Here is a 140,000-nt window from a genome sequence, read left to right as displayed (position 1 = left end):
TCCTCCAAAGTAAATTCTGAAAGAATTTAAGATAAAACTGTTACCAAGTTTTGCGCAAATGAAAATGTTTTAAGCATATAAGTAAAAACTTTAAAAACTTTCCTGGATGACTTTTAGACAATATATTTAAATTTGTGTACAAATTATATAAATAATAAATTAAATATTGGGGTTGTGTCTTTAGATAAATTTAATTATTCTAGTTAGTTACTAGTCATCAGTAATCCCAATTCCAAAATGTGATTAATCCGTTGAAAAAAAAGTCCTCCTATAACTACAATCCAGGACTGTAAATTAAACATCCAGACAGTCAAGTGACTTAAGTGAATGAGTTCTTTGTCAGTTTTAAGCTCAAATTGATTGGTTTAGTGGCTCAAAGTGATGAGCCAGCACTAAACTAAGCTTCCCCTCCAGAGAAAACTTTCTTCCAACTGAATGGCTATTCAACCAACTACTTTGAGAGTGAAGGTCATCGGAACAGCCTCCTGTGGGCAAACACAAGCTGCATTGTTTGACACTTACTGACCATAGGAGTGACATGTTTACACACTACAAGTTTGTGATCACAGGAGTGACATATTTAGACATTAGAAGTTACTGACCATAGAAGTAACATGTCAAGACACTACAAGTTACTGACCATAGGAGTGACATATTTAGACAGTACAAGTTACTGACCATAGGAGTGACATATTTAGACAGTACAAGTTACTGACCATAGGAGTGACATATTTAGACAATACAAGTTACTGACCATAGGAGTAACATATTTAGACACTACAAGATTTTGACCATAGGAGTGACATGTTTACACACTACACGTTTTTGACCACAGGAGTGATATATTTAGACATTAGAAGTTACTGACCATAGTGAAGTGAAGTGAAGTGAATTATATTTATATAACGCTTTTCTCAAGTGACTCAAAGCGCTTTACAAAGTGACACCCAATATCTTAGTTCCATTTAAACCAGTGTGGGTGGCACTGGGAGCAGGTGGGTAAAGTGTCTTGCCCAAGGACACAACGGCAGTAACTAGGATGGCACAAGCGGGAATCGAACCTGCAACCCTCAAGTTGCTGACACGGCCACTCTACCAACCGAGCTATAGAGGTAACATGTTAAGACACTAAAAGTTACTGACCATAGGAGTGACAAATTTACAAACTTCAAGTTACTGACCATAGGAGTGACATATTTAGACACAACAAATTACTGACCATAGGATTGACAAAATTACACACCATAAGTTACTGACCATAGGAGTGACATATTTAGACATTAGAAGTTACTGACCATAGGCATGACATACAGTATTTAAAAACTACAGGTTATTGGCCACAGGAGTGACATATTTAGACACTACAAGTTACTGACCATTGGAGTGACATATTTACACAATACAAGTTACTGATCATAGGAGTGACATAATTAGACACTACATGTTACTGACCATAGGAGTGACATATTTAGACACTACAAGTTACTGACCTTAGGAGTAACGTGCTTAGACACAACAAGTTACTGGCCATAAAAGTGACATATTTACACACTAAAAGTTATTAACCATAGAGTGACATATTTAGACATTAGAAGTTACTGACCATAGGTGTGACATACAGTATTTAAACACTACAAGTTATTGGCCACAGGAGTGACATATTTAGACACTACAAGTTACTGACCATAGGAGTGACATATATACACAGTACAAGTTACTGATCATAGGAGTGACATAATTAGACACTACATGTTACTGACCATAGGAGTGACATATATAGACGGTACAAGTTACAGACCTTAGGAGTGACATGCTTAGACACTACAAGTTACTGGCCTTAAGAGTGACATATTTACACGCTAAAAGTTATTGAGCATAGGAGTGACATGTTTAGACATTACAAGTTACTGACCATAGGAGTGACCTATTTAGACACAACACATTACTGACCATAGGATTGACAAATTTACACACCACAAGTTACTGACCATAGGAGTGACATGTTTGGACACTATCTGTTACTGACCATTGGAGTGACATATTTAGACACTACAAGTTACTGACCATGGGAGTGACATGTTTAAACACTACAAGTTACTGACCATAGGAGTGATATATTTAAACACTACAAGTTACTGACCATGGGAGTGACATGTTTAAACACTACAAGTTACTGACCATAGAAATGACATGTTTAGATATTACAAGTTACTCACCATAGATAAGAGTGACATATTAACACGCTTAAGTAACTGACCATAGGAGTGACATATTTAGACACTACAAGTTACTGACCATAGGAGTGACATGTTTAGACAATACAAGTTAATGACCATAGGAGTGACATGTTTGGACACTACAAGTTACTGACCGTAGGAGTGACATATTTAGACACTACATGTGTGAATGTTGTCTGTCTATCTGTGTTGGCCCTGCGATGAGGAAGCGACTTGTCCAGGGTGTGACCCGCCTTCCGCCCGATTGTAGCTGAGATAGGCGCCAGCGCCCCCCGCCACCCCAAAAGGGAATAAGCGGTAGATAATTAGATGGATGGATGGATGTATGTTACTGACCATAGGAGTGACATATTTAGACGCCAAGTCTGCGCCGAGTTCAAGGAAAAAAAATATTTTGCTCCACAAAGCTATTTTTTCCACTTCAAAGTCTAGTTAATGTGCATTGCTGCCACCTTCAGGCTTGGAGTGGTTCTCTCCATGACGTACGAGTCACATGATTACATTTACAGCATGTCCAATAAGAAGTAGTTTTTATTCAACCAGTCTATAATTACTGTAATTCTCATCTCGTGTAAATTTGAGACAAACATATATGTGTTTATATTTTGTCCATAAAAATGGTGTTTGCTTTCTGTGTTTAAAGGGGAACTGCACTTTTTGAGATATGTATTCCCCATCATTCATAATCCTTATGAAAGACAAGAACTCATATGTTTTTCTTTTTTTAATGCATTTTAACTCGTAAATTAATGCTAGCAAGAGTCACCTAACAATGCAAGCAATAGGAGTTGCTGTATCTCTGATTGTATATATATATATACACACATATATATATGTATATATATATATATATATATATATATATTTATATACATATATATATATATATATACATATATATATATATATACATATATATATACATGTATACATATATATATATATAAATATATATGTATATATATATGTATATACATATATATACAGTATATATATATATATATATATATATATATATATATATATATATATATATATATATATATATATATATATATATATATATATATATATATATATAGCCCTGCGATGAGGTGGCGACTTGTCCAGGGTGTACCCCGCTTTCCGCCCGATTGGAGCTGAGACAGGCACCAGCACCCCCCGCATCCCCAAAACGGGAATAAGGGGTAGAAAATGAAAATAAAAGAATAAATAAGAATAAAAAATTTTTATAAATAAATAAATATATATATATATAATATATATTTTTTTATATATATTTATATATATGTATATATATTTATATATATATATATAAAAATATATATGTAAATATATATATATGTGTATATATATATATATATACATATATATATACACACACACACATATATATATATATATATATATATATATATATACAGATATACACACATATACATATATACACCCATTAACATATATACACATATACATATATATACATATGTATATAAACATATTCATATATATATTTGCACATGTACATATACATATATATGTCAGGCTTACTCAGTATTCTTCTTCCTCCAAACACGACGAGTTGAGTTTATACCAAAAAGTTCTATTTTTGTTTCATCTGACCACATGGCATTCCTCCAATCCTCTGCTGTGTCATCCATGTATTCATTTTGGTATAAACTCAACTCGTCGTGTTTGGAGGAAGAAGAATACTGAGTTGCATCCCAAGAACAGATGCAAGAATTTGCCATGTTATTGAATATTCAACATTATTGTCTTTGAACGCAAGATGGAATAATCACAAGAGAAACTGTTTATTATATATCATCCAGATCGTTTTGAACGCAAGATGGAATAATCACAACACCTCCTTTAGAAACCAGACTTTGCAGAATTCTACAGAACTCAGCAAACACATTTGGAACCTCAAAGACAATAATGTTGAATATTCAATAACATGGCAAATTCTTGCATCCAGCACACCTTACAACAGTGGTAATAAAAGATGCAACCTATGCTTAAAAGAGAAACTGTTTATTATATATCATCCAGATCTATCATCCCTCAACAAGCGCAGTGAAATCATTTCAACATGCCGCCACAGACGGAAACATCTCCTAGGTAACACATGAGCCAATCACCACACCCTACGCCTGCCTGTACCCACCCACTCTGTGCCCTATATAAACCATTGTATGTGAATGCTTCCATTAAAATCTCCTGATGATTGAGGGAACCCCTCATGAAACAGTTCTGTAGAGATGAAGTAGTCTTGTGATTTTTCCCACACCTACATATATATATATATATGTATATATATATATATATATATATATATATATATATATATATACGTATATATGTGTGTATATATATATATATATATATATATATATATATATATATATATATACACCCATACATAAGAAGTAGAGCAACTCCTATTACTTGCTTTGTTAGCTGACTCTTGCTAGCGTCAATTTACGAGTTAGAATGCAAAAAAAAGAGACAAATATATGAGTTCTTGTTTTAGTTAAAGATTGTGAATGATGGAGAATAAATATATCAAAAAGTGTAGTTCCCCTTTAAACACAAAAAAGCAAACATATTTTTTATGGTCCAAATAAATAATTGTTACTATTTTTATTTTTATTTAAATTTATATTATGTTTTGCTCCACAGCAAAACGTAATATTTTTTTTATGGTCCACTATTTGAGGAGGTTGCTGGTGGACTTGCAGTGTGTGATGGTGGAGGTGCAGGTGTGTGATTGTGGACGTGCAGGTGTGTGATAGTGGAGGTGCAGGTGTGTGATGGTGGAGGTGCAAGTGTGTGATTGTGGACGTGCAGGTGTGTGATGGTGGAGGTCAAGGTGTGTGATGGTGAAGGTGCAGGTGTGTGATGGTGGAGGTGCAGGTGTGTGATGGTGGAGGTGCAGGTGTGTGATGGTGGAGGTGCAAGTGTGTGATTGTGGATGTGCAGGTGTGTGATGGTGGAGGTGAAGGTGTGTGATGGTGAAGGTGCAGGTGTGTGATGGTGGAGGTGCAAGTGTGTGATTGTGGATGTGCAGGTGTGTGATGGTGGAGGTGAAGGTGTGTGATGGTGAAGGTGCAGGTGTGTGATGGTGGAGGTGCAGGTGTGTGATGGTGGAGGTGCAGGTGTTTGATTGTGGACGTGCAGGTGTGTGATGGTGGAGGTGCAGGTGTGTGATTGTGGAGGTGCAGGTGTGTGATGGTGGAGGTGCAGGTGTGTGATTGTGGACGTGCAGATGTGTGATGGTGGAGGTGCAGGTGTGTGATGGTGGAGGTGCAGGTGTGTGATGGTGGAGGTGCAGGTGTGTGATTGTGGACGTGCAGGTGTGTGATGGTGGAGGTGCAGGTGTGTGATTGTGGAGGTGCCGGTGTGTGATGGTGGAGGTGCAGGTGTGTGATTGTGGAGGTGCAGGTGTGTGATGGTGGACATGCCGGTGTGTGATGGTGGAGGTGCACTAGGTGTGTGATGGCCAGTCTTGTGGGTCTCTGATGGATATCAGACACATAAACACTTCACACTTCTCTGGCACTGACTGGAAATAGAGTCAAGGTGTGTAAGCATGATGATATGCTGTCACCTACTGGCCAGTACCAAAATTATATACAGTATGTATATATATATACACATATATTAAATTATATACACATAATATACATATGAATATATACACATATTTACATATATGCGTGTGTGTGTGTGTGTGTCTGTGTGTGTGTATATATATATATATATATATATATGTATATATATATGTGTATATATATATATATATATATATATATATATATATATGTATATATACATGTGTATATATATATATATATATATATATATATATATATATATATAAAAGTATGGACAATGCTGAAGAAACAAGTCCATGTCAGAAAACCAACACATTTAGCTGTACTGACCACAAAATAGCCATCCACAAGCAGAAGCTTGTGGATGGCTACCAAAAGCGCCTAATTGCAGTGAAACTTGCCAAGGGATAGCTCGGTTGGTAGAGTGGCCGTGCCAGCAACTTGAGGGTTGCAGGTTCGATTCCCGCGTGTGCCATCCTAGTTACTGCCGTTGTGTCCTTGGGCAAGACACTTTACCCAGTTGCTCCCAGTGCCACCCACACTGGTTTAAATGTAACTTAGATATTGGGTGTCACTATGTAAATCGCTTTGAGTCACTTGAGAAAAGCGCTATATAAATATAATTCACTTCACACTTCACTTCACATGTAAGCAAATATGAACATTGCTGTATGTATACTTTTGACCCAGCACATTTGCTCGCATTTTCAGTAGACCCATAATAAATTCTTAAAAGAAGCAAACTTCATGAATGTGTTTTTGTGACCAACAAGTATGTGCTCCAATCACACTATCACAAAAAATAAGAGCTGTAGAAATGATTGGAAACTCAAGGAAGCCATGACATTATGTTCTTTACAAGTGTATCTAAACTTTTGACCACAACTGGATATATATATATATATATATATATATATATATATATATATATATATATGAGCGAGATAGATGTATGAAGTCATTTCTCACAGCGACCTTTTGGCCAAGTCCAAGAACTGAGGGTCTCAGTGAGACTCGCCAGTGGAGCGTACCTCCGCCCCTTTTCACCTCAGGTAACCTTGCAGGGAAAGCAAGCGTGCAAGATGGTAACTGAGAGTTAGAGGGAGGAGAATGTATCGTCGTGTGTGTGTGTGTGTGTGTATGTGTGTGTGTGTGTGTGTGTGTGTGTGTGTGTGTGTGTGTGTGTGTGAGAGTGTGCGTGTGCATGTGTGTGTGTGTGTGCGTGCGTGTGTGTGTGTCCATGTGACACAACCTTCCTCTGCGCCATCAAGCTCGCACGCACATTTCCAATTATGGAAAAATTCCAGATTGTGAGAGCAGTGTTGTGTATTCTTCTGACGAGCAGGTCCAACAACACCTTGGGAGGGTTGCCAGCGTGACAGCGAGGTGACACGCCGCGGTATTTACAGCTACAGGAAGTATTACAGGAAGTACTACTTAGGCCAAACTTGCACTTGTTGTTGAGTGAGATGCAACTTTGAAATGATGACAGACTGGTCCAACACCCATATGTCCCGTAGGCATTAAACACAACACTTGTTCATTGGACGTACTTGAACACTCACACACACACACACACACACACACACACACACACACACACACACACACACACACACACACACACACACACACACACACACACACACACACACTCTTGCTTATGGTAGTCCATCGTATCCGATGATGACTTCCACTTCTTCTATTGGTGAATTTTGAGGTGACTAAAAAGTCCAATTCGAGAGCCACGTGGTCTATTGCAATGGGGGCATATGAAGATAGTGTTTGTTGTGGTCTTGGCTGCAGGGCCCATCTTCCTCCTCTGGCGTTTCCTTTCCCTTGATGCTCTTCTCTCCTCTTCAAAATGTTGAAGGCCTTCATGACAAAGTTGCTTCCAGAGAGCGCAATCTGAGGCAGAACTTTCCAGCTGTGTGTGTTGTGTTCCACACCTCTTGAGAGTTATTTTCAGTTGGTCTTAATATCTCCACTTTTGGCCTCCTGCAGATTTCTGGCCATGATGAAGTTGACCATACAGCAGTTGTCGCGGAAATCTATCAACAGGCATTCTGATGGTGTGGCCGGTCCATCGCAATTGGTACTTGAGAAAAGTGGCTTCCATGCTCATGGTACCAGTTTTACTCAGGACCTCCGTGTGTGGCACACGATCATGCCATGTCAGCCCAAGGATCCGCTGAAAACATTTGATGTGAAAGTTCTCCAGCTGTTGGATGTGGTGGCGATACAGGGTCCAAGCTTCACAGCCGTATAATAGTGTGGAGACACAGATGGCTTGGTAGACTGCCACCTTGGTACGTATGCTGAGGTCTTTGTTCACATACACCCTCTTACGCAGTCTACCAAAGGAGGCTGAGGTAGACCTTATTCGATTTTGAACATCATTGTCCATGTTGCAGTTTTCAGAGAGGATGCTCCCAAGATATTTGAAGTCAGGGACTATTGCTAGGGGCTTGTCATCGATGTTAAAGACAGGTGATGGTGGTCGAGTTGGCGGAGGGGAGTTCCACTGGCAGAGTACTTCCGTCTTTACAGTGTTCACAGTGAGACCCAGTCTACTATAGGCCTTCAGAGCCTCTGATGTATGTGCCACGAAGGCACAATCATTAGCATACTGTAATGTTCACAGTTTTGACCTTGGTAGCTGTCTGCAGTCTTCTGATGTTAAATAAGCTTCCATCCAACCTGTAATCCACCAACACACCACTGCTTCCCTCAACTTCTTTGTGCAGTAGCCAGGTGACACTCATGAGGAAGATGTTAAATAGCACAGGTGCAAGTACACAACCCTGTCTGACACCTGTGGATACCTTGAAAGGCCTAAACTCCTGTCCTCCTGTTGTTACCTGAGCCATCATCCCCTCGTGGAAACTTTGCAGGATATTTACAAACTTCCGCGGGCAACCAACCCTGAGAAGGAACGCCCAGAGCAAGTCTCTGTTGACTGTATCGAAGGCCTTTGATAGGTCCACAAACGCCATGTACAGATCTTGATGTTGCTCCTGACACTTCTCTTGTAGCTGGCGTGTAGTGAAAATCATGTCCACAGTGCTGCAATTTTTCCTGAAGCCACATTGAGAATCAGGCAACGGGTGTTCTGTTATGCTTCGTATGAGTCTTGACAGCATCACTTTGGCAAGAACCTTGCCGGCAGCAGACAGGAGGGATATTCCTCTACTATTGTCACAGACAGACTTCTCACCCTTCCCTTTATATATGGTTACGACATTTGCATCCCACCTTTGTTGGGGGACTGCTCCGCACTTCCATATATCAGCAATGTAGTGGAAAAAACTCTGGTACAGAGATAGCCTCCCTGTTTGATTATCTCTGCAGGGAGGCCATCCAGGCCAGGGGTCTTGTTGTTCTTAAGTGACTTAATTGCAGCCCAGACTCCAGAGAAGGTTTGCGGAAGACTGCAGTTCTTCAATAGTTGGGTAGCGGGGCAGCTCATCCAGCAATGCCAGATCAGAGGTGGCAGGTTGGTTTAAAAGTGTTTGGAAGTGTTCCGCCCATCTGTCAACAACTTCTTTCTGGTCCTTTATGAGGGTTAAACCATCAGCCGACTTCACAGCTGAGACAGATGAGTTCCTGGGGCCATGGATGGTTTCCACAGCATTATAGAAGTTGTACATGTCATTCTTCACTGCAAAATGTTCGATTTCTTGAGCCTTGTCAGTCCACCAGTCATTTTTCAGTTTTCGTAGGACAAGCTGTACCTCCTTCCTTGATGTTCTCCAGTGCTGCTTTAACCTGACAAATGTAGGTTTGTTCAGGGCCGTGTTATGGACAGCACACACGCACACACACACACACACACACACACACACACACACACACACACACACACACACACACACATATATATATGGATGATTCAAACAACCATTTTTCCACAGTCCACACATTTCCAAGAATTCCTGTTTTTTTCTAACCTTATGCCCAATGTTTTTCAGTGCGACGACTCCTTTCACATTTTTCAAACCATTTCAACCGTTCCACCGTCAAAACATTCTTCTTAGTCCGCAAAAAAACAAAGTTGTTTTTTGAACTGGAAAAATTCCCGGTTTTCCTGAAATTCTAGGAATTCTGTAATACCATTTTTCAATGAAAAATGTTACTACTTCAAAATTTCTCCACCGATTTGAAAAAATGCTAACACCAACCCTTTAAATAAATTTTTTTTAGTATTTTACAAAAAATATCCTCTTTTCACGGAACTCCCAAATTTACATGAAATTTCCATTAAAAAAGTATGGCACATTTTTCAAAGTTCCACAATTCCCACATTGTTCATACAATTCAAACCGTTCAACTTTTAAAAAATTCAGCATGTTTAGGAATTGTGTGCTATACTTTTAACCCTTCCATCCATCCATTTTCTACCGCTTATTCCCTTTCGGGGTCGCGGGGGGCGCTGGCGCCTATCTCAGCTACAATCGGGCGGAAGGCGGGGTACACCCTGGACAAGTCGCCACCTCATCGCAGGGTCAACAGAGATAGACAGTCAACATTCACACTCACATTTTCACACTAGGGCCAATTTAGTGTTGCCAATCAACCTATCCCCAGGTGCATGTCTTTGGAAGTGGGAGGAAGCCGGAGTACCCGGAGGGAACCCACGCATTCACGGGGAGAACATGCAAACTCCACACAGAAAGATCCCAAGCCTGGATTTGAACCCAGGACTGCAGGAACTTCGTATTGTGAGGCAGACGCACTAACCCCTCTGCCACCGTGAAGCCCTATACTTTTAACAATTATTTTAAAAAATCCTCAGATTTCCTAGAATTCCCAATTTTTCATTCAAAAGTAATTATCAATTTTTCAAACTTCAACAATTCCCACATTTTTCAACCGATTCAAACCATTCCACCTCCAACACATTCAACATTTCTTGGAAATTCAAACAATCATTTTTCCACATTCAACACAGTTCCTGGAATTCCAGTTATTTTCTAACCTTATTTCCAACTTTTTTTAGTGCGATGACTCCTTTCACATTTTTCAACCCATTTCATTGGTCAAAAACATTCCTCTTTATCAGGACTAAAAAACAAGTTGGTTTAAGAACTTGAAAAATTCCCAGTTTTCCCGAAATTCCATAATACAAATTTTCCAAGAAAAAACTGTTACTACTTCACCATTTCTTGACAGATTCAAACAATTCCAACACCAACCGATTCAGCTCATTCAGGATATTTATGCTCCGAATAATTTTCAAAAAAATTCCCGTTTTTCCCAAAATGTCAAAATTTCCAGGAAGTTCCCATTGAAATGAATGTGACATGTTTCCAAGTTGCGCAATTCCCGCATTTTTCAACCTATTTAAACCGTTCTAACATCAACACATTCCGCTTATCCTGGACAATCAAACTAACACTTTTCCAAGTTCCAAACTGAATTCCGGTTTTCCCGAAATTCAAGGAATTCCGTAATACCATTCCTCAGTTAAAAATGTTACTATTCAACATTTCTCGACCGATTTGAGAAATTCTAACACCAACCCGTTAAATCACATTTTATTGTATTTTCCAAAACAATCCCTCTTTTCACGGAATTCCCAAATTTCCATTACATTTCCATTAAAAAGAATGGGACATTTTTTCCAAGTTCCACAATTCCCATAGTTTTCATACAATTCAAACCGTTCCAACTTTTAAAAAAATCAACATGTTTAGGAATTGTGTGCTCTACTTGAACAATTATTTGAAAAAATACCCGGATTTCCTAGAATTCCCAGTTTTTAGGGATAATTTTTAGTTCAAAAGTAATTATCAATTTTTCAAACTTCAACAATTCCCACATTTTTCAACTGATTCAAACCATTCCACCTTCAACACGTTCAATACATTTCCAGGAATTCCTATTTTTTCTAACCTTATTTCCAACCTTTTTTAGTGCGATGACTCCTTTCACATTTTTCAACCCATTTCAACCGTCAAAAACATTCCTCTTTGTCAGGGCGAAAAAACCAAGTCGGTGTAAGAACTTGAAAAATTCCCAGTTTTTCCGAAATTCCATAATACACTTTCTCAATTAGCCTTGCGATGAGGTGGAGACTTGTCCAGGGTTTACTCTGCCTTCCTTCCAAATGCAGCTGAGATAAGTTCCATCAATCCCCCACGACCCCAAAAGGGACAAGCGGTAGGAAATGGATGGATGGATGGAATTTCTCAATTAAAAAACTGTTACTACTTCCACATTTCTTGACCGATTGAAACAATTCCAACACCAAACAATTCAGCTCATTCAGGACATTCAAGCTCCTAATCATAAAAAAAAAAAAAAAAAATCCCTCTTTTCCCAACATCTCCAGGAAGTTCCCATTGAAATGAATGTGACATGTTTCCAAGCTGCACAATTCCCACAATTATCAACCTATTCAAACCATTCTAACATCAACCATTCCACTCATCCTAGACATTCAAACTAGCACTTTCCCACGTTCCAAACCAAATTCCGTTTTTCCTGGAAATTCGTATTCTTCAACATTCAAACCATTCCAACATTCAAACTATTCTTACAACCATACTACATTCTGTCAGCATTCCACTTCAACTTCAGCATTGGAGCATTCACCCGCAATTCTTTCAGGAATTAGACTTAGACAAACTTTATTGATCGACTAGGGAAATTGTTCCACAAATTGCCTCGTCTAGTTAGTAATAATGAACTTTGTCACTTATGCCACAAAGCTGAATTGGGCCATGACTGCCATGTGGCCCTCCATAAAAATCAGTTTGGCCCCCTGCTGTTAACCCGGGACTCAAACGTTGGTCAGCTGGAGCATTGACACAAGCTCACCTTCCAAGGTGTTGAAAATAGCATCCAGGAAGTCAGAGAATGGTTTTGTCCGCACAATGAACATTCCTTCAAAGGCTTCACTTCCTGTCCACTCTTCATCACTCCTGTTTTTGTTCCCGTCCACAAACACCAGAATCCTCCATTGCGGCTCCGATTGTGCTCCAGTCTTGGGAAACGCCAGCATCAAAGTTTGATTATTAGTTCAAGAGCGTGTCCTCACCACTGGCGCATTGTTGTGTGTCTGTTTGCACAGCGGCCATGACGCTGGTGAGGAAGGATATTTAGTCTGCTCGAGTCCCCTCCCAAACACTTCCAAAAACCCTTTTGAGATGGCATACTTCCTCATAGAAGTCCTGAAATATCTCTTTAATAGGTAAAGGACGCATTTCATCTACATAAGATGTGTGATTGTACATAATGTTCATGAGACGAAGCCATAATAAGATCCCATTAAAGAAAAAAGTACCTCTTTAATAATAAAAAATTGCCTCTGACCCAAAAATGGGTTACTCGTTGAAAAACAACCCAAAAATGGGTCGTAATTTTGAAAACCCAGAAATTGAGTTCACATAACACAACCCCAAAAATGGGTTGCTCTTCATAAAAATAACTTCAACATTTAAATCAACACTGGCAACCCTTAAACTGGGTTACCAAAGTAACATGGCATTTTATAGTGTGTGACTAAAAAAATACACTTTGACTTTTGTGTGTCTGTTTGCACAGCGGCTATGACGCTTGGGAGGAAGGATATTTAGTCTGCTCGAGTCCCTTCCAGACAACTTTCAAGACCCTTTGGAGATGGCAGACTTCCTCATAGTAGTCCTGAAATATCTCTTTAATAGGTAAAGGACACATTTTATCTACATAATGTGTGATTGTAAATAATGTCCATGAGATGACTCCATAAAAAAATCCCCTTCAAGATAATAAAAACACTTTTTAGCCTCTGACCCAAAAATGGGTCGTTATTTTGAAAACCCCGAAATTGAGTTAAAATAACACAAACCACAAAATGGGTTGGTCTTTATAAAAATAACTCCAAAATTTAATTCAACACTTTCAACCCATACATTGGGTTATCAAAATAACCCAGCATTTTTAGTTTGTGACTATAAAATATACTTTGACTTTTTGACAGCCAGCATTCTGACTCAAAAGAGGCCAAAGTAGGGCTGCCAACAAATAGTGAGCTGCTGCATGGCCTCCGAGTTGATGAAAGTTAATTACAGATGATAAATCATACCTCCCAGCTGGATAGTAGAAGGTTGTGGACCCACAAGTTGGTCAAATTTGACATCCAACTTGGACCCGGAGATGGCCAGAAAGACTCAAAAAGACGCTTGCTTTGTTATTGTTTTGTTTTTTTTGCGGTTTATTTACATAGATTTTCTAAACTGCGTGAGGATAATACATTTTTCATCCAACTGGAAGATACAAACATCCCATCAGTCGGCATCCCACTGAGAGCAGACATTGTACAAAAAGTTAGGGCTGCGAATCTTTCGGTGTCCCACGACTCGATTCAATATCGATTCTTGGGTTCATGATTCGATTCAAAATCGATTTTTTTTTCAATTCACACGATTCTCGATTCAAAAACGATTTTTTTCCCGATTTAAAAGGATTCTCTATTCATTCAATACATAGGATTACAGCAGGATCTACCCCAGTCTGCTGACATGCAAGCAGAGTAGTACATTTTTGTAAAAAGCTTTTATAATTGTAAAGGGCCATGTTTTTTCAACTGATTGCAATAATGTAAATTTGTTTTAACTATTAAACAAACCAAAAATATGAATTATTTTATCTTTGTGAAAATATTGGACACAGTGTGTTGTCAAGCTTATGAGATGTGATTGCAAGTGTAAGCCACTGTGACACTATTGTTTTTTTTTTTATTTAATAAATGTCTAATGATAAATTCAATGAGGGATTTTTAATCACTGCTATGCTGAAATTATAACTAATATTGATACTGTTGTTGATAATATTCATTTTTGTTTCACCACTTTTGGTTTGTTCTGTGTAGTGTTTGTGTCTTCTTTCAATTAAATAAATGATAAATGCGTTGTACTTGTATAGCGCTTTTCTACCTTTTACGGTACTCAAAGCGCTTTGACACTACTTCCACATTTACCCATTCACACACACATTCACACACTGATGGAGGGAGCTGCCATGCAAGACGCTGACCAGCACCCATCAGGAGCAAGGCTGAAGCGTCTTGCTCAGGACACAACAGACGTGACGAGGTTGGTACTAGGTGGGGATTGAACCAGGGATTCTCGGTTTGCGCACGGCCACTCTTCAACTGCGCCACACCGTCCCATTGCTCTGTTTATTGCAGTTCTGAGTGTTGCTGGGTCAGGTTTGGTTTTGGAATTGGATTGCATTGTTATGGTATTGCTGTGTATTGTTTTGTTGGATTGATAAAAAAATAAAAATCGATTAAAGAAAAAAGAGAATCGCGATTCAAATTCGAATCGATTTTTTCCCACACTCCTACAGTAAGTGCTTGTTTGATTATGTTCATAGTTCATAGAACATTCCAAGATGGCGCCAGTATGTGCTTTGGCCTGCCGTCTCTCACTGTCAGCTCTGTTCGTTTGTGTTGTTTGCGTCTATTTTCGTCTCTGTCAGCTCACTGCTTGTGTATGACCGCCAAACACTGTTGGATCTTTGCCCCTCTCCCACTGATATGATCAACTTTGACGTTGGTTTTTCGACGTCCCAGTCAGTTTTTTCACCTGGCCGGATTCCTGCCTTTCTTTCCCGCCTCGTGGCTCCACTAACCCCGGCGGAAGCGTCCCCGGCGCTGCGGTAAACGTGGCGGCCAGCTGGTGAACGTTAAGGCACTCCTGGCTCGGCTTCCCGTGGCTTCCCGAAAGAGGAATGGTGTGGTATCCGGTCTCCTCCTGCACCCACGCTCGCTGGATCCCATCGGTTCCCGGCTTGTTCCTATCGTTGGTTTGGAGGATGAGTCTTGCCGCCGTCGCTCCTGCTGTCCCCACCCCCGAAGGCGGGTGGGGATTCCCGCCACCTGCGGGCTGAGTGTCGGGTCCCACCTGGATTAGCTGCACCCTTGGACGTGCTGGCCCCCACCAGGTTCGATCTTGTGAACGCAAGATCTTTGAAAAACAAAACGTTTATCCCTTCCCGATTTTTTCCCTTCCCGCGGACTTGACTTCCTCTGTGTGACGGAAACATGGCTGAGAGCCGGTGAGTCCGCCCCTCTTAATGAACTTCTGCCACCGAGGTGTTCGTACTTTAATTCTCCGCGGTTGTCCGGTCAAAAAGGAGGAGGATTAGCAGTCGTTTTTAAAAATGACTTTATATGCCGTCAGATCCGCCTGCAATCCTCCTTTTCAAGTTTCGAACTGTGCATGTTTGAACTGGGTCTTTCTGATGTCGTCCTGTGTGCCGTCGTATATCGACCACCCAAGTACCACAAAGACTTTATAACTGACTTTTCTGAATTTCTGGCTGAAATCCAGCCTAAATATGATTGTGTCCTTATTGTGGGTGATTTTAATATCCACACCGCTTTCCAGGAGCTTCCTGAATGTAACTGACTCATTTAACTTTGTACAGTCTGTGTGTGTGGTTCTACACACAAACGCGGGCATACACTCGATGTAGTGCTCTCGAATGGTTTGTGTGTTTTTAATTTGGACATTTGCGACGCTGTGTTCTCTGATCATATGCCGATCCTGTTTGATATTCCCACTCAGTGTCCGGTCAAATTGTGCGCTCCGCCTCAACGCTCTCGCATGTTTAATTCTTCGTCTCCTGCTCTGTTCTCTATTTTTTCGACTCTTTGTGATGGTAATTCTGCAGCCTCTGTATGTCTGAATACCAAAGAGTTGGTTTCTGGGTTAAACTTTATTTGTTTACAAACACTGGACACGATCGCTCCTTTCAAGTGCCGCCGCTCTAATGCCTCGCCTCAGCCCTGGTTGAATGACGTCACTCGTGCAGCCAGGCGCAGGTGTAGGATAGCAGAGAGAAAGTGGAAAAAAGACAGGCTGCATGTGTCCTTTGCCATTTTTAAAGAAAGCCTGCTTTCCTTTCAGATAACTGTAAAAGCAGAGATATAATAGAATAGAATAGAATAGAATAGAATAGAATAGAATAGAAAGTACTTTATTGATCCCTGGGGGAAATTCAGCACCACAGGGATGAATAAAGTACTTTCTATTCTATTCTATTCTATCTCTGCTTTTACAGTCATCTGAAAGGAATGATTAATATATATCTATCTCAGATTATAGGTTCTAACTGTAACAACCCAGAGTTCTGTTCAAAACTATTAACACTGTCATTGATGCTCCCAAAGCTGTTGGTTTTGATGCTTATTTTGAAATTTGTGAAAATTGTCTCCATTTTTTTACTGACAAAATTGTGTCAACTAGAGCCAGTTTATCCCAGCCTTCATATGACCCTTCTGTTCCTCTGCATTTCTCTTCTGTTTTCCTTCAGTTTGAGCCGGTGTCCTTTTCTTTTTTAAATGACACAGTTAGTCATATGAAGCCCTCTGGTTCTCCTGCAGATGCCCTCCCACCTCGCCTGTTTAAGGAGGTATTTGCTACTATTGGATCAAGTGTCCTTAACATTATCAATAGCAGTCTCTCTTCTGGAATAGTTCCAGTAGAGTTTAAACATGCAGTGGTACGACCTCTGCTTAAGAAACCAAGCCTCGACCCCTCTCTCCTCTCTAACCTTAGACCTATCTCTGATCTTCCATACATTTCCAAAATATTAAAGATGGTTGTCTACAGTCAGTTGTTGCCCTTCTTAGAGGATAATGGTATCACTGAGCTGTTCCAGTCTGGTTTTAAAGACCTCCACAGCACAGAGTCAGCGCTTCTAAAAGTTTTTAACGATATCCTCCTGTCAACTGATTCTGGTAAATATGTTGTCCTGGTGCTTTTAGATCTTTCTGCTGCATTCGACACCATCGACCATGCCACCTTAATCACTCGTCTTGAGAACTGTGTGGGTATTAAGGGCGCCGCCCTCAACTGGTTCCGGCATAGCTCGGTTGGTAGAGTAGCCGTGCCAGCAACTTGAGGGTTGCAGGTTCGATTCCCGCTTCCGCCATCCTAGTCACTGCCGTTGTGTCCTTGGGCAAGACACTTTACCCACCTGCTCCCAGTGCCACCCACACTGGTTTAAATGTAACTTAGATATTGGGTTTCACTATGTAAAGCGCTTTGAGTCACTAAAGAAAAGCGCTATATAAATATAATTCACAATTCACCTAGCCGACAGGAGTTTTTGTGTAAAAATAGACAGTTTTATGTCTTCCACAGCTCCTCTACCACATGGGGTCCTCCAGGGCTCAATCCTTGGCCCAATCCTATTTGCGCTTACCTTCTCCTACTTGGTTCTATTTTTAGAAAGTATTGTATTGCATTTCATTTTTATGCCCATGATTGCCAGATCTATTTTCCCATGGCACAAAATAACACAGTTCAACGTCTCATTGACTGCCTACACGACATCAAAGCCTGGCATTCAGCTAACTTCCTGAGTCTAAATCAAGACAAAACAGAAGTTATGTTGTTCGGTCCAAGTCGCTCTCCCTCCCCCAATGTTGACCTCTGCACTCTGACCCCGTATCTCAGCGTCTGTGTCACAAACCTGGGGGTTAAGTTCGACTCAGATTTTAAATTTGAAAAACAAATCAGCAGCGTCGTTCAAAAAAGCTTTTATCAATTACGCCAAATAGCGAAAGTGAAACCACTTCTATCAGGACATGATCTCGAGAAATTAATCCACGTCTTTATCTTGAATCGTTTAGACTACTGCAATGCCCTGTATGTTGGCATTAGCCATGCCTCCCTCACCCGCCTGCAGCACCTGCAGAACTCTGCTGCTCGTCTGCTAACACAGACCCGCAGATGTGAGCACATCACCCCTATTTTAGCGTCCCTTCACTGGCTCCCTGTGCGATACCGAATCAATTTTAAACTCCTTCTATTTGTTTTCAAATGTCTAAACAACCTCAGGCCAACATATCTCTCTGAACTCCTTCAGCCTTACTGCCCCACTCGGTCCCTAAGATCAGTTGATCAGCTGCTACTGACGGTCCCTGACACAAGGCTGAAGCTTAGAGGTGACAGAGCTTTCGCCGCTGCTGCTCCCAAGCTCTGGAACGACCTGCCTCTGAGTGTTAGACAAGCCTCCTCTCCCTGTTTTTAAATCTCTCTTAAAAACATACTTTTATTCCATGGCTTTTAACACTGAGTGATATCCATCCTGCAATGGCGCCCCATTATACACCTTCTGTGAACCTTTTTTTATGTTTTATTTATCTTATTTTATTTAATTTATTTATTTTTTATCATGTTCTGTTTGTGTTGTGTTGTGTTTGCTCGGTTCTCGTTTTTAACCTGCCCATTGTACAGCACTTTGGCTACCCCTGTGGTACATTTTAAATGTGCTGTATAAATAAAGTTGCTTTGATTTGATTTGATTTAGTTTGTATTTCTTGTTTAGCACTCAGCAATTCTACTATATTCTTGATCTATTGACCACTCAGCTTTTAAAACTTGTAGATCATCCTCCATATGTTCAGGTTCAAAAATAAAAGTTTCTGAATCATTATTTGTCCCAAACTATTCTTTGTTGTCTCCCATCAAGTCTGTCATGATTAGTAGTCTTGTTGTGAAGAAAGAAAAGCAAAGTTTGTGATGCGTCTGTGAAATCAATATGCCGCGGTATGCTTAAAATGAGCAAATTACTCAAAAACTTTTTTTTATTAAAAAAAGCCTCTTACCCAAAAACGGGTTGATCATTGAAAAACAACCCAAAAATGGTTCATATTTTTGAAAACCCAGAAATTTAGTTAAAATAAGAACCAAAAAATTGGTTGCTTTTCATAAAAAATAACTGCAAAATGTAACTCAACACTGGCAACTCATAAATTGGGTTACCAAAATACCCAGCATGTTTTTAGTGCATTTTTTTCTTAGCATTCTGACATAAAAGTGTCCAAAATAGGACTGCTCACAATGTTCACTACACTATCAATCAATCAATCAATCAATCAATGTTTACTTATATAGCCCCAAATCACTAGTGTCTCAGAGGGCTGCACAAACCACAACACAAATCACTACGACATCCTCTAATCCACTAATGCACTTGTCCACCGCAGAGGGGCCCGGGGCCCTGGGCCCACTCAAATCTGCAATGTGGCCCTCAGTGAAAATAAGTTTGACGCCGCTGCTTTACAGCGATTTGTGGCGAACATGTCCCCTTTTGTACTTTGCTCCGACTAAATCATAAAATAAAGAAGGTGCTTCTCACTTTCTTTATCTAAGACGGAAGTCACCAACGCGTGCAAATAGCGAGATGGTGCATGAAAGTAGAGACATATTTTTGGTGAACAACTAAAGAAAAGTAGCGACGTCCGTCTGTCGTCACACTCTAATTACTTCAATTCCTTCACACCGCGTCAAAATAAGAGGATTTGTATGCCAAAAGTTACGTGCTGTGTAGTGAGAAGATGTGTGTGTGTGTGTGTGTGTGTGTGTGTGTGTGTGTGTGTGTGTGTTCTTGTATTTCTACCCTGCTTGAGACATGATGAAGGAAAAGTATCTTCCATTTGAGGAGGTGTGAATAAGTGATGACATAAATTATGGTCCTAATAACACTGCATCGAATAGAGAGCCAAATACTAGAGTCTCTGAATATTGCTCCAAAGTCAGGATTTTTTGTTGATTTAATGTACATACAAAAGTTAACACTGACAGGTGCAACGGCAGCAATATGTGATAAATACACACTACACTACTAAGACTATAGTGGCCATTAACAGTTAGCTTCTACAGCCGGGTTGTCCAAAGTGTGGCACAGGGGCCATCTGTGGTCCCTGACTGATTCGTCATCGGCCATAAGCACGTTACAAAAAACAAAAAATTGAGACTTTATTTGCACTCCGGGTGGTGAAATCTATCAATATGGGGGTGGACCCAAAAAGGACGGATTGTCCAAATTGACTGTGTGTCGCTTTTACTTAAAGTAAATAATTCAATGTACATACCATGATGATTAACTTGTGTGATGACTGTATTATGTTGACAGTATACATTTGTACCATGAATTGATTAACGTGGACCCCGACTTAAACAAGTTGAAAAACTTATTCGGGTGTTACCATTTAGAGGTCAATTGTACAGAATATGTACTGAACTGTGCAATCTAATAATAAAAGTATCAATCAATCAAAAACAGCAAACAAAGTGAATTTAGTACAAAAGTTTTATTTACCCATTATCAAAAAGTACAAAGTTGGATTGAATTGCCCATGCAAACAGACAACGTCCTTCGGAGGAGTTGGATGATCAAGAATTATGCGAATCACACATAACCCTGGTCTACTGGCCATTTATATGTTTCCCTCATGTGTCAAAGTCCTGTTGTTTTGGACCTGTTTGTTTTGCAACATCCTTGAATCCCTTAGTCATAATAAAAAATCCAAACATTTTGTAAAATGGTCAGACCGACCATACGTTCATCTCTAACCCACATATGCTCTTCCAGTGGTTCAGAAAAGAAAAAAGAGAACAAGCAGACATTCCACAACTTTCGTGTCCTTCTTAACGCTTTTCGACCTCGCTCTCTTTCCGGACTTTGACGGAAACAAAATATGGTACCAAAATGTCAGAAATTCCACTACACTCCCCCTCTGGTCAACATATGAAATAACAAGTGTGTGTAAGAAATAGAAATGCACCCCCTTTGGCCCAAATTAATTTAAAAAATAAAAATAAATATGTATATAGAGACATACTGTAATAACCTGAAGTAAATAATTAAGTTTAAAAAGCAATTACAAAAAAAACACAAAAAAAAGGCTAAAAGCAGTCTTTTTCTCACAATGTGTCGACTTTTTTCTTATAAAATAGGGAAACATTTCTCAAATTCTTTCTGTTTCTGTAGTATTGCAATATTTTCACCTAAAATTATTATATTTTTAATGCAAAATGTCGACAATTTGTAGTATAAAATTCTGACTTTTATCACAAAATTGCCAATTGTTTTTGTTGTTCTTGTAAAACTGTGAAATTTTTAAAGTAAAATTATGACTTTTGTCATAATTTTGCCAAGTAAAATTAAAATTATTATTCTAATATTGCCAACATTTTCAACGTTTTCTTATAAAAGTGTGACTTTTGTCAAGTAAAATTATGACTTCTCTTGAAATTGCCCAAATTCCACTATTTGACACTCTTGATTTTGGGCAATATAAATAAATATTGATTGATTGATTGATTGATTGATTGATTGATTGATTGATTGACTTGCGTTGAGTAAAATGACAACTTTTTTTTTTATACTGCCAACATTTTTGTTATGAAATTGTGACTTTTGTCGAGTTAAATTACGACTCTTCTTAAAATTGCCCAAGTTTTAAGCTTTTCTTGTAAAATTGCAACCGTTATTGAGTAAAATTCCCACTTTTATCATAACATTGCAGAAATGTTGAGTTTTTCTTGTAAAATTTTGACTTGCATTGAGTAAAATGACGACTTTTATATAATACTGCCAACATTTTTCTGGGAAATTGTGACTATTTTTTCACATTAAGCTTTTTTTATTATTGCATAGTATGTATATTTTAAATAATATTGTAAATACACATATTTACATATCTAGAAAGGGTCATCCTAAAGAGGTAGGCATTTTTTGGCGGTCTCAAAAAGGTATGAAATAAAAGAATGTGTGTGTGTGTGTGTGTGTGTGTGTGTGTGTGCGTGTGTGTGTGTGTGTGTGTGTGTATGTGTGTGTGTGTGTGTGTGTGTGTGTGTGTGTGTGCGTGCGTGCGTGCGTGCGTGCGTGCGTGCGTGCGTGCGTGTGTGTGTGTGTGTGTGTGTGTGTGTGTGTGTGTGTGTGTGTGTGTGTGTGTGTGTGTGTGCGTGTGTGTGTGTGCTCTACATCAATCAAGTTTGATTTGATTTATAAAAAAAACATGATGTAATGATAAAGAGCGGAAATATAGATACACATTGTCAGTTTGAACAAAAAGTTGTCTTTAAATATAATGTCTGTTTATTAATTACAAAACCAAACCATTTTAAAAATGGCCTCCATATTGTCAGCTTTTTTCTCATTACTCCACAAATGTGGAGTAAAATCTTTTTTTTTTACATTCTTACTGTTGTTGTTTTGTTTGTTTTTTTTATCAAAAAAATTACAAAACTGCAGCTGATGGCCACACTTTGGACACCCCTAATTTCTTTTTTTTACATATTTTTTTTATTATTATTATTTTTTTTTTTTTTGCATGGTTGGATAATGGTCGAGTTTAAAAGTCATGTAATGTTTCCTTTTAAAATGGTCAAGAGCGACAAGACAATAGCGCATTCTTGTGGAGCTCTGATGAAACAGCAATATTCCTGAAATTTTTTATTTTTATGTCTGTGTCAAACGCAGTACTTTTGTAAAGGCCCAAAACGATAAAACATGTCATGTTTTAAACCATAATACTGTTTTGGATTCCTATTCTATATCAGAATGCTTTTTAAAAAAATAATTATTCGATAGTTCTGGTTTTATTTTGGCCGGCACTTCCTGGTTGACGGCTAATCCATATACTTCCGGTGTTTGTTAAAATGACACATTTCCGGTGACACTCTAACCAGCCTAAATGTTTATTTGCATTATCCCGCTATTTAAAAGTGTGCACTTATATGTACATTTAAACATTATTTTAATCATATCATTTATTGAAAGCAAAATGATAATTATAGTGTATATCCCTGTAATAATTTATGATTTGACAAAAAAAAAAGGTGGGGTGGGGGGTGAAATGGAGTAAAAATATGTTATTTTTTTTGTATGACACCAATGAAAATGAATAACCAATCATGTTCCAACTAGGACTGCAAGTATCATTCTGAGTATTATTCTTAATCTGTAAAATTGCGTGTTTGAAAATGTTGGTGCGTGACCCCCAGGGGGGGGGCCTGAAAAGCGCCTAGAGGGGTTGTGAGTTCCAGCCGTGATCCAGGCGCATAATTAACTCGGCAGCCATGCAAATGAGTGGACTTATTTTGAAAATATATCAATTATTCAGCGTTGGTAAGGAGATGACCCCCGCACTTGGCCACTCCTCATGTTCCAACACAATGGCGGCTCCATGGAAACGTCATCCATGCTGCCTGTGGTCTCAAGTGAAACAAATAAAAGGAGAACATCCATTTTGTGTTTGTTTGGTGTTTTCTTTTCTACAAAACCCCCAAAGCAGTAAAGCTGCCACGTTGTGTAAATGGTAAATGAAAACAAAATACAATAATTAGAAAATCCTTTTCAACCTATATTCAATTGAATAGACTGCAAAGCCATATGTGTTAGCTCATTTGGAATTTGATGCCTGTAACATGTTTCGAAAAAGCTGGCACAAGTGGCTAAAAAGACAGAGAAAGTCGAGGAATGCTCATCCAACAGTTATTTGGAACATCCCACAGGTGAACAGGCTAATTGGGAACAGGTGGGTGCCATGATTGAGTATAAAAGCAGCTTCCATAAAATGGTCAGTCATTCACAAACAAGAAAAAGGGCGCGGGTCACCACTTTGTCAACAAATGTGTGAGCAACATTCTTCACCTCTACTCTTTTCAGCAAAGGTGTCTTGTTAGTGAAATAAAATATGTCGTTATTGATTAGACCGTGGGACAAAAGAAGTGTTTAGTCAGCCACCAATTGTGCAAATTGTCCCACTTAAAAAGTAAATTTAATCAACTATGAGAGACATAATGGGGGAAAAGATAAAAGGTAATCACATTGTAGGTTTTTTAATTAATTAATTGGTCAATTCCTCTGTAAAATAAGTATTTGGTCAACTACCAACAAGCAAGATTTCTGGTGTTCACAGACCTGTAACTTCTCCTCTGTCCTCCACTCGTTGTATGAATACACTATATTGCCAAAAGTATTTGGCCACCTGCCTGCACTCACATATAATAATAATAATAATAATAATAGATTTTATTGGATAAAAAACACTTTACATTGCGTAACAACCTCAAAGTGCTACAGTGTATCCATCCATCCATTTTCTACCGCTTGGACTTTTAGGATCGCGGGGGGTCGCTGGCGCCTATCTCAGCTGCATTCAGGCGGTAGGCGGCGTACACTCTGGACAAGTCGCCACCTCATTGCAGGGCCAACACAGATAGACAGACAACATTCACACTCACATTCACACACTAGGGCCAATTTAGTGTTGCCAATCAACCTATCCCCAGGTGCATGTCTTTGGAGGTGGGAGGAAGCCGGAGTACCCGGAGGGAAACCACGCAGTCACGGGGAGAACATGCAAACTCCACACAGAAAGATCCCGAGCCCGGGATTGAACCCAGGACTGCTCGGGACCTTCATATTGTGAGGCAGATGCACTAACCCCTCTCCACCGTGCTGCCCTTGCTACAGTGTATTAAAAATAAAAATAAAAAGATAATAAAAATAAAAACTAGAACAGCCTAATAGCTAAAACTGGTATGCTTACATCTAAAAAAAGGACTTTAAAAAAAAACAAAAAAACGGTTTTAAGCCTTTTTTAAAAGTCCCCACAGTCTGTGGTGCCCTCAGGTGGTAAGGGAGAGCAGTCCACAGACTGGGAGCGGCGGAGCAGAAAGCCTGAACTTGAAGTGCCATCTCATTCCTAACCCATAGGGTTCAATATGATGTGGCTCCACCTTTTGTAGCTATTACAATTTAAACTCTTCTGGGAAGGCTGTGCACAAGGTTGCCAAGTGTAGTTATAGGAATTGTCCACCATTCTTCCAAAAGAGCATTGGTGAGGTCACAGACCGATGTTGGCCGAGATTTGTCCAAAAGGTGTTCCACCGGGTTTAGGTCAGGACTCTGTGCAGGCAAGTCAAGTTCATCCCCACCAGACCCTGTCATCCATGTTTTTTTGGACCTGACTTTGTGCACTGGTGCACAGTCCTGTTGGAAGAGGAAGGGGCCCACTCCAAACTGTTCCCACAAGGTTGGGAGCATGGAATTGTCAAAATGTTTTGGTATCCTGAAACATTCATAGTTCTTTTCACTGGAACTAAGGGGCCAAGCCCAACTCCTGAAACACAACCCCACTCCATAATTCCTCCTCTATCAGATTTCACACTCGGCACATTGCAGTCTGAAATGTAGCCTTCTTCTGCCAACTTCCAAACCCAGATTTGTCCATAAGATTGCCAGATGGAAAAGCGTGATTCGTCACTCCTGAGAAGGCGTCTCCACTGCTCTAGAGTCCAGTGGTGACGTTCTTTACACTACTTTGCATTGGACTTGGTATGTAGGGCTTATATGCAGCTGCTCAGCCGCGGAAACCCGTTCCATGAAGCTCTCTGCGTACTGTATTTGGGCTAATTTGAAAGTGACGTGAAGTTTGGAACTGACTGTACAGAAAGTCTTTGCACTATGCGCTTCAGCATCCGCTGACCCCTCTCTGTCAGTTTACGTGGCCTACCACTTCCTGGCTGGGTTGCTGTTGTTCCCAAACTCTTCAATTTTCTTATAATAAGGCCGACAGTCGACTTTGGAATAGTTAGGCGCTAGGAAATTTTGCGACTGGATTTGGTAGCACAACCTATGACAGTTCCACGCTAAATAATTTAACCCTTTACCCACACGCTCTATTTTTTAACCCACCTCTTCCTAACCCCCAGTATCCCGTAAATCCTATAATATAACCCTGTGGTCTTCAAAAACAGTAATAGTGTCTTCACATGTTTCCTGTCCCTCATATTTAACACCCCAGTCATTGTTAGTTCATCAATACTGTTAGTTTCCTGCTATTAATACTCCTCTCCGTCTCTCATATGTACTACAGCTAATTAGTACATGTTCTACAGACTCCCACACACAGTCCTGTTTGATGTTTGCCTATTATCTGCAATATTTTTATTTGACATATCTTTAATCTTCTCACTATAATTTCTTTCCTCCTCATTGCGCTTCCAACTTTTTCCATGTTTACACTGTGCTGTATTTCACAAAAATGTCTTCCTTTGACTTCTCTTTCCCATTTTTCTTGGCACTTTGATTGCTTTTCTGGCTGCATACTAACTAAGTAGATAGATAGATGGATAGATAGTACTTTATTGATTCCTTCAGGAGAAGTATGGCGGAGAAGTATGGCGGGCCAAATGGGTCAAAATTAAATGAATGAATCAATGAAATGATGGAAGGAATTGAATCACAAAAAAATGGATAATGCATGACATACAAGTAAATTGTAAAGATTTAGGTGGCTATTTTCTTACTTCTCGGTAGCATGGTCAAAGTTCATTGAATCATCCGTCCATCCATCCATTTTCTACCGCTTGTCCCTTTTGTGGTCAATCAATCTTAAAACAATTTCTTAAATGCGTCATTGATAATGATTTATAATTAAAAAATGTAATTGGTAAATAATCAAATGATGGAAGTAATGAAATCACCAAAAATGGATTAATTATTAATCAAAGGATTTCAATTTCATTTGAATTTAAATAAAATTACACATTTAATACCACGTGTGTGTGTTTTATTCCAATTTTACTTACTGAAAGACACATTTAGGTAATTCTTTAAATATGTATCTAATTAATTTTGTCCCATTTGGCCCTCCATAGCTATTTTCCAGTTTCATTGTACTTCCATTGCATTTTGTTTGGTCTGTAGGTTTATGTTTTGGCTTTTAAAGGGTTAAAATCCTTCAATTGTAATGACTATTTTCTACAGTTCAGGCTTGGTTTTTTTTTTGTTTTCTTAAATAGCCATAATAACAAATAATATTTTATTGAGGTTTTTTGACAAATGTGATTATTTTGCCTCATCGTTCGGAAAAAATAATAATTTTAAAGGCCTACTGAAACCCACTATTACCCACCACGCAGTCTGATAGTTTGTATATCAATGATGAAATATTAACATTGCAACACATGCCACGATGGCCTTTTTAATTTACTAAATTACAATTTTAAATTTCCCTGGAGTTTCGTCTTGAAAACGTTGTGTAATGATGACGTGTACGCAAGACGTCATGCGTTTTTAGGAAGTATGAGCGCTGCACACACACAAAGCTAAATGTCGTCTGCTTTAACCGCATAATTACACAGTATTTTGGAGATCTGTGTTGCTGAATCTTTTGCAATTGGTTCAATTAATATTGGAGAAGTCACAGTAGAAAGATGGAGTTGGGAAGCTTTAGCCTTTAGCCACACAAACACACAATGATTCCTTGCTTAAAATTCCTGGAGGTGAAAATTTACTATGGATCAGAGCGCGGTCAAGGGAATATGGATCCCTACCAAATGCCAACCAGCAGGTTTCGGTGAGAAAATTGTGGTTAAAAAGTCAGTTCTTACCGGAGAAAAGCTGAGCATGGGCCGTCCATGAAGCTGCCGTGAACTTCCATGAGACATTGGCGTCAACACACCCTTGGAGATACCCTTCCAACTATCAGGTACTATTAAACTCACTAAAACACTAGCAACACAATAGAAAGATAAGGGATTTCCCAGAATTATCTCTAGTAAATGTCTCTAAAAACATCGGAATCCGTCCCAATGCATTTGCGTTTTTTTCTTCTTCTAGTCCGTAGCTATCAATATCTTTAAACACAAATCTTTCATTTTGCTCAAATTAATGGGGAAATTGTCGTTTTCTCTGTCCGAATAGCACTTTTTGTTGGAGGCTCCCATTAAAAACAATGTGAATATTTGAGGAGCCCCCAAGCGTGTGACGTCATCGTCTGCGACTTCCGGTAGAGGCAGGGCTTTTCTCTTAACACCGACAGTTGCGAACTTTATTGTGGATGTTCTCTACTAAATCCTTTCAGCAAAAATATGGCAATATCGCGAAATGATCAAGTATGACACATAGAATGGACCTGCTATCCCCGTTTGAATAAGAAAATCTAATTTCAGTAGGCCTTTAAAGTATACCAAAATTTAAAAAATGCAGTCTCCCTAAGTAAATTATGTTATCAATAATTGTGTGTCAATATTGTGCAACCAGAGCATAAAGGGCTAATATGCAATGTTGAAATGTGCAATTATTTAATAAATACTGGAAAAATCCTGTTAAAAGTTGAAACTATATCAAGTAAAATGTGAAGATTTAGGTGGCAATTTTCTTACTTCCTGGTAGCATGGTCAAAATTCATTAAATCATCCGTCCATCCATCCATTTTCTACAGCTTGTCCCTTTCGGGGTCAATCAATCTTAAAACAATTTCTTAAATGCGTCATTGATAATGATTTATCATTTAAAAAAAAATCTGTAAATAATCAAATGATGGAAGTAATGAAATCACCAAAAATGAGAATGAGTAGTTAAATGATTTAAATTTCATCTGAATTTAAATAAAATTACACATTTAATACCATGTGTCTGTGTTTTATTCCTATTTTACTCAATGAATGACACATTTAGGTAATTTTTTAAATATGTAGCTAATTCATTTCGTCCCATTTAGCCCTCCATAGCTATCTTCCAATTTAATTGTACTTCCATTGCATTTTGTTTTGGCTTTTAAATGGTTAAAATCATTCAACTGTAAAGACTATTTTCTATATTCCAGGCTCTTTTTTTTATTTTAAAGATAGCCCTAATAACAAATAAAATGAAAAAAATATGTTAAAAAAAAATGACCCAAGTATTTTGCCTTATTACAGCGTTGGAAATAAAAGAAAAAAACAAAAACAAAAACAAAACTAAAAGTTATAAAGTATACAAAAAATAAATAAATAAATAAAATAGATAAATAAAATAAATATAGAACATATAAACACAGTCGCCCATGTACATTATATTGTTAATACTTGTCTGTCAATATTGTGAAACCAAACCATAAAGTGGAAACATGCAATGTTGAAATGTGCAATTATTCAAGAAATGCAGAAACACAGGAAGGATAAACTGAATCATTTGTTTCCTTTTAAGAGTTCAAACCATGGGTGTCAAACTCTGGCCCGCCGCGTACTTTCATTTGGCCCGTAAGACAATATCAAATTAATATTAGAGCTGGCCCGTCGGTATTATACAGACCGCATTCACCGCGAATACTCATACATGCCAACCCTCCCGATTTTCCCGGGAGATTCCCAAATTTCAGTGCCCCCCGAAAATCTCCTGGAGGCAACCATTCTCCCGAACTTCTCCCAATTTCCACCCAGACAACAATATTGGGGGCGTGCCCTTTAGGTACTGCTATTAGCGTCCCCTACAACCTGTCATCACATCCGCTTTTTCTCCTTACAAACAGTCACGTAATACATGCGGTTTCTACACACAAATAAGTGAATGCAAGGCATAATTGGTCAACAGCCATACAAGTCACACTGAGGGTGGCCGTGTAAACCACTTTAAACTTTAAACTATAAACTACTGACCAACAGCATCTCTGTCTGGACTGGAGCCTGCAGTGCCTCGGACTGGAAGTCTCTCCAGAGAGTGGTGAGGACGGCGGAAAAAATTATCAGGACTCCTCTTCCTCCTATCCAGGAGATTGCAAAAAGCCGCTGCCTGACCAGGGCTCAGAAAATCTGCAAAGACTCCTCCCACCCCCACCAAGGACTGTTTTCACTGCTGGACTCTAGGAAGAGGTTCTGTAGCCTCCGAAGCCGAACCTCCAGGTTCTGTAACAGCTTCTTCCCTCAGGCCGTAAGACTCTTGAACGCATCATAACTATCCCCTCAATTCCCCCCAAATTGGATTAACTCGCTGGAATATAAAGACAACATCCATAAACCTGCATGCATATGCAAAAGTGCAATATATTTATCCGTACAGTAATCTATTTATTTATATCTGCACCTTATTGCTTTTTTTATCCTGCACTACCATGAGCTAATGCAACAAAATGTCATTCTTTTTTGTACTGTAAAGTTCAAATTTGAATGATAATAAAAAGGAAGTCTAAGTTTAAGTCTAAGTCTAAGTCTTTAACACTGTTACAAATATGCGCCACACTGTGAACCCACACCAAACAAGAATGACAAACACATTTCGGGAGAACATCCTCACCGTAACACAACATAAACACAACAGAACAAACACCCAGAAGCCCTTGCAGCACTAACTCTTCCGGTACGCTAACGTTGATATTTACCTCAGAATGCTGCAAATAGAAAAAAGGCATTCAATTTTTTAATTAAAATTTTATTAAATTTAGCATTGATGTTTTTTCTTTTTTTTTTTTTTAATGTTGATTTTGCACTATTAAGTTATATCAGCGTTGCTTGTTCCATATTCGGTATTGAAGCAAATCAGTGTAGCAAACTGAGCAATAATTAATGTTTTATTTGTGCACTTTCTCTCGCTACTTCAAGGCTTGAATGTTTGATTCATTCATTATTGTTATTTTGTTTTCAAATTTACTATAAGCCAGTAGAAAAAGTTTATTTTGATATTTACCTCAGAAGGCTGCAATTAGAAAAGAAGCATTACATTTTTATTTACATTTTATTTGATATGACATTGATATTCTTTAATTATTATCATTATTTAAAACTCGATTTTGCATGTCAATATAATGTTATATAATCCTTGCTTGTTCAATATTCAATGGAAAACTTGTTTGGGTCCTTATTAAAAGGTTAACTTCTTCAACCTTGGCCCGAAGCTTTGTTCAGTTTTAAATTTTGGCCCACTCTGTGTTTGAGTTTGACACCCCTGGTTTAAACTAAATAAAGTCAATTGTAAAGATTTATTATTAGTTCATTAGTAGAAGTTACAATAAGTGACATTTGAGAGGCTTTTGTGAGGCTTTGGCAGCGTTTAAAGGGTTAACTGTGGTTGCTATGGAGACGTAAACGGCGCTGTGGACTTGACATGCCTGTAAGAGGAGACAAGGGCAGACAGGAGGCAAGGGGCGGAGCCTGTGCAGGGGCGGGACTTCCTGCGCCGCGTCCTCGCTTCCCATTGGTCACTTGCGTGTCACGTTACCAGTTTGGAATGCAAACGGTAAAAAAAAAGTTGCTAGTTTGTCTGCCATTGCTGGCGCGTCACGTCGGAGCTGCAGGACTCCGCCGAGCGTCCACGAGTGGAATAAGCTTGCAGGACGACGTCAGGACGCGACACACGGACGGAGGGTTCACGACGGCGGTACGTGGAGAAGCATAGTTTGCCTTTTGGGGCTGCTTGCTTGTTTGTTTTGTGTGCTGGCTTGCTAGCTAACATGCGTGACTGGCTGCATGTTGTTGATGTGGTCTGGACTCCTGAAGGTTCCTGTGCACGTGCTCCCGTGTGTCACGACCCACGGAAGTCATGACGTCATTGCGTGATTAAAGCAATGCTAACGTGATTAGTTAGCCTGCAATGACAACGACTACATGAGCACTTCCTTTAAAATGGACCAGCCCGTCCAGCTTGTTGACAGGACAGTGTGTTGCACTTTGTACTTTACACACAAAGTCATGTGACATACATACGTGATATGACACACATGCGTGATATGACATACATACCTGATGTGACAAACATGCGTCATCTGACATCAATGTGACATACATGCCCGATGTGACATTGATGTGACATATATGGGCGATGTGACAAACATATCTGATGTGACTTACATACATGATGTGACATACATACGTGATGTGACATACATGCGTGATGTAACATACGTACATGATGTTACATACATACGTGATGTGACATACATGCGGGATATGACATACATGTCACATACATGCATAATGTGACATGCGTGATGTGACATACATGTTTGATGTGACATACATGCGTGGTGTGACATACATACATGATATGACATACATACGCGTAACTGATGGGACATCAATGTGACATGTATACTCGATATGACATACATACCTGATGTGACAAACATGCGTCATGTGACATCAATGTGACATACATATCCGATGTGACATACATACCTGATGTGACATTAATGTGACATACATGCTTGATGTGACATACATATATAATGTGACATACATGCGTGATATGACATACATGTGACATACATGCATAATGTGACATACATGCATAATGTGACATACATGCTAGATGTGACATATATACATGATGTGACATACATGCGTGGTGTGACATACATACGTGATAAGACATACATATGTGTGACTGATGTGACAAACATGCGTGATGTGACATACATGCGGGGTGTGACATACATACCTGATGTGACATACATACGGGGTGTGACATGCATACCTGATGTGACATTGATGTGCAAGATGTGACATACATGTGCGATGTGACAAACATACGTGCGGGTCGCATTTTAATGCGGGATCGTTCCTCCAACGCAAACATAGACACTCCGGACAACAACTAAAAGGTAAGAATGATTTAATAACAAAACACAGGTACAAAAACAGACGAAAAGAAACGCGTGGCGAAAGCACAGAAGCTAATGCTAACACTAGCACAGGATCAGGTAACAAGAAATCTAGTAATTACCAACGAAACAGTTGCATACCGCAAACAAGGGACCAAGACCGACTGACGGGACAAGGCAGGCTTAAATAAGGAAGTAATTAACAAAAACAGGTGTGCGTCTGGAACCCGCAGCAGGTGAAATTAATATGTTGCCATGGTGACCAAACTGACTCACAAAAAGGTACACAAACAACAAAAGGAGTCCAAACTAACAGAAAATAACTAAACTAAACATGATCCAGACTACGGATCATGACAACATCGATGTGACATACATGCTTGATGTGACCTCGATGTGACATACATGCTTGATGTGACCTCGATGTGACATACATGCTTGATGTGACCTATTAGCGTGATAAATAAATAAATAAATGGGTTGTACTTGTATAGCGCTTTTCTACCTTCAAGGTACTCAAAGCGCTTTGACACTACTTCCACATTTACCCATTCACACACACATTCACACACTGATGGAGGGAGCTACCATGCAAGGCGCTAACCAGCACAATTCAGGAGCAGGGGTGAAGTGTCTTGCTCAGGACACAACGGACGTGACGAGATTGGTACTAGGTGGGATTTGAACCAGGGACCCTCGGGTTGCGCACGGCCACTCTCCCACTGCGCCACCACGTCCCCAATGATGATGATGTGACTTACATGCGTGATGTGACTTACATGCGTGATGTGACATACATGCGCGATGTGACAAACATACCTGATGTGACACCGATGTGACATACATACGTGATGTGACATACATGCGTGATGTGACATACATGCTTGATGTGACATACATACAAGATGTGACACACATATGTGATGTGACATACATGCGTGATATGACATACATGTGACATACATGCATAATGTGACATACATACATGATGTGACATACATGCGTGACGTGACATACATGCGTGTTGTGACATACATACGTGATATGACATACATACGTGTAATTGACGTGACAAACATGCGTGATGTGACATCAATGTGACATACATACCTGATGTGACATACATGCGGGGTGTGACATACATACCTGATGTGACATTGATGTGCAAGATGTGACATACATGCGCGATGTGACAAACGTACCCGATGTGACATCGATGTGACATACATGCTTGATGTGACTTTCTAGCATGATGTGACTTACATGCGTGATGTGACATACATGCGTGATGTAACATACATACGTGATGTGACATACATAATGTGACATACATGTGTGATGTAACACATGTGTGATGTAACATACATATGTGATGTGACATACACAATGTGACATACATGTGTGATGTAACACATGTGTAATGTGACATACATTTGTGATGTGACATACATACACAATGTGACATACATGGGTGATGTGACATACATGCCTAAAGTGACATAGATGCATGATGTGACCTACATACATACATGATGTGACACACATGTGTGATGTGACATACATGTGTGATGTGACATACATACATGATGTGACACATGCATGATGTGACATACAGTGGGGCAAAAAAGTATTTAGTCAGCCACCGATTGTGCAAGTTCTCCCATTTAAAATGATGACAGAGGACTGTAATTTTCATCATTGGTACACTTCAAATGTCAGAGACAGAATGTGAAAAAAAATCCAGGAATTCACATTTTAGGAATTTTAAAGAATTTATTTGTAAATTATGGTTGAAAATAAGTATTTGGTCAACCATTCAAAGCTGTCCCTGATGGACGGAGGTTTTGGCTCAAAATCTCACGATACATGGCCCCATTCATTCTTTCCTTAACACGGATCAATCGTCCTGTCCCCTTAGCAGAAAAACAGCCCCAAAGCATGATATTTCCACCCCCATGCCTCACAGTAGGTATGGTGTCCTTGGGATGCAACTCAGTATTATTCTACCTCCAAACACCACGAGTTGATTTAATACCAAAACGTTCTATTTTGGTTTCATCTGACCACATGACATTCTCCCATGTGCTCTCTTGCAAACTTCAGACAGGCCTGGACATGCACTGGCTTAAGCAGGGGGAGACGTCTGGTACTGCAGGATTTGATTCCCTGTTGGTGTAGTGTGTTACTAATGGTAACCATTGTTACTTTGGTCCCAGCTCTTTGCAGGTCATTCACCAGGTCCCCATGTGTGGTTCTGGGATTTTTGCTCACCATTCTCATGATCATTTTGACCCCACAGAATGAGATCTTGCATGGAGCCCCAGATCGAGGGAGATTATCCGTGGTCTTGTATGTCTTCCATTTTCTGATAATTGCTCCCACAGTTGATTTTTTTCACACAGCTGCATTGCTATTGTAGATTCACTCATCCCAGTCGGGTGGAAGTCTACAGTTCTTTTCCTGGTGTCCTTTGACAGCTCTTTGGTCTTGGCCATTGTGGAGTTTGGAGTCTGACTGTTTGAGGCTGTGGACAGGTGTATTTTATACAGATAACGAGTTCAAACAAGTGCCATTAATACAGGTAACGAGTGGAGGACAGAAGAGCTTCTTAAAGAAGTTATAGGTCTGTGAGAGCCAGAGATCTTCATTGTTTGACGTGACCAAATACTCATTTTCCACCATAATTTACAATTAAATTCTTAAATTTCCTACAATGTGAATTCCTGGATTTTTTTTCACGTTCTGTCTCTCACAGTTGAAGTGTACCTATGATGAAAATTACAGACCTCTGTCATCATTTTAAGTGGGGGAACTTGCACAATCGGTGGCTGACTAAATACTTTTTTGCCCTACTGTACATGCGTAATGTGACATACATGCGGGGTGTGACATACATGCGTGATGTGACATACAAACATGATGTGACATCAGTGTTGGGTTAGCTACTGAAAATCAGTAATTAGTTACTGTTACTAGTAACTTTATTTCAAAAGTAACTTTGTTACTAACTCAGTTACTTACACCGAAAAGTAATGCTTTACTTTGAAAAGTAACTATTTAGTTACTTCTTTTTTTTTCAAGGCTCTCGTTAATGCCCTTTTAGTCTTCATTGCAGTACTGTTATTGCACTGGAGAAAAAAACAATCTGTGGATCAACTTGACATGCATTTGCATCTCTGAACTCTGTTTAGTCATGTGGTCTATGTACAACACACAAAGACAAAGATATGATTCAAAGAAGCCATTTTTTTCGGGTCAGAAGAAATTGACAAAATGATTTGAAATAGTTGCAACAGAACATACATAAGTAACAAACCGCATAATAACAACATGTCACAACATAGCTGTTAAGCTGGCTTCACCAAAGGAAGGCACACATGACATGATTATATGTCATGTCACTATATACAGCACACCTACTGCAATACACACACCTAACCAGGCCTTTTTTTCTCTCAAGGAATTGTGAAATAAAATCATGTCTTCTGTGAAGCACAGAATACTCTACACATATCCCCAATTTTAGTTTAGGGCCCACTAGAATCCCTCTTTATGTTTGTGAACTTTATAGTCTATACATTTAGACAAGTCTAAAATGAAAGCGTATATAAGATTATTGACAGTGTGTGTATCTTCAGTGCTGAATGATGAGCAGAGGCAGAGGTTGGATGGTCTTTAGCTTGCTTTCCATGTTTATGCACTCACTGTCCACTGTGTCCAGGAACTTGGGAAATGTTTTTGTGCCATTTGCTGTTTGACGCCCGCTATCAGGCTAATTAGCTGCCTGAAAGCGGGGGACCCCACTGTAGAAATAGCCTGCATGTCTTCTACCACATACGCTGCAATGGCTCTATCAATACTACTCAGTGGCCTAGTGGTTAGAGTGTCGGCCTTGAGATCGGTAGGTTGTGAGTTCAAACCCCGGCCGAGTCATACCAAAGACTATGAAAAAATGGGACCCAGTGCCTCCCTGCTTGGCACTCAGCATCAAGGGTTGGAATTGGGGTTAAATCACAATAAATGATTCCCAGGCGTGGCACCGCTGCTGCCCACTGCTCCCCTCACCTCCCAGGGGGTGATCAAGGGGATGGGTCAAATGCAGAGGCCAAATTTCACCACACCGTGTGTGTGTGTGACAATCATTGATACTTTAACTTTAACTTTAATGGCTCTATCAATGTTGTCCTGGCTAACAGTCCCTCTGTTAAAATCCTTAGGTGAATTGTTTCTCTTTACTAGCTTTGTCGAAGCATGTTGCTTTTGTAGCTGTTTCAGCAGATTTGAATTGCTGTTTTGGGCAGTAGATAGGATCTTTGATCCATGACACAACTTACATCTAACTAAAATGCTCTTTTCTTTGTGCTTGACAAAAAAAGAGTAGTGAGAATATCTCCATGTTAAGAAACTCTGCTTCGGCTCCGCAATGATGTCTTGTTAGTAAACACAGACACGCCCCCCGCCTCACACACACACTCAACACACACACAGCGCGCAGCGCGCCTCTCTCTTCTCCGGCTTGTGTTACAGGAAGAATCAAAAGGAAGACACTGCAACTCTCCAATAAAATACACTTCGGTCTTCTCACTTTCCAGCCGATACTATATAAAAAATAACGTAGTAACTCATTATCTAGTAACAGTAACTGAGTTACTGAATATAAAAAATAACGCGTTGGACTACTTGTTGCCATGAATTGATTTACGTGGACCCCGACTTAAACAAGTTGAAAAACTTATTCGGGTGTTACCATTTATCGGTCAATTGTACGGAATATGTACTGTACTGTGCAATATACTAATAAAAGTTTCAATTAATCAATCAACTGTTTCCGCCGAAAATAATGGCATTACAGTACTTTGTAACGCGTTAGTCCCAACACATGATGTGACATACATGCGTAATGTGACATACATGCTTGATGTGACATCAATGTGACATACATACCTGATGTGACATACATGCGTGATGTGACATACATGCACGTTGTGACATACATACACCATTTGACGTACATTCGTGATGTGACATACATACACAATGTGACATAAATGCGAGATGTGACATACATGCATGATGTGACATACATTCGAGATGTGACATACATGCATGATGTGACATACATGCGAAATGTGCCATACATGCATGATGTGACATACATGAGTGATGTGACATACATGGGTGATGTGAGATTCATGCAGGGCGTGAAATACATGCATGATGTGACATACATATGTAATGTGACATACATGCGTGATGTGACATCAATTTGACATACATACCTGATGTGACATATATGCGGGGTGTGACATACATGCATGATGTAACGTACATACTTGACGTGACATTAGGGCTGGGCGATATTGGCTTTTATTAGTATCGCGATATTTTTATGCCATATTGCGATATACGATATATATTACGATATTTTGCCTTGGCCTTAAATGAACACTTGATGCATATAATCACAGCAGTATGATGATTCTATGTGTCTACATTAAAACATTCTTCTTCATACTGCATTCATATATGCTACTTTTAAACTTTCATGCAGAGAGGGAAATCACATCTAAGTCAATTGACCTAAACTGTATTCATTAAATACTTTTTATTCTCTCACGGGTGACTTTTTAAATTAAAGAACAAATTAACAGTGTTGCTACCTTTTTGCTACCTTCTGCTGCATACTTTGCATTGATTGATTGATACTTTTATTAGTAGATTGCACAGTAGAGTACATATTCTGTACAAATGACCACTAAATGGTAACACCCGAATAAGTTTTTCAACTTGTTTAAGTTGGGGTCCACGTTAATCAATTCATGGTACAAATATATACTATCAGCATAATACAGTCATCACACAGGTTAATCATCATAGTATATACATTGAACAGCATATTGCTGTTGTCTGCTGAATATCTTCCCACTTAGAGCCAAACCACCGCCAGATGATGGACCCCCTGCTCTTTATGTTGGGCATTTATTGTTCCTCCTCCATTTGTGATAAGTTTCGCACCATCTCTCTCTCTCTGATCGGCGAGAGCTATGACGCTAGACTCACGAGAGTATGTGACGTATGTAAGAAGGCGGGCTTGTTATCCGTATCTGTCAGAATGAGAGACGAAGAGTGAGAGAGAAACGCCTGTTGTGTAAAGCCTGCGGCTAAAATCAACTCGACCTGCCTCAGCTAACGTTAGCCATGCTAACGTTAGCTCTTGGCGAGAGCGTGTGACTCTACATGCGCGACAGTATGTGACGTATGTAAGAAGGCGGGCTTATTTTACGTCTCTGTGAGAAGGACAGACGAGAAGGAGTGAAACACGCCAGTAATGTAATGCATGCAGCTTACAGCAACGGTGTGAGAACATATAATCGAATATTACGATATAGTCATTTTCTATATCGCACAGAGACAAACCTGCGATATATCGTATATATCGCCCAGCCCTACGTGACATCAATGTGACATACAAACCCCGTTTCCATATGAGTTTGGAAATTGTGTTAGATGTAAATATAAACAGAATACAAAGATTTGCAAATCCTTTTCATCCCATAGTCAATTGAATGCACTACAAAGACAAGATATTTGATGTTCAAACTCATAAACTTTATTTTTTTTTGCAAATAATAATTTACTTTGAATTTCATGGCTGCAACAAGTGCCAAAGTAGTTGGGAAAGGGTATGTTCACCACTGTCTTACTTCACATTTTCTTTTAACAACACTCAATAAACGTTTGGGAACTGAGGAAACTAATTGTTGAAGCTTTGAAAGTGGAATTCTTTCCCATTCTTGTTTTATGTACAGCTCTAGTCGGTCAACAGTCCAGGGTTTCCGCTGTCGTATTTTACGCTTCATATTGCACCACACATTTTTGATGGGAGACATGTCTGGACTGCAGGAAAGTACCCGCAATCTTTTTTTTTTTTTACGAAGCCACGCTGTTGTAACACATGGTTTGGCATTGTTTTGTTGAAATAAGTAGGGACGTCCATGATAACGTTGCTTGGATGACAACATATGTTGCTCCGAAACCTGTATGGACCATTCAGCAATAATGGTGCCTTCACAGATGGGTGAGTTACCCATGCCTTGGGCACTAATACACCCCCATACTATCACAGATGCTGGCTTTTGAACTTTGCGCCTATAACAATCCGGATGGTTATTTTCCTCTTTGTTCCGGAGGACACCACATCCACAGTTTCCAAATATAATTTGAAGTGTAGACTTGTCAGACCACAGAACACTTTACCACTTTGCATCAGTCCATCTTAGATGAGCTCGGACTCAGCGAAGCCGGTGGCGTTCCTGGGTGTTGTTGATAAATGGCTTTCGCTTTGCATAATAAAGTTTTAGCTTGCACTTACAGATGTAGCGACCAACTGTAGTTACTGACAGTGGTTTTATGAAATGTTCCTGAGCCCATGTGGTGGTATCCTTTACACACTGTTTTTGAAGCAGTACCACCTGAGGGATCAAAGGTCCATAATATCAACGCTTACGTGCACTGATTTCTCCAGATTCTCTGACCCTTTTGATGATTTTACGGACCGTAGATGGTAGATGGTAAAATCCCTAAATTCCTTGCAATAGCTCGTTGAGAAATGTTGTTCTAAAACTGTTCGACAATTTGCCTACAAATTGGTGACCCTCACCCCATCATTGTTTGTGAATGACTGAGCATTTCATGGAAGCTGCTTTTATACCCAATCATGGCAACCACCTGTTCCCAATTAGCCTGCACACCTGTGGGATGTTCCAAATAAGTGTTTGATGAGCATTCCTCAACTTTATCAGTATTTATTGCCACCTTTCCCAACCTCTTTGTCACGTGTTGCTGGCATCAAAATCTAAAGTTAATGATTATTTGCAAAAAAAATAAAATGTTTATCAGTTTTAACTTGAAATATGTTGTATTTGTAGAATATTCAATTGAATATGGGTTGAAAATGATTTGCGAATCATTGTATTCACGGTGGGAGAGGGGTTAGTGCGTCTGCCTCACAATACGAAGGTCCTGCAGTCCTGGGTTCAAATCCAGGCTCGGGATCTTTCTGTGTGGAGTTTGCATGTTCTCCCCATGAATGTGTGGTTTCCCTCCGGGTACTCCGGCTTCCTCCCACTTCCAAAGACATGCACCTGGGGATAGGTTGATTGGCAACACTAAAAAATTGGCCCTAGTGTGTGAATGTGAGTGTGAATGTTGTCTGTCTATCTGTGTTGGCCCTGCGATGAGGTGGCGACTTGTCCAGGGTGTACCCCGCCTTCCGCCCAATTGTAGCTGAGATAGGCGCCAGCGCCCCCCGCGACCCCGAAAGGGAATAAGCGGTAGAAAATGGATGGATGGATGTATTCCGTTTATGTTTACATAAAACACAATTTCCCAACTCATATGGAAACGGGGTTTGTACATGCGTGATGTGACATACATGTGTGATGTGACATACATACGTGATGTGACATACAAGCGTGATGTGACATACAAGCGTGATGTGACATACATGCGTGATGTGACATACAAGTGTGATATGACATACATGCTTGATATGACATACATGCGTGATGTGACATAAGCGGGGTGTGACATACCAGCGTGATGTGACATACATGCTTGATGTGACTTACATGCGCGGTGTGACATACATGCATGATGTAACATACATAACTGATATGACATACATGCTTGATGTGACATGGATGTGCGGTGTAACATACATACCTGATGTGACATACATATGTGCTTGACATACATGCGTGATGTGACATAAATGCGTGATGTGACATACGCACGTGATGTGACATACATGCGTGATGTGACATACATACATGATGTGACACACATGCGTGATGTGACATACATACATGATGTGACATACATGTGTGCTGTGACATATATACTTGATGTGATAAACATGCGTGATGCAAGATACATACATTATGTGACATTCATGCGTGATGTGAGATACATACATTATGTGACATACATGCGTGATGTGACATACATACATGATGTGACATACTTACACAATGTGACATACATGCGTGATGTGACATACATGCGTGATGTGACATGCATGTGTGATGTGACATACATGTGTGATGTGACATACATGCGCAATGTGACATACATACATGATGTGACACACATGCGAGATGTGACATACATACATGATGTGACATACATGTGCGCTGTGACATACATGCGTGATGTGACATACATACATGATACGACATACCTACACAATGTGACATACCTGCACAATGTGACATACATGCGCGATGTTACATACATGCGCGATGTGACATACACACGTGATGTGACACACATGCGAGATGTGACATACATACATGTGACATACATGTGTGCTGTGACATACATGCGTGATGTGACATACATGCGTGATGTGACTTACATCCGTGATGTGACATACATGCATGATGTGACATACATGTATGATGTGACAGACCTACACGATGTGACAGACCTACACGATGTGACATACATGCGCGATGTGACATACAGGCGCGATGCGACATACATGCGCGATGCGACATACATGCGCAATGCGACATACATGCACGATGTGACATACATGCGCGATGTGGAAAAAGTGTACTTATTTCGTCGCGAGGAAATTTCACGACTAGACTTATTACACAGGTGGCATCCTATGACAGTTCCACGCTGGAAATGAGCGGCCCATTATTTCACAAATGTTTGTAGAAACAGTCTCCATGCCCAAGTGCTTGATTTTATACACCTTTGATTAGGACACCTGATTTTCATCATTTGGATGGGTGGCCAAATACTTTTACAAAGAAGTGCTAGCTGGGTGCTAACTTACATTGACTTTGCTATTGACATGCTACTGATTAGCATTAGCGATTTTAACAATTTGATTTTTAACACCTTTTAAATTTGTAAATGAAACCTATGAATCAAACAGCTGGTGCGTAATAAGTACAGAACTTACAATATTAACACTTTTAAGGGCGCAACAAAAAACACATCATAAGCTTGTGACATACATGCGTGATGTGACATCAATTTGACATACATACCTGATGTGACATATATGCGGGGTGTGACATACATGCATGATGTAACGTACATACTTGACGTGACATTAGGGCTGGGCGATATTGGCTTTTATTAGTATCGCGATATTTTTATGCCATATTGCGATATACGATATATATTACGATATTTTGCCTTGGCCTTAAATGAACACTTGATGCATATAATCACAGCAGTATGATGATTCTATGTGTCTACATTAAAACATTCTTCTTCATACTGCATTCATATATGCTACTTTTAAACTTTCATGCAGAGAGGGAAATCACATCTAAGTCAATTGACCTAAACTGTATTCATTAAATACTTTTTATTCTCTCACGGGTGACTTTTTAAATTAAAGAACAAATTAACAGTGTTGCTACCTTTTTGCTACCTTCTGCTGCATACTTTGCATTGATTGATTGATACTTTTATTAGTAGATTGCACAGTAAAGTACATATTCTGTACAAATGACCACTAAATGGTAACACCCGAATAAGTTTTTCAACTTGTTTAAGTTGGGGTCCACGTTAAATATTTTGTAAATGTTTATTTACGTACCTTAATTGTTTCCAAACAGTGTCTGTAACACAGCAGTAAAACGGCTGATCAAACAAAACAGAAGTCATCGCCATGGACCCGCAAGCTCGCTCTCCAATCAGCTAAACCAACTCAACTCCATTGTGACGTTTTGGTGAATTTACTGAGGAATTTGTCAAACTGAAACAATACAAAAAAAAGCTATTGTATTAAGTGAATAAGACGCACTAACTTCATTACATTGCGACAACGTGCAAATATGCAAGAAAACACTCACACATGGGATAATTTAGTACGTAAGAATGGTTTTAGTTATATTGTAAAACTTACAAACTTTGCTTGGAGTGATAGGTGAACAATCCATGCGAGTTGAAACACTATGGATGACTAGAAGACAGAACGGCACTTGTACTTCTGGTTCAAAGCTCCAAACAGCAGGAAACACTGTAGTAGACATTTACTCAGCAGCACCTGCATTGAGCAAAGTTGATTTAGGGCTATATAAGTAAACATTGATTGATTGATTGATAAACTATACATTACTGCCATCTTGGACTTGAAACTGTGATTGGAATTCAAAGTCTTACTTAAATGATAATCAAAAATGGTAATGTATGTGTAACAACTGGACCGCAGTTATCATAATCAGCTCATTTTTGAATATTGCATTTTATCATCAAAAACAATCAATATTAATTAACAAACCCAAAAGTACAGCAAATTAGTATCCTTGAGTACTGGTACTGAATCACTTCCAAAGGGAAGCATATCTATCCCTAAATGTAATTATAATAGACAGCATTTACTTTAGAGAGCGAACTTCTACAGCATTTCCTTCTAGCGTCTACACCATATGCAGCTTTTCTGTAGTTTCATGGGTAAATGTTCACCGTTTAGGTATTGTTTTGACATTCTTTGCTGGCATTATCGACTCATTCTGCATCACCTGGGAGCACACTTGCAGTGATGTGCTCAAAATTTCGATTGGAAAACAAAGTTACTGTATTTTCAGGACTGTAGAGCGCTTTGAAATACAAGCCCCACCCACTTAATTACTTTTCCGTATATAAGCCGCACCGGACTATAAGCCACATATATATATGTTGTGAAATTAGGTATATACACAAATATTTTGTAAATGTTTATTTACGTACCTTAATTGTTTCCAAACAGTGTCTGTAACACAGCAGTAAAACGGCTGATCAAACAAAACAGAAGTCATCGCCATGGACCCGCAAGCTCGCTCTCCAATCAGCTAAACCAACTCAATAACTCCATTGTGACGTTTTGGTGAATTTACTGAGGAATTTGTCAAACTGAAAAAATACAAAAAAATGCTATTGTATTAAGTTAATAAGACGCACTAACTTCATTACATTGCGACAACGTGCAAATATGCAAGAAAACACTCACACATGGGATAATTTAGTACGTAAGAATGGTTTTAGTTATATTGTAAAACTTACAAACTTTGCTTGGAGTGATAGGTGAACAATCCATGCGAGTTGAAACACTATGGATGACTAGAAGACAGAACGGCACTTGTACTTCTGGTTCAAAGCTCCAAACAGCAGGAAACACTGTAGTAGATATTTACTCAGCAGCACCTGCATTGAGCAAAGTTGTCCAAAAGATGGCGACATAGCACCAACGATAACACACCTCTTTGATGTTTCTACATGTGTTTCAGGAAAACTATTTGCAGCGAAGAAAAAAATCCATTATCATCTGCACCGTTTTACAAGCCAGAGGATTCAAAGCGTAGGAATAAAAGTTGCAGCCTATAAATTAGAATTTGCGGTGTGTTGATCTCTACCTATAAGTTAAAAATAACGCGTAAGACCAATTGTTTAGGTCTTAAAGTTAAAAGTTAAAGTACCAATGATTGTAGATGATAGATGTGGTCCCGAGGGGCACGAATAGTAATGATCTTTGTCTAATGTGCTTATTAAGTGTGGGAGGGGCCAGCCCATGAAAATATTTGTATACCAAACAAACATTTCATAGGATTATTGAAGCGAAGTAAACAATTTAGACAATGGTAAATTCTAGGTTTTTTTGTCTAAAACTTTCAGAGCTCTTATTGGTGACTCAATCTCTTACAATAAGAAAAAGTGCTCCTATCACAACCAAAACGGTCAAAACATGGCCGGAGGGAGCCATGGAACAGCTGCAGGACTGCTTTGATACAACAGACTGGTCAGTTTTTGAAAACCCAGACTTGGAGCAGTACACAGAAGCAGTCCTGGGGTACATCAAACACTGCATAGACACTGTCACAGTGGACAAGCGCATCCGAGTCTACCCCAACAGGAAGCCCTGGATGACAAAAACAGTCCAGGGCTTACTCAAAGAGAGAGACAGTGCCTTCAAAGCGCAGGACCTGGCACTCTACAGTGCTGCCAGAGCCAATCTGAAGAGAGGCATCAGAGAGGCAAAAGCCGAACACAGGAGGAAAATGGAAGCTCACCTGCAGAGCAACAACACCAAGGAGGTATGGAAAGGAATAAAAGACATGACCAACTTCAGACCCAGTAACCCTTCGGCTGACGGCGACGCCTCTCGAGCGGGGGAGTTAAACAGCTTCTTCGCCCGATTTGAGAGAAAAACACCTGCAGCCGTCACAACACTCCCACCCAACACCCACAGCAGCTGCATCCTTATACTGGAGGAGCATGAGGTGAGACGCACGCTGAAGGCAGTGAACCCAAGGAAGGCTACGGGCCCAGATGGAGTCCCGGGACAGGTACTAAAAGACTGTGCAGACCAGCTGGCCGGAGTATTTATGAAGATCTTCACCCAGTCCTTCTCCCAGGCCGTCATCCCATCATGCCTGAAGACCTCCACAATAATCCCGGTGCCGAAGAAGAACTCTGTCAGATGTCTGAATGACTACCGTCCAGTTGCACTTACACCTATAGCTATGAAGTGCTTCGAGAAGCTGGTACGGACCCATATCACCTCAGTCCTCCCTCCCGAGCTCGACCCACACCAGTTTGCCTACAGAGCCAACAGGTCCACAGAGGACGCCATCGCCACAGCCCTACACTCCTCCCTGGGTCACCTGGAGACGGGGGGAGCTACGTGCGGCTGCTTTTTGTGGATTATAGCTCGGCATTTAACACCATTATTCCTGATAGACTGGTGTCCAAACTGTCAGACCTGGGTCTCTCGAACTCCATCTGCATGTGGATTAAGGACTTCTTATCCAACCGCCCCCAGAGGGTGCAGTTGGGTCGCCACATGTCATCAAGCCTGCACCTCAGTACTGGCTCTCCACAAGGCTGCGTGCTGAGCCCCCTTCTCTACTCCATCTACACATACGACTGCACACCTGCCCACTCCAGCAACTCCATCATCAAATTTGCGGATGACACCACCGTAGTGGGGCTCATCTCGGAGGGAGACGAGGCTGCATATCGGGATGAGGTGGAGAAGCTGTCGGATTGGTGCAAAGTCAACAACCTGGCCCTGAACACCTCCAAGACCAAGGAGCTGGTCATAGACTTCAGGGACATCCTGCCCCTGATCATCAGTTGTGACTGTGTGGAGAGGGTCTCCGACTTCCGCTCCCTGGGAGTCCACCTGGCCGACGACCTATCCTGGAGCACCAACACCACGGCTACCATCAAGAAGGCACACCAGAGACTGCACTTCCTGAGAATACTCAGGAACAACCACCTCTCACAGGAACTGCTGGTGTCCTTCTACCGGTGCTCCATTGAGAGCATCCTGACCTACTGCATATGCGTGTGGTTCAGCAGCTGCACGGCCGCAGAGAGAACGCCGCTCCAGAGAGTCATAAAGTCCGCCCAGAAGTTAATCGGATGCCCCCTCCCCCCCTGGCTGACCTGTACAGCTCCCGCTGTCTCAGGAAAGCACAGAGCATCCTGAAAGACCCATTCCACCCCGGGCACAGCCACCTGGAACTGCTACCCTCAGGCAGACGCTACAGGGTGCTAAAAGCGAGCACAGGCACTGAGTGAGCACAATATGTCCATCATGTCCTCATGTGTAATGTTTAAATGTTTTTCTATTTTTTCGGACTACTATGTGCAATAATGTTTTATGTATGTGTGTATATGTATTCATATGCATGCAGATATGCATCTGTGTGGATACATATACATATACATAGATACATCTGTCATCTCTATCTTTTTTTTTTTTTTTACTATTTATACTACCATATTGTATATGCACCTTAGGAGGAGCTGCTCCAATTTCGTTGATCTTTGAACCTGTTCATTGCAATAATGACAATAAAAACTCTATTCTATTACAGGGTTGTAACGTGAGCCAAAGACCAGCTCGTCATTTATATTTTCTAAAGTAAATGTGTACAGCAGATATGATTATTTACACCAACAATATGAATTGTCCTAGTGGTTGGACAGGACAGACTCAAACAAATGAATAAATTAGCCCCACCCACTTAATTATTGTTCGGTATATTAGCCGCACCGGACTATAAGCCACATATATATATGTTGTAAAATGAGTTATTTACACAAAAATATGTTTTTTCATGTTTTTAATTGTGTCCAAAGGAGTAAGACAGGAAGACACAAATGATCGCTTAGGTATGTGATCTAAAGCACTAACATTACACTCACATTTTAAAGTAAAGTGTCAAAACAAGGTGACTTTATATGTTTCATTGTATCCATTAAACCATTTCCAATTGTGTTTACAATCTACAAAGTATGTCAAAATACCGTCTAAACGTCACAAAATGCCACACATTTTGAATATCCCGCTCCAAACACTTTTGGCTATTTTCGGAGTTTGAGATCACAGTAGTAACGCTTCTGCATTTTAACCATATTATTGGGTCAGTCAAACTGGAAATACATAAGTATTGTAAAGAGATGTGCTGTTTATCATTCACAATCCTTATGTAAGACAAGAACACATATCATTGGCTTTTTTATGCATTCTAAATGGTAAATAAATATTTAACATTTAAGTCAACAGATCAATCAATCAATAAATGTTTACTTATATAGCCCTAAATCACCAGTATCTCTAAGGGCTGCACAAGCCACAACAGACGGAGTGTCCTCTCATTATACTCTCTAAAAACATCCAGAAAGTTACACAAGACTCGTGATCTGAAAATGAACCCAATATGAGCGATATTCTTATTACAAGCGCTAACGCAGACGGACTATTTTAGTGCCACATTGCCAGCAGTGAGCTAATGCAAGCTTACACTGCTATTGTTGACACACTGCTTGGTCTCAGACTTGCTAAAAGTACGTTCTGGATTGTAATTCAGGCATCTCTCAACAGCTATTAGACAAATGTGGCCATAGACCGACAGGCTGGTCCACTTTCACATCCCCCAAGATGGCGCAATAGACACAAAAAGACACTTGTTGCGGGAACTTTTTTTTACCCTTTTTCCGGATTGTGATTGATTCTTCATCCAAACAAATATTACACTGTTTGTTTTATTATGGTTTATTATGGTTAGTTTATACGTTTATGGGTTGGAATTGGGGTTTAAATCACCAAAATGATTCCCGAGCTTGGCCACCGCTGCTGCTCACTGCTCCCCTCACCTCCCAGGTGGTGGAGCAAGGGGATGGGTCAAATGCAGAGGGTAATTTCACCACACCTAGTGTGTGTGTGACTATCAGTGGTACTGAAAAACATCATGCGTGGACAGCACCTTTTAGCGTTTATTTCCAAAATTGCATACACTACTGAATTGGGGTCTTATGGCCGCTTATGTGGAGTATAACATACAATGGAATTTGAGGCGAAAAATGTGTAAAAAATAAGAATTAGCATGTCACTAAACATGAAGTACACGTTTGTATACTTATGAACTAAGTACATCATATCAAAAGATGATTCTTAGTTTTTGTTCTAATTAGGGTCCAATAAGGCCAAATAGCAAAGATAAATAAAAAAAAGCATGTAAACAAACAGGTTGGGCCTTAAGAGATTAACTTCATGTTTAGCACCTAGCAATGCCGCTAATGCTATAGTGTCACAATAAAACCACTTCCATCACTCAGCTTCAAAAACTTAATGCTTGTCCTCTTTGTATTTGGGCTAAAAAATATAAGGTTTTGGATCATCATTTGTGCCAAAGAAATTATTGTTGCCTCTCACAAAGTCGGCTTGATTCGCATTGTTGTTGATGGGGAAGGGATCTGTGGTTCCTCCTCTACGTCACGGATCACAACACTTCCTCATTATCTCTCAAAAAGGCTGGGGAGTGTCTGTGAGATTGATACTATTTTGATCGTATCTATTTATCTGCAAACTTTGGAAGTCTTTTGGTGTCATAAATCAAATATCTACTATGATTTGGCTCGGTTGGTACAGCGACCCGTGCCGGCAACGCAAGGGTTCCTGGCTCGATCCCCAGCTTCTTCCATCCGTGGTCCTGGTTGTGGTATCGTTTGCCCTTACTCCTGATGGGTCGTGGTTAGGGCCTTGCATAGGCAGCTCCCGCCATTAGTGTTTGAATGAGTGTGTGAATGAATATGTGAAAGTGCTTTGAGTACCTTAAGACAGTTTTTTTCAACACACTTGTGTCGTGAGATACAGTCCAGTATGCCGTGGGAGATTATGTAATTTTACACTAATTGGGTTAAAAATATTTTTGGCAAACCAGTAATCATAATCTGTAAATATTGTGCCTTTGTGTGCTGTCGAGAGCTCGGCAGAGTAACCATGTTGTACTCTTCTATATCAGTAGTTGGCAGCAATGCTTTGTAGATGTCGGGAACATGGTTTGTTTTGATCACAATACGCCGACGCCAGGGGCAGGCAGCATGCAGGTAAAAAGGTATTTAACGCTTAAACCAAAAATAGACAAAAGGCATTGAAACATAGGGATAGCTATGCAAAATGAAAGTAAAATTCAACTGGCTACAGAGTAAAGACAAACAGAATGCTGGACGACAGCAAAGACTTACAGCAGAGACAACGTCCACAAAGCACATCCGTACATAACATGACATGCGGGGAATGTAGCGCTCAAGGAAGACATGAAACTGCTACAGGAAAATACTAATAAAACAGGAAAATCCACCAAAACGGGAGCGCATTACAAAAACTGAAACACCCCACAAGGGAAGACCCCAAACAACTCCAAATAAATCATGGCTTAATGTGACAAGTCGTGAGAGTACTCTGAGACAAGAGTGATTTGAGATGTCCGATAATGTTTTTTTTGCCGACATCTGATATTCTGATATTCTCGAACTCTTACTTACCGATACCGATATATACAGTCGTGGAATTAATACATTATTTTGCCTAATTTTGTTGTGATGCCACACTGGATGCATTAACCCTTGTGCGGTGTTTGGGTCTGTGGGACCCGTTTTCATTTTTTATTAAAATAAAAATTCTACAACTAATTAATTTTTCAAACTGAGACTCACTGACTTTGGCTCATTTTCTGTGAAGAACATGTATCAGAATACATATTTAATGACCACACACCATACACCCTCAGTGTGACCTGTATGGCTGTTGACCAATTATGCCTCGCATTCACTTGTGTGTGAAAAGCCGTAGACATTATGTGATTAGGCCGGCATGCAAAGGCAGTGGCTTTAAGGTTTATTGGCGCTCTGTACTTCTCCCTATGTCCGTGTACCACTCAGTACAGCGGCGTTATAAAAAGTCATACATTTTACTTTTTCAAAACAGATACCGATAATTTCCGATATTGCATTTTAAAGCATTTATCGGCCGATAATATCGGCAGTTCGATATTATCGGACATCTCTAATAGTGATGCGTGGTTGGTTGGTCGGCTGCTGAGTTTCATTTTTTTTAATATTTTCTGCTTGTGGTGTTCCTCCGGATTTTTCAAACAAAAAGAATATGGCTCGGCTCAAAAAAGGCTGAAAAAGGGTAGACAAGCGCTGTTCAAGTACAACCCATTTAGCATCATAGTTTCAATGTAGAGGCAACTTGTTTTTCCACTCTACTGGTACTTTACCAGAAACTGTACCATATTTTCCGGACTACAAGCCACACTTAAAATTCTTTAATTTTCTCAAAACTTGACAGTGTGCCTAATGTACGAAATAATTCTGCTTGTGCTTAGCGACATGAAAGTTATTTGGTGAAATAATTGTGACCAGTAGATAGCGTCACACAGTAAAAGTTTAACTACCAATGATTGTCACACACACACAAGGTTTGGTGAAATCTGTCCTCTGCATTTGACCCATCCCCTTGTTCAACCCCTGAGAGGTGAGGGGAGCAGTGGGCAGCAGCGGTGGCCGTGCCCGGTAATGATTTTTGGTGATATGAGTCCCAATTCCGACCCTCGATACTGAGTGCCAAGCAGGGTCCCATTTGTATAGTATTTGGTATGACTCGGCCGGGGTTTAAACTCACAACCTACCAATCTCAGGGCGGACACTCTAACTACAAGGCCACTAATATAAAGTAGTGTAAAGTTCTTACTTATATCTGTCAGTAAACTCACCATGAAAGCGCTAAAACATACTGGTGTAGTGAGTTTACATTAGTCACTCAAGGAACTTGAGTTATTAGAGTTCTGGTCGGACGTTTTTTCACTAGTGCACTAGTGAGCCACGGATGAGGAAATGCTGCTCCATTATTAATTGAAGTAAAGTCTGAATGTCATTAAAATAGATAGCTCCATCTTTTGACACTTCTTCCACTCCCGTCCTGGCACGCCACACCGCTACAACAAAGATGACGGGGAGAAGACGCTGTCGAGGGTGAGCCACGTAAATAAAACCGCCCACTAAACGGCGCATTCTGAAGTGACTGTCAGGAAGTACCTTGAAGATGATCTGTAAAACGTCATCAATGCCACATTTTGACCAGGTAGCTAATTGCTTTGTAGATGTCGGGAACAGCAAGAGGCAGCATGCAGGTAAACAGGTGTCTAATGCTTAAATAAAAAATAAACAAAAGGTGAGTGCCCCTTAGAAAAGGCATTGAAGCTTAGGGAAGGCTATGCAGAACGAAACTAAAACTGAAATGGCTACAAAGTAAACAAAAACCGAATGCTGGACGACAGCAAAGACTTACTGTGGAGCATAGACGGCGTCTACAATGTACATCCAAACATGACATGACAATCAACAACGTCCCCACAAAGAAGGATAAAAACAACTGAACTATTATTGATTGCTAAAACAAAGTAGATGTGGGGAAATATCGCTCAAAAGGAAGACATGAAACTGCGACAGGAAAATACCAAAAAAAGAGAAAATGCCACAAAAATATGAGTGCAAGACAAGAACTAAAACACTACACACAGGAATACAGTAACAAACTCAAAATAGGTCACGGTGGGATGTGACAGGTGGTGACAGTACACCTACTTTGAGACAAGAGCTATAGTGCTGCATTCTTAGTTATGTTTTAAATTCATATCCAAATGTTTTAATGATTTCTGCTGGTGGTGTGCCTCTGCATTTTGTGAACGCGAAAAATGTGTGTGGTGGTTGCCCTTCTTCGGACCACCAATCAACATCATGAGAGCCCGGATCAAGGTCACAATACCAGAGTTTCCCACACATTCATTTATTTGTTGCGGCCTGCCACGAAAGAATTACGGCCACCACAAATAATAAAAAATAAATAAAAATAAAATAAAAAATAAATAATAATTTTTTTTTTTTTGCGGCTTTGACTCGCTCAACCGCTCATAAAAGCAATGGGACTTTGTCTGTGAATGGAGCTTGTACTTACATATTATATAAATATGTAAATATTATATAAATATGTATATAAATATGTACATAAAGTGTTGTAATTATATTCCAACTCCGCGTTCTTCTTGGTCATCGCCGTTGCTTTTAGCTGTGGGCATTACACTACAGGCTCTTCTCACTCTTTGTTGTCTCTCCTTCTCACAGAGACATAAAACAAGCATACCTTCTTACATATGTCACATACTGTCGCGTGTGCAACGTCACACGCCCTCGTGGAGCAGAGAGATAGCGGCACGGTAAAGTTAGCTGTGGTGCTAGTGGAGCGGTGTGAGTGGTAATACGAGAGAAAGAAGGTGCGAATCTGGTAACAAATGAAGGAATAATTAATTCCCAAGAAAAAGAGCAGGGGTCCATCGTCTGGCGGTGGTTTGGCTTCAAGCGGGAAGATGTTGAACAGAGAACCGTAATATGTCAAGTATGCGGCTAAGGCATTGCTACAATAAGTAGCACCATTGCTAATTTATAGCATCATTTGAAAAGTTACCCACTAGAGAATAAGAGTGCTTGAAACTCTGCTTGTCAACATCTCCGTTCGGTGTCACACCCGCAAAATGCCCAAGCAACCATTTCCAGATCAACACCCTTTGAAAAGAAATAGTCAACAGAAGGCGATAACGTCCCCACATAGCGAAGGACATACACTATTTGATTTCCTATTATGCAGCTCATTTTTATTTTATGTCTCTGACAATCTTACACTTTCTGTTTGTTTTGATGTTGACATGTCGAGTAAGCACTCTTCATTGTCTAACAGGTGATTTTTCTAACGATGCTACATATTAGAAGTAATGCTACATTTTGTTGCAACACTTTTGCCCCACACTTGACAAATTACGGTTGTCTGTTTGACATATTCCAGCTTGAAGCCAAACCACCGCCAGACGATGTATCCCCTGCTGTTTTTATTGGGAATTAATTCTTCCTTCATTTGTTACCAGATTTTCACCTTCTTTCTCTCATATTACCACTCGCACGGCTCCGCTAGCATCACAGCTAACGTTAACCATGCTGCTACCTCTCTGCTCCGCAAGGGCGTATACGTATGTGACGTATGACGTGACAGTATGTGACGTATGTAAGAAGGTGCGCTGGCTGTCTGTGAGAAGGAGACATAAGAAGGAGTGGGAAGAGCCTGTAGTGTAATGCCAGCAGTTAAAAGCAACTGCGTGAGAACGTATACTTGAATATCACGATATAGTCTCTTTCTATATCGCACAGAGAAAAACCCGCGATATATCGAGTATATCGATATATCGCCCGGCCCTAACCCGGTGCACCTTTTGAATGAAAATAGGCCTAAATAAACCTGCTCATCGGCAGTGCGCCTTATAATTGGGCGCGCCCTATGGTCTGGAAAATACGGTAGTTTAGTTGCTAACTACCAACACAACTGTTGGTTATTTCAGTCCAAAAGAGTGAAGCCGATTTTCGACTTAGTTGCTCCTCCTTGTCTTCGTACTTGACCTGGTTTATTTCTTCCGGTGGTGTGAAAGAAGCCTGTGAGACTGATCCATCAGAGACTCTCCTCCCGTGCACCTCATTTGCGAGCTTTGCCAGAACTACTTCTCTTTAGTATTTATAGATCAGAAGCATTTGTCAGGCTCCTGCTGTCTGAGGCTGCCACTTTTGGAGGTACAGTATATACCGTACTCTGCACTTGTCTACAGGCCAGAGGGTTGTGGCATTTTAAAAGCTGAGCAGTCAAGTGTTTAGCATCGCTATTGACTGACTTAGGCCGGATTGGCTCCTGGAAACGAGCCAGAGGGTCTTTGTGCTGGTCCACTCAACTGTGTAATGGAAGGTCCATCACAAAGTCATGTCTCAATTATTGTAGGGCAGCTCACTCGGCGTCGTGATCACACATTATTGTTATTCGTACACAATGCACTCCTTAACAAAAAAAAAGTCCCGCCTGCTGGGGTTGGACTTGACCGTAGGGCTGGACGATAATGGCAAAAAAAATATTCACCATTATTTTAAATTGATATTGAGCCGCACCTACTACATTTTTAAAAGAAAACAAATACGTTTCCATATATTAACCGCTCCGGACTGTAAGCCATGTATATATACGTTGTGAAATGTGGTATTTACACAGGAATGTGTAAATACCACATTACACTATATTGCCAAAAGTATTTGGCCACCTGCCTTGACTCACTTGACGTGCTGTCCCATTCCTAACCCATAGGGTTCAATATTATGTAGGTCCACCTTTTACAGCTATTACAGCTTCAACTTTTCTGGGAAGGCTGTCCTGAAGGTTGCGGAGTGTGTTTATAGGAATTTTCCACCATTCTTCCAAACGTGCATTGGTGAGATGTTGGTCGAGAAGGCCTGGCTCTGAGTGTCCGTTCTAATTCATCCCAAATGTGTTCTATCGGGTTCAGGTCAGGACTGTGTGCAGGCAAGTCAAGTTCATCCACACCAGACTCTGTCATTCATTCTTTATGAACCTTGGTTTGTGCACTCGTGCACATTCATGTTGGAAGAGGAAGGGGCCTGCTCCAAACTGTTACCAGAAGGTCCGGAGCATGGAATTGTCCAAAATATTTTGGACACTTGAACTAAGGGGCAAAGCCCAACTCCTGAAAAACAATCCCACACCATAATTCCTCCGCTGAACCCTTTCTGTCAGTTTACGTTGCCTACCACTTTGTGGCTGAGTTGCTGATGTTCCCAAACACTTCCATTTTCTTATAATAAAGCCGACAGTTGAGTTTGGAATATTTAGGAACCAGGGAATTTCACGACTGATTTGTTGCACAGGTGGCTTCCTATGACAGTTCCACGCTGGAAATCACTGAGCTACTGAGAGCGACCCATTCTTTCACAAAATGTTTGTAGAAACAGTCTCCATGTCTAAGTGCTTGATTTTATACACCTGTGGCCAGACCAAGTGATTAGGGCACCTGATTCTGATCATTTGAATGGGTGGCCAACTACTTTTGGCAATATAGTGTACCTTAAATGTTTCCAAATGGTGTCTGTAACACGGCAGTATAACGGCTGATCAAGCAAAACAGAAGTCATCGTCATTGACCCATTAACTGCGGAAACTAGCTCTTCAATCAGCTAAACAGACCAAATAACGCCACGGTGATGTTTTGGTGAATCAACGGAGAAATTTGTGAAACTGAAACAATAAAAACACGGACACTCATAAACATGTTAGCATAATAGCAAATGCTAATGACAATAGCTTCATTACATCATGATAGCACTTAAGCTTTGCATGAAAACACTCCTACAGACATCACACGTGGGACGATTTAGTAAGTATTGATTGTTTTAGTTATATTGTAAAACTTAGTTGCTTGGAGTGATGGATGAAGAATCCATACGAGTAAAAACGCTATGGACGGCACCTTTACCTCCTGTTTAAAGCTCCAAACAGCAGAAAATCTTGCAGCCATTCATTCACCCAGCAGCACCTGCTGGGTGAATGAATGGTTGGGCGCCGTAGCACCAACAATAACATACCATTTCAATTTAGTTGCATGTGTTTTATGAAAAGTATTTGGACGAAAAATGAACAAATTAGCCACACCGTGGGTTTATAGCGTAGGGAAAAATCTGCTTATAGTCCGGAATTTATGGTATTAGCACGATTATTCAGTAATTTGAAAATGTGATTATTTATTGTACGAGTAAAAGTCACCTTTAAATATCATTTATAAGAAAAAGGACAAGCGGTAAAAAATGGATGGATGGAAGAATGGATATTAATTAGTAAAGAATAAACAACAACCAGTGTTCTGAAAATTACTTTTGAAAAGTAGTTAATAAAGGTAAAAGTAAAGTACCAGTGATTGTCTCACACACACTAGGTGTGGCGAAATTATTCTCTGCATTTGACCCATCACCCTTGATCACCCCTGGGAGGTGAGGTGAGGGGAGCAGGGAGCGGCAGCGGTGGCCGCACCGGGTATCATTTTCGGTGATTCAACCCCCAATTCCAACCAAGCAGGGTATTGGGTCCCATTTTTTTTCATAGTCGTTGGGATTTTTCGGCCAGGGTTTGAACTCAAGACCTACCCCCTGGGAGGTGAGTAGTGTAGTAAGCAGCAGCGGTGGCCGCGCCCTGGATTCATTCTTGGTCATTCAACCCATAATTTCAACCCTTGATGCTGAGTGCCAAGCAGGGAGGTAATGGGTCCCATTTTTTGTAGTCTTTGGGATGACTCGGCCCGGGTTTGAACTCACGACCTACCAATCTCAGGACTGACCCTTGATCACCCCCTGGGAGGTGAGGGGAGCAGTGAGCAGAAACATTGTCCGTGGCTGGGAATCATTTTTGGTGGTTTAACCCCCAACTCCAACACTTGATGCTGAGGGAGGTAATGGGTCCCAATTTTTTATAGTCTTTGGTATGACTCGGACGGGGTTTGAACTCACGAGTTACCGATTTCAGGGTGGACACTCTAACCACTAGGCCACTGAGTAGCTTAATTACACTTTTTGCTTATATAGGAGAAATTATACTCTTAACATGGCGCCAAGTATCAAAATCAATCATCATTAGGGTTATACAAAATTTAGACTCTGGTCCTGGCAAGTATTCATAAAAACAGCAATAAATAATGAATAGGCAATAGCATAAGGTACTTAACAAGAGATTTGGGACTGAGATTAGCTAAGAACGCTGAGTGGAATGGATAGATGAATAAATAAACGAGGATGTGTGCAGTCAGTGTGCAGGGTGAGATGCTCCTCCGATGTACAGCTGAAGTCCATCTCCTTGGTCCTCTTCATGTCGGTGTAGATGTTGTTTTTTCTGCACCACTGCTCCTGGTCCTCAACCTCCTTTCGGTATTTCTGTGTTGGTAGTTTAGACTTCATGTTGCACCACACATTTTACATTGGAGACAGGTTCGGACTACAGGCAGGCCAGTCTAGTACTAGTTACTGTGAAGCCAGGCTGTCATAACACGTGGCTTGGCATTGTCTTGCTGAAATAAGCAGGAGCGTCCATGATAACGTCGTTTGGATGGCAACATATGTTGCTCCAAAACCTGTATGTACCTTTCAGCATTAATGGTGCCTTCACAGATGTGTAAGTTACCCATGCCTTGGGCACTAATACACCCCCATACCATCACACATGCTGGTTTTTCAACTTTGCGCCTATAACAGTCCGGATGGTTCTTTTCCTCTTTGGTTGTTGATAAATGGCTTTAGCTTTGCATAGTAGAGTTTTAACTTGCACTTATAGATGTAGCGACCAACTATAGTTACTGACAGTAGTTTTTTATAGTGTTCCTGAGCCCATGTGGTGATATCCTTTACACACGGATGGCGCTTTTTGATGCAGTGCAGTGATCGCTTACGTGCAGTGATTTCTCCAGATTCTCGGAACCTTTTGATGATTTTACAGAGCGTTGGTGGTGAAATCCCTAAATTCCTTGCTATAGCTGGTTGAGAGATGTTGTTTTTAAACTGTTGGACAATTTGCTCAGGCATTTGTTGACAAAGTGGTGACCCTCGCCCCATCCTTGTTTGTGAATGACTGAGCATTTTATGGAAGCTGCTTTTATACACAATCATGGAACCCACCTACTCCCGATTAGCCTGCCTACCTGTGGGATGTTTCAAATAAGTGTTGGATGAGCATTCCCCAACTTACTCAGTCATTTTTGCCACTTGTGCCAGCTTTTTTAAAATATGTTGCAGGCATCAAATTCCAAATGAGCTAATTGCAAAAAATAAAGTTTTCCAGTTTGCACGTTAAATATCTTGTCTTTTCCGTCTATTCAATTGAATATAGGTTGAAAAGGATTTGCAAATCGTTGTATTCTGTTTTTATTTACCATTTACACAACGTGACAACTTCATTGCTTTTGGGTTTTGTTTTGGAAATAGGGATTGTGAAATACCTTTAAGGCCCATTTTGAGGCTAATGTTTGTCTTTCTTCATTCTCCGGGAAGAGCTAGTCAGCATCTGCATTGCTGTCGTTCATACTAAAGTCGACTTTGTTGCACTAATATGGTTTGTTTTCTTTAAAGCTCCTCTTTACCTCATTATTCCAGCACCTCGTGGCGGTTGAGGAAGCTTTCATACCATGAGGTGTGTCATCAAGCTGCTCCAATACTGTAGAACCCCATCATTGTCTCTTTCTTCTTTCTTTTTTGACATCCCTCCCCCCTCAAAGTGCGGGCCCCGGAGGCCCGGCGTCTCTGGCCACACCTCCAGCTAATCTATATGCTAATGAGACGATGATAATCAATGAGCTGCATGCATGGCTCGTCCCAATCAATAGCAGGCGCTGGGATGGCTACATTTCACAGAGACAGACGCTCTGGTGCCGTCTTAATGTGACATTACCGACCATAAGCACGCCGTTATCCTCTGATGCCATCTACGCCGGGCCACGTAAATGAGGGCCGCCTCAAATTCCAAAAGTCATTTCATTTCATGAGAAGGAATCACTATTTTTATGACCTTGTGTTTTTCACATTCTTCATTTTCCCGACTGTTGTGTTCATCCTTTTGTCAAATCTTGGAGAAAGACAAACAATAGCCTGAAAATGGGCCTTAAAGGGAAACTGCACTTTTTTTTTTTGAATGTTGCCTGTCTTACACAATCCCCATCTACAAAACCCAAAAGCAGTGAAGTTGTCCTGTTGTGTGAATGGTAAATAAAAACAGAATACATCCATCCATCCATCCATTTTCTACCGCTTATTCCCTTTCGGGGTCGCGGGGGGCGCTGGCTCCTATCTCAGCTACAATCGGGCAGAAGGCAGGGTACACCCTGGACAAGTCGCCACCTCATCGCAGGGCCAACACAGCTAGACAGACAACATTCACACTCACATTCACACACTAGGGCCAATTTAGTGTTGCCAATCAATTCCCAGGTGCATGTCTTTGGAGGTGGGAGGAAGCCGGAGTACCCACAGAATACAATGATTTGCAAATCCTTTTCAACTTATAATCAATTGAACAGACTGCAAAGATAAGATATTTAACGTTCAAACTGGAAAAAATATTTTTTTGCAAATATTAGCTCATTTGGAATTTGATGCCTGCAACATGTTTCAAAAAGCTGGCACAAGTGGGAAAAAAACACTGATAAAGTTGAGGAATGCTCATCAAACACTTATTTGGAACATCCCACCGGTGGACAGGATAATTGGGAACAGGTGGCTGCCATGATTGGGTATAAAAGCAGCTTCCATGAAATGCTCAGTCATTCACGAACTAGGATGGGGCGAGGGTCACCACTTTGTCAACAAATGCGCGAGCAAATTGTCCAACAGTTTAAGAACATTTCTCAACCAGCTATTGCAAGGAATTTAGGGATTTCACCATCTGCGGTCCGTAATATCATCAAAAGGTTCAGAGAATCTGGAGAAATCACTGCACGTAAGCCATCACTAACCTGCCTCAAAAAGCGACATCAGTGTGTAAAGGATATCACCACATGGGCTCAGGAACACTTTAGAAAACTACTGTCAGTAACTACAGTTGTTCGCTACATCTGTGTGTGCAAGGTAAAACTCTAATATAGAAAGCCTAAGCCATTTATCAACAACACCCAGAAGCGCTGCCGGCTTCGCTGGGCCCAAGCTCATCTAAGATGGACTGATGCAAAGTGGAAAAGTGTTCTGTGGTCTGACGAGTCCACATTTTAAATTGTTTTTGGAAACTGTGGACGTCGTGTCCTCCGGAGCAAAGAGGAAAAGAACCATCCGGACGGTTATAGGCGCAAAGTGTAAAAGCCAGCATGTGTGATGGTATCGGGGTGTATTAGTGCCCAAGGTATGGGTCACTTACACTTCTGTGAAGGCACCATTAATGCTTCTGGTTGACATCTTGACCACTCTTCTTGACAAAATTGGTGCAGTTCAGCTAAATTTGTTGGTTTTCCGACATGGACTTGTTTCATCAGCATTGTCCACACGTTTAAGTCTAAAACCTTCATTCTAGCCTGATTTAGCCATTCCTTTACCACTTTTGACCTGTGTTTGTGGTCATTGTCCTGTTAAAACACCCAACTGCGCACAAGACCCAACATGTGGGCTTGTCCTGAGGAATTTACCCACTATTGGGGCAGGGGTCAGCAACCCACGGCTCCGGAGCCGCATGCGGCTCTTTGACCACTCTGATGTGGCTCAGCTGCATAATTGCCGACCCCACCGATTATTCTGGTTGGTTTCCGGATTTTAGTGACTCTCCCAGATATTACCCTGGGCTAATGTTCTCTTATTTTTCACTCGGACTACACTATCAAGGGCGTGCCGCGATGACATTGCCTTCAACTTTCTCTAAAACATGTCGTCGCGCCCGCTTTTACACTACGTTATTTGTGTGCCGGCCAGTCATATGTAGTATACAGCCTCTGGTAACACACGAAAGTGACTGCAAGGCATACTTGGTCAACAGCCATACAGGTTACACTGAGGGTTGTGATATAAACAACTTTAACACTCTTACTAATATGCGCCACACTGTGATTCCACACCACACAAGAATGACAAACACATTTCGGGAGAACACCCGCTCTGTAACACAACATAAACACAACAGAACAAATACCCATAATCCCCTGCATCCCTAACTCTTCCGGGCTACATTATACACCCCCGCTAGCACCAAACCCCGCCCCCCTAAACCCGCCCACCTCAACCGACGCACGGAGGGGGTGTATTTGGTGCTAACGGGGGTGTATAATGTAGCCTGGAAGAGTTAGGGATGCTCATACCAAAGACTATAAGAATGGGACCCGTTACGTCCCTGCTTGGCACTCAGCATTAAGGGTTGGAGTTGGGGATTAAATCACCAAAATAATTCCCGGGCGCGACACAGCTGCTGCCCACTGCTCTCCTCACCTCCCAGCGGTTGATTACAGGGTGATGGGTCAAATGCAGAGAATAATTTTGCCACATCCAGTAAGTGTGTGACAATCATTGGTACTTTAACTTTAACTTAACTTATAGTGTTCCCAATGTTAAAAGGATAAAGCCATTGTTTACAAATTTGGTAAATAAATAACCAAAAAGTTTAATTTTTTTTGTTTTCTTACTGTACCAAAAATGAACTGAACCGTGACCTCTAAACAGAAGTACGTACCGAACCGAAATTTTTGTGTACCATTACACCCCTATTATTCAGCTATTATGGTCCCAGCACCCTAGTAAAAGGCGGCGGACATTTGAAGGTCCTTTGAGTACCCCAGTCCATCCAGCTGGATTCTGCTGTTAGTTTAGTCTTTATTTGAAGGGCCAATGCACAGAAACATTAAGCTCAAAGACAGATATGTTCTGTACCAGATTATAGCTAAATAGCTAATTTCCATCTGCAGTCCCTGGCTACCTAAATTAAAGGGATACGAAAATCATGCAATAAAATTATGACTATAAAATCATACTATAGCATGTAATCAAATTAAGAAAAGTCATAAAATGCCCTTTTATGGACACATAATTTACAATACAATCACACCTCATTTACATCATCACACAAAGACAATACATGCTGTTGTTCACATCTGTCATCATGTGTAAAAACAACCATGATTTTAACAGACACACCTCACAATTTACAACAAAAATACTCTCATGGATAAGTATAATACACATTAAATTGATGTGTCAAACATAGTGCCCACCTTTGTGACTGTGTGAGCAGCTTTGATTGATCCGAAGCCACTTTATAACTTCAATTGTGAATGAAGAGTAATCTGATTGACTTTTCATGTTTGTTGTGAGGTCATTCCATTCCTTTATTGCTTTATATAAAAAGGCTGATTGTGCAAAATATGTTTTACATCTGGGTACGCCACACTGCCCCCTGCGTATCTGGCAACTTCAGTCAGGGAGAGGGGGAGGGGACTACAGAGTTTTGACCTTGATTGCAGTACCTTTTCTGGCCAGATTTTTACATATGGCACCTTTAAAGAACTATAAATAAACTTGCCCTGTCTTACAGTAGTTGCCCTCCTTAAATCAACAGTGCTCTCTGCAGTTAAATGTGTCAGATATCAAACTGAAATACCATCCATCCTTTTTCTACCGCTTGTCCCTGTCAGGGACACGCAGTGGTGGCCGGAGCCTATCCCAGTCGCACTCAGGCGGGAGGCGGGACTATAGGCACTACACCAGGCAACGGCTGAGGCGCCATGTTTGTCCATAGCTGACTGACTGATGCCAAATTGGCCTATTCACAGCTGCGGGTTATTTGTGCAAATTAATTAACTCAGCATCACAAAAGCGCTACCTTGAAACCGTCTGGCATGCGTCAAATGATGGAGGCACCATGCATGGAGTGGCATGGACAAATGAAGGTATGCAGTCAAAGGTGTGTTTCCATAAAAAAAATATTTTATATTCCCAACAACGGAGGTTGTAGTTATAATAATGTACGTCCTGTCAGAGGGTCTACACGTGCAGATAATTTTGGCAGTGTAGGGGGAAGGGACAGACCATCATTACCATCATCTTCATTAGAGAAGATCCCCTCGTCCAATCCCTGCACGGGGATCCACGTTGGTTGTCGCTAGGATACCACATAATCAGGAGGCAGACCGCGGCTTGGTTGGCGGAGTGGGGTGTCGATGCCGGGACGTGGAGCTGGCTGTGCATTAGGTGGAGGTGTCGAAGGAGGGGGCGGGTATATAGCACACGGGCAGAAACGCGTGCAGTCAGTTAGTCAGTGGTCCAGGCAGGCGAGCAGGCACTCGCTGGAAGGCAGACAAAGAGGAGCAGCATCCTGAAGTAGGACAGCACACTCCCGGGGGATGGGGCATCATACCCCTGCATCGCGTTGCGGGGGCCGCAGGAGGTAGGAGCTCTGGGGGTTATTGGGCTTTGTCTCCTCACAAACATTTGCTGTACGTTCATTTGTTGGCGGCTGAGGTTGATTCCTGGAGGCCAAGCGCTGATGGAGGCTTCAGCCAGTCTGTCTGACAGCCTCCTCACGGCTCTCCTCTTCCTCCCCACTTCACACATCCTCCATTGAACCGCGGGAGCAGCGTCTTCGTGACTAGTGGAGGCATGAGCCTGGAGGCTGATGTAGAAAAAGAAAACAATAAATAAAAAAGGTAGATGTTTTTGGAAGGGGGTTGTCCATCACACTGTCACTGATGGATGGGTGATTCCTCTCAAGGCGACTGGGGCCAAAGGCATCATTTCCAGAGGGGATTCCCTCCCCTTTTCTGCCCTCCTCTGCCTCAGCAAGGCACACTTGCTTTGTTTACAACCCAAGTGCTCGTGTTGCCTGACTGAATTTTACTGAAATGTGTATATAGCGGTATGTTTTTATTGCTCATGAGTCTTTTACGACATGCAATACCATATTTTCCAGACTATACAAGCAGGACACTGTCAATTTCAGAAGAAAACATATGTATCCATATGGGCTATTATCCACAGATATATACGTTGTGAAATGTTTTATTTACACAGAAAATGTTATGTAAATGTTTATTTACATACCTTTTTAAATTGTTTCCAAACGGCGTCTGTAACACGGCAGTAAAACATCTGATCAAACAAAACCAAAGCATTCGTCTTGGACCCGCTCGCCGCGGAAACTAGCTCTCTAATCAGCTAAACCGACTCAATAACTCCACGGTTGACGTTTTGGTGAATTTACTGAGGAGTTTGTGAAAGTGAAACATTACAGAAAGAATGCCATTGTTCCCTAATAATGTTAGCTCATGCTGAAGACGCTGGCTTGATTATATTACAACAGCACATACAGATATGAAAACACCAACAAATAGGAGGGTTTAGTAAATAAGAATTGTCCTAGCTATTTTGTAAATCTTACAAACGTTGCTCAGAGTGATGAATGAAGAATCCATACGAGTAGAAATGCGATGGATGACTAGAAGACAGAAAGGTTAAAAAGCTTCCGCTTAAAAGCTCTAAACAGAAGGGCACTGAAGTGTCTACAGTTTTTTTTTGTTAAACTATTTGCATTATGGCCGTCAGAAAAATACTGTTGTATTGCTTGTATTCCGTCACGTGACTTCATCCCGGAAGTGAAAATGAGTGGTGGTCAACCAAGCCAAGGTGGCTGTTGTACAGCAAGCAGTGTGTGAACTATCAGAGTACACAAGGGGTCTAGATCTTCCTGCAAAAAGTAGATACTAGCAAAAAATTTACATATGCAATGTATTGGATCCTATTCTTTATCAAAACAAATTTGTGGAGTGATACCAAGGATTATTTGTCAGTGGAGTTCCCAGACATATGAACTATTCTGCTCCAGACATCTTTCTACATGACAAAACAGATGAAATTTGTAAAAGCATGGAAGTCTACAACTTCTTTGTGTGAGTTTGGGTCAAAGACATTGGTATCAAGACTCTCCCAGAATAATATGTTTAGTTTTTGCTCGGGTAATGTTGTATATCATGATTTAACTTCACGTCTACTGCCATGTTTGTTGTTGTTGTTTTTGTTGTTGTTGGACGTGCCATTTATGAGTAGTGTTTTTATCAATATATAACTATAGATAACAACATTATGTATGTGCTGACAGATTCATTTCTGATTGTTTATTAAAATATAACTATGGATCTCAACATTGTGTATGTGCTGAAAGATTCATTTATGATTGTTTATGAAATTATAACTATATATGTCAACATTGTGTATGTGCTGAGAGATTCATTAATGATTGTTTATCAACATATAACTATAGTTGGCAACATTGTGTATGTGCTGAAATTTTAATACATGATTTATCAAAATTTAAATACAGGTGTCAACATTGTATGTGCTGAAATATTCATTTATGATTGTTTATCAAATTTATATCGACAAATGTCAACATTGTGTATGTGCTGAGGGATTCATTAATGATTGTTTATCAAAATATAACTGTAGATGTCAACATTCTGTATGTGCTGAATGATTCATTTATGATTGTTTATCAAACATAGCTATTGATTTCAACATTGTGTATGTGCAGAAAGATTTGTTTATGATAATCAAAATAGAACTATATATGTCAACATTGTGTATGTGCTGAGAGATTCATTAATGATTGTTTATCAACATATAACTATAGTTGGCAACATTGTGTATGTGCTGAAATTTTAATTCATGATTTATCAAAATGTAAATACAGGTGTCAACATTGTATGTGCTGAAATATTCATTTATGATTGTTTATCAAATTTGTATCGACAAATGTCAACATTGTGTATGTGCTGAGGGATTCATTAATGATTGTTTATCAAAATATAACTAGATGTCAACATTCTGTATGTGCTGAATGATTAATTTATGATTGTTTATCAAAAATAGCTATTGATGTCAACATTGTGTATGTGCAGAAAGATTTGTTTATGATAATCAAAATATAACTATAGATGTCAACATTGTGTATGTGCTGCAAGATGAATTTTTGATTGTTTATCAACATATAACTATAGATGTCAACATTGTGTATGTTCTGAGAGATTCATTTATGATTGTTTATCGAAATATAGCTTTAGATGTAAACATTGTGGATGTGCTGACAGATTATTTTATGATTGTTTATCAAAATAAAAACTATAGATGTCAACATTGTGTATGTGCTGAAAGATTATTTTTCTATTGTTTATCAACATATAACTATCAGCACATACACATTGTGTATGTGCTGAGAGATTAATTTATGATTGTTTATCAAAATATAGCTGTAGATGTCAACATTGTGTATGTGCTGAGAGATTATTTTATGATTGTTTATCAAAATATAACAGTAGATGTCAACATTGTGTATGTACTGAAAGATTAATTTATGATTGTTCATCAAAATATAACTATAGATGTCAACATTGTGTATGTGCTGAGATTATTTTATGATTGTTTATCAAAATATAACTATAGATATCAACATTGTGTATGTGCTAAATGATTCATTTTTGATTGTTTATCAACATATAACAATAGATGTCAACATTGTGTATGTGCTAAAAGATTAATTTATGATTGTTTATCAAAATATAGCTTTAGATGTCAACATTGTGTATGTGCTGAGAGATTATTTTACGATTGTTTATCAAAATATAACTGTAGATGTCACCATTGTGTATGCACTGAGAGATTATTTTATGATTGTTTATCAAAATATAACTAGATGTCAACATTGTGTATGTGCTAAAAGATTAATTTTTGATTGTTTATCAACATATAACTATAGATTTCAACATTGTGTACGTGCTGAGAGATTGATTTATGATTGTTTATCAAAATATAGCTAGAGATGTCAACATTGTGTATATGCTGAGAGAATATTTTGATTGTTGATCAAAATATAACTATAGATGTCAACATTGTGTACGTGCTGAGATTCATTTATAATTATTTTTCAAAATATAGCTATAGATGTCAACATTGTGTATGTGCTGAGAGAATATTTTATGATTGTTTATCAAAATATAACTATAGATGTCAACATTGTGTATGTGCTGAAAAATTCACTTATGATTGTTGTCTTTGGTAAAAACTGAACTCTTAGGTTTTACTCACATTGGATTAAGACTTGCAAGTTGGGGCTTTTTGAAACATTAAGACCAAACGTGTTTAAAAAATACAAGTATTACAAAGAAAATACTTAAATGTGAAATTATAAACATTAAATGTATATCAAACAAACCTTTAACAAAGGGATCCCTACAAACTCCTGCGTTCTTCCACTCTGCTCCTTTGGACCGGACTGTGAGCTAGTTCTCTCGTCGTCGTTTCGTAAAATCTGGCCATCTTTAGCCCTATTTGATGACCTCTCAAAGAAATTTCATTCTCTTCGCGATTTGAACGATTCGTACATCCGAAAACAACACAAGCATATGCCATTTTTTCTTCTCGAAAGGCACCTAGTAGCCATTGAAAATAGAGCTAGCTTGACCACCACGCATATTTATTGAGCTGGACGTGACGCCAGTGAAATCCAAGCAATAGTCTGGAATTTACAATAATCATGTGTCAAAATATAACTCCAGATGTCAAAATTGTGTACGTGTGGAAAGATTCATCTATGATTGTTTATCTAAATATAACTATATAACTTCTTTGTGTGAGTCTGGATCAAGGACATCGGTATCAAGACTCTCTTGGATAAATATTAGGGGTGTAACGGTACGTGTATTTGTATTGAACCGTTTCGGTACGGGGGTTTCGGTTCGGTTCATGCTAGCAGCGACAGGGCTAGGACAACATGTAAAAGCCAGAGCTGGAAGACCCTCCTGCCTCGTTAAGATCTCCAGTTTGGGAAGACTTTGGCTGCGCGGTACAACAATGGAGGACGAAGGTTTGCCGATATTGTTCAGCAGCAGCTGCTTCCGACAACACGTCAAACATGTGTTGCGCCTTTCCTGCTTCCGGTTCCCAGTCGAGGAGCGCAAGGGAGACCAATCTTCCAGGGCTGATGTATTATCGGGGGCAACACCCTTCACTCTACCCGGCAGTAGGTCTCCACAGCTCCGGACTCCAGGGTAAATGAAGGGTCCGGGGATTAGTTGCAAATCCTGGCTTTATTGAGGTCTTGCACACAGCCAATCCAAAAAAACACCAGCCACTCCCGGCACTCACGCTACGCTCCCTCACCTCGCTCGCCCACACTCACTGACGTCACTCACCTCACATGCTGTCATATATTAAAGGGCCACACACACACATATGCTACTCTCATAACATATGCTAATCCATTTGAAGCGTCACCACCGCATTCAAGCAGCCTCTCCTTGGCGAGTCAGTCAGGGCTAAAGCAATAACAAATGTTTTTATAGCAGCAGATTTAAGTCCATATTGCATTAAAAAATAGATTTTGACCCACTTCTATGGTGGAAGAACAATGAGCCCATATATCCTCTTACTGCCAAGTTAGCCAGGCTAGGGGGAAAAAGAAAAGTTAATCTGAGGCTGAGTTGACTTGAAACTGTTTAATGTTGCAATTTTTATATGTAGAAGAAAAGTTTGGTCATTTTATTTAACCTGAGCAACAACTTGAGGCAGTTTAATGTTGATTGTCGACCCTGACTTAAACAAGTTGAAAAACTTATTGGGGTGTTACCATTTAGTAGTCAATTGTACGGAATATATACTGTACTGTGCAATCTACTAATAAAAGTCTCAATCAATCAAAAAAATCACTTTATGTGTAGAAAGGCTTTGTTAAAAAAACATTCTGAGCCTTATCTTATTTAGTTTTTATTTTATATATGTTGACCAAATTAACCTTGACAATGGACCCTGTGTGTATTTGTATGTTATGCCAGTGTTTACAAATTTGGTAAGTAAATAACCAAAGTGTATATTTTGTTGTTTTCTTACTAAACCGAAAATGAACCGAACCGGACCTCTAAAACGAGGTAAGTACCGAACCGAAATATCCGTGTACCGTTACACCCCTAATGAATATGTATCGTTTTTGCTCGGGTAATCTTGTATTTCATGATTTAACTTTACGTCTACCGCCATGTTTGTTGTTGTTGTTGTGCCACGCACCGTTTATGAGTAGTGTTTTTACATGTCAACATTGTGCACGTGCTAAAAGATTCATTTATGTTTGTTTATCAAAATATTACTATTGATGTCAACATTGTGTATGTGCTGAAATTCATTTATGATTGTTTATCAAAATATAACTATAGATGTCAACAGTGTGTTTGTGCTGAATGATTCATTCATGTTTGTTTATCAAAATATAACTATATATGTCAACAGTGTGTATGTGCTGAAAGAGACATTTATGTTTGTTTATCAAAATATAACTATATATGTCAACAGTGTGTATGTGCTGAAAGAGTCATGTATGTTTGTTTATCAAAATATAACTATATATGTCAACAGTGTGTATGTGCTGAAAGAGTCATTTATGATTGTTTATCAAAATATAATGAGTTGGACATGACATCAGTAAAATCCAATCATAGTCTGGAATTTACAAAAATCCTGCGCTGCCCTTTATTTTTTCTCTGGTTAAAATGAGTTTTTATGAGAAACTGCTTATTTTAAACTTTTACTTTGGTTTTATCCCCCTGGCTACAGTGGTGTACTTACTTCTTTTTTTTTGTAAAAACATATGGTTTGTGATGATTTTATTTCGTTAGGGGCCTTCAAAATAAGAGGGGTGTGCATCTGGCCCTCTAATCCGCTCTAAATTCTAATGAGGAGGCGGTAATAGCTTTAGAATTGTGGTGCAGTGGCAGGGTTGGCCTTTATTTAATTACTTCCATCAACCCCTCTTGACGGGCTTCACGGTGGCAGAGGGGTTAGTGCGTCTGCCTCACAATACGAAGTTCCTGCAGTCCTGGGTTCAAATCCAGGCTCGGGATCTTTCTGTGTGGAGTTTGCATGTTCTCCCCGTGAATGCGTGGGTTCCCTCCGGGTACTCCGGCTTCCTCCCACTTCCAAAGACATGCACCTGGGGATAGGTTGATTGGCAACACTAAATTGGCCCTAGTGTGTGAATGTGAGTGTGAATGTTGTCTGTCTATCTGTGTTGGCCCTGCGATGAGGTGGCGACTTGTCCAGGGTGTACACTGCCTTCCGCCCGATTGTAGCTGAGATAGGCGCCAGCGCCCCCCGCGACCCCGAAAGGGAATAAGCGGTAGAAAATGGATGGATGGATGGAACCCCTCTTGACACTCAGACATCTTTAAAATCCTCAACCTGAACTCAACCTTTTTCTGCCCTGTTTCCAATCCCCCAAAAACCTTTTTTATTTATTTTTGTGTATTATTAAATGCACCTGTAACCACAAGGTTGCAATTTAAATGATCCTCACCATAAGCTTTATAATCGAGAGGAGCCCTGCCCCTACTTGTCCTTTATTAAATGTTGTGTTCCCTTGAAGAGACTTGATCATCTGTTCACACAGAACCCCTGCTGAGTGGACTTCTTGAAAGTTATTGTCATTGGCACTAAAGCTACACAACTTGTGCCCCTATTTCTATTATGTAGACAATGTGATACAGTTCAGTGTTGAATATGTAATTCAGAGATTCATTAATGTAAGCCAGCTACCCTAATTATGCTAAATTATCTGGATCTCATTAGGGAAACCAAATTGCCCCCCCCCCCTCCCCCTCCTTGCTTTGTTCTGCTTCCGACGATGTAGAGGGAAATGCATTTGCTGCTGCCAAGTTGTGTGCCTTTTAATCAAATTAGAAAAAAATGCATGGTAGTTTATTTTTCAGGCATTTTGTTATTCATTTGTTCTTGCAAACGTAACTGAACAGTATCATTTTCCCCACAGTCGAGTTGAAATGAAGATAAAATCTCTCGTGAATATTGATGCATAAACCCCAAAAGCAGTGAAGTTGTCACGTTGTGTAAATGGTAAATGAAAACAGAATACAATGATTTGCAAATCATTTTCAACTTATATTCAATTGAATTCACTGCAAAGTCAAGATACTGGAAAACTTTTTTTTGTTGTTGTTGCAAATATTAGCTCATTTGGAATTTGATACCTGCAACATGTTTAAAAAAGCTGGCACAAGTGGCAAAAAATACTGATAAAGTTGAGGAATGCTCATCAAAACACTTATTTGGAACATCCCACAGGTAAACAGGCTGATTGGGAACGGGTGGGTGCCATGATTGGGTATAAAAGCAGCTTCCGTGAAATGCTCACTCATTCACAAACAAGGACGGGGCGAGGGTCACCACTTTGTCAACAAATGCGTGAGCAAAATGTTTAACATTTCTCAACCAGCTGTTGCAAAGAATTTAAGAATTTCACCATCTACGGTCTGTAATATCATAAAAAGGTTTAGAGAATCATGAGAAATCAAATGACATTGTGCACATTGGATCCCTGAGACGGTACTACATCAAAAAGCGACATCAGTGTAGGCCTGGGCGATATTGGCTTTTATTAATATCTCTGTATTTTTATGCCATATCGCGATATACGATATATATCTCGATATTTTGCCTTACCCCTGAATGAACACTTGATACATATAATCACAGCAGTATGATGATTCTATGTGTCTACATTAAAACATTCTTGTTCATACTGCATTAATATATGCTACTTTTAAACTTTCATGCATAGAGGGAAATCACAACTAAGTCAATTTACCAAAACTGTATTTATAAATACTCTTCATTCTCTCTTTGGTGACTTTTTAAATGAATGAATAAATTAGTAGTTCTGCTACCTTTTGTAGCAACACTTCCGCTGCATACTTTGCATATTGCTGTTGTCTGCTGAATATCTTCCGGCTTGAAGCCAAACCACCGCCAGATGATGGACCCCCTGCTTTTTGTTTTGGGCATTAATTGTTCTTCCTCCATTTGTGATCAGTTTCGCACCTTCTCTCTCTTGTAATGTCACTCGCACCACTGCGCTTGCACGACCTGCCTCAGCTATTGTTTGCCATGCTGCTACCTCTCTGCTCGGCGAGAGCGTATGATGCTACACGCGCGGCAGTATGTGACGTATGTAAGAAGGCGGGCTTGTTTTACGCTTTGTGAGAAGGAGAGACGAGAAGGAGTGAGAAACGCCTTTATTGTAATTCCCGCAGCTAAAAACAACTGCGTGAGAACGTATACTCGAATATTATTATATGGTAATTTTCTATATCGCACAGAGGCAAACCCGCGATATATTGTTTATATCGATATATCGCCCAGCCCTACATCAGTGTATAACGGATATCGCCACATGGGCACGGGAACACTTGAGAAAACCACTGTCAGTAACTACAGTTGGTTGCTACATCTGTAAGTGCAAGTTAAAACTCTGCTATGCAAAGCCATAGCCATTTATCAACAACACCCAGGAACGTTGCCGGCTCCGCTGGGCCCGGGCTCATCGAAGATGGCCTGATGCAAAGTGGAAAAGTGTTCTATGATATGACGAGTCCACATTTCAAATTGTTTTTGGAAACTGTGGACGTTGTGTCCTCCGGAACAAAGAGGAAAAGAACCATCTAGATCAGGGGCGCTCACACTTTTTCTGCAGGTGAGCTACTTTTCAATTGACCAAGTCGAGGAGATCTACCTCATTCCTATTTATAATTTATATTTATTTATTTATGAGAGACATTTTTGTTAACAAGTTAATGGTGTTTAATGATAATACAAGCATGTTTAACACACATAGATTCCTTTCTTTCATGAAGACAAGAATATAAGTTGGTGTATTTGATTCTGATGACTTGCATTGATTGGAATTAGACAGTGGTGCTGATAACGTCCGCATTTTCAAATGAAGGAAAAAAAAAGTCCTCCTTTCTGTCCAATACCACATGAAAGTGGTTAGATTTGGCATCTCATTTGTCCAACTTGCATACTCGTTTTTAAACACTTTGTTATGAGAGTAGCATATGTGTGTGGCCCTTTAATGTCTGGCAGCAGGTGAGTGACGTCAGTGAGTGTGCGGGTGGGCAAGCAAGTGAGAAAGCGGTCGCTGAGGGTGGGGGAGAAATACATTGGCATCAAACTCCGTAGCTTGCTAGCTTGTGCAAGCTAGCTTTCTGAGACTCTTCTTTTGTTAGCACAGGCAGGATGAAACAGGTCTTTTATGGTGAAGACAGGAACTGTGCAGTCGGTCTTTAGAGTTTTGACAGTAGAAAGACTCTAGAAATAAAATGTGTTTCTCTGCGTTCGCCCTGTAGTGTTTTTGTTCTTAAATATGAGCTCGCAGCAGCCAGCGTCATCTCACAAGATCCTCGGGTGCCGAGAATGTCAAACAACTGACGAAAGTGAAGTCTTGGTATGATTGATGATTGCTCATTTTTATGTATATTTTTTAATGCCTGGCTTGAGATCGACTGACACACCCTCCGAGATCGACCAGTCGATCGCGATCGACGTAATGGGCACCCCTGATCTAGACTGTTCTAGGCGCAAAGTTGAAAAGCTAGACTGGCCTTCCTGTAGTCCAGACCTGTCTCTCATTGAAAATGTGTGGCGCAATATGAAGACTAAAATACAACACTGGAGACGCCGGACTGTTTAACAACTTAAGCTGTACATCAAGCAAGAATGGGAAAGACTTCCATTTAAAAAATGTGTCTTCTCTTTACTGAGTGTTGTTAAAAGGAAAGGCCATGTACTGTAACACAGTGGTAAAAATGCCCCTGTGACAACTTTTTTGCAATGTGTTGCCGCCATTAAATTCAAAGTTAATGATCATTTGCAAAAAAAAAAGTTTCTCAGTTGTTTCTTGTCTTTGCAGTCTATTCAATTGGATATAAGTTGAAATTGATTTGCAAATCATTGCATTTCCGTTTTTATTTACCATTTACACAACAAGCCAACTTCACTGCTTTTAGGTTTTGTAATTTTATGAGTTCCACCTGTATAATGGAAATGGCTGAGTGAGTGAAAATGTGGTTGAAACAGGCAACTTTTCTCTCACTAAAATTGCACGTTCACCTACCGAAATTCAGGAGCATTGTGGCAAATTGGTGCAAGCTTTTGACCACAAACTTAGTCACTGTTCACTGACATTTGTCCAGCAGCAGACGTGATATTTACTGCCAGTCTGTCTCTCGTTATGCTCACCTCGAAATGACAACGCATCCATTTAAATGCAACAAATATTGTTGCTAACATGATAGGTGGTGTTAGTTATAACCTGTTGTATTTACACCAGATGATGGGATGAGATGGGAGTGGTTTAAAGACATTCATATATAATTATTGCATACTCTGTGTTCAAATGTTTCAGCTTATTGCTCCTATATCGTCCTTGCACTTATTACAAGTAAACATCTTTTCTTGTCAAATTTAGCTAAACTTTGGAGTGTTTACGCGGTCGTTACGTCTGACGTCACGTAATGACGTCGATCGTACCCTTAGAAATCATTAAACAAATCTTTTGGGGAAAAAATGACAAGCAAATCAGAGGAATTCATAGACTGGGAACCGGCTCTGAACAACAACAAGTTTTCGATTCCAATCCCTGCTTGTGATTTAAAAACCCCGTTTCCATATGAGTTGGGAAATTGTGTTAGATGTAAATATAAACGGAATACAAAGATTTGCAAATCATTTTCAACCCATATTCAGTTGAATATGCTACAAAGACAACATATTTGATGTTCAAACTGATAAACTGTATTTTTTTTTTTTCAAATAATAATTAACTTAGAATTTCATGGCTGCAACACATGCCAAAGTAGTTGGGAAAGGGCATATTCACCACTGTGTTACATCACCTTTCTTTTAACAACACTCAATAAACGTTTTGGAACTGAGGAAACTAATTGTTGAAGCTTTGAAAGTGGAATTCTTTACCATTCTTGTTTTATGTAGAGCTTTAGTTGTTCAACAGTCCAGGGTCTCCGCTGTCGTATTTTACGTTTCATAATGCGCCACACATTTTCAATGGGGGACAGGTCTGGACTGCAGGCGGGCCAAGAAAGCACCCGCACTCTTTCACTACGAAGCCACGCTGTTGTAACACGTGGCTTAGCATTGTTTTGCTGAAATAATCAGGGGCTTCCATGATAACATTGCTTGGATGACAACATATGTTGCTCCAAAACCTGTATGGACCATTCAGCAAAAATGGTGCCTTCACAGATGTGTAAGTTAGCCATTCCTTGGACACTAATACACCCCCATACCATCACAGATGCTGGCTTTTCAACTTTGCGCCTATAACAATCCGGATGGTCATTTTCCTCTTTGTTCCGGAGGACACCACGTCCACAGTTTCCAAATATAATTTGAAATGTGGACTCAGACCACAGAACAGTTTACCATTTTGCATCAGTCCATTTTAGATGAGCTCGGGCCCAGCGAAGCCGGCGGTGTTTCTTTGTGTTGTTGATAAATGGCTTTCGTTTTGCATAGTAGAGTTTTAAGTTGCACTTACAGATGTAGCGACCAACTGTAGTTACTGACAGTGGTTTTATGAAGTGTTCCTGAGCCCACGTGGTGATATCCTTTACACAATGATGTCGGTTTTTGATGCAGTACCGCCTTAGGGATCAAAGGTCCGTAATATCATCGCTTATGCGCAGTGATTTCTCCAGATTCTCTGAACCGTTGATGATTTTACTGACCGTAGACGGTAAAATCCCTAAATTCCTTGCAATAGCCGTTGAGAAATGTTGTTCTAAAACTGTTCCACAATTACTTAGAAATTTGTGACCCTCACCCCATCCTTGTTTGTGAATTACTTAGCATTTCATGGACGCTGCTTTTATACCCAATCATGGCACCCACCTGTTCCCAATTAGCCTGCACACCTGTGGGATGTTCCAAATAAGTGTTTGATGAGCATTCCCCAACTTTATCAGTATTTATTGCCACCTTTCCCAACTTCTTTGTCACGTGCTGCTGGCATCAAATTCTAAAGTTAATGATTATTTGCAAAAAAAAAACAAAAAAAATGTTTATCAGTTTGGACATCAAATATGTTGTCTTTGTAGCATATTCAATTGAATATGGGTTGAAAATGATTTGCAAATCATTGTATTCCGTTTATATTTACATCTCACACAATTTCCCAACTCATATGGAAACGGGGTTCGTTGTAATAACATTTTGGAAGACTTTTACATCAATAATTTGCTAAAATTTTCGACTGAGATTTTGCCATGAAAAGCATTGACTGAGTCCGGACTAGGGTTGTACGGTATACCGGTACTAGAATAGTATCGGCACTAATGAATCAAAAACGGTACTATACTCAATTTGAAAAGTACCAGTTCCATATATATATATTTTTTTTAACGGGCATGATGGTGCGTCGTCACGTCATGCTGGTTTTACAAGCACAGGAGCATATTTGGCAGCGCACGCCCACAGAGTACTTACAAGCAGACACAGTGTGTAGACAGAAAAGGGAGAACGGACACATTTTGGCCTATAAAGTAAAGATAAAGGTGAAGTTATAACACTGAAGCACCCTCAGGAAGAGATTCTTTAAGACATGGATAGCTTTCAACTACTTCTAAATCACTAATCTTGGCCTCCATGGCAACAAATAGACAGTTTCTTACAACTGGCATTATCACTGGAGGACGAGGAATAGCTAAACATGCTTCACTACACAGTGTAGGAGGATACAATAGCTCACCGGTGTCACAATGTAAACAAACACCATGGGTGGATCTACACCTGACATCAACTGTAATGATACCAAGTACAATAGCGTACCTAGTCGATAATACTATTGATATTTTTTTATCGTCACAAAATCTTTTTTTCTTATTTAAAAATGTATATGATGTTTATAAATTCAGGCAATACGGATGGTTATTTTCCTCTTTGTTCCGGAGGACACCACATCCACAGTGACTTTGAGTATGACCGATGTATGATCCTGTAACGACTTGGTATCGGATCCATACGTATCATCCAAAACTAATGTAAAGTATCAAACAAGATAAGAATAAGTGATTATTACATTTTAACAGAAGTGTAGATTGAACATGTTAAAAGAGAAAGTAAGCAGATATTAACAGTAAATGAACGAGTAGATTAATAATCAATTTTTACAGTTTGTCCTTTTGAAATGTTGCCAAAATAATGGAATGATAAATAACACTATATTTTGCTCAGTGTGTCAGCTGACTAGGGGTCTTTGTTTGTTTACTTACTACTAAAAGACAAGTTGTCTAGTATGTTCACTCTTTTATTTAAGGACTAAATTGCAATAATAAAACTGTTTAATTTTCCCTTAAGATTTTTTTATTAAAATAAAGCTGCTAATTACAATTGTTTTGCTCTTCTTTATTTAGAAAAGTATCAAAGTATCGAAATACATTTGGGTAGCGGTACTAAAATATTGGTATCGGGACAAATCAAATCAACTTTATTTATAAATGACATTTAAAATTTACCACAAGGGTAGCCAAAGTGCTGTACAATGGGCAAGTTAAAAGATAATACGAGAACCGAGCAAACAACACAAACAGAACATGATACAAAATAAATAAATAAAACATAAAAACAGGTTCACAGCATGTGTATAATGGGGCGCCATTGCAGGATGGATATCACTCAGTGTTAAAAGCCAAGGAATAAAAGTATGTTTTTAAGAGAGATTTATAAACAGGAAGAGAGGAGGCTTGTCTAACACTCAGAGGTAGGTCGTTCCAGAGCTTGGGAGCAGCAGCGGCGAAAGCTCTGTCACCTCTAAGCTTCAGCCTTGTGTCAGGGACCGTCAGTAGATGCTGATCGGCTGATCTTAGGGATTGGGTGGGCAGTAAGGCTGAAGGAGGTCGGAGAGATATGTTGGCGCGAGGTTGTTTAGACATTTAAAAACAAATAGGAGTTTAAAATTGATTCGGTATCGCACAGGGAGCCAGTGAAGGGACGCTAATATAGGGGTGATGTGCTCACATCTGCGGGTCTGTGTTAGCAGACGAGCAGCAGAGTTCTGCACTTAGGGACAACCCTAAGTCTGTACCTAAGGTCATAAAATATGTGTTTGTAGTTAGCACAGATAATCATTTGGATCATGTTATTGCATAGTAAACTCATATTTGCCACCGTTTGGGTTCAGGCTTTTTGTTTGACCTCGGAACCCACATGTTCCTGAAATCCTAAACAGAAGTCTTGGTTGTTGGCCCTCCGAACTCTTCACATGCCGTGACTCCAACACCAAGCTTCTTTTCATTCGCGTGCTTGTGTTCCAGACACAGGAGGGCCATTCAGAAGAGTCGGGGGTCGAAGGTGAGAAGAGCAGAGGGCAGCATGAGCGAGCCGGGGCCCCCCGCCTCCACGGGCGTCAGCACCGGGACCGGCGTCTCCTCCAGTGCGGCCGGCTCGTTCACCACAACCACCGCCACCACCACCACCACCACCATGGCCGCCAACAGTAACATCTTGACTGCTTCTTCCACCACCACTGCTGCTACCATCACTATGACTACTCCCGCTACTACTGCTTTTGTTAGCAGTAGTATTAGCTGCAGCACCACTCCCACTAGTGCCACCACCACCGCCAGACAGGCAGTACCTCAGATTTCCGTCTATAGCGGGATACCCGACCGGCAAACTGTGCAGGTGAGTGCTTTGAAAGACTACATGGTGTTTGTGCTCCTTCAGGGTCTTCAAACAAATGACTTCCACAGAGTTGATGGGAGGAATGCTCTCCGCTTTAGTGCTCTTGACCCCGTGACCACAGGATTAGCCTCCTCGCCGGCTAAATGAGGGCCGCTCGGCTTTTAGTGGCCACGCTTTGACGGCAGATTTTTGAGCTGTTTAGACCTCCTTTTTCTCGTCTTTGTAAAGACCGGCACTGCTCTCTCCAAGCAACCCGTGAAGGAGCCATGGTCGCTTCATGTCGGCCAAGACTTTGCTTCTGCCTCTGGGAGAGTCTTGCTGGGATGGCACGTCTCGCTACTGTTGTCCCCAAACCAATATTTTGGTACCAACACCAAAATGTATTTGGATACTTTTCTGTACTCTTTTATATAAAGTCATTATATAATTAATTCATATAATGTTTATGAAGTCAGGAAATACGCCCTTGGACACATGAGGACTTTGAATATGACCAATGTATGATCCTGTAACTACTTGGTATCGGATCGATACCTAAATGTGTGGTATCATCCAAAACTAATTTAAAGTATCAAACGAGAAGAATAAGTGATTATTGGCGGGGCAGCAAAATGAAAACGATAACACGATTTCAGGGCTGTAAATATGTCAGGTTCAAACACTGATGACATCTATTAAACAGACAAGAAGCAAGGAATCATACAGAGACGGAGTTCAATTTGGCTCAAAGGAAGAGAGACATTTTTTGGGCTGTACTCTAGTCACAGATTCTAACTACGCTCTTAAGTCCAGCCCACGTGATTCCTCTATTTATTTGGGAGGTCCCTGGTTACATCACTGAAGCTGCCGCTGAAGGAAGGGGGTACTCTCAACAGCTCCAGTTAGACACAATATATGATTATTGATGAAATACAAATGTGTTGACACTCGTGATATTGCCCTGTCTCTGCTCTGTCCGCGTCACGACACTCGATGTTCCCTTGGCAGTCAGCAGACCGATTCAGGGTCTGAAAACACTGATACGAGATGACTTGCAATCTTTTGGATTGCCAGCTTTGCACGGATAGAAAAATACAACTTCAGCACAATTGATAATAACTATAGCAACACCTTTAAGCATAAGAGTTGTGTGATAACTTCAACATAATTATTGTAACAAATTCTGATTTTGAAATGAGCATATCCCGGCTGTTCTACTGTTATTGGTAATAGAAGTATTGGAAAATGAGATGATTTATTAGTGCCTTTTGACTTATCAGGGCCATTTAATGATGATGTGACTTGAAATTATTACATATGGCTCCTTTAAGAAAAAGTAAGCATGGTGAAATGTGTTGACTGACTGCTTGCATGTTGAGTGAAAACGACATTAAATGTGTGAATGGAGTGGTCACAAGAGGCCGATGCTGTGCTAATTATGTTTAGAGTAGAGATGTCCGATAATGGCTTTTTTGCCGATATCCGATATTCCGATATCGTCCAGCTCTTAATTACCGATTCCGATATAGATAGATAGATAGTACTTTATTGATTCCTTCAGGAGTCTTCAGGAAAAATTTAATTCCGGCAGCAGTGTACAGAGTTGAGATCAATTTGAAAAGTAAAAATTGGGGGTATAAATGGAAACAAAATAGAAAAATATTACAATAAGAAGGAAAATAAAAAGCAACAATGGAAATAAAAACATAACAGTAAAATAAGAATATAACAAGAGAAACGAGGCAGTAGTGACCATGTAATAAAAAAGTATTGCACTGTTATTGTTTTGCATCCCCTGTCATCCTAGTACCCCCTCGCCCCCCTCCCCAGAGAGGAGTTGTACAGTCTAATAGCGTGTGGGACAAAGACGTTTTTGAGTCTATTAGTCCTGCACTTGGGATGAAGCAGTCTAGTACTGAACAGGCTCCTCTGGCTACTGATAACGCTATGCAGAGAGTGACTGGCATCATCCAGGATGCTCACTAGTTTTTCCACAGTCCTCTTCTCTGCCACCGTCACCAGTGACTCCAGATTCATTCCGATCGTAGAACCGGCCCGCCTGATCAGTTTCTCCAGTTTGGTGCTGTCCTCCTTAGATGTACTGCCCCCCCAGCACACTACGATGTAGAACAGAACAATGGCAACCACAGCCTGGTAGCACATCCACAAGAGTCGTCTACAGATGTTGAATGAGCGCAGCCTCCTCAGGAAGTACAGCCTGCACTGACCTTTCCTCTACAAGTGGTCTGTGTTAACAGTCTAGTCCAGCTTATTGTCCACCCAAACCCCAAGGTACTTGAATGAGTCCACGGTCTGTACCTCAACTCCCTCGATCACAATAGGTTGTGACCTTGGACTCGACCTCCCAAAGTCAATGACCAGCTCCCTGGTCTTTGACGGATTGAGCTGCAAGAGGTTCCTGTGGCACCAGACAGCAAAGTCCTTCACCAGGCTCCGAAACTCCTCCTCTCTGCTGTCCCTGATGCACCCAACAATGGCTGTGTCATCCGCGTACTTCTGGATGTGACACAGCTCTGAGTTGTAGCAGATGTCAGCGGTGTACAGGGTGAAGAGAAGAGGGGCCAGCACCGTTCCCTGTGGTGCTTTGATGCTGCTGATCACAGTGTCAGACGTGATGTCCTTCAGTCTGACGTACTGTGGCCTGTCGGTGAGGTAGTTTGAAATCCAGGCAACTAGGCAGAGGTCCACTCGCATTCTGTCCAGCTTGTTCTGGAAATGGCGGGGCTGGATAGTATCATAGGCACTCGAGAAGTCCAGAAACAGGATCCTCACAGTGCCATTTCCCTTATCCAGGTGTGAGTGGGCTCGATGCAGCAGGTAAAAGATAGCATCCTCCTCACCAACGCCTGCCTGGTACGCAAACTGCAGGCTGTCCTGGGCATGTTGCACCTGTGGTCTGAGGAGGCTGAGAAAGAGCCGCTCTATTGTCTTCATTATATAAGAGGTGAGCGCCACTGGTCTGTAGTCGTTCAGCTCAGTGGGGCAGTTCTATTTGGGAACTGGAACAATTCACAACGTCTTCTAGAGGATGGGCACTCTCCCCAGCTGCAGGCTGAGGTTGAAGATCCGCTGGAGTGGTTCACCCAGTTCTGCAGCACAGGTCTCCAGGAGTCGGGGGCACACCTTGTCAGGGCCTGCTGCTTTCCTTGGTTGTAGCTTCCTCAGTTGACCTCTGACCTGGTCCGCAGAGATGACTAATGTCGGTGTAGAGGTGGTGGAGGGGGGTGCTGCCATGGCTGGGGGGGAGGTGCGTTGAGGGGAGCAGAAGAGGGGTGGCTGTGACGGGGAGTGGTGAGTGGAGAGGACACTGGCTGGTTGAACCGGTTGAAAAAGTTATTCATCTCATTGGCCCTCTTTATTGTCCCCCCGGTATCAACCGATACTGATATATACAGTCTTGGAATTAACACATTATTATGCCTAATTTTGTTTTGATGCCACACTGGATACATTAAACAATGTAATAAGGTTTTCCAAAATAAATCAACTCAAGTTATGGAAAAAAATGCCAACATGGCACTGCCATATTTATTATTGAAGTCACAAAGTGCATTATTATTTTTTTTGACATACATCAAAACAGCAGTTTGGAATTTGGGACATGCTCTCCCTAAGAGAGCATGAGGAGGTGGGGGGGGGGGGGGGGTAGGAGGTAGCGAGGCGTGTGTATTGTAGCGTCCCGGTAGAGTTAGTGCTGCAAGGGGTTCTGGGTATTTATTTTGTTGTGTTACGGTGCAGATGTTCTCCCGAAATGTGTTTGTCACTCTTGTTTGGTGTGGGTTCACAGTGTGGCACATATTTGTAACAGTGTTAAAGTTGTTTATATGCCCACTCTCAGTGTGACCTGTATGGCTGTTGACCAATTATGCCTTGCATTTACTTGTGTGTGTGTGTGTGTGTGTGTATGTGTGTGAAAAGCCGTAGATATTATGTCATTGGTCCGGCAAGCAAAGGCAGTGCCCTTAAGGTTTATTGACGCTCTGTACTTCTCCCTACGTCCGTGTACCACTCCGTACAGCAGCGTTTTAAAAAGTCATACATTTTATTTTTTGAACCCGATACCGATAATTTCCGATATTACATTTTAATCAATCAATCAATCAATGTTTACTTATATAGCCCTAAATCACCAGTTTCTCAAAGGGCTGCACAAACCACAACACAAACCACTACGACATCCTCGGTAGGCCCACATAAGGGCAAGGAAAACTCACACCCAGTGGGACGTCGGTGACAATGATGACTATGAGAACCTTGGAGAGGAGGAAAGCAATGGTTGTCAAGCGGGTCTAACATGATACTGTGAAAGTTCAATCCATAATGGATCCAACACAGTCGCAAGAGTCCAGTCCAAAGCGGATCCAACACAGCAGCGAGAGTCCCGTTCACAGCGGAGCCAGCAGGAAAACATCCCAAGCGGAGGCGGATTAGCAGCGCAGAGATGTCCCCAGCCGATACACAGGCGAGCACTACATGGCCACTGGATCGGACCGGAACCCCCTCCACAAGGGAGAGTGGGACATAGGAGAAAAAGAAAAGAAACGGCAGATCAACTGGTCTAAAAAGGGAGTCTATTTAAAGGCTAGAGTATACAAATGAGTTTTAAGGTGAGACTTAAATGCTTCTACTGAGGTGGCATCTCGAACTTTTACCGGGAGGGCATTCCAGAGTACTGGAGCCCGAAATGAAAACGCTCTTTTTGGGCTTTGGGAATCACTAATAAGCCGGAGTCCTTTGAACGCAGATTTTTTGCCGGGACATATGGTACAATACAATCGGCAAGATAGGATGGAGCTAGACCGTGTAGTATTTTATACGTAAGTAGTAAAACCTTAAAGTCACATCTTAAGTGCACAGGAAGTTAGTGCAGGTGAGCCAGTACAGGCGTAATGTGATCAAACTTTCTTGTTCTTGTCAAAAGTCTAGCAGCCGCATTTTGTACCAACTGTAGTCTTTTAATGCTAGACATGGGGAGACCCGAAAATAATACGTTACAGTGATCGAGGCGAGACGTAACAAACGCATGGATAATGATCTCAGCGTCTTTAGTGGACAGAATGGAGTGAATTTTAGCGATATTACGGATATGAAAGAAGGCCGTTTTAGTAACGCTTTTAATGTGTGACTCAAAGGAGAGAGTTGGGTCAAAAATAACACCCCGATTCTTTACCGAGTCGCCTTGTTTAATTGTTTGGTTGTCAAATGTTAGAGTTGTATTATTAAATAGAGGTTGGTGTCTAGCAGGACTGATACTCAGCATTTCCGTTTTTTTGGCGTTGAGTTGCAGAAAGTTAGCGGACATCCATTGTTTAATTTCATTAAGACATGCCTCCAGCTGACTACAATCCGGCGTGTTGGTCAGCTTTAGGGGCATGTAGAGTTGGGTGTCATCAGCATAACAGTGAAAGCTAACACCGTATTTGCGTATGATGTCACCTAGCGGCAGCATGTAGATGCTGATCAGCCGATAATATTGGCAGTCTGATTTTATCGGATATCTCCAGTTTAGAGTTTTGGAAATGGTAGTTTGCGACTGAAAAAAACTGTAATGGGAGAAGTGATGAAACAGCAGGTCCTCATTCAGATTCCGTCTTGCCGTTTGGCGCAGGTGATCCAGCAGGCCTTCCACAGGCAGCCCAACACGGCTGCCCAGTACCTGCAGCAGATGTACGCCGCCCAGCAGCAACATCTAATGCTGCAGACCGCCGCCCTCCAGCAGCAGCACAGCCTCAGCACTGCCCAGCTGCAGAGTCTGGCCGCCGTGCAGCAGGTACAGTACAGGTACAGCCTTCCTTACCGGACCTGGACTGGTGCTCAATGTCTGTCTGCCACAGGCCAGCATTGCAGCTGGTCGCCAGAACTCTTCCCAGAACGGCACGTCGACTCAGCAAAGCGGGTCGACTCAGACCACGGTAAGGGCGGTTTTCAGAAATGTTTGACACCTGTGCTGGATCTACAAATGTGTCCAAATTTCATTACTTGTTAGCTGCCACAAATAATCGTTATGTTTTCAAAGAACGTTCTTCTCGCTCCGGCAGATCAACTTGACCACGTCGCCGGGAACGGCTCAGCTGATCAGCCGGGCGCAGAGCATCACTTCAACCCCCAGCAGTATTTCCCAGCAGGCAGTTCTGCTGGGCAGCCCGTCGAGCAGCACCCTGACCGCCAGCCAAGCGCAAATGTACCTGCGTGCACAGATGGTAGGAACTCAGCCTTGACACCAGACACTCAACATTGACATGACTCTTTTACAGCTCAAATAGTTTTTTTTTTTTCCATGGCTTTCATTATGTAAAGTGCTTTGAGTCTCTAGAGAAAAAGTGCTATAAAATAATTTTCTTCAGTTAAAAATGTTTCGCAAGTAAAAAAACAAAACATTTTTTTCAATTAAAAATGATTTGCAAGTAAAAAACAAAACAACAAACAGTTTTCTTTAATTAAAAAAAACTATTTGAAAGTAAAAAGATATATTTTTTCCCCCCAAAAAATTGCAACCAACATTTTTTTTCTTCAATTAAAAATGATTTGCAAGTAAAAAAAAACAATTTTCTGCATGTAAAAAAAACCAATTTGCTTGTAAAAAATAACAATTTGCTTGTAAAAAATTGTTTTCTTCAATAAAAAAGATATGAATTTTCTTTTTGATTGTCGAATTAATTTGATTTTTATTTGTAACAATTCTTAATAGATTTTAAAAAGAAAATAAAAAAAAAGAATTTCAAATAATTTTAAATTTTTTCAAAATTGTAATGAATATTTTTTTATTTATTTTTCCTGTCCAGCCATTCATATAAATCATATTGTTGATGTAGATTATGTATATCTGTTGTACACATTTAAAAATATAAAGTACCTATGATTTGTCACGCACACACTCGGTGTGGTGAATTTAGTTTAGAAAAGAGAAGTGTTGGATACTTCTCTTGTTGCCTTTTTTGTATTTGAATTTATTAAATGTTTAGGTAGAATTTTTACCAAACAAAACCAGTTTTCTTTTAAGTAATATCGACATTTATTAGAGCTGTTTATTTATTTTATAGAGGAATGTAGTTCATCATAGAACTGGCACCCAATGTTATTAAAAAAGTATTGATTTTAAATCGAGAATTATTCTGAATCGGGAGTCCATTCTGAATTGAATCGGTACCCCCAAGAATAAAATTAAATCATATGGGGATCAAAGATTCACAGGCATATTTTTTTTTCTTTCCCACTGTCCTGCTGGCCCCGTGTTTGAGTGTGTTTGGGTGTTGGTTCTGTCTTTGTTTTGAGGTGATCACAGAAGCAGATGGGAATAGTTAGAAGTCCTATTTTTAACTCAAAGGAATTCCTGTTTTTGGACGACAGACTTTTTAGCAGTGCTGAAACCAAGCGTTCACTCTTTATCATATCCAATAATTCCTGTCGTCTTGTGCTGATTATGTTTTTTATGTGTCCCCCCCAAGGCCCAGCAGAGTAATGTTTTCCAGGCCCAGCAGAGTAACCTGGTCCAAGTGGCTCGGAGTTTAGGCCGAGCCGTTCCCTTGTCGCCTCAACTGATCTTCACTCCCACGGCCACAGTGACTGCCGTGCAGTCGGAGAGTTCCACGCAGGCCTCCTCACAGGTATGACCTGCTTTAAAGCAGCACTCAGTAACTTTTCCACCTTTTTCTACTAAAGCAGTGAAGTTGTCACGTTGTGTAAATGGTAAATTAAAAGAGAATACAATGATTTGGAAAGCTTTTTCAACTTATATTCAATTGAATAAACTGAAAAGACAAGATATTTCATGTTCACACTGAGAAACTTAATTTAGTTTTTGCAAATAATCATTAACTTAGAATTTAATCGCAGCAACACATTGCAAAAAAGTTGTCACGGGGGCATTTTTACCACTTTGTTACATGGCCTTTCCATTTAACAGCACTCAGTAAGGGTTTGGGAACTGAGGAGAACAATTTTTAAGTAGAGTTCTTTCCCATTCATGCTTGATGTACAGCTTAAGTTGTTCAACAGTCCGGGGTCTCCGTTGTAGTGTTTTAGGCTTCATAATGCTCTAGGTCTGAACTACAGGCAGGCCAATCTAGTACCCCCACTCTTTTACGACGAAACCATGCTGTTGTGGCCAATGCCAAGCCACAGGCAAGCCACAGGCATGTGGCTTGGCATTGTCTTGCTGAAATGAGCAGGGGCGTTCACGATAACGTTGCTTGGATGGCAACATACAGTTAGGTCCAATAACATTTGGACATTGACACAATTTTCAGTATTCCAGCTCTGTACCACACCACAATGGATTTGAAATGAAACAATCAAGATGGGCTTTAAGTGCAGACTTTGAGCTTTAATTTGAGGGTATTTACATCCCAATCAGGTGAACGGTGTCGAACTTACAACACGATTTACATGTGCCTTCCACCATTTAAGGGACCAAAAGTAATTGGGCAAACTAACATAATCATAAATCAAATTGTCACTTTTTAATACTTTCTTGCAAATGCTTTGCAGCCTGAAGTCTGGAACTCATAGACCTCACCATACGCTGGGTTTGGTCCCTGGTGATGCTCTGCCGGACCTCCCCTGCAGCTGTCTTCAGTTCTAGCTTGTTTTTGGGCATTTTCCTTTCAGTTTTGTCTTCAGCAAGTGAAATTCCGGTCAGGTGATTGACTACTTCTTTGCCTTCAAAAACTATTCAGTTGCTTTGGCAGTATGCTTTGTCATTGTCCATCTGCATTGTGAAGCGCCGTCCAATGAGTTTTGAAGCATTTGGCTGAATATGAGCAGATAATATTGCCCGAAACACTTCACAATTCATTCTCCTGCTTTTGTCAGCTGTCACGTCCTCAATAAATATAAGTGATCCAGTTCCACTGGCAGCCTTGCATGCCACTACCACCATCATGCTTCAATGATGAGGTGGTAGGCTTTGGATATTGAGCAGTTCCTTCCCTCCTCCATACTCTTCTATTTCCATCATTCTGCTACAAGAAGATCTATGTCTCATCTGTCCATAAATTGTTGTTCCAGAACTGCACAGGCTCTTATACATGTTTCTTGGCAAACTCTAATCTGGCCCCCCTGATTTTGAGGCCCACCAATGGTTTACACCTTGGGATGAAACCTCTGTGTTTCCTCTGGTTAAGTTTTCTCTTAATTGTTGACTTGGACACAGATACACCTACTGTACCTCCCGGAGACTTTTCTTCATCTGGCCTACTTTTGTGAAGGGTTTTTTTTTGACAAGGGAAATGATTTGTCTGTCATCCACCACACTTGTTTTCCGTGGTCTTACATGTCTTTTGAGCTCACCAGTGTGTTCTCTCTTTTTAAGAATGTACCAAACAGTTGATTTGGCCACACCTTATGTTTTTGCTATCTCTCTGGTGGGTTTGTTTTGATTATTCAGTCTAATAATGGCTTGCTTCACTGATAGTGACAGCTCTTTGGACTTCATATGGAGAGAGGACCTCCCCAGATTCCAAATGAATGTACCACACTTGAAATAAACTCTAAGCCTTTTATCTGCTATGTTGTAAATGAAATAACGAGAGAATAACACACACATGGCCATGGAACAGCTGAGCAGCCAATTGTCCAATTACTCTTTGTCCCTTAAAAGGTGGAAGGCACATATAAAATGTTGTAATTCCTACACCATTCACCAAATTTGGATGTAAAAACCCTTAAAGTAAAGCTAATAGTCTGCACTTAAAGCACATCTTGAATGGTTAATTTTAAATCCATTGTGGTGTTGTACAGAGCAGGAATACTGAAAATTGTGTCAATGTCCAAATATTTATGGACCTAATTGTAAGTTGCTCCAAAACCTGTATGTACTTTCCAGCATTAATGGTGCCTTCACAGATGTGTAAGTTACCCATGCCTTGGACACTAATACACCCCCATACCATCACACATGCTGGCTTTTACACTTTGCTCCTATGTCAATCCAGATGGTTATTTTCCTCTTTGATCCGGGAGACACGACGTCCTCAGTTTCCAAAAACAATTCGAAATGTGGACTCGTCAGACCAAAGAACACTTTTCCACTTTGCATCAGTCCATCTTAGATGAGCTCGGACCCAGCGAAGCTGCCAGAGTTTTTAGGTGTTGTTGATAAAGGGCTTTTGTTTTGCATAGTAGTTTTAACTTGCACTTACAGATGTAGTGACCAACTGCAGTTATTGACAGTGGTTTTCTGAAGTGTTCCTGAGCCCATGTGGTGATATCTTTTACACACTGATGCCACTTTGTGATGCACTACCGCCTGAGGGATCCAATGTCACGGGCATTAAATGTTGGTTTTCGGCCTTGCCGCATACGTGAAGAGATTTCTCCAGATTCTCTGAACCTTTTGATGATATTAAGGACCATAGATGGTGAAATCCCTAAATTCCTTGCAATAGCTCGTGGAGAAAAGTTGTTCTTAAACTGTTAAACTTAAACTGTTCTTAAACAATTTTCTCAGGCAATTGTTGACAACCTGGTGACGCTCGCCCCATCCTTGTTTCTGAATGACAGAGTCAGAATAATTGTATGTAAGTTATCACAAAATGCTCTGTTTGTCAGACCACAGAACAGTTTTATACTTTGCATCAGTCCATCTTAGATGAGCTCAAAACCAGCGAAGCTTGTGGCGTTTTTGGATGTTGTTTATAAATGGCTTTGGCTTTCCATAGTAGAGTTTTAACTTGCACTTACAGATGTAGTGACCAACTGTAGTTACTGACAGTGGTTTTCTCAAGTGTTCCTGAGCCCATGTTGTGAAATCCTTTACACACTGATGTCACTTTGTGATGTAGTACCGCCTGAAGGATTGAAGGTCACAGGCATCCAATGTTGGTTTTCGTCCTTTTGGCTTACGTGCAGTGATTTCTCCAGATCCTCTGAAACTTTTGATGATATTACAGAGCGTAGATGATGAAATCCCTAAATTCCTTGTAATAGCTGGTTGAGAAATGTTTTTCTTAAACTGTTGGACAATTTGCTCAGGCATTTGTTGACAAAGTGGTGACCCTTGCCCTGTCCTTGTTTTGTGAATGACTGATCTTTTCATGGAAGCTGCTTTTATACCCAATCATAGCACACACATGTTACTAATCAGCCTGTCCACCAGTTGTATGTGCCAAATAATTCTTTAATGAGCATTCCTCAACTTTCTCAGTCTTTTTTGCCACTTGTGCCGGCTTTTCTGAAACATGTTGCAGGCATCAAATTCAAGATGAGCTAATATTTGCAAACAATAACATAGTTTCTCAGTGTGAACATTAGAAATCTTGTCTTTGCAGTCTATTCAAATTAATATAAAAACATGGCAAATTATTGTATTCTGTTTTTATTTACCATTTACACAACGTGACAACTTCACTTTTTTTGGGTTTTGTACAATTTTGTGTTGACATTTTTGCCCTGCCTTGAGAACTAAGGGGGATTATAATCAAAGGAAGGTTACATTTAAAATACAAATGTTAACATTGAATATATTTTTCCATTTGTTACATAGGTCATAAAAACATCAATAATTATCAGTATCGACTGATATTAAAACCTACATCGTGATACAGTTTTCTGCCATATTGCCATGTGTCATATTGTGAATTTGTATACAAAGCACCAATCAAGTTTAGAAACACTTTCATTTCTAGCAAGTGTTTGAACCTTTTAATTATTTTTTCTACCATCTGCTGGTGTTTGACCGAGATAGATATCACTAATATTACAGGTTCTAAGGTTCACCTCTGGTACATTTGCAGTCTAGATAAATATTTTAAATGTTTATAAAAGTATATTTCACCTTACTGCTGAGCCTTTGCATTTCCATGTATTTTTGTAAACAAACAACACAAGTTGATTGATCTTTTTCTTTCCACAAGAATCAGGTTCAGAATTTGGCCATACGTGGCCAGCAGGCGGCGACTACGTCCTCCTGTCAGACGCAGACTCTGCAGGCCCTCAGTCTAAAGCAGACCCCGGTGCCCATCCAGCCCGCATCCCTCATCAAGCACCCGGGCCAGTTGTCTGCAGGAGGCAAGCCCAGCTCCTCCGAGAGTCCATGTTGTGAGCAAGGGAAGAAGGCGGACGTGACGGAGGCTCGAGCCATCAACATGAGCCGCAACGTCACCACGCTCGGCGCGCAGCCTCTCGTTGCCCCAGGTGAGTGCTGCAAAGTTTGATAGTGTCTTTTTTTGGTGGCTGACCTCACTACAACGAGAACGAGAACAAGAACCCCACATGTATTCCATTTCCTAAACCGCTTTTGGTGGAGGAAACAAAAGTATTTGCAAAAGCACCCCTGAATGAGTTAGAATCAATCGGCTAAACAGTTGTGAAAAAGGCATATCTATTAAACCTATTATAAAAGATAGTTTGGGTTGGATGTGTGTGTGTGTGTGTGTGTGTGTGTGTGTGTGTGTGTGTGTGTGTGTGTGTATATATGAGGTAGATCACCTCGACTTGGTCATTTATTAAATAATTGATTGACGTTGAAAAACTTATTGGGGTGTTACCATTTAGTGGTCAATCGTACGGAATATATACTGTACTGTGCAATCTACTAATAAAAGTTTCAGTCAATCAATCAATGAATATCTACTGAGCCTATGGTGCTGTTATTGTGGCTCAATTTGCCTTATTTTTATTTTAATGTATTATTATTTAATATATATAATTGTTTTAGTTGCTTAAGAGATATTCCTGGCTCTGAATTTGCTCATTGCTATTTTTATGTTTTTGTGCATTATTTGTTGCCGAAATGAGGTTACTCATCAGTTACTCAGTACTTGAGTAGTTTTTTCACAACATACTTTTTACTTTTACTCAAGTAAATATTTGAGTGACTACTCCTTACTTTTACTTGAGTAATAAATCTCTAAAGTAACAGTACTGTTACTTGAGTACAGTTTTTGGCTACTCTACCCACCTCTGCTCCTGAATCATAATCGTAATCGGATCGTGAGATGCCCAAAAATTCCCACCTCTATATATAAACATATTTATATATATGAATGCATATATATGTATGTACAGTATGTCTATATAGGGTTCACCCATCCTCCACCCCTCCACAAATTATTGTGGAAATAGCTTTTGTCTTGTTTTGTGTGTTTCCTATATCAAACATTGTGACGACCATCACCTTCATGGTTGTCCTTAGTCATCAACGCCTCCTCTTGGCCAGAAGAAGTAACGCACCTGCACACAGACAGTTAAAGACATTGTTGTCATATTTGCTGGGGTCAAGGTGAAAACATTTGGCGTGAATATTGGGGCTGCAATATTTTGAGAAAAAAAATCAAACTAATTGTGATTTTTCTCCAAGTTTGTGATTAGAGTTGCAATTTTTTATATTTTCTACATAAAAATGCATAAAACTGTTAAAAATAAGTTGCGTTACTTTATGACTGTCTACATAATATTGTCTCAAGGTGCCACACATTTGAACAATTTACTTAAAAAAATATTAGGCGTCATGCAGACAAACCTTTGTCTCCATCATTCTCTGAAACTGCAACTATAGTGATTATTAGGAGTGGCAAAAAAAAAAAAAAACTCAAATGAAGTGCCATTCTTATTTGTAACAATTCTCAATGTATTTAAAAACAATTATATAAATGTATTTATTTGTTATTATAAATATTTTAAATATGTTATTAAATACAATTTGATCAAACAAATCCAGTTTTCGTTTAAGTTATATATAAATATCAGAACTGTTTATCTATTTTCTGGAGGATTTTATTGTAAAATCATAGAACTGGCACCTAATGTTGTTTAAAAAAAGTATTTATTTTTAATCAAGAAACGAATCAATACCCCCAAGAATCAAATTGAATTGAATCGTGTGGTGCCCAAAGATTCACAGTCTTAGTTATTATAATTTAATATAGTCATAATATACAAACCCCGTTTCTATATGAGTTGGGAAATTGTGTTAGATGTAAATCTAAAATGAATACAATGATTTGCAAATCCTTTTCAACCCATATTCAATTGAATGCACTACAGAGACAAATATTTGATGTTCAAACTCATAAACTTTGTTTTTTTTTGCAAATGATAATTGACTTAGAATTTCATGGCTGCAACAAGTGCCAAAGTAGTTGGGAAAGGGCATGTTCACCACTGTGTTACATCACCTTTTCTTTTAACAACACTCAATAAATTTGGGAACTGAGGAAACTAATTGTTGAAGCTTTGAAAGTGGAATTCTTTCCCATTCTTGTTTTATGTAGAGCTTTAGTCGTTTAACAGTCCGGGGTCTCCGCTGTTGTATTTTACGCTTCATAATGCGCCATACATTTTCGATGGGCGACAGGTCTGGACTGCAGGCGGGCCAGGAAAGTACCCGCATTCTTTTTCTACGAAGCCACGCTGTTGTAACACGTGCAGAATATGGCTTGGAATTGTCTTGCTGAAATAAGCAGGGGCGTCCATGAAAAAGACGGCGCTTAGATGGCAGCATATGTGGTTTTAAAACCTTTATGTACCTTTCAGCATTAATGGTGCCTTCACAGATGTGTAAGTTACCAATGCCTTGGGTACTAATGCACCCCCATACCATCACAGATGCTGGCTTTTGAACTTTGCGTCGATAACAGTCTGGATGGTTCGCTTCCCCTTTGGTCTGGATGACACGATGTCGAATATTTACAAAAACAATTTGAAATGTGGACTCATCAGACCACAGAACACATTTCCATTTTGCATCAGTACGTCTTAGATGATCTCGGGCCCAGAGAAGCCGGCAGCGTTTCTGGATGATGTTGATAAGTGGCTTTCGCTCTGCATAGGAGAGCTTTAACTTGCACTTACAGATGTAGCGACAAACTGTATTTAGTGACAGTGGTTTTCTGAAGTGTTCCTGAGCCCATGCAGTGATATCCTTTAGAGATTGATGTCGGTTTTTGATACAGTGCCATCTGAGGGATCGAAGGTCACGGTCATTCAATGTTGGTTTCCGCCCATGCTGCTTACGTGGAGGGATTTCTCTAGATTCTCTGAACCTTTTGATAAAATTATGGACCGTAGATGTTGAAATCCCTAAATTTCTTGCAATTGCACTTTGAGAAAAGTTGTTCTTAAATGTTTGACTATTTGCTCACGCAGTTGTGGACAAAGGGGTGTACCTCGCCTAATCTTTTCTTGTGAAAGATTGAGCCTTTTTTGGGAAGCTGTTTTTATACCCAATCATGGCACCCACCTGTTCCCAATTAGTCTTCACACCTGTGGGATGTTCCAAATAAGTGTTTGATGAGCATTCCTCAACTTTATCAGTATTTATTGCCACCTTTCCCAACTTCTTTGTCATGTGTTGCTGGCATCAAATTCTAAAGTTAATGATTATCTGCAAAAAAAAATGTTTGTCAGTTTGAACATCAAATATGTTGTCTTTGTAGAATATTCAACTGAAAATGAGTTGAAAATGATTTGCGAATCACTGTATTCCGTTTATATGTACATTTAACACAATTTCCCAACTCATATGAAAACGGGGTTTGTATAATAATAATGCAAGTAACTCTGTAGAACTTGTATTTACCATTGTACTTTAATTGGAAGGTAAATAACTTTGTCTGCTAAATCCATCCATCCATCTTCTTCCGCTTGTCCAAGGTGGGGGCACGGGGGCAGCAGCCTAAGCAGGGAAGCCCAGACTTCCTTCTCCCCAGCCACTTCATCCAGCTCTTCCCGGGGGATCCCGAGGCGTTTCTTGGCTAGCCGTGAGAGATAGTCTTCTCAACGTGTCCTGGGTCTTCCTTGTGGCCTCCTACCGGTCAGACATGACCAAAACACCTCCCTGGGGAGGTGTTTGGGTGGCATCCTGACCAGATGCCCGAGCCACCTCATCTGGCTCCTCTCCATGTGGAGGAGCAGCGTCTTTACTTTGAGCTCCCGCCGGATGACATACCTTCTCACCCTATCTCTAAGGGAGAGCCCCACCACACGGTGGAGGAAACTCATTTGGGTTGCTTGTACCCGTGATCTTGTCCTTTTGGTCATAACCCAAAGCTCATGACCATAGGTGAGGATGGGAAGGTAGATCGACCGGTAAATTGAGAGCTTTGCCTTCCGTCTCAGCTCCTTCTTCACCACACCGGATCAATACAGCGTCCGCATTACTGAAGACGCCGCACCGATCCGCCTGTCGATCTCACGATCAACTCTTCCCTCACTCGTGAACAAGACTCCGAGGTACTTAAATCCCTCCACTGGGGGCAAAAACTCCTCCCCAACCCGGCGAAAAACCATAGACTCGGACTTGGAGGTGCTGATTTTCATCCCAGTCGCTTCACACTCTGCTGCGAACCGATCCAGTGAGAGCTGAAGGTGTTGGCCAAATGAAGCCATCAGGACCACATCATCTGCAAAAAGCAGAGACCGAATCCTGCAGCCACCAAACCGGATCCCCTCAACGCCTTGACTGCGCCTAGAAGTTCTGTACATAAAAATTATGAACAGAATCGGTGACGATGGGCAGTCTTGGCGGAGTCCAACCTTCACTGGAAACGTGTTCGACTTGCTGCCAGCAATGCGGACCAAGCTCTGACACTGATCGTACAGGGAGCGGACCGCCACAATCAGACAGTTCGATGCCCCATACTCTCTGAGCACTCCCCACAGGACTTCCCTAGGGACACGGTCGAATGCCTTCTCCAAGTCCACAAAGCACATGTAGACTGGTTGGGCAAACTCCCATGCACCCTCCAGGACCCTGCTGAAAGTATAGACCAAAACTACACTGTTCCTCCTGAATCCGAGGTTCGACTATCCGGCGTAGCCTCCTCTCCAGTACAGCTGAATAGACCTTACCGGGAAGGCTGCGGAGTATGATCCCACGATAGTTGGAACACACCCTTCGGTTTCCCTTCTTAAAGAGAGGAACCACCAATCAATAAGAAAAAATAAAAAGGAATAATCACTGTAAACAAATATATACTTTAAATATTTAACATCCTTAGGTGCATTTTGTCACAGTTGGAAAGACGAGATCGGACGGCATTCTTGCTGTTTTTCCCATGTTGATAGGCCCATTTTGCCCATCCGATTTGAAGCTGTAACGGAACATTTGGCTTCGTAGTCATATTTTTTTTTTCATCCTTTTGGTTACTTTACGGACCTTCTCTCTCACGAGTAGCGAGGCTCTCTGTACGTGCTTCCTGTGTGCGTCCACCGAGGCAAAGATTGTGAATGAGTGAAAAGACGCCTCTCTGCATTCGGTTAATTCTACTGTTGAATAAAGGTTATGAGAGCGTTACACAGAGTGACACCTCTGTCTCCCTGTCTGTTAGTGCGAGACAAAGAAGGGCAAGGCTCAACAATTCTGATTGGCCGAATGTTGCGTCATGGCACTCATTAATACCTCCATGTGGGTTAATCGTGCAGCCCCCGTGAGTACAACCCACCCTAGGAAGTTCAGGGAGTTTCCAGGGTCTAATGATCAGGACCATGAGCTGACATTGTCAAGCACTCAGGTGAGATGGGAGAATCTTCCTGTGACTTTGAAGCCAAGAGTTATTCTTTGTAAGTACTTGTTTTTTTTGTCCTGATTAAGAGGAATGTTTTGGCGGTGGAATGGTTGAAATTGGTTGAAAAAAGTGGAAGGAGTAGTCACCAGAAAAAAGGGTGCAAATAGGGCTTTGGAAAACCAGGAATTCTGGAAAATCCTGGGGGTTTTTTTAACTTGGAAAAAAAATTTGTTTGAATTTCCAGAATGGTGGAATGTGTTGAAGGTGGAATGCTTTGAATCGGTTAAAAAATTTGAAAATGGTGGAAGTTTGAAAAATGGCCAATTCATTTTGAATGGTAAAAATGTTCCGGAAAACCTAGAATTCTCGGAAATCTGGGAATTTTTGTAATTTGTCAAGGGAAAAGTCCACAATTCCAAATAGGCTGAACAGTTTGAAGGTGGAACACTTTGAATCGGGTGAAAATGTGGGAGTTGTGGAACTTTGAAGAAGATTTCAAATGGAATTTGCAAAGAAATTGGGGAATTTCGGCCGAAAAAGCAGGAATTTTTGGGACAAATGGTAAAATCTTGAATCGTCTGAATGATTTGAAATGGTCGGTGTTGGAATTTTTCAAGTCGGTCGAGAAATGTTGAAGCGGTAACATGTTGAATTGAGAAATAGTATTACGGATTTCCTGGAATTTCTGAAAAAAAAACGGGAATTTTTCCAGTTAAAAAAAAAACGTTGTTTTTTTGTCCTGATTAAGAAGAATGTTTTGACGGTGGAACAGTTTAAATGCTTTGAAAAATGTGGAAGGAGTAGTCGCCAGAATAAAAGGTGGAAATAGGGTTTTGGAAAACCAGGAATTCTAAAAATTCCTGGACTTTTTTTTAACTTGAGCAAAGGTAGTTTGACTTTTCCAGGATGAGTGGAATGTGTTGAAGGTGGAATGCTTTGAATCAATTGAAAAATGTGGAAATGGTGGAAAATTGAATAATGTCCAATTCATTTTTTAATGGGAAACATGTCCCGGAAAACCTGGATTTTGGGGAAATCGGGGAATTTTTGGAATTCGTCAAGCGATTCCCGAATAGTCTGAACAGTTTGAAGTTGGAACGCTTTCAATCGGGTGAAAAATGTGGAAGGTAGAGCGCGCCAAAATCTGGAGAAGACGAATAAGAAGTTGAAGAAGTTTAATAAGTAGATGAATTTTGGTGTAGAAAACCATATATGTGTCAATGTTTTGGAGCATTCACACAATAATAACAATAGTAGCAATAATAATAATAATAACAACAATACCAACCATGTGTTTCTGTGGTCTGAGTCAGTGTCTGAGACCATGTCTGTGCTCCTCCCAGCCTACACCCAGATCCAGCCCCACGCCTTGGTCCAGCAACACAAGCAGCAGCAGTTTGTGGTCCACCAGAGCCCAAGTTCCCAAAGGACGGCCGGTCAGCTCCTGCAGACGGCATCCATTCAGCCGTCGCAGCACCCGGTGCCCGTGCTGCCCAAGCCGGTGCCGCACCAGCCCTTGACGCCCGGCCAGCAGGCCACCATTTTCCACTCCACCATCAGCACCCACGCCGTGCACGCAGCTCCCGCACCCTGCTCCTCGTCCTCCTCCTCTTTGGTCAACGCTCAGCCCGTGCAGCTCACCGCCATCAACCTGCAAATACAGCCCACGGTGAGTGTTTCAAACATGTACTGTGACTCCCAAACAGCAGGTGGTGCTGTCCCCCTGCTGTAACTGCAGGAAGTGTTGTCTCACATGTGCAGTAACCATGGCGTTCCAACTTCAATTTATCTTAATAACTAAAACAATTCAACTCGGGTTTTTTGCAATCTATACTGATCCTCTATCGGCCGATACCAATACTAGTATCCCTTTGAGTTGTTCAATGTATTTACGGTGAGTGCTTTAGACAGTTCAACAATATCAACACCAATATTTAAAGCGAAACAGCATTTTTTTTTGTATTTTCACTTTTTTTGCGTCTTTTACAATCCTCATGTGAGACAAGAACACGTTTTAATTTTTTTATGCATTCTAAATCGTATATAAACAATGGAGCCAATAGAAGTCGCTTTATACCGCTCTAAAAAACATCTGAATGCTTCCATCAAGCTTTTATATACATGATGTAAGTATATATGTAGTATCTAGTAACATTCATAATAACATGTAATATATACATGATTTAAGTATGTATGTTATGTAGTAACATTCATAATAATGTAATATATACATGATGTAAGTATATATGTCATGTACTAACATTCGTAATAACATGTAATATATACATGATGTGAGTATATATGTAATGTACTAACATTCGTAATAAAATGTAATATATACACAATGTAAGTATATATGTAATGTAGTGACATTCATATAACATGTAAAATATACATGATGCAAATATATATGTCATTTAGTAACATTCATAATAACATGTAATATATACATGATGTAGGTACATATATTATTTAGTAACATCAATAATAACATGTAATATATACATGATGTAAGTATATATGTCATGTAGTAACATTCATAATACCATGTAATATTTCTTAATTTTGATAATTTTAAGCATAGGTCAGCACATTACAACGTTCACTTTTCCTCCAACAACAACACTACTAATCATGGCAGACTTCATGAGAGACGGAAAGCTGAATCAAACAATCACTTACTCTACGATGTCAGCTGTCACTGTGGTAAAGACTGATGGGATGTTCAAGTCTTAAAGTTTAAATCAGATGTGTCAAAGTCATTTTCACTGAGGGCCACGTCACAGTTATGAGGGACATTTCTAACAATGAATACTGTTGTTGTTTGTGGTTGCCCGTAGGAAGAACTAAGTTGAGCTTCATGAATAAGTTGGCTTTAATTAATACTTCAGCAGGACAGCAATTGTACCTACCACTGCATGAGAGGGTGGTAGTAACTGACTCCTCGATGTGCACACCCTGGTGGTGTGTTCGAGAATTACAACAACAAAACAGTCATTTTACCAAATGATCTACATCCTTCCCTTTTAGTTCAGCGTCCTTAAGAAAAAAACAAAAGAGGATAAGTGAAATGAATATCCATATGTATTTGAGATCAATTCTCTTAACTGTATAGGGGGAGTACAAACAATTCACCATTTGTATGGAATATCTAAACAAATCATAGAACAGCTACAAAAATACTATCTCAAAATAAATCACACGTGCATTTTTCTTTCTTACTGCACATACTTTGGATTGGGTCTGCAAACTCGACCTGCATGTGTTGAGTAAGCTGTGTCAGTCTGCGTCGTAAATGTGGGTCGAATTTGTGATGTACTTTCCGTTTGCCTGATCACTGTCTTTTGTCTCAGTGGTGTGGGAGGGACTAAGTCCACCATGGTATATCTACCATCCTGAGAGTCTGCTTCGTAGTTCTGGAACGGTGTTGGTGGTTGTTCTTGAACCGGGAGAATGTGGCGACGATTCCTCCTGTATCTTCTCCCATCGGACTGGATGATGTAGGAACGTGGCTCTTCGCACGACTTTTGCACTATTCCAAGTCGGTCATGTCCAGCAGGAGTCTGCATACGGATTACTTGTCCTTCTGCCGAGGGAGTCAGTGGGCGACTTGACTTGTCGTAGTGACGTTTCACCGTAGTTCTGTTGTCAACTAGTCGAGCGTGTACTTGTGTTGAGTCTGTTGCTGTTGGCTGTAGTTGTCTGGTACACATTTGGATAGCTGCACGCGTTTGATTTGACATTAAACGTTCGGCAGGGGAACCAAGGTCTGTATCTCGGGGAATGTTTCTGAGGTTGAGGAGGTTTAGGAAGACATCAGTTTTGTCCCGGTGGGATTTCTCAATCAGTTGCTTGGCACTCCTGACAGCCTTTTCCGCAAGTCCATTCAACTGGGAAAACTCTGGGCTGCTGGTGGTGTGGATGAAGTCCCACTCCTCAGCAAATTTCCTGAATTGCTCTCCCTTGTACTGTCTTGCAATGTCTTCTCATTTTGGAAATTGCAGCTGTCGCTGTGATGTTTGGTAGAAGGTCAATTTCAAACGATCCAGAATAGGAATCCACAATCACCTGGTAGTGTTGTCCATGCCATTCAAAAATGTCCGTAGCAACTGTGGACCACGGAAGGTCTGGAACTAGATGGAGATGAAGTGGTTCTTTCTGCTGATGTGGATTTGTGCTGTTGCACACTGTGCAAAAAAGTAGTTCTTTAGTGATGTCTCGTGACATTGATGGCCAAAAGATGATACCTCTTGCTCTGCGTTTGGTCGCTTCAATGCCTGGGCGACCTTTGTGTACAATCTTAATGTACTCTTTTTGTAGTGACGTTGGAATGACTGCTTTCTGCCTTTTCATGACAATTCCATCTTCCACAGTGAGTTCGTCTCTGTAGGGGAAGAAAACTTCAATGGCAGGCTGCAGCTGAGTCTGTCTGGCAGGCCATCCACGCTGGATCAATACTTCGTGTGCTTCTTGAGCTCTTCCAGGCGGGCTGTAGAAATGTAGCTCACCGACATGACGTCGAAAGAACCACTATCAGATGGGCTCTCACTGTCTGTTGCATTAGGGGCTCTTAAAAGAGTGTCAGCTAGGTAAATGTGCTTTCCTTTTTTGTAGACTAAGCTAATGTCATAGCTTTGCGGGCGTAGTAGCATCCGCTCGAGACGGGCAGGGGCATTGTGAATTGGTTTCTTCAAGATAGTCACCAACGGTTGGTGGTCAGTTTCTACTGTGGTGGCCTTGCCATAAACATAGTCTCTGAACTTGGTGCATGCAAACACAACAGCTAGAAGCTCCTTCTCAATTTGAGCGTATGTAGTTTCTGTTTCTGTAAGGGTGCGGGATGCAAAGGCTACTGGCCTTCTATTTTGCATGCAGGCAGCTCTTAGTCCAAAGCATGACGCATCACAGGTCAGCGTGACTGGCTCTTTGACATCGTAGTAGGCCAATACTGGTGGAAAGGAGAGACATGCTTTCAGGCGGTCGAAAGCATCTTGGTGTTGCTGGAACCAACACCATGCGGTCTCTTTGTGAGTCAGCTTCCTCAGTGGCATTGCGACGTCACTGAGGTTTGAAATGTACTTGCCAAGATAGTTAACCATTACCAGGATACGTTGAATTGAAGTGAAATCTGTGGGGACTGGCATGTCTGTGATAGCAGCAGTTTTGGAGGGGTCAGCTTTCAAACCTTTACTTGTGAGGATATGACCAATGTAGCATACTTGGTCTAGTCGAAATTTGTATTTCTGCGGGTTGAGTTTGAGGTTTATTTCCTTCACACGTTCAACCACTTTTTTTAGGTTGGCGTCATGCTCCGCCACATCACGGCCTCCGATGATGATGTCATCGACAATGACTGAGCATGGATATCCAGCAAAGAGCTGATCCATTGTGCACTGGAATACTTCGCTTGCTGAGTTGATGCCGAAAGGCATGCGAAGGAATCTGTAACGTCCAAAAGGAGTACTGAATGTTGTCTTCATTGAGGACTTCTTGTCTAGGCGGATCTGCCAAAATGAATTTTTTGCATCTAGCACCGAAAACACTGTGGCACCTGACATTTGTGCTGCTACCTCCTCCACACTTCTCATGGGGTGGTGGGGCCGTTTTAGTGCTTCATTTAGATCTTTGGGGTTGATGCACAATCTGATTTCTGATTTGCCTTTCTTGTGCGCAGCGACCATGGATGACACCCAAGCTTAATCGCTTTCCATGCGATTAAGTTCAGCTTTCACACAGTCTTGCATCGCTATGGGGATGCGGTGGGCCAGGCTAACAACTGGCGGCACATTGGGGTCCACTGTCATTGTGTAAACAACTGGTAGTTCTCCGAGCTCTTCACTGAAAATATCTTGGTATTGTGTGAGGATCCGTGCGCTGAACTCTTCAGTGTTTTCTGTGGTGACATGGTGCACATCGGGACTCAACTCGACTAGCCCCATACGCAGGCATGCACGGAAGCCCAACAGTGATGTCACATTTTTATCCACTATGAAAAATGTCAGTAAGTGGCGCTGTCCCTTTTAAAAAGCATGTCAGCGTAGCTTCACTTTGTGTCTCGATTTTGGTTCCTCCGTAAGCAACCGAATTTGTGCTTCTATGTTGTTTGGCTAGTTTCACGCCACTGTTTACTCTATTGAAAGTCTTCAGTGACATTACATTGCATTTAGCGCCTGTGTCCACTTTCATTTCGGATGGCATGTTGTTTATGCACACTGTGACAAATCCTTCATATTGGTCTCTTTGTTGTGGATTTACAGAGTCAATGCAATTTTCAATTTCCAAGCCATCCACGTAGAATTTTCACTTTGGCTGTGTTGATCCACTATCATGCACAGACTGTCCATAGCACTTGTTTGTGGTAAACTTGGACTTACTCTGTGGCTTTCACTTGCAGCTTTTTTGTAGTGATTTTGTTTCTTGCTGTTGTGACATTGTTGTCCAAACGATGGACACATTTCCCTTTTTGCTGTGTGACTCCCTCCACAACTGTTACACTTATGATAGTCTGGGCAATTTTCTGGAATTTGCCTTTAAATTGCTTGTATTGTGTGGGTCTAATCTCATCAACATTGGTAACTTGTGGCAATGTTTTGATATTTTCCTCCGTCATTTCGTGAATACGGCAGATTGAGATTGCCTCGGCAAGAGTCAATTCACTGTCCCTCAGTAATGTCTTTCTCAGAGAGTCGTTTGTGATGCCACACACAATTTTTTCACATATGAGTTTGTCAGTTAGATCTCCAAATTGACATGTTTTAGCTTTAATCCTCAAATCACTGATGAATGATTCCATGCTCTCCCCATGCTTTTGAATTCTCGAGTGGAACTTGTGCCTTTCCATTGTTTTGTTTGCTTGGGAATTGCACATTTCTCTGAACTTCCTCTTCAGGCACTCGGGATCTTCCCTCGACTCTGCAGGAGCGAGAATGGCACCGCCCGTGCCGGCGGCACGCACCTCTGCCGCGTACATAAACGAGCGCTTCCTCTCGATCGCTTCTGGACCAGCGAAGTTTAATAGGATGTATGCACGGGTCTTCGCGGGTTTGTCCGAGTGAGCAGCAGCAATGAAAATCTCATATTCTTGCTCAAAAATGCGCCATTTCTCCAAGACATTGTCGTTGAAAACGACTGGGTCTGGACGACGAAACCCGTCCGCCATTATGGATCGGCATGTCCACCACACGGCATGACAAAAATCTCCTGCGGCTAATTTTAGTACAAAAAGTACTCACAGGCGAGAAGCTTGTCCACTACTCTGACAACATGTTGTTTGTGGTTGCCCGTAGGAAGAACTATGTCGAGCTTCATGAATAAGTTGGCTTTAATTAAGACTTCAGCAGGACAGCAATTGTACCTACCACTGCATGAGAGGGTGGTAGTAACTGACTCCTCCATGTGCACACCCTGGTAGTGTGTTCGAGAATCACAACAACAAAACAGTAATTTTACCAAATGATCTACAAATACTATTATCACACAATTTGTTAATGCATTTTGTTAGTGTATTCTTGAAAAACTAAAATGTAAAAAAAATAATGCTAAATTGCAATAATTTCACCTCAAAATATAGTGTATATTACTGTAAATGGAAAAACAGTACTTTTTTTCCAGCTCTGGAAATCACTAATAAGCCGGAGTTCTTTGAACGCAGATTTCTTGCCGGGACGTATGGTACCATACAATCTAGCAGCCGCATTTTGTATCAACTGTAATCTTTTAATACTAGATATGGGGAGACTCGAAAATAATAGGTTACAGTAATCGAGACGAGACGTAACGAAGTCATGAATAATGATCTCAGCGTCGCTAGTGGACAAAATGGAATGAATTTTAGCGTTATTACGTAGATGAAAGAAGGTCGTTTTAGTAACACTCTTAATGCATGACTCAAACGAGGGAGTTGGGTCGAAGATAATACCCAGATTCTTTACCGAGTCGCCTTGTTTAAATGTTTGGTTGTCCAATGTTAAGGTGGTATTATTAAATACGGTGTCTAGTGTCGGTGTCTAGCAGGACCTATAATCAGGATTTCAGTTTTCTTGCCGTTGAGTTGCAAAAAGTTAGCGGACATCCATTGTTTAATTTCATTAAAACTATGAATTATAAAACATGCCAAATTATGTGTTCTCTATCATAGCTACATGTATGACAAAAAAAAGTGGGTGAAAATGAGTGGTATTCAGTGAGGGAAGATGAATTAAATGCGCTGAGAGTTCTTTGCTCCTGCCAAATTAATTGCACTGAGTGGAGCGGATCACCACTCCAAGATGGCGGACCCGTGTTTTGTTACCGCCAGTAGGCAGTAGCGTACCCTTAGAAGAGGTCTATGGGCACAATGGCTACCATTATTAACTGACTTTTATTTATTTTTGTGTTGTTGTTGTTTTTTTTTAAATACATATGTGTTCTTATCTCTCACAGGAAAAACAAAATCGCCAAAAAAAAAAAAATGCGTTTCCCTTAAAACTAGTTGCCTATTCTCTTTTTTATGTTGAATTGTTTGAGCAAAACAAAGTCAAGAACACACAATAACTAAACAAAAACGACTACTCTCTTAAATATTTTTGCCCTCACAGTCTTCCTGTGTCAAGGTAATTATTCCCTGAGTTTGTAAACAACAACAAAAGATAGAGAGAAATACAAATATTGATTTAACCTCCAAAAACATGTTCCTTGGGATAGGCTGGAAACCACTGTCAGTAACTACAGTCGGTCGCTAAAGCCGAAAGTGCACGTTAAAACTCTACTATGCAAAGCCAACATTATTTTATCAACAACACCCAGAATGTTGAAAAAGATTTGCAAATTATTCTATTCTGTTTTCCATCCATCCATTTTCTACCGCTTATTCCCCTTTGTGGTCGCGGGGGGCGCTGGTGCCTATCTCAGCTACAATCAGGCCGAAGGCAATGTACACCCTGGACAACTCGCTACGTCATCGCAGGGCCAATACAGATGGACAGACAACATTCAAACTCACATTCACACACTAGGGCCAATTTTTGTGTTGCCAATCAACCTATCCACAGGTGCATGTTTTTGGAGGTGGGAGTAAGCCGGAGTACCCAGAGGGAACCCACGCAGTCACGGGGAGATCATGCAAACTCCAGACAGAAAGATCCCGAGCCTGGGATTGAACCCAAGACTGCTCAGGACCTTTGTACTGTGAGGCAGAGGCACTAACCCCTCTGCCATTCTGTTTTTATTTATGATTCACACAAAGTGTGAATGTGAGTGTGAATGTTGTCTGTGTTGGCCCTGCAATGAGGTGGCGACTTGTCTAGGGTGTACCCGCCTTCAGCCCGAGTGCAGCTGAGACAGGCTCCAGCCCCCCAGCGACCCCGGAAGGCGGGGTCGCGGGGGATAGGCTGACAACCACTGTTCCTTGGGATAGGCTGACAACCACTGTCAGTAACTACAGTCTTTTGCTACATCTGCAAGTGCAAGTTAAAACTCTACCATGCAAAGCCAAAAACATTTTATCAACAACACCTACAACGTTGAAAAGGATTTGCAAATCCTTCTATTCTGTTTTTATTTGTGATTTATACAAACAAAGTGTGAATGTGAGTGTAAATGTTTGTCTGTCTAACTGTGTTGGCTCCGCGATGAGGTGGCGACTTGTCCAGGGTGTACCCCGGCTTCTGCCCGAATGCAGCTAAGATAGGCTCCAGCACCCCCCGCAACCCTAAAAGGGAAAAGGCTGAAAACCATTGTCAGTAGCTGCAGTCAGTAGCTACATCTGCAAGTGCAAGTTAAAACTCTGCTATGCAAAACCAACACCATTTTGTTGACAACACCCAGAATGTTGAAAAGGATTTGCAAATCATTCTATTCTGTTTTTATTTATGATTTACACAAAGTGGGAATGTGAGTGTGAATGTTGTCTATCTGTGTTGGCCCTGCAATGAGGCGGCGACTTGTCCAGGGTGTACGCCACCTTCTGCCCATGTGCAGCTAAGATAGACTCCAGCACCCCCCGCGACCCCAAGGGACAAGCGGTAGAAAATGGATGGATGGATTTAACCTCCAAAAAGATGTTCCTGGGGGTAGGCTGAAAACCATTGTCAGTAACTGCAGTCAGTAGCTACATCTGCAAGTGCAAGTTAAAACAACACCGTTTTATTGACAACACCCAGAATGTTGAAAAGGATTTGCAAATCATTCTATTCTGTTTTTATTTGTGATTTACACAAAGTGTGAATGTTGTCTGTCCATCTGTGTTGGCCCTGTGATGAGTTGGCGACTTGTCCAGGGTGTAATCCGCCTTCCCCTCATGTGTAGCCGAGATAGGCTCCAGCATCCTCCGCGACCCCAAAACGGACAAGCGGTAGGAAATGGATGGATGGATTTAACCTCCAAAAACATGTTCCTGGGGATCGGCTTAAAACCACTGTCAGTAACTACAGTTTTTCGCTACATCTGCAAGTGCAAGTTAAAACTACTATGCAAAGCCAACGCCATTTTATCAATAACACCCAGAACGTTGAAAAGGATTTGCAAATCCTTGTAATATTTTTTCATTTATGATTTGCACAAACAAAGTGTGAGTGTGAATGTTTGTCTGTCTATCTGTGTTGGCCCTGGGATGAGGTGGCGACTTGTCCAGGGTGTACGGCGCCTTCCGCCCATGGGCAGCTGAGGTTCCAGCACCCTCAGCGACCCCGAAAGGGACAAGCGGTAGTAAATGGATGGATGGATGAATGACTGTAATTGTTCATGTACGAATACTAGACATGGTATCGATGCCACAAATTTATTGCTGGATCTGACCTTCCCTTACCTGTGGTGTGCTGACTGCTACACACCTAAAGTTGCTGTAATAGTCATTATTCATTTCCTTGTTGCTTACTTAGAATAGAATAGACAGTACTTTATTGATCCCTGGGGGAAATTCAGTACCACAGTTCGCTCACAATAAACAATAATAATAATAAAAAATAATATATGACATATATTAAATATATAATATATGAATAATATAAATATATTCTACATATATATGTAGAATATATGATGTCTCCATCCATCCAGAGGGATGGATAGAGACATGTCTTCATCACCTCCAGACTTGATTATGGTAAATGGGTTATACCTGTATAGCGCTTTTCTACCTTCAAGGTACTCAAAGCGCTTTGACACTATTTACACATTCACCTATTCACACACGCATTCACACACTTATGGCGAGAGCTGCCATGCAAGGCCCTAACCACCACCCATCAGGAGCAAGGGTGAAGTGTCTTGCTCAAGGACACAACGGACGTAACTAGGTTGGTAGAAACTGGGGATTGAACCAGGAACCCTCAGGTTGCTGGCACAGCCACTCTCCCAACTGCACCACAATGTCCCGATTACTGCATCCTGCAACAGCATCCTCTATACGGCTCATCTTGCAAAATTCTCAATAAACTCCAATACATTCAAAACTCTGCTGCCCGCCTGCTCACCCACACCCGCTCCCGTGAACACGTCACCACAGTCCTTCAGGAACTCCACTAGCTCCCTGTTCCTCACCAGATCCTCTTTAAAATCCTCCTCCTCACCCACAATGCCCTCCACAACCAGGCTCCTGCTACCTCACCAATCTGCTTCACCGCCATACCCCTTCACGCAGCCTCCGCTCCCCACCACCCAGAACCAAGTTCCGGACCTGGAGTGATAGAGCCTTCTCCGTCGCTGCTTCCACCCTCTGGAACTCTCTTCCCAAACCCATCCGTGACTGCTCAGACCTTCCTACCTTCAAAAGCCTTCTCAAAACACACCTCTTCAGATCTGCTTTTAACCTGTGATTAATGTTCTGTGTAATGTCCCGTCCTATAAATGTCCAGCGTTATGTATTTTACAATGTACTGCTTTTATATTTCGTGTAGTTTATATTATTATTTTGAACTGTTTTATATTTAAATTTTTTATCCTGTTAAGCGCTATACCAAATAAAATGTATTATTATTATTATTAAATTTTAAGACGCTGGCAGCCGTTCAAAGTACCCTAAAGCTGCCACAAATGATTGGAGGGTGCCAGCAGGACTCTGGGCACTCAGGCTTTTGCAATTTTGGACTATATTGCAAACTTGGAGATGTGAAATATGATGAATTTGAAGACCAGAAAGACAACTAGAGTGAAAGGTTTACATTTTCTCACCCAAACACAAACATTTTAATATGGTTTGTTTCCCTGGCGACTTGGCAAGGTTGCTACTTTGGGACAGTGCAGTGAAGATGCAACAAACCTCTTCCCTGTCTCTCATTGACACACACCTGCCGTTATTGTTGTTGTTGCACCATGGTCGCGGAATAGAGACTCGTTGCAGGCTTACACACAGCGTCTAACTTTTTCCCGCCTTTTACGAGGCGCCGTAAGTGGCGAAGTTGTCATGTTGTGTAAATGATAAATAAGAGAATACAATGATTTGCAAATCCTTTTCAACAAATATTCAATTGAGGAGACTGCAAAGACAAGATACGTAAAGTTCCAACTGGAAAACTTTGTTTTTTGCAAATATTAGCCCATTTGGAATTTGATACCTGCAACATGTTTCAAAAAAGCTTGCGCAAGTGGCAAAAAAGACTGAGAAAGTTGAGGACTGTTTATCAAACACTTATTTGGAACATCCCATAGATGAAGAGGCTAATTGGGAACATGTGGGTGCCATGATTGGGTATAAAAGCAGCTTCAATGAAATGCTCAGTGTCAGGTTCAAACACCGATGACATTAAACAGAAAAGAAGCAAGGAATTAAACAGAGACGGGATTCAATTTAGCTCAGTGAGGAGAGCAGATAGACCTTTACCCTTGTACAGTGTCGTCCCACGCTCTAACAAGAGAATTCTACGCCTCCTCTTTTATTTGGACTATCCCTGATTACATAGCATCAGCTGTTTCTAAAGGGAGGGGGGTCGTAAACAGCTGTTGCCTTCGGTCACAAAACAGTTCAAAGAAAAGATGCCTTTAGCTTACGTCAGGTCCTGCTTCCTCTCCGCTTTGTAGATCTCGGGTCAAGACTACATCTTCCTGTGGATTACAATAGATCAAAGAAACCAACACCTCCATATCGCTTCCCATCATACACTGTAGAGTTTTACAGGCCTTTTGCTTGGTGAGATCTAAGACAGCTTTTGTCTGCTTGCCGGGAACTCATGGAAACAGAGCGTTTTGTGATAACTTGCATACAATTATTCTGACTCTCAGTCATTCAGAAACAAGGATGGGGCGAGCATCACCACGTTGTCAACAATTGCCTGAGAAAATTGTTTAAGAACAGTTTAAGTTTAACAGTTTAAGAACAACTTTTCTCCACGAGCTATTGCAAGGAATTTAGGGATTTCACCATCTATGGTCCTTAATATCATCAAAAGGTTCAGAGAATCTGGAGTAATCCCTTCACGTATGCGGCAAGGCCGAAAACCAACATTGAATGCCCGTGACTTTGGATCCCTCAGGCGGTATTGCATCAAAAAGTGGCATCAGTGTGTAAAAGATATCACCACATGGGCTTAGGAACACTTCAGAAAACCACTGTCAATAACTACAGTTGGTCACTACATCTGTAAGTGCAAGTTAAAACTCTACTATGCAAAACAAAAGCCCTTTATCAACAACACCTAAAAACTCTGGCAGCTTCGCTGGGTCCGAGCTCATCTAAGATGGACTGATGCAAAGTGGAAAAGTGTTCTGTGGTCTGACGAGTCCACATTTCAAATTGTTTTTGGAAACTGTGGACAACGTGTCCTCCGGACCGAAGAGGAAAATAACCATCCGGACTGTTATGGGCACAAAGTGTAAAAGGCAGCATCCGTGATGGTATGAGGGTGTATTAGTGCCCAAAGGCATGGGTAACTTACATATCTGTGAAGGCACCATTAATGCTGAAAGGTACATACAGCTTTTGGAGCAACACATGTTGCCATCCAAGCAACGTTATCACAGTGTTTGGATAACAAGGCCCACCTGGGCCATACACTCACCTGTCGCTGTCTTCGAGGCCGGTCCTTGCACACTCCGTTCCGCGGCACACCTGCAGGCCACGCCCCCCCTCCACATAGAGATTTTCCAGTCTTAACCGTCCCCTCTCTGCCATGTTGTTCCGTAGGCCTCTCGGATGCTTCAGGACTGTAGAGAAAAGCCAACTTCGCTGGTGGTGAGAGAGACGTGTGCCGCCTCCACCACCCCGCAGCAGCAACAAAAGCCGCCACCGCCACCGCCGCCACTGCCGGCCCCACTGCCGCCACCACCAAAGCAGCAGCAAAGGACGCCGTCGCCGCCCGCCAAGCCTGTCGAGCAGGCCAAGTCCGACCCAACAACGCCGGCTGGTCAGCCTCAAGGTAAAGACTTGAGTATCCTGCAAGTTAACAATTGAAGGGATGGGTGTAATGTGTTGGTATCTCAAAGTGTTCACAACACTTCACTTTTTCCACATTTTGATGTGTTAAAGCCTCATTCCAGAATGGGATTAATTCATTTTGTTGACTAGAAGTGTCCAAATCAGATATTGATAGAATTAAATAGACTAGAATAGAAAGTAATTTATTGATCCATAGGGAAAATTCAGCACCACAATTCGCTCAAAATAAACACTAAACACTTGGGTATTTTTTACATACAGTCTATTATACAGCATTATTCACATGTGAATAATATAAATAAAGTCTATTATACAACATTTACATGTGAATAATATAAATACAGTCTGTTATACAGCATTATTCACATGTGAATAATATAAATACAGTCTATTATACAGCATTATTCACATGTGAAACACATAAATACAGTCTATTATACAGCATTATTCACATGTGAATAATATAAATAGTCTATTGTACAGCAATATTCACATGTGAATGATGTAAATAGTATATTATACAGCATTATTCACACGTGAATAATATTAATACATTGTATTATACAGTATTATTCACATGTGAATACTATAAATACAGTCTATTATACAGCATTATTCACATGTGAAACACATAAATACAGTATTATACACCGTTGTTCACATGTGAATAATATAAATAGTCTATTATACAGCATTATTCACATGTGCATATTGTAAATAGTAATTATACAGCATTATTCACATGAAAATAATATAAGTACAGTCTATTATACAGCATTATCCACATGTGAATAATATGAATACAGTTTATTATACAGCATTATTCATTTGTGAATAATATAAATACAGTTTATTATACAGCATTATTCACATGTGAATAATATAAATACAGTCTATTATACAGCATTATTCACATGTGAATAATATAAATACACTCTTATACAGCATTATTCATGTGTGAATAATATAAATACAGTCTATTATAAAGAATTTTTCACATGTGATTAATATAAATACAGTCTGTTATACAGCATTATTCACATGTGAATAATCTACAAACCCTGTTTCCATATGAGTTGGGAAATTGTGTTAGATGTAAACATAAACAGAATACAATGATTTGCAAATCATTTTCAACCCGTATTCAGTTAAATATGCTACAAAGACAACATATTTGATGTTCAAACTGATAAACATTTTTTTTTTTGCAAATAATCATTAACTTTAGAATTTGATGCCAGCAACACATGACAAAGAAGTTGGAAAAGGTGGCAACAAATACTGATAAAGTTGAGGAATGCTCATCAAACACTTATTTGGAACATCCCACAGGTGTGCAGGCCAATTGCGAACAGGCGGGTGCCATTATTGGGTATAAAAACAGCTTCCCAAAAAAATGCTCAGTCTTTCACAAGAAATGATGGGGCGAGGTACACCCCTTTGTCCCCAACTGCTTGAGAAAATAGTCAAACATTTAAGAACAACGTTTCTCAAAGTGCAATTGCAAGAAATTTAGGGATTTCAACATCTACGGTCCATAATATCATCAAAATGTTCATAGAATCTGGAGAAATCGCTCCACGTAAGCAGCATGGCTGGAAACCAACACTGAATGACCGTGACCTTCAATCCCTCAGACGGCACTATATCAAAAACTGACATCAATCTCTAAAGGATATCACAAGATGGGCTCAGGAAAACTTCAGAAAACCACTGTCACTAAATACAGTTCGTTGCTACATCTGTAAGTGCAAGTTAAAGCTCGACTATGCAGAGCGAAAGCCACTTATCAACAACATCCGGAAACGCCGCCGCTTCTCTGGGCCTGAAATCATCTAAGATGGACTGATGCAAAGTGGAAAAGTGTTCTGTGGTCTGACGAGTCCACATTTCAAATTGTTTTTGGAAATATTCGACATTGTGTCATCCGGACCAAAGGGGAAGCGAACTATCCAGACTGTTATCGACGCAAATTTCAAAAGCCAGCATCTGGGATGGTATGGGGTGCTTTAGTGCCCAAGGCATGGGTAACTTACACATCTGTGAAGGCACCATTAATGCTGAAAAGTACATACACGTTTTGGAACAACATATGCTGCCATCTAAGCGTTGTCTTTTTCATGGACGCCCCTGCTTATTTCAGCAAGACAATGCCAAGCCACATTCAGCACGTGTTACAAAAGCGTGGCTTTGTGAAAAAAGAGTGCGGGTACTTTCCTGGCCCGCCTGCAGTCCAGACCTGTCTCCCATCGAAAATGTGTGGCGCATTATGAAGCGTAAAATACGACAGCGGAGACCCCGGACTGTTGAACGACTGAAGCTCTACATAAAACAAGAATGGGAAAGAATTCCACTTTCAAAGCTTCAACAATTAGTTTTCTCAGTTCCCAAACGTTTATTGAGTGTTGTTAAAAGGTTGGCCGTATTAACAATGCCAACACTGTTACAAATATGCGCCACACTGTGAACTCACACCAAATAATAATGACAAACATATTTCGTGAGAACACCCGCACCGTAACACAACAGAAGAAATACCCAGAACCCCTTGCAGTACTAACTCTTCTGGGACGCTACAATATACACCCCTCACTACCACCAAACCCCGCAGGTCCCTATTAAAAGGTTAATTTGTTCAACCTTGGCCCGTGGCTTTGTTTAGTTTAAAATTTTGGCCCCCTCTGTATTTGAGTTTGACATCCCTGCTGTATACTGTAGAGTAGACTAACCAATGTGGTTCCTGTGGATGGCAACACAATTACTGTCGTGACTAAATAACATAGTGACTAAAACCGATAAAGTCATGTGTAAATAATGTCAATAAGTAAATGAACCATCTGTGGCTGTGAAGTGAACATTAGTAAGGTTGTAAACACTGTATAGAGTAGGCTAACCTATGTGTTTCCTGTGGATGTCAACACAATTACTTTAGTGACTAAATTACATAGTGACTGAATCAGTGTTCACTTCACAGCTACACATCTAGTTATTGACATTATTGACACACTACTTTATCTAGTAATAAGGTTGTAAATACTGTATAGAGTAGGCTAACCCCCCATCAGGACCTGTGGCCCCCAGACCCCCGGCTTATTTTCAGTCTTTTTCATGTAGTTCAACTCACATGCCTCGTATAAGTACTATTAGAACACAATACCTTGATACTATTAATAATAACCATGATTATTTTGAGTCACAATAACTTTATTTAGGGCAGTACGGTGGGAGAAGGGTTAGTGAAGGGGGTTAGTGCGTCTGCCTCACAATACGAAGATCCTCAGTTGTCCTGGGTTCAATCCCGGGTTCGGGATGTTTCTGTGTGAAGTTTGCATGTACCTCCCGTGACTGCGTGGGTTCCCTCAAGCAACTCCAACTTCCTCCCACCTCCAAAGAAATGCACCTGGGGATAGGTTGATTAGCAACACTAAATTGGCCCTAGTGTGTGAATGTGAGTGTCAATGATGTCCGTCTATCTGTGTTGGCCCTGCGATGAGTTGGCGACTTGTCCAGGGTGTAGCCCGCCTTCTGCCCGATTGTAGCTGAGATAGGCACCAGCGACCCCAGGCGGAAGGCGGGGTACACCCTGGACAAGTCGCCACCTCATCACAGGGCCAACACAGATAGACAGACAACATTCACACTCACATTCACACACTAGGGCCAATTTAGTGTTGCCAATCAACCTATCCCCAGGTGCATGTCTTTGGAAGTGGGAGGAAGCCGGAGTACCCGGAGGGAACCCACGCATTCACGGGGAGAACATGCAAACTCCACACAGAAAGATCCCGAGCCTGGATTTGAACCCAGGACTGCAGGAACTTCGTATTGTGCGGCAGACGCACTAACCCCTCTGCCACCGTGAAGCCCTAATATTATTACTATTATCAAAATAATATGTGTTCAGTTTGTCAGTGTGGCCTTGGACAAGCATGTAATAACATAAAAATGTTATATGGAAACACCAGTCTGAATATACTGTAATTAAAATTGTCACTAATAAATATTCTGTCACTTTAAAGTTTAATGTCGACCATCCAAGCAAGATTTACCTTAAGTTAAACCATCTTGTTTTCTTTTTTCCTGTCAGCAGAACCGGGGACCAAGAGGCCGGCGGCCGCAGCTGGGTCCCCGCCACCAGTTGTGACCTCAGGAAGTGAGAGTGCGCCGGCCGTCGTGCAGCACAATGGCGATAACAAGTTGCCGCAGGCGATCGTCAAGCCTCAGGTCCTTACGCACATCATCGAGGGCTTCGTCATCCAGGAGGGCGCCGAGCCGTTCCCCGTGTGTGTAAGTCCGCGAAAACAAACGCCATCAAACTGTCGTATAAATTGCCACACACAACGTGGAATTGTACCATGTGTTTTGTCATTAAATATACTCTTTTTTTACTGACTGGAGAGCGCACCGGTGTATAAGCCACACCCACTTAATGTTAGAATAATTTTTTTTCGCATATACAGTGGGGCAAAAAAGTATTTAGTCAGCCACCGATTGTGCAAGTTATCCCACTTAAAATGATGACAGAGGTCTGTAATTTTCATCATAGGTACACTTCAACTGTGAGAGACAGAATGTGAAAAAAAAAATCCAGGAATTCTCATTGTAGGAATTTTAAAGAATTTATTTGTAAATTATAGTGGAAAATAAGTATTTGGTCAACAATTCAAAGCTCTCACTGATGGAAGGAGGTTTTGGCACAAAATCTTACGATACATGGCCCCATTCATTCTTTCCTTAAAGGGGAACATTATCACAATTTCAGAAGGGTTAAAACCAATAAAAATCAGTTCCCAGTTTTTTTCAAAATTTTACCTATCATGGAATATCCCGAAAAAAGGCTTTAAAGTGCCTGATTTTCGCTATCTGTAAATCCACCCGTCACTTATCCTGTGACATCACATAGTGATGCCAATACAAACAGACATGGCGGATAGAACAGCAAGATATAGCGACATTAGCTCGGATTCAGACTCGGATTTCAGCGGCTTAAGCGATTCAACAGATTACGCATGTATTGAAACGAATGGTTGGAGTGTGGAGGCAGATAGCGAAAATGAAATATGAGAAGAAACTGAAGCCATTGAGCGAATAGCTATCGAAGCTATTCGGCGATCGTCTTCTAACCAACGATTGCATCTTTTGACCACTGGAGCAACTTAAATCCGCCGATTGGTAAGTGTTTGTTTGGCATTAAATGTGGGTGGAGGGAAAGGCTGGATGCAAATATAGCTACAAATGTACATACAGCTAGCCTAAATAGCATGTTAGCATCTATTAGCTGGCAGTCATGCCGTGACCAAATATGTCTGATTAGCACATAAGTCAATAACATCAACAAAACTCACCTTTGGGATTTAGTTGACTTTATTGTTGGAAATGCATCTGCTTTGAGTGTCGCAGGATATCCACACATTCTTGCCATTTCTACCATGTTAGCATCGATTAGCATACCATGCTAATCGATGCACACTCCACGTAAGACAACTTGAATCCGTCCCTGACCGTGTTGTTACACCCTCCGACAACACACTGACGAGGCATGATGTCTCCAGGGTACGGAAAACAGTCGAAAAAAGGGAAAATAACAGAGCTAATTTGACTTGTGTGTGTAATGTGTTTGAGAAAATGGTGGATTGCTTCCCATTGTAACGTCACGGGTGAAAGGTCATCGCTCCGACAGCGAACAATTTAAAGGCGTTTAAATCGCCAAATTCACCCTTTTAGAGTTCGGAAATCGGTTAAAAAAACATATGGTCTTTTTTCTGCAACATAAAGATATATATTGACGCTTACATAGTCTGGTGATAATGTTCCCCTTTAGTAGTTAGTTAGTCAGTTAGCATTTTCATGGCACTATTGTTGAACTGGTCAGTTAGCATTTTCATGGCAGTGTTGTTTAATTGGTCAGTTAGCATTTTCATGGGGATGTTATTGAACTGTTTAGTTAGCATTTTCGTTGCGGCTTTGTTGAACTTGTCAGCTAGCATGTTTATGGTGGTTTTCTTGACCTGGTCAGTTAGCATTTTCATGGCAGTGTTGTTGAAGTGGTCAGTTAGCATTTTCATGGCAGTGTTGAAGTGGTCAGTTAGCATTTTCATGGCAGTGTTGAAGTGGTCAGTTAGCATTTTCATGGCAGTGTTATAGAACTGGTCAGTTAGTATTTTCATGGCAGTGTTGTTGAACTGGTCAGTTAGCATTTTCATGGCAGTATTGTTGAACTGGTCAGTTAGCATTTTCATGGCAGTATTGTTGAACTGGTCAGTTAGCATTTTCATGGCAGTGTTGTTGAACTGGTCAGTCAGCATTTTCATGGCAGTGTTGTTGAACTGGTCGGAAAAAAATAAAAACATGTATCAATCGTCCTGTCCCCTTAGCAGAAAAACAGCCCCAAAGCATGATGTTCTGTTTTGGTTTCATCTGACCACATGACATTCTCCCAATCCTCTGCTGTATCATCCATATTCATTTTGGTATAAACTCAACTCGTCGTGTTTGGAGGAAGAAGAATACTGAGTTGCATTCCAAGAACACCATACCTACTGTGAAGCATGGGGGTGGAAACATCATGCTTTGGGGCTGTTTTTCTGCTAATGGGACAGGACGATTGATCCGTGAGAAGGAAAGAATGAATGGGGGGCCATGTATCGTGAGATTTTGAGCCAAAACCTCCTTCCATCAGTGAAAGCTTTGAATGGTTGACCAAATAGTTATTTTCCACCATAATTTACAAATACATTCTTTAAAATTCCTACAGTGAGAATTCCTGGATTTTTTTTCACATTCTGTCTGTCACAGTTGAAGTGTACCTATGATGAAAATTACAGACCTGTGTCATCATTTTAAGTGGGAGAACTTGCACAATCGGTGGCTGACTACATACTTTTTTGCCCCACATATATATATATATAGATATATATATATAGATATCTATATATATATATATATATATTATCAGTCTGTTGTGGCCAGTGCCCTGCACTCCGCAGTGGTTTGTTGGGGGAGCAGCACGGGCAAAAGGGACTCAAACCGGATTGATAAACTGATCCGGAAAGCCAGCCAAACTATTGGCTGGCAGTTAGAGGCGTTTGTGTTAGTGAGGGACAGGAAGACACTGGACAAACTGCTGGCCATCATGGACAATCCTGCACACCCACTCCACCAGACAATTGAGGGACAGCGGAGTTCATACTCCAACAGGCTCCTTCAGCTTCCTTCCCGCACTGTGCGATTCAATAACTCCTTCATTCCGCACTCCATCCAGCTGTATAATCACTAGTCCCCATACAGCAATAGATAATATCCGTCCATTACCTGACACCCTCTATGTCAGCTACTTCTCTTTGATTTTAATGTTTAGATTATATTTTCTGCTGGATCCACTCTCTATTCTATTTTATGATGGGGCTGCCACAATTCTGTAATATTGTACATTGTAGTTGGTATATATTGTATATATGTTATACACATATTATATCTGTATATATAATATACTGTACACATATTAAGTATATATTGTATATATTCGCAGATATTTCTTATATTTTACATTGCTATAGCTAGTCTATACCTGCATTGTCCTTTCCATCCTTACACTCTCCATCATTTTAACTGAGCTACTGTGTTGAACAATTTCCCTTGTGGATCATTAAACATTTTCTAAGTCCATATATATATATATATATATATATGTATATATATATATATATATATATATAGATAGATGTGTATATGTGTATATATATATATATATATATATATATATATATATATATATATATATACTGTATATGCAAACCCCGTTTCCATGTGAGTTGGGAAATTGTGTTAGATGTAAATATAAACGGAATACAATCATTTGCAAATCCTTTTCAACCCATATTCAATTGAGTGCACTACAAAGATAATATATTTGATGTTCAAACTCATAAACTTTATTTTTTTCTTGCAAATAATAATTTACTTTGAATTTCAAGGCTGCAACACGTGCCAAAGTAGTTGGGAAAGGGCATGTTCACCACTATGTTACATCACCTTTTCTTTTAACAACACTTGATAAACGTTTGGGAACTAAGGAAACAAATTGTTGAACCTTTGAAAGTGGAATTCTTTCGCATTCTTGTTTTATGTAGAGCTTCAGTCGTTCAACAGTCCAGGGTCTCCGCTTACGTATTTTACGCTTCATAATGCGCCACACTCTTTTTTTTACAAAGCCACGCTGTTGTAACACATGCTGAATATGGCTTGGCATTGTCTTGCTGAAATAAGCAGGGGCGTCCATGCAAAAGACTGCGTTTGGATGGCAGCATATGTTGTTCCAAAACCTGTATGTACCTTCCAGCATTAATGGTGCCTTTACAGATCAGAATCAGAATCAGACATACTTTATTAATCCCAGAGGGGAAATTAAAATTTTCAGCACAATGCCATTCAAGATCAAACAAACATTACAGGGAGACAGAACAGGATCATTGACGGGTCTGCCAACTTCAGGCGCCCCTTACAAAAAAGATGAGATACAGGTCAGGTAAACAAGTGGGGGGAAAAAAAAAAGATTAAAATAAAATTAAAAAAAATCGATCTAAGCCTGGGCCCCTGAAGATTGGGTCCAGACTGAGGCCAACGGAAAAAAACAACCTCATAGCAATAGTACACATCTCTCTTACATGTGTGTAAGAGGGAAACATCAAACATTAAAGAACACAAAGGACGTGAAAGACATTAAAGTAGTGGAGCTGATGCAACCAGCCTCTTCTACATACAGCTATGAATAAAAAGTAAGATAAAAATATACACTGTGGTGGCCTCTGCGGTGTTCCACGCCGTCGTCTGCTGGGGTGGAGAGAGCATGGCCAGAGAGAGGAGCAGACCCAACAAAGCAACCAAGAGAGCTGACTCCACTCTCGATCGCCAACCAACTCTCGGCCAGTGTCCAGTCCGCATGGATGAGCAAGGATACGTTCAAAAATATTGAGGTGTCCGGTACCAGCTCATTCAGCCAGGACACTGTGAAGTTTGTCCGTCCCGGCGCTTAGTACCAGCTCCGCAGCCCAGATGTGTAAGTTACCCATGTCTTGGGCACTAATGCACCCCAATACCATCACAGATGCTGGCTTTTGAACTTTGCATCGATAACAGTCTGAATGACACGATGTTGAATATTTCAAAAAAACAATTTGAAATGTGGACTCATCAGAACACATTTCCACTTTGCATCAGTCCATCTTGGATGATCTCGGGCCCAGAGAAGTCAGCGGCGTTTCTGGATGTTGTTGATAAATGGCTTTCGCTTAGCATAGTAGAGCTTTAATTTCCACTCACAGATGTAGCGATGAACTGTATTCAGTGACAGTGGTTTTCTGAAGTGTTCCTGAGCCTATGTGGTGATATCCTTTAGAGATTGATGTCTGTTTTTGATACAGTGCCATCTGAAGGATCGAAGGTCACGGTCATTCAATGTTGGTTTCCGACCATGCTGCTTACATGGAGTGATTTCTCCTGATCCTTGAACCTTTTGATGATATTATGGACCGTTGATGTTGAAATCCCTAAATTTCTTGCAATCGCACTTTGAGAAACGTTGTTCTTAAACAGTTTGACTATTTGCTCAAGCAGTTGTGGACAAAGGGGTGTACCTCGCCCCATCCTTTCTTGTAAATTTTTTGGGAATCTGTTTTTATACCCAATCATGGCACCCACCTGTTCCCAATTAGCCTGCCCACCCGTGTGATGTTCCATATAAGTGTTTGATGAGCATTCCTCAACTATATCAGTATTTATTGCCACCTTTCCCAACTTCTTTGTCACGTGTTGCTGGCATCAAATTCTAAAGTTATTATTATTATTATTATTTGCACAAAATTTATTTTTTATCAGTTTGAACATCAAATATGTTGTCTTTGTAGCATATTCAACTGAATATGGGTTGAAAATGATTTGCAAAGCATTGTTTTCCGATATTTACATCTAACACAATTTCCCAACTCAAATGGAAACTGGGTTTGTATTTATACATATATTCCTCGTGCACTAATTAACTGACAAAGCACGCACTTTGCCGATGTCACGTAATCGATGGGAAAATGCATTTTAAGACAATATGATTTTCCTGAGAGGCTAGGAGACACCGAGAGTATCTGCCCTGTGGGCCGTAGTTTGTGGACCCTTTGCTGGGACCATTAGACAATTGTACATTTTGACTATGCAATAATCATCTGCAGTGGCAAATGCGCAAGAAATGGGTTTTAAGTTGCAAAAAAAAGGCATGAAATGAGACATAAAAAGTGGGATAGAGGGAGACCATTTCACTGTTCCATGAGAGATTGATGCTTCTGTGTGGTGAATTCTCCTTTTGCCATGTTCTGAAACAGGTGGAGCGTCTTCCCATCCTGATGGACAGCCCCAAGAAGATGGACAGTCAGCTGTCCTCCGACCCCGACAAAACCCCCGTCAGCAACGCCGCCAACTCTGACTCTGAGGCCGAAGACTTGAACCCCCCAGGTGAGACAGGAAGGGACCAACAGGCTCCAGTACAAATCAATACATTGAATGATTTTACAAAGCTGCATTCGTTGAATGGCATGAACAATATCAAAATGTGATGACCAGTTCTGAAGATGTCATCAAAATGTTGGTCATCAATTCAACAATACATGAAAATTAATTCAATCACTTTGCCATCTTCCATTATTTTATTGTGACTTTGTGTCTGTGGATTCAAAAGGTTCACTCTGTGCATCTCAGCACCAAACTGTTCTAATCCACAGAACAGGAGCAAGAACCCAAGCTGACATGTGAATATTGTGGCTGGGTGGACTTCGCCTACACCTTCAAGGGCTCCAAGAGGTTCTGTTCCATGGTCTGTGCCAAGAGGCAAGTTCTCGGATCGATGATTATTGATGAATCATTACTGTATTAATGATATTATGATTATTATTGATTAATCATGACTTAATTCTATTCCATGATCTGTGCCAAGAGGCAAGTTATCTGATAATTGATTATTGATTAATCACTACTGTATTACTGTTATTATGATTATTATTGATTAATCGTTGCTTTATTCTGCCTGCTCCATGGTCTGTGCCAAAAGGCAAGTTCTCTGATAGACGATTAATCATTACTGTATTACTTTTATTATGATTATTATTGATTAATCATGGCTTTTTTTCTGCGCCAAGGTCTGTGCCAAGAGGCAAGTTCTCTGACAGATCATAGGAGAACACTGTCTCTGTCTCATCAATCTATTTCTCTCCGATAGATGATTATTGATTAATCATTACTTTATTACTGATAGATGATTGTTATTGATTAATCATTACTTTATTACTGATAGATGATTATTATTGATTATTCATTGCTTTATTAATGTTATTATGATTATTACGTGAGGGAATCAAAGTATTGTTGATTTTTAGTTGTTTCATTACTGTTATGATTATTATATGTGTGGGAATCAAACCATTATTGATTAATCATTGCTTTATTACTGTTATTATGATTAGTATATGGGCAGGTGTCAATTATTGATTTTTAGTTGCTTTATTACTGTTATTATGATTATTATATCGACGAGAATCAAACAACTATTGATTGATTACTTTATTACTGTTATTATGACTTTTTTACGGGAGGTTATCTTACAATTATTGATTATTAGTTGCTTTATTACTGTTGTTATGATTATAATATGGGCAGGTATGAAACAATTATTACTTGCTTTACTACTGTTATATGATTATTATATGTGTGGGAATCAAACAATTATTGATTAATCAGTGCTTTATTATTGTTATTATGAATATCATATAGGCAGGTGTCAAACAATTATTGATTATTAGTTGTTTTATTACTGTTTCTGTGATTATTATCTGTGTGGGAATCAAACTAATATTGATTATTAGTTGCTTTATTACTGTTGTAATAATCAGACAATTATTGATTAATCATTGCTTTTTTACTGTTATTGTGATTATTATATGGGCAGGTGTCAAACAATTATTGATTATTAGTCATTTTATTACTGTTATTATGATTATTATTATGATTATTATTGAGTGAGAATCAAACAATTATTATTAGTTGCTTTATTACTGTTATGATTATTATATGGGCAGGAATCAAACAATTATTGATTATTGGTTGCTCTATCGCTGTTATTATGATTACTACTTCAGCCTGTAGAAATCCAACTGGATGTCAAGTACTTGCACCCCCAGCTGGTGGCAGAAAGTACTACACCCTGGATGCTCAGACGCCACATGTGTAAGATTAGGTCATGTGACATGTGTGCTGGTATGGTGAATAAGAGTAAGTCATGTGACATGTGTGCAGGTACAACGTGGGCTGCACCAAGCGTATCGGGTTGTTCCGTCCAGAGAAGACCAAGGCAACAAGTCGCTGGCGTAGAAGAAGTCAGACTCGGTCCAGCACGGAGGCCAAGAAGCGGGTACGCAAACATTCTCCATACATCTCGACTGACTTCCTGTCCCTCATTGGCGTCCATCTTCACCTCCTCAGAAGATGTCCCCGTCACCTCTGCAGACTACGGGCGGCTCCGTGTCCTCGCCACAGCCCTCGCAGCCCAGTCAGGAGGAGTCCAGCCCCTGCTCGGACATGTCCAGCTTCGAGGGACCGCCCTCGCCGCTGTCGGCGGCCAGCTCAGGACCCCCGGCCCCACCGGCCCCACTAGACCCAGCGCCGGTCCCTGTCCAGCGGCGGCCCGCCCGGGCCTCGTCAGAGCAGGACAACACGTCGTGTCAGCCTGTGGTCGCCAACGACCCCGCCAGGTGGAACGTGGAGGAAGTGTACCAGTTCATCTGTTCACTGCCAGGTTAGATCTCGTAACATCTTCTATCATCCTTCTACAAACTTCTTTCTTCTTCACTCAACTCTGTGCAAGAAATCAACTCAGGAATCATCACAATAACTGCAATATTTGTATAAAGATTATATTTTATATATACATATTTTATAAATAAATACGGTCGTGGTCAAAAGTTTACATACACTTGTAAATAATATAATGTCATGGCTGTCTTGAGTTTCCAATCATTTTTACAACTCTTAGTTTTTTGTGATAGTGTGATTGGAGCACATACTTGTTGGTCACAAAAAACATTTATGAAGTTTGCTTATTTTATGAATTTATTATGGTTCTACTGAAAATGGGTCAAAAGTATACATACAGCAATGTTGATATTTGCTTACATGTCCCTTGGCAAGTTTCACTGCAATAAGGTGCTTTTGGTAGCCATCCACAAGCTTCTGCTTGAATTTTCGACCACAAAATTGGTGCAGTTAAGCTAAATGTGTTGGTATTCTGACATGGACTTGTTTCTTCAGCATTGTCCACATGTTTAAGTCAGGACTTTGGGAAGGCCATTCCAAAACCTTCATTCTAGCTTGATTTAGCCATTCCTTTGCCACTTTGGAGGTGTGTTTGGGGTCGTTGTCCTCTTGGAACACCTCAACTGCGCCCAAGACCCAACCTCCGGGCTGATGATTTTAGCTTGTCCTGAAGAATTTAAAGTTAAAGTTAAAGTACCAATAATTGTCCCACACATACTAGATGTGGCATCATTATTATCTGCATTTGACCCATTACCCTTGATCACCCCCTGGGAGGTGAGGGGAGCAGTGGGCAGCAGCGATGCCGCGCCCAAGGTAATCCTCCTTTTTCATGGTCCCATTTACTCTCTGTAAAGCTGTCAGGTTCAAACACTGATGACATCTATTAAACAGACAAGAAGCAAGGAATCATGCAGAGATAGAGTTCAATTTTGCTCAATGAGGAGAGACGTATTGGGATGTACACTCCGTTACAGTACCAATGATTATCACACACACACTAGGTGTGGTGAAATTTGTCCTTTGCATTTGACCCATCCCCATTTTTCACCTCCTAGGAGGTGAGGGTAGCAGTGAACAGCAGCGGTGCTGTGCCCGGGAATCATTTTTGGTGATTAAACCCCCAATTCCAATCCTTGATGCTGAGTGCCAAGCAAGGAGGTAATGAGTCCCATTTTTATAGTCTTTGGTATGACTCGGCCAGGGTTTGAACTCACAACCTACCGATCTCAGGGTGGACACTCTAACCACTAGGCCTACCTACGCCCTAAGGCACAGCCCACGTGCTCCACTATGTATTAGGGAGGTCCCTGGTTACATCACTGAGGCTGCTTCTGAAGGAAGGGGGGGTAGTTTCAGCAGCCACAGTTAGACACAATATATGACTATTCCGAAATGGAAATGTGCTGACACTCGGGAAATTGCCCCGTCTGTCTCTGCTTTGTCTGCGCCAAGGCACTTGGTGTTCGCCCTAGCAGTCGGCAGGCGGGGCCTGGACACAATCACTGATACGAGACGACTCACAATCCAAGATTGCAAGTTGTCCCATTTTACGGATAGAAAAGTACAACTTCAGCACAATTGATAATGACTATAGCAAAGGCCTTTAAGCATAAGAGTTGTGTGATAACTTATACATGATTATTCTAACAAAAGCACCAGTTCCATTGGCAGCAAAACAGGCCCAGAGCTTAATACAACCACCAACATGCTTGACGGTAGGATGGTGTTCCTTGGATTAAAGGTCTCACCTTTTTTCCTCCAAACATATTGCTGGGTATTGTAGCTAAACAGCTCAATTTTTGTTTCACCTGACCACAGAACTTTCCTCCAGAAGGTCTTCCTTATCTTTGTCCATGACTTCCTGCGGCCGGATTTCGCATGCTGGCGTCCTGCATCCATGCACTAGACAGTATATCTTACCTTTCCTTGTAATTGCACTAGACAGTATATCTTACCTTCACTTGTTATTGCACTAGACAGTATTATCTTATCGGGCTTCACGGTGAAAGAGGGGTTAGTGCGTCTGCCTCACAATACGAAGGTCCTGGTGGTCCTGGGTTCAATCCCGGGCTCGGGATCTTTCTGTGTGGATTTTGCATGTTCTCCCCGTGACTGCGTGGCTTCCCTCCAGGTACTCTGGCTTCTTCCCACCTCCAAAGACATGCACCTGGGGATAGGTTGATTGGCAACACTAAATTGGCCCTAGTGTGTGAATGTGAGTGTGAATGTTGTCTGTCTATATGTGTTGGCCCTGCGATGAGGGGGCGACTTGTCCAGGGTGTACTCCACCTTCCGCCCAATTGCAGCTGAGATAAGCACCAGTGACCCCAAAGGGAATAAGCGGTAGAAAATGGATGAATGGAAGGATTGATTATATCTTACCTTTACTTGTAAATGCACTAGACAGTATATCTTACCATCGATCCATCTAATTTCGACCGCTTGTCCTGTTCGGGGGCGCAGCGTGGTCGCTGGAGCATATCCCAGCTGCTTTGGGACGGAAGGCGGTGTACACCCTGGACAAGTCGCCCCCTCATCGCAGAATATATCTTACCTTTACTTGTAAATGCACTAGACCAGGGGTGCCCATTATGTCGATCGCGAGCTACCGGTCGATCTCGGAGGGTGTGTCAATCGATCACAAGCCAGGCATTGAAAAAATAGACATAAAAATGAGCAATCATCAATCTTCACCAAGACTTCACTTTCGTCAGTAGTTTGACATTCTCGGCACCCGAGGATCTTGTGAGATGACGCTGGCTGTTGCGAGCTCATTATTAAGAAAAAAATCACTGACAGGACGGAGAGAAACACTTTTTATTTCAACAGACTCTTGGGCCATACCTGCTGTCAAAACTCTAAAGACCGACTGCACAGTTCCTGTCTTCACCACAAAAGACCTGCCTCATCCTGCCTGTGCTAACAAAATAAGAGTCTCAGAAAGCTAGCGTGCACAAGCTAGCAAGTTACGGAGTTTGATGCCAATGTATTTTTCATAAAGTTGTTGCACCTTTCCTGCTTCCGGCGCCTAGACCGTAGTCAAGGAGCGCAGGGGAGACACTTCTCCAGGGCCGATGGATTCTCAGGGCAACACCCTTCACTTTACCGCCAGTGGGTCTTCACAATTCCGGACTCCAGGGCAAAATGACGAGTCCAGCGATTAGTTGCAAATCGTGGCTTTTTATTTACGTCTTGTACACAGTAGAAAATCCCACACAAAAACAGTAGCCACTCCCCCGCCCTCAGCAACTGCTCCCTCTCCTCTCTCGCCCACACACTCACTGACGTCATTCACCTGCTGTCACACATTAAAGTGCCACACACCCATTTATGCTACTATCATAACAAAGTGTTTAAAAACGAGTATGCAAGTTGGACAAATGAGATGCCAAATCCAACCACTTTCATGTGGTATTGGACAGAAAGGAGGACTTTTTTTCTCCTCCATTTGAAAATGCGGATGTTATCAGCACCACTGTCTGATTCCAATCAATGCAAGTCATCAGAATCAGGTAATACACCAACTTATATTCTTGTCTTCATGAAATAAAGGAATCTTTATGTATTAAACATACTTGTATTATCATTAAACACCATTAACTTTTTAACAAAAAATTATCTTTCATAAATAAATAAATATAAATTATAAATATGAATGAGGTAGATCTCCTCGACATGGTCAATTGAAAAGTAGCTCACCTGCAGAAAAAGTCTGGGCACCCCTGCAATAGACAATACTTTACATTGGCATTAACATGCTGATATTTAGTCTAATTTAGAACCACATCAATACTTTACATTGGCATTGTAATGCTGATATTTTGTCTCCTTTAGAACCAGATAAATAATTTACTTTGGTAATGTGGATGCTGACATTTAGTATGCTTTAGAACCTGATCAATACTTTACATTGGCATTGTAACGCTGATATTTAGTCTCATTTACAAACCCTGTTTCCATATAAGTTGGGAAATTGTGCTAGATGTAAATATAAACGGAATACAAGGATTTGCAAATCCTTTTCAACCCGTATTCTATTGAACGCACTACAAAGACAAGATATTTGATGTTCAAATTCATAAACTTTTTTTTTTTTGCAAATAATAATTAACTTAATTTAATGGCTGCAACACGTGCCAAAGTAGTTGGGAAACGGCATGTTCACCACTGTGTTACATCACCTTTTCTTTTAACAACACTCAAACGTTTGGGAACTGAGGAAACTAATTGTTAAAGCTTTGAAAGTGGAATTTTTTCCCATTCTTTTTTTGTGTAGAGCTTCAGTCGTTCAACAGTCTGGGGTCTCCGCTGTCGTATTTTACGCTTCATAATGCACCACACATTTTCGATGGGAGACAGGTCTGGACTGCACGCGGGTCAAGAATGTACCCGCACTCTTTTTTTTACGAAGCCATGCTGTTGTAACACGTGCTGAATGTGGCTTGGCATTGTCTTGCTGAAATAAGCAGGTGCGTCCATGAAAAAGACGGCGCTTAGATGGCAGCATACCTGTATGTACCTTTCGACATTTATGGTGCCTTCACAGATGTGTAAGTTACCCATGCTTTGGGCACTAATGCACCCCCATACCATCACAGATGCTGGCTTTTGAACTTTGCGTCAATAACAGTCTGGATGGTTCACTTCCCCTTTGGTCCGGGTGAGACGATGTCGAATATTTCCAAAAACAATTTGAAATGTGGACTCATCAGACCACAGAACACTTTTCCACTTTGCATCAGTCCATCTTAGATGAGCTCGGGCCCAGCAAAGCCAGCGGCGTTCCTTGGTGTTGTTGATAAATGGGTTTTGCTTTGCATAGTAGAGCTTTAACTTGCACTTACAGATGTAGCAACTAACTGTATTTAGTGACAGTGGTTTTCTGAAGTGTTCCTGAGCCCATGTGGTGATATCCTTTAGAGATTGATGTCTGTTTTTGATACAGTGCAATTTGAGGGATCGAAGGTCACGGTACTTCAATGTTGATTTCCGGCCATGCAGCTTACTTGGAGCAATTTCTCCACATTCTCTGAACCTTTTGATGATAATATGGACCGTAGATGTTGAAATCCCTAAATTTCTTTTAATTGCACTTTCAGAAACGATGTTCTTAAACTGTTTGACTATTTGCTCACGCAGTTGTGGACAAAGGGGTGTACCTCGCCCCATCCTTTCTTGTGAAAGACTGAGCATTTTTTTGGGAAGCTTTTTTTATACCCAATCATGGCACCCGCCTGTTCCCAATTAGCCTGCACACCTGTGGGATGTTCCAAATAACTGTTTGATGAGCATTCCTCAACTTTATCAGTTTATTGCCACCTTTCCCAACTTCTTTGTCACATGTTGCTGGCATCAAATTCTAAAGTTAATGATTATTTGCTAAATAAAAATATTTATCAGTTTGAACATCAAATATGTTGTCTTTGTAGCATATTCAACTGAATATGGGTTGCAAATTATTGTTTTCCATTTATATTTACATCTAACACAATTTCCCAACTCATATGGAAACGGGGTTTGTAGAACCAGATCAATACTTTACATTGGCATTGTGGATGCTGATATTTAGTCTTCTTTAGAACCAGATCAATACCTGATATACGTTTGGAAAGAAATCTGACCTGGAATGTGAGCAGATGAGCGTTCATGTTTTTTAAAGCTTTGTGGCAGCTTTTTCAGATCCATCCTATCCATCCATTTTATACCGCTTGTCCCTCCCGGGGTTGCAGGAGCCTATCCTAGTTGCTATGGGCGGAAGGCAGTGTACACCCTGGACAATACAGGATATACCATTTGGATCCAAACATGGTCACACTTTGAGGAAAAAAAAGGCAGGGAGATCAATAAATAAGTTTTTTGTAGCACATCCACAAAGTCATTATGTTCCAGTAAAAATCATTGTGAAATGAACAACTTGTTTTCTGTCCTTGGACCACACACCTTTCAATCAAATCTGACAGCTGTGGTGTTGCTCTCCCAGTATTATTGACTCCTTACTTTCATTGAAAGTCCAGTCTTGAAAACTTCCTTATTTTACTAATCAAATCCTCCATTTTTAGGGCAAAACAGCGTCACAGTTTGCAAGACGCCTAGCAGTTGTTGTCTCTTGTTCTCTTCCTCTTCTACTTCTTAAGGGCTCATGAACATTTAAAGTGCAAGTTGACAATACATCCCCCCTACTGTGAGGCAGAGGTGCTTACTGCCTCATGGCCGGCCTTTTCCCCGTGGCAACAAGCACACACACGCGATATACCCTTTTTGTGTAGCCATGGAGCCACCACCTGAGTCCGCCTCAGGAGGCACCACCTGCGTCTGCCTCAGGAAGCACCAACCGCGTCTGTCTCAGGAGGCACCAACTGCGTCTGCCTCATGAAGCACCACCAGCGTCTGCCTCATGAAGCACCACCAGCGTCTGCCTCATGAAGCACCAACTACGTCCGCCTCAGGAGGCACTACCTGTGTCTGCCTCAGGATGCACTACCTGTGTCTTCTTGAGGAGGCACCACCTGTGTCCGTCTCATGAGGCACCACCTGTGTCCGTCTCATGAGGCACTACCAGTGTCCGCCTCAGGAGGCACCACCTGTGTCTGCCTCAGGAGGCACCACCTGTGTCTGCCTCACTTTTCGTCTGCCGTTTTGTTTTCATCAGGAAACACGGAATTTTCGCGATTTTGACCATGCAAATGATCAAAAGATACAGGAACCACACAAACATCACATAGAAAGCATAGACCAAAAGAGAAATATTAAAACTTATTTCATTTTATTTATTTGTTTGTGAACATCTCATGATTAAGCCTTGTACCCCCACCGGTGGCAAGGTGAGGCAATGCCTCACCTCGCCACCTACCCCTGACAGCACGTCACTGGCTGTATGTACAGTATACTTTAAACCCAGCAGATTTGCTTACAACCTCAGTAGACCCATAATAAATTCAAAAAAGAAGCAAACTTCACAAAGGTGTTTTTGTGACCAACAAGTATGTGCTCCAATCACTCTATCACAAAAAAATAAGAGTTTTAGAAGTGATTGGAAAGTCAAGACAGCCATGACATTGTTCTTCACAAGTGTATGTAAACTTTTGACCACGACTGTATATCAATCAATGAATCAAAGTTTACTAATACAGCCCTAAATAGCAACTCTCTCAAAGGGCTGCACAAGCCACAACAACATCCTCGGCTCACATCCCACATCAGGGCAAGGAAAAACTCAACCCAATGGGATGACAATGAGAAACCTTGGAGGCGACCGGTGCAATGGACTTCGAGTGGATCTAGCATAATAGTGTGAGAGTCAAGTCCATAGTAGATCTAACATAATAGTGTTGAGATCCCAGTCCATAGTGGATCTGACATAAGTGTGAGAGTCCAGTCCATAGTGGATCTTAGAATTAGACTTAGACTTCCTTTTTATCCATCCATCCATCCATCCATTTACTACCGCTTATTCCCTTTCGGGGTCGCGGGGGGGTGCTGGCGCCTATCTCAGCTACAATCGGGCGGAAGGCGGGGTACACCCTGGACAAGTCGCCACCTCATCGCAGGGCCAACACAGATAGACAGACAACATTCACACTCACATTCACACACTAGGGCCAATTTGGTGTTGCCAATCAACCTATCCCCAGGTGCATGTCTTTGGAAGTGGGAGGAAGCCGGAGTACCCGGAGGGAACCCACGCATTCACGGGGAGGACATGCAAACTCCGCACAGAAAGATCCCGAGCCTGGATTTGAACCCAGGACTGCAGGACCTTCTTATTGTGAGGCAGACGCACTAACCCCTCTCCCACCGTGTCATTCAAATTTGAACTTTACAGTACAAGTAAGAACGAAATTTCGTTGCATTAGCTCTTGGTAGTGCAGGATTAAAAAAGCAATAAGGTACAGATATAAATAAATAGATTACTGTACAGATAAATGTATTGCACTTTTGCATATGCTTCCAGGTTTATGGATGTATGTTATGTTGTCTTTTTATTCCAGCGAGTTAATCCATTATTGGGGGGAGTTGAGGGGATAATTTCATTATGATGCGTTCAAGAGTCTTACGGCCTGAGGGAAGAAGCTGTTACAGAACCTGAAGGTTCTGCTTAGGAGGCTGCGGAACCTCTTCCTAGAGTCCAGCAGTGAAAACAGTCCTTGGTGGGCGTGGGAGGTGTCTTTGCAGATTTTCAGGCAGCGGCTTTTTGCGATCTCCTGGGTAGGAGGAAGAGGAGTCCTGATAATCTTTTCCGCTATCCTCACTACTCTCTGCAGAGACTTCCAGTCTGAGGCATTGCAGGCTTCAGTCCAGACAGAGATGCTGTTGATCAGCAGGCTCTCTATAGTGCCTCTGTAGAATGTGGTGAGAATGGGGGGAGGGAGCTGTGCTCTTTTCATCCGACGCAAAAAGCGCGTGCGCTGCTGAGCTCTTTTTACAAAAGCTCCGGTGTGTAGGGACCAGGTTATATTTTCAGTGATCTGCACCCCCAGGAACTTGGTGCTGCTTACCATCTCCACCGCTGTGCCGTTGATGAAGAGTGAAGCGTCGCTGGACTGGTGCTTCCTGAAGTCAACGATGAGTTACTTGGTCTTGTCGACGTTCAGAACCAAGTTGTTGGTTCTGCACCAGTCAACCAGATGTTTCACCTCCTCCCTGTAGTCCATGTCGTTGTTGTCACGGATGATACCCACTACTGTCTGCATACTTCACAATGTGGTCAGTTGTTGGCCTTCCCGCAGCAGTCATCCTTCATCAATGTGAACAGCAGCAGACTCAGGACGCAGCCCTGGGGGGAGCCGGTGCTCAGGGAGATGGCACTGGAGGTATTGTTGCCCACTGTCACAGACTGGGTTCTGTCTGTGAGGAATTCAAGCAGCCAGTTGCATAGGGGGGTACTGAATCCAAGGGAGGCCAGTTTGCTCACCAAATGTTGCGGGATGATGGTGTTGAATGCTGAGCTGAAGTCGAGAAACAACATCCGCACGTGTGTGTCCTTTCCTTCCAGATGTTCTAAGCTCAGGTGGAGTGCAGAGGAGATGGCGTCCTCTGTGGAACGGTTTGGGCGATAAGCGAACTGGTATGGGTCAAATGTTGGGGGAAGTCTGGAGACAATGTATTCCTTTACCAGCCTCTCGAAGCACTTCATTATGATGGGGGTGAGTGCCACGGGGCGATAATCATTGAGGGAAGAGATTGTGTTTTTTTTAGGCACTGGAATGATTGTGGCCGTCTTAAAACATGATGGTACCACAGCCTGGGTCAGCGAGATGTTGAAGTTGTCTGTGAGAACCCCAGCCAGCTGGTCTGCACATCCCTTAAGCACTTTGCCCGGAATGTCATCAGGTCCCGGTGCTTTCCGGGGGTTCACTCTCCTCAGGGTTTTCAGGACATCCGCTGTGTCCAGGTTGAGTGGCTGCTCATTAGGGCTAGGGATGGATTTTCTTGCCGGAGTGGTGTTAAGTGCCTCAAACCTCGCAAAGTAGTTGTTTAGGTCATTTAGGAGGCTAATACTGTTGTCACAGGGACGGGGGGCAGCTTTATATTCCGTGATGACCTGCATGCCCTGCCACATTCGTCCAGTGTTCCTGGGGTTCTCGAAGAAGTCCTGCACTTTCTGACTGTGAGCACGCTTTGCAACCTTAATGGCACGGTTCAGGCTAGCTTTGGCTGATTTTAATGCCACCATGTCGCCAGACTTGAAAGCTTTGTTCCGAGCCTTCAGCATTGCACGTACTTCAGTGTTAATCCAAGGTTTCTCGTTGGCCCGTGTGGGGATGTTCTTGATCACACTAACATCCTCCATGCACTTCTGAATGTATGCAGACACAGACTCTGCATACGACTTCACACATGTGTTATGATTATCGGTGGCGGCTTTCTTGAACATTTCCCAGTCTGTGGTTCCGAAGCAGTCTTGTAATGCTTCCATTGCTCCCTCTGGCCAGGTCCTCGCCTGCTTCACTGTAGCTTGCTTCCTGATCAGCAGGGGCTTGTACGCAGGAATTAGCATCACAGATAAATGATCTGAGGAGCCGAGGTGGGGGTGTGGTGCAGCTTTATACTCCTGTTTAATATTACTATAAACCAAGTCCAGCTTGCTTCCACCCCTGGTTGCAAAATTCACATATTGATGGAAATAAGGGAAACCTGTTTTCATGTTAGCTTGAGAAAAATCCCCTGCCACGATGAAAACACCCTCTGGATGTGTAGTTTGCAGTTCATTGATGGAGCATAATAGTGTGAGAGTCCAGTCCATATTGGGGCCAGCAGGAGATCATCTTGAGTGGAGACAGGTCAGCAGCTCAGAGACGTCCCCAACTGATGCACAGATGAGTGGTCCACCCTGGGTCCCCACTTTGGACAGCTAGTGCATCATCTGTGGTCACCAAATCTGGGGTCACCAAATCTGTGCTCCCCCTCTCCACAAAGGAGAGGAGGACAGAGCCGAAAAGAAACGGCAGATCTACCGGTCTAAAAGGTGTGTGTGTGGGTAGATATATATATATATATATATATATATATATATATATATATATATATATATATATATATATATATATATACATATATAAAACAGTAAACTAATAATGTTAATTTTTGATTGGCATTTTCTGTACGTATTCAAACGCTTTATATAGTGCAAAGAACTAGCAACAAAAAAAAACTACTTAAATAATTAAAAAAAAACTAATATACCATACATATTAACATATTTTTATGTTAAAAAAAATGTATTTCATACACAAAGCATTGACCCAAATAATGTAGAGAAGACTGTATTTTTGTCCTTGGATACATTTGAAAAATACCTGACACACACACATACACACACAGGTTTGTATCAATATGTTACAGATGCGATAAAATGATTTATTTTCTATATTAATGTAAAAAATATTGGGGAAAAAAGCTGCAAACGGAGTAGAAAAGATCCAAAGTGGTGAGTGAGAGGTTTTTTTTAATACTCCCTGCTCGTGTGTATTAGTGTGTTTTTGTGAGTGTGTGTTCCAACAAAGTGTTCACGTGCTGGCAGGTTGTCAGGAGAACGCAGAGGAGTTTCGCTCGCAGGAGATCGACGGCCAAGCTCTGCTGCTGCTGAAGGAAGACCACCTGATGAGTACCATGAACATCAAACTTGGACCTGCACTCAAGATCTTTGCCAGCATCAATTTGCTCAAGGACTCCTAGCAAATCTGTGTGTGTGTGTGTGTGTGTGTGTGTGTGTGTGTGTGTGTGTGTGTGTGTGTGTGTGTGTGTGTGTGTGTGTGTGTGTGTGTGTGTGTGTGTGTGGGCGTGGGCGTGGGCGTGGGCGTGGGTGGGTGTGGGTGTGGTATTAACTGCTCAATGACTTTTGAAGGCAGACTTGTTGATGGTCCATCTTTGACATCAAACTGTTGTTTCATGTTCTTTCACACCTGGAGATGACAAGTGTCTTCAAGTGGAGAAAGTTCCAGTAAAAGTGGTTTCCAGAAGAGGGACAAAGAATAACACCTTGCAAGGGCTTCTTAGAGCAGCACTCCCATGAAATAAAGTATTTCTTATAATGTTTTTTTTTTTTTTTTGTACTTTAGTCAGATGTAGATGTGGGCAGCAAACATGGTAAGACTGTTTATTGACAAACTTTAGTCCTGGATCTTTTTTCTCCTGCTCTTGGCACTTCCGGTCTTGGTGTTGCCAGATGTGTCAAGTTGCCAGGTGTGTAAATAGCAGCAAAACTGGAACCTTGCGCTTAACTTATCCTTGTTATTTTATTACAGAAAGGATGTTTACTATTTTGTAATATGCAAATGTATAAAAAAAACACCTTGACTTGGAGTTGTTTGTGTTTTTTGTCGTTTGTGTTTTTTGACAGACATGCGTGTGTTCAGCGGCTTTTCAAGCTGCCAATACATCTGCTTGTTGTCAGCACACTTTATTTTGCAGCTAGAAACTGTTTGAACGTAATTTCCTGTTTGTACTCTGCAGCTCTTTCACTTTTCTCACATCCGCTGGACGCCACTCCACTGCCAAGCAGGTAAGGGCAGATTATTTTTCATTTTTTCATCAGTCTATTAACCAGAGGTGGGACCAAGTCATTGTTTTGCAAGTCACAAGTAAGTCTCAAGTCTTTGCCCTCAAGTCTCGAGTCAAGTCCCGAGTCAAGACAGGCAATTCCGAGTCAAGTCCAAAGTCAATACTGGAAAGTCTCAAGTCAAGTCCCAAGTCCTGCATTTTGGGTTTCGAGTCATTTCAAGTCTGTTTAACCACAGACTAATATATGTACACAGATTGTGTATGCTTTTAAAACGCTGTATGTATTTATTATTAAAAAAAAGTGCTGACATTGCACTTCATAATAGCACTATTAACCAGTTATTCTAAACATTTAACTCATTCCTTTACAGTATAAACACATTTGAAAAAACAAGTGCAACTGTACTCATTTGCACAGAAGTGTTAACATTGGATTTCCATGGAATATTGCATTGTAACTAGTTCATCAGCAGTTTATGTCATGTTGTCACCTTATCTCATTGATCTCATCTCATACTGTATGTGTTTATGTGTGCGTACACATGAAAAACAACAAATACATGAACATAACAATGAACAGTGCTGTACTTGTTAGATGTCAGGGCTCTATGGAATATGTACACATATTCTTAATATAGTATACATTTTAACTGACCTTTATTTGACTATGCTTGTCTTTTTGTGGGTGGCTAAAATACGCGGTGCAGCTGACCGCCGTCTAACGTTATTTCACTGTGTGTGATACATTCATTAACGTAACGTTATGTGTAGGTACCTCATGCAACCCTGCTTAAAAAAATCACTTGACAATAAGTATGAATAAGGTAGCGAACTGCAGTGGACACAACAGATTGCCGTGTTTGCAATGATGTTATAACCATAGACATATTATAAGTAGACGCAGAATTGGGTGCTGTGACGCAAGCAATTTGGCCACCATCTTGAAGTGGTGATGAAGAGCCGGCAAGCAGCCTAAACTAACATTTGACAGGTAGAAAACAAAGATGCTGGGCTGGCATTCAGCGTTTTCCTGCTCAATTGAGCGGACTGTTGAAAATAGGAATTGGAGGATTACTTTTCACAAGTAAGAATTTACATTAACATACTATTGGTTGTATTTTGTGAAAAGAATATTACCACAGAGTTAAGCAGGAGCAAAGAACTACAATACTTGTATGTGAAAATCACAAAGAAATCTTCTGGGGGAGGATGACCCCCCTACAGGTATTTGGTTTACAAACTTTCAGGCCCACCTAAAACAAAATTCACCAGCCGCCACTGATTATGATGCATTCTCATTTTATTGTAACCACAGATAAGTATTCAAGTAACAATAGTCAAATACTAACTTTGTTGGGTAAAACAGAATTTGGTTTTATTCTGAATCCAGTGAAACAGATTAGTGGTTTTAGCTGAAATAAAGACTTTCAGGTGTTTATATATGTTTAAGTATTAGGCAGACACTTTTATCAAAAGCAACATACATGAAACATACATATAAAACAATCACTGTAAACATGATCATTTAAAGGAAGAATGTAATAGAAAATATCAATACAAAGTGTCAAGAGAGAATAAACTCTCTGCTGCTGCAGCAACAGAGATAAAGTCTAGACCAGTGGTTCTCAACCTTTTTTCAGTAATGTACCCCCTGTGAACATTTTTTTAATTCAAGTACCCCCTAGTCAGAGCTAAGAATTTTTTAGTTGAAAAAAGAGATAAATAAGTAAAATACAGCACTATGTCATCAGTTTCTGATTTATTAAATTGTACAACAGTGCAAAATATTGCACATTTGTAGTGGTCTTTCTTGAACTATTTGGAAAAAAAAAAGATGTAAAAATAAGTAAAAACTTGTTGAAAAATAAACAAGTGATTCAATTATAAATAAAGATTTCTACACATAGAAGTAATCATCAACTTAAAGTGCCCTCTTTGGGGATTGTAATAGAGATCCATCTGGATTCATCAACTTCATTCTAAACATTTCTTCACAAAAAAGAAATCTTTAAGATCAATATTTATGGAACATGTCCACAAAAAAATCTAGCTGTCAACACTGAATATTGCATTGTTGCATTTCTTTTCACAGTTTATGAATTTACATTCATATAATATAACTCATATATAATTCATATAATATATAGTAAGATGGCTGTTTTTTTAGATTTTTTTATAAAGATATTTTCAAATTTGTACAACCAAATGGTCAGAGTCTTGTGGTCTATCTGTCCCTCCCAACCCACCGAAAAAAGCTTTGTTAAATGTTTGCCCTGTTTTTTAACCAATGTTGCTTAAATTTTATAGACATTTGTAAATCAGTCGACCCAATGTATGCAATAAATGTAATGCTTTTTTGGCTGAACACCTGTAATTTACAGTGGGTGTTTTTCTAGATGATCCATGTATACCCTTTTGTGTGCAGGAGTCCGAAAGTAGAATACTTAGCTGACACAAAAATACATAGTTATGTGGAAAAAATATGACACCTGAATATGGGACGGCGTGGCGCAGTGGCAGAGTTGCCGTGCGCAACCCGAGGGTCCCTGGTTCAAATCCCACCTAGTACCAACCTCGTCACGTTCGTTGTGTCCTGAGCAAGACACTTCACCCTTGCTCCTGGGGGTGGTGGTTAGCGCCTTGCATGGCAGCTCCCTCCATCAGTGTGTGAATGTGTGTGTGAATGGGTAAATGTGGAAGTAGTGTCAAAGCGCTTTGAGTACCTTGAAGGCAGAAAAGCGCTACACAAGTACAACCCATTTATCATTTATTTTGTTGAAGTATTTTTCAATAAATATATTTGTAAAAGATTTTGAATTTTTGCTATTTTTAGAATATTTAAAAAATATATCATGTACCCCTTGGGATACCTCCAAGTACCCCCATTTGAGAACTTCTGGTCTATAGGTCCGTAAGATAGATATTTAATGTATTCATACATTGTTTATGTAGGATATATGCATGTATATATAACCTAATCATATTGTTTCTTCAACTTCAAAATAGCTGACTGTTTTTTCCCCTTCTCTGGGATTATATTCCCAGTTTTGATCTCAGACGTTTGGTCACTTATAGCATATAAGAATATTCTATTTCTGTTAAGAAATAGATCAGTGGATGTGTTTGCAGCCGAGTGTGAAGCGACCGGAATGAGAATCAGCACCTCCAAGTCCGAGTCCATGGTTCTCGCCCGGAAAAGGGTGGAGTGCCATCTCCGGGTTGGGGAGGAGACCCTGCCCCAAGTGGAGGAGTTCAAGTACCTAGGAATCTTGTTCACGAGTGAGGGAAGAGTGGATCGTGAGATCGGCAGGCGGATCGGTGCGGCGTCTTCAGTAATGCGGACGTTGTACCGATCCGTTGTGGTGAAGAAGGAGCTGAGTCGGAAGGCAAAGCTCTCAATTTACCGGTCGATCTACCTTCCCATCCTCACCTATGGTCATGAGTTTTGGGTCATGACCGAAAGGATAAGATCACGGGTACAAGCGGCCCAAATGAGTTTCCTCCGCCGTGTGGCGGGGCTCTCCCTTAGAGATAGGGTGAGAAGTTCTGCCATCCGGGAGGAACTCAAAGTAAAGCCGCTGCTCCTCCACATCGAGAGGAGTTATTTTTTAACTTGCACGTAAGCCAATACGCCACAGCGTCAATTCCGGTGCTTGAACAATCTTTATTTGCATTGCAGTCAAAATATGTTCCATATAAACAATTATTTGTGCACTATAGACAACTTATGCAGCGAAAATACGGTCATCTTAAAAAAATAAAACGGATGTGATGAAATATCCACTTCTGCTGGTGACTACGTGATTTCGGCGCACACTAATTACGTAGATCAACCAAGGATGAGGACACAATCGCCTTCAGTTTCGCTTTTGAGTATAGATCGAAGTCACCTTTAAAAGGATCAGATTCAGGACCAATTCCTGATGTGGTCTGGATCTGATTTGATCACTTCAGAGCGTTTATACTGGCAACAAAAACGTGTCACTTAGAGTAAACTAAATCTGTTTTGGTGTGCAGACTGTGCTCTGATAGACTGTGCTCTGAAAAGGTGTTTGATATATATACAAACCCCGTTCCTATAGG

The 140,000-nt window shown here is 40.9% G+C and overlaps 1 protein-coding gene across 5 annotated transcripts; it reads left to right on the top strand.

The window, feature by feature from the left end:
* Positions 1-31,641: 31,641 nt before the first annotated feature.
* On the top strand, positions 31,642-135,719 carry phc2b (polyhomeotic homolog 2b (Drosophila)). 5 transcript variants are annotated; one of them, XM_061885681.1, is made up of 15 exons: positions 31,642-31,786; positions 78,908-79,277; positions 84,886-85,047; positions 85,112-85,189; positions 85,316-85,477; positions 86,723-86,881; positions 91,130-91,409; positions 98,065-98,390; positions 110,817-111,048; positions 115,156-115,355; positions 121,436-121,565; positions 121,832-121,937; positions 123,399-123,513; positions 123,585-123,897; positions 134,938-135,719. In XM_061885681.1, the coding sequence occupies exons 2-15, from the start codon at positions 78,966-78,968 to the stop codon at positions 135,090-135,092; spliced, it is 2,730 nt and encodes a 909-aa protein (XP_061741665.1). In that variant the 5' UTR covers positions 31,642-31,786; positions 78,908-78,965; the 3' UTR covers positions 135,093-135,719. The 5 variants fall into 5 exon arrangements, with proteins under 5 accessions (XP_061741665.1, XP_061741671.1, XP_061741651.1 ...); XM_061885687.1 differs by lacking the exon at positions 31,642-31,786 and adding an exon at positions 63,539-63,637; XM_061885667.1 differs by lacking the exon at positions 31,642-31,786 and adding an exon at positions 64,002-64,134 and having other exon boundaries at positions 115,159-115,355.
* The last annotated feature ends 4,281 nt before the right edge of the window (positions 135,720-140,000 follow it).

Source organism: Nerophis ophidion, linkage group LG02, assembly GCF_033978795.1.
Source record: "Nerophis ophidion isolate RoL-2023_Sa linkage group LG02, RoL_Noph_v1.0, whole genome shotgun sequence".
NCBI lineage: Eukaryota > Metazoa > Chordata > Actinopteri > Syngnathiformes > Syngnathidae > Nerophis > Nerophis ophidion.
Note: the sequence above shows the minus strand (reverse complement) of the source record. Positions and strands in the feature narration are given on the sequence as shown.

Bases quoted from the DNA above. Each gene is read 5' to 3' on its own strand.
- phc2b (XM_061885662.1), top strand. From the start codon at position 64,091: ATGGGGCATCATACCCCTGCATCGCGTTGCGGGGGCCGCAGGAG. The intron at 91,410-98,064 runs GTGAGTGCTGCA...TGCTCCTCCCAG, and splicing joins GCAGCCTCTCGTTGCCCCAG to CCTACACCCAGATCCAGCCC. The intron at 111,049-115,155 runs GTAAAGACTTGA...TTTTCCTGTCAG, and splicing joins GCCGGCTGGTCAGCCTCAAG to CAGAACCGGGGACCAAGAGG.